Genomic DNA, 144,179 nt, shown 5'->3' with positions numbered 1-144,179 from the left:
TGAATGAATCAGAGGATGATGTTCTTGATGACATGTTCTATAAAAATCCACCCCCATATTGGCCAGAACCAGAAATATTAACACCTAGTGCCCCAATGAAAGAAACTTTACGAATCATAAAATTGGAACCAGAGTTCCAGGATTTGGGAAAAAATAATTCCATTAGAGAGGTAGAAAGACAGTCCGGAAGTAAAATAAATGATGAAAATTCAGCAGAACTACCTTAGAATTGACAGAGAAAATAAGAGAATTAACTAAAAATCTGGAAGCTGTAACAGTTCCAGTAACGATAGGTCCCGTAATGCCTATTTTTGATGAACAAAAGGATGGCGAACATTGTTTAACGGTCCCTTATAAAAGCAATAAACAGGTTGAACAGCCGACACTGAGTGAAAATGAAAATCCATGGAGACAGACAATAAGTATGATTGAACCGAATGTTTCAAATAATCCGTTTGTAGGCCAGAATTGTGCAGAAAGACGTATAACAACAGTGGAGTCAATATTAGAAACACAAAAGGATTCTGGACTAGGTAATGTAGAGAAGTCAGTAGGTCCATCTACAGAGGAATTAAGTGAATGGTTGAGAAACTTGCAGAGAAAAGACAAAGAATCCCAGTCCATAGATGTGGCCAAACTACGTATGGTACTGGAAGAGTTAATTGTAGGAACTATCCCTACGGAGAAGTTAAAAACCTACCAGGATGAGGAGTTGTTATTTCTGTGTAAAAGCATAACTTGGAGAGCAAAAAGTCTCCATGAAAGATTAGAAGAAGTAGCAAATGAAATGGGTATAGATATTGAAAAGGTAAAAGCCCTACAGAAACCATATTGAGTAGATTTCAATGAAAAGGACATTGAAAATATGAATACCACAGGACGAATGAGTCAGATTCAGGAAATAATTATTTTGTTGAGAAAATGGGGAGATGTGGACAAATGGAAGAGTAGATGGTATCGAAAACGAGATGATGCTTCAGATAAAACCTGTTCAGCTTTCCCTGTTAGAGAAAAAGAGAAGGTAGTAACAGAATGCCCTATGAGAGAAATTCCAGGAGGAGGATATGTACATGTCCCATGGACTAGGCAAGATATTTTGTCATTCACAAATGACTTCCCTCGACTACGTGAAAAACCCGTCGAGTGGTATAGACAGGTAGACAGATTTGTAAAATTGTCTAAAGTATTGTGGATTGATCTAAACAGCCTGTTTGACATAATAGTACCCGCACATCTATGGACAGATTGCAAAATAATGATAGATTGGCCAACACAAGAATACCCAAGAGATCCAAAAACAGGGGCTCCAGACCCGAGGTAATGAAGAAGCAGGAACAGGCTATTGCCTTTCTGAAGAATAAGGTTCCACCTAAAGAGACAGATTGGGTAAAAATTGACAGAACGCATCAGGAAAGCAAAGAGTCAGTACATGCATATTATGAAAGATTGATTTTGGCCTTTAAACAGTTTAGTGGAGATGAAAATCTGAGTGAAAGGGATCTAAGTCATTTCGTATACAGGTTTGTATATGGTCTTCGTCCAGAAATTAGTGAGATGATCAAACAGCATACTGTAGACTGGCAGAATAAGAAAATAGACGAAGTATTAATACATGCTAAATATTTCAGTGATGAAATTGAAGCTAAACAGCGAAAATTGAAAGAAAAGGCTATGTGGGCACAAGTGAAGATAGCAGAGAGACAGGAAGCACAATTAGCAGAACAAGCGAATAATACAGGATCAAGACAAAAATTTAGTCCTGGGAAAGGTAAAGGAAATATAGAGGAAGCTAAGAAGAAATTTCTGTGTCATAATTGCGGTAGGATAGGGCATTGGAAATCCGAGTGTAAATTTCCCCCAAGTACTAACGGTGTAAATGCATCATTGAATCCACAGGTGCAGAATGAGGTGAGTGGTCAACCGCAGCAACATCAGCAGGTTGTTACCCAACAGAATCAGGTGCCAAAACCGCCTTTTCCACAGAGCAAAAATTCCCAGAGGTATAGTAATGAAACGGGATTCTACAACGGAGAACAGGTAAATAAATCGCCGCACGCTGGCGCTGCTTCGCAGTATTGGCTGCAACGCGATGAGAGTGACTCAGAAGAAAGTTATTGACGGTGCTGAAGGGAGGAAGAAGAGTGCGTACTTGGCGCAACTCTAGAAGTAGACCAGTCAGGCCCATTTGTAGATGGAAAGATTAATGATGAAAGCATTACTTTCCAGTTGATACTGGTGCTACTCGATCAACTGTCAGATCAGCTGATGTTAAGAATCTTCCTCTCTCGGATGAAACGATCCAAGTAGTTAGTGTATCCAACAGGCAGATTAAAACTTACCTTACAGACCCAGTGAAAGTTAGCATAGGGAAATTTTCTGAAATGCACCGCTTTGTCGTGTGCGATACCAGTCCTGTGAACTTGTTAGGTAGAGATCTGTTGTGCAAAATGAACTGCACTATATTTTGTACCCCGGATGGGATAGAATTTGAAACTCCGGATGAAGATATGATGTATAAAATGACAATGACAAACAGGGAAACTAAGGTTATTGAAACCTTTGCTGTATTTAACCCTGATGAATTACCTAAAGAATTAAAACAATCTGTTAAGGCAGAAGTTTGGGATTTCACAGGAGAAGACGTGGGATTAATGAGATATGTAGATCCAGTAAAAATAACAGTAAAAGAAGGAGTAAATTATCCAAATGTTCCCCAAGATAAATTGACACCTGAAATAATTGAAGGAGTGACTCCTGTGATTGAAAAAATTATAAAACAAGGTATTTTGAAAGAAATAATGAGTAGTCCATGTAATTCACCAATAATGGGACTGAAAAAGCCTAGTGGGAAGTTCAGGATAGTACAAGATCTGAGAAAGATAAACAAGATTGTTGTGTCATGTTGCCCCATTGTACCAAATCCATCAGTGATTCTATATCAGATTCCTCATGACGCAGAATGGTATACAGTAATTGATCTATGCCATGCTTTCTTTTCCATCCCATTGCACCATGACAGTCAGCAAATTTTGCATTACGTTTCAGCGAGCGTATTTTGGCTTGGTGCCGAATTCCACAGGGGTATACAGAAAGCCCCTCGATATTTAATCAGCTTTGAAGAAGTCTTTGGAAAGTCTAGAAATGCCCAAAAATTCAGTATTAGTCCAGTACATCGATGACCTTCTTGTGGCGTCGAAAACCTGTGAGGCTTGTGAACTTGACACAATAGCATTGTTGAATCATTTAGCAGGTGGAGGACTTAAAGTGTCACCATCAAAATTACAATTTAGCAAGAAAGAAGTACAATATTTAGGACATCACATTGAAAAATGACAGAGAAAAATAATGATAGATAGAATCAAGATCATAAAAAGAATGAGTGCACCCATGACCCAAAGAGAAGTGAGAATGTTTCTAGGAATGGTTGGATATTGTCGTCAATGGATTGGCAATTTTTCCTTGAATGCAAAGCCTTTGATACGACTGACAAGAAGTGATGTGAAAGATCCCATTGATTTGAACAAAGAAGAATTGGCAGCATTCAAAAGATTGAGAGATGGGTTGTGCGAAGCACCTGCATTAGGTAGGCCTGACTATGAAAAGGAGTTTGAGTTGTATTGCAGTGAGAGAAATGGATGTGAGCTCTCTGTGCTAATACAGAAGCATGGAAAACTGAGGAGACCAATTGCATATTTTTCATCAATGTTGGACCCAGTAGCTGTAGCCTTACCTGGGTGTTTGAAAGCAATAGCTGCTACATGCCGAAGTTTGGAACAGAGTGAGGGAATTGTGATGGGATATCCTGTGAAAGTGTTCGCACCTCATGATGTGGCGATCCTTTTAACAAGAAGTCGCACTCAGTATATGACACATAGTCGGCTGACTAAGTATGAGAAAGTTATACTAGGTGCCACAAATGTAAGTCTTGTGAGATGTCTGAATGTGAATCCTTCAACATTATTGCCTGATGCTGAGAATGTGGAAGTCAGAGATGATGCAGATCATGACTGTCTGGATGTACTTGATTTCTTTACAAAACCTCGACCTGACATAACAGATGTACCCTTACCAGAAAGTGATTTTGTTCTGTTTGTGGATGGGTCTTGTTTGAGGACAGATGATGGAGTGTTAAGTGCAGCCTATGCGGTATGTACCGTTGCAGCAGTGATGGAAACATCATATCTGAAAGGAGAAGAATCGGCACAAGTAGCTGAACTTGTCGCTTTGACTAGAGCATGTAAGATTGGAAAGAGTGAGAGAGTGATTGTGATGACTGACAGCCAGTATGGATTCGAAGTCGTACATGACTTCGGTCAAATATGGCTGCAGAGAGGCTTTTTGATATCAAGTGGAACTCCTATTAAGAATACTGAAGTGGTTGGAAAATTGCTTGAGGCGATATAGTTGCCTAAGCAATTGGCTGTTGTGAAGTGTGCTGCCCATAGTCAAAGTGGTGATTATATCGCCAGTAGCAACAAATATCTGAATGACATGGCACAATACTGTGCACGAAATCAGAATTCCATTAATCGGGCTAAGGAAAGAGAGGTCATTTCTTGCTCTTTGATGTTTACTAACACTGTGGGAACATGGGAAGAAGTAAGACAATTGCAGGAAGAAGCGGGAGAAGAGGAAATGAAGCAGTGGGTAAAAGCAGGATGTGCACCCAGAAGAGAAAGATCAGGTGTGGGTCTATCGAGATGGAAGACCAGTCATGCCTAATAGCATGATGTCTGCCATGGCACGGATGTATCATGGACAGGGACACATAGGGAGAGATGCTATGGTCAGGTCATTTAAACAAACCTGGTATAATGCAAAATTCAGACTGTAGCAGAAAATCTTTGTCGGAGATGCCTAATATGCCAGCAATACAATCTAGGGAGAAAGACAGTAGTGAGTCTAGGAACAATAGGTCGAGAAGGAGGGCCTTTTGCCAGAATGCAAGTGGATTTCATTGAGATGCCTCCCTGTAACAGACTGAGGTATGTTTTGCTTATGGTCTGTCTGTTTTCTAGATGGGTAGAAGCATTCCCAACAAGAAGAAATGATGGCATGACAGTGGCAAAATTACTTTTGAGGGAATTCATCCCTAGATTTGGGTTCCCAGTGACAATTGAATCAGACCGAGGAGGACATTTTCATAATGAGATCATAAAACTGATTTGTGAAGCATTGAATGTACAACAGAAACTACATTGTGCCTACCGACCAGAGGCTTCTGGTATGGTGGAACAGATGAATGGTACTATCAAAAATAGAATAGGGAAAAAGTGTTTAGCCACAGGTATGAAATAACCTGATGTCTTGCCTCTAGTACTCATGACTATTAGATCAATTCCAGATAGAACTACAGGGTTCAGCCCCCATGAAATCATCATGGGACGAGCCATGCGGCACATGTTTATACCAGTCAACAAGCTGATGACTATAACTGATGACATGGTGTTGGAATACTGTAAAAGCCTGGCTTAGCAGTTCATTCTGTGTTTCATCAGGTTGGAGCGGATGCCACCACCCTTGAAAAGAAGCCAGCCCATGATCTAAGCCCAAGGGACTGGGGGAGAATAAAAGTACACAGAAGAAGAAACTGTTTGGTCCCAAGGTGGGGAAAACCAAGACAAGTCATCTTGACCACAACAACAGCTGTAAAGTGTGCTGGATTGAAAAACTGGATCCATGGAAGCCATAGATTGAGAATTCCAAATCCAGTAGACGGCAAGGAGAAGGAGTATTTTGATGAATCAGAATCCAGTACTGAGTCAGATGACGAAGTATCAAAAACAAAAGAAAACCGTGAAAGGGGGGAAGCAGAACAAAGTCTAACACATGTTCCAATAAGTATTTCCCTGAGAAGAAGGTTACAGATTTCTGATACCAGTTCAGACTCAGAGACTGAGCAAGGAGAGAAGTGTTCAAAGGAAAAACGAGAGAAAACCAAAGGAAAAGACAATGAAGAGACTATAAAAGAGATTCATGAAAAAGAAGTGCCAGATGAAATTTTGAGAGAAATTCCACCTGAAACAACACATATAGATGGACAGGTGACAGATACAGAGAGAGAGAGAAAGATTATTGCGGAAGACCCCCGAGGAGGTGTAGGGAACTCCAACATCCAGTTAGAAACAGGGACAAGTAGTCAGCAGGAAGATTGCGTGACGGAGATTCGAGGAAGGACAGAAGTAGGGAAAACTAAAGAAGTGGTGAAAAAAGAAACTGTTGAGAGTAAAAGGCAAGTTGAAACAGAGTCAGAAGAAAGCGAAGATGAAATACCTGAAGATCGAGTTTTAAGAAAGAGAGCTTGGAGAACTGAAAAGAATGATAAAGGAAGTAGATTGAAAAGAGCAGCAAAAGATGATGTTTGGCCGAATAAAATAAAAAGGTTGAGATACCGACTGACATAAGTAAGTTCACCAAGAGCTGAACAGGTGAATGAAGTGACAAGTCAGGTGAAATCAAAAGACGAAGTAACTACTGAAATTAAAGAGAGCAAAAGAACCAGAAAACCTAACCAGAAGTATAAATCACCAGAATGGACGTATGTGGCCCTGCCTGAAGTAAAAGAAGAGGCAGATAGCCAAGGAAATCCAGAGGTGGTTGTATCAGAAGTGGTTGAGGAAGACGAAGAATCGGAAATCCTGAGAGTTATCTTGTCAGATGTTGGAGAAGAAGCGGATGTTCAGGACATTCTGTATACTGATCACGAAGAAAAAGTGAAGAATGATGAAATGCCAAACTGAATGAGACAAGAAAACAACTGAGAGAAAGACAATAAAATACCGAAAAAGACAAAAACTGGTAGAACCAGGTAGGTGCTTAGAGCCTTGGGTTAGAAAACTAGTTGTGAAGTAGAAGAGGCTAAGTCAAAAGACACAGTCCATTTTAGCAAAGATGGCAAACATAGATAGTAAAAAAGATAGATGTAAATTTTTGAAGAGATGGTGTAAAATGTGTTGTTGTTGTACAGGATTATCAATGCTTCTATGGAGTATACTTGCTCTACTGATCTCATTTAAAGTTACGATAGATACATTAGAAGGACATAGTGAAAACATAACTAATATAGGGAAGATTGAAAAAGTAGTTCCGACTAGAATAGATAAAACTATTTACATAAAGACAGGTCTATAACTAATTTTTCTAATAATTTGTTTTCGAAATTGTTGTATGAATATGTAAAAACAATGGATGTAAGGGACTGCTACATCTGTATGCAGTTACCTGCTTCTGTATCGGAGGGAGTGACTTATCATCACCTTCCAGTGACTTATGGAATAACATGTAGTGTAATAGCTAGTTTATTTTATCAGACATGTAAATTAGAATATAATTTTTCAGATGTAGATACTGTATTTTCACAAGTACCATCAATTAACAAGTTAAATAACGTAAAACCTGCAAAGGTGTTAGGTGAATTTTTCCTAGAAACTAAAAAACTAACATTAGAATACATATTTAAAAATAATTTGACTTGCAGTTTAAAGAAAGAGGAAAATACATTTTTAGATATGGTTCAAGAAAGGAGACTGAAAATGCAAAGAAAGGCTTCAGAAGGAAAAGTGGAGAAAACAGTATGGGATGTGGAGATGGAAAAACACTTGAAAGGGGAAACGAGTCCAACTATGGCTTTAGATTGGCCTCAGAAAGGAAAATTGTGTATCAGAAGGAATCGAACTGCATATGATAATTATTTTGTAGGGAATAGCGAGTGCCATGATACATACCGAATCATGGGTGGATGGGGATTTAAAGGTGGAAAAGATCCAGTTTTTCCTGGACTATATTTCATTTGTGGGAACAGGGCATAATATCGTTTGCCAGACCATTGGTATGGCACATGTTATGTAGGCCTGGTTTTCCCAAAGATTTTTCACATGGATAGAGGAGAAGATGGTGTCCATAACTTAGGTAGTAATTTAGTACGTAGTAAGAGAGAATCTTGGGCAGAAATTGTAGGTGATATTTTTGGAGCATTGATACCGGCAGTGGGAATATCTCTGAATGCTAACAAAATTAGAAGATTTTCAACAGTAGTGGATCGCTTGTCAACAAGCACCACTGGAAGATTTTTATTGGTAAACACTGAAATGGTTGCCATGCGTGCTATGGTAATGCAAAATCGACTTCCCCCTGATATCTTATTGGCAAAAGAGGGTGGAGTCTGTGGAATGTTGAAAGTTCAACATTGTTGTACTTACATTCCTGACGAAAGTAAAGATTTGAAAATTTATATTAAAAATATTACAGAATTGCATGACGAAATTGTACCACTGGAGGTTAAAGGTGTGTGGGAAAAGATTGGAAGAAAGATATCAGCTATTAAAAATTTCTTAGTAAATTTAGGTAGTACCTTTTTAGGTAAGATATTGTTTCCATTAACATGTGTGATCTTTATAGTATTAATGATAAGATTAGGATGTATTTGTTGTAAAAAGAATAAAAACCAGAAAAAGTCAAAAAGAGAAATTTTAAGGAGAAAAGACGTAAAACAAGAGAGAGAATTTGATGATAGAATTGGAGGAAATTAAGGAGAGTATGTATAAATCAGCAAAAAGAGAAGAGACAGGGGAAACTGAATTATGAATAAAAACAAGAAATCACTTTGAAATTCCGTAAAAGGGATACAAAATTTGATGGTGTGGTGATATAATCACCAAAGGGGGGATTGCTGGAGCGGGTAGTACAACATTTTGTATACCCCCCCATTTCTGCATGTTTATATTAATCCGAATAATCTATTAATTGTAATACTATTAATCTGTTTGAAGTGATAACTCACCAATTATATTAACGAAAGAATTACACGTGGGATTTGCATTTGAATGACTAAACTAACTGTATACTAATATATGTGCGCATACTAATGGTAGAAAAGTAGAATATTGCATGATATATGTTGCTTTTGTGACGTAAGTTGCACCAGATGACATCACTGGGTGAATATAAACGCTTTAAATGTTGGTATCATGCTAGATAATTACTCACACAAAGGGGAATTAGTGATGGTTTAACATTTTATTAGCCATTTCTATGTTTTAATTACGTTTTGTGTTTGTTTTGCTTAAGTTGACCATTTGGGCCTACAAAAAGATGGCTGACTGAGACACGCGATGTGACTACTACAGTTTCACAAGGTTTCGGGTGAAGTGCGCCTGCGCCACCGCCAGCAACAGTGGCCTCGTCCTGACCCCAGGCAAGATGTACCAATCAAGGACACCCTGGGAGCTTCGCCAAAATCACAAAACAAAGGACTGTCTTTAAAACCGGAACCAGCAAGTGTGATGACTTAACCTAACGGACTATGTGAGAACTTTACCGAATGACCCCAAACCAGCCAATCAGGGCTGTCTAAAACTGATTTTTGTTACATTTTGACGTTAGTTTCATTATAAAAGAAGGTAGACTAGGGAGTTAAAAAGATCCTTGATTCTTTTCCTTTTTCCTGACGTTATGCTGACGGAGAGGACGGTGACACTGCTGGACAGCTGTTATCCTGAATCTTTGAAAGACTGAATTGCTGCCTGACTTTGATGAATTAAAGACTTTTCCACGACTTGATTGACTTAGAGGACGACTAATAGCCAGATTAGGTAAATATGATGTTCGGTGATTTGGTTTATGACTTATTGAAATTGAAATTGATTAGATAAACAAAATTATTATTCTAACAAACAAATGTGTCGGGTGATTTAGTTAGAGAAATCAGAATAAGATGAAATGTAGATTAAAGTATTGTATCACCAAATAGCCAAAATCAACTAACTGATCTGTCGACTAAATGAGGGGAATATCTCGAGGTTCTGAGTTTAATAAAGGTACTTAATGTGTGTTCAGGTAAATTAGGTACTTTAGTTAAAAAGATATTCCTTTCATGTCAGCGTTTGGACAATTTATCTCTCCCATGAGAACGGATCAATGAAGTGTGAGTGTTGGTGTTATGGGCCCCACCAATTAATGTATTGAGTGAATGTGCTAGTGTGATATTTGATCTGTGACGAAGGCATGATTTAAAATTCCACGCTGCATCAGCGCAGCGGGACGGCTTTGATCCCAGAGCCAAGACTAGCAGATCGCCGAGAAGGCCAGGAGGTGGGGAAACATGGCTGCATCGCATCCACCAATTCCACCAAAAAGACACAGCTGAGAAGCGATGGAGGAGCAAGATGGAAATCACTGCAGTCCTTTACTGGGAGCAGACCAAGTCGCTAATGCCCAAATTCAAACAGATGAGACAAGCTGCAAACGGTGTTCTCGTTGAAGATCTCCCCCCACATAGGAAGGAGGACTCAACCATGTTGAGCAGTCTCAAAGACCTCAATCGTTCCAATGCAGAATCGAGACCCTCCAGGCACTCAACTGACTCACCAGTGGAGGAAGGCCGCTCCGGCTCTCGGAACCCAAGAGAGGCCGCCTAGGGGAAACGAGAGGGCCACAGACAGGAGCCCCATACACTCGCCCCGCTCTGACCGGGGAAACCAAATCGGGTACCAGGGCAGCCGCCGCGGGAAACGCACAGGGCCGCCGCCTTGAAGGCAACCCAAAAACAACCACCTGCCATTGCCAGAGAGAAGTAGTTACAGCAGGATGCAGAGCAACGACGGCAGTTTCCGGAAGGTCAGTGATGGCCATGGATCAACACCCAAAGGGTGATCCGAACCCGTCTCCTCTCAGCTGCTTTAAGCAGCTCAACCGTGCACTTGGCCATTTCCCTAGAATTCCACTGGTGGTATTTTTTCTTATAGCTGTGGGTGACTTCCTCTCCTTCAGTGAACACATCAGGAAAGCCCAGGGGGATCGCCAAATTGAGGCCTTCAAATCACTGGGGAGGAGATGGATTCAGTGAGAGGCTAATTTCCTGGAGGCGATCCCTAGCCCGGGAGCTCCCTGCCGGAGCTCCTTACCTGTCGGCCATATTGGATCACTTTAAGTATTAAGATTTGTTGCTAGTGGAAGGGTAGGCATCAGTAATCTAGAGTAGGGATTAGGTACTTTGTGCAGCCTGGCAGCCCTGTCTTGGAATATAGGGGGTTATAGGAAGCTGTTAGCCCAAAATTCTTTCAAAGAAATGTCAGGAAAGAAAAGATTATGTGCCTGCAGGAGGCTTGGCTGTGTGAAGTACCCGAACCATTAGATGGATTTTTAATGTTTTTTAAAGGCGGTAGGTGAATGGGCCTAGGATGGCCTTGGGGCGGGCTACTTACCATAGTTTCAACAAACGTAGCCAACAAAGTGGCTGTGCTAAAGGTTAAAAGTCAATGGATATTGTCAGGCCAGATAGAGATTTATAGTGGTCCCCAGGCAAAGATATATATAATTGTGGTCAGTAAATACATCTAGTCATGAAATGCAGAAGATTTTGCATTGCAGCTACGGCTATTTGAAGAGGACCTAAAGGCAATTTGTACAGAAAATTAAACTCAGCTTTTAATGATTCTAGGGGATTTTGATTATAAGTTAGACCCATCCTCCAGTGATCAGATGTACAAGGACTTGTTATCTGTTATTATGTCATCTTCCAAAAGGCTTTGGCATTGGGGCATTTCCCGGAAAGCTGAAAAGGTGCGATAATTAAGCCAATCTTTTAGAAAGATGATGCCACATTGCCTTTAGAATTACCACTTAATTAGCCTACTGGATGTGGATGAGAAAGTCTTCTCTAAAGGCCTAACGAAGACCTGGGTGGAAGAAATTAACATAATTCCTATCGAGCAAGGTGGGTTCAAGGAAGGCCATTCAACCATCAATCAGTGCTTTAGTCTATGGATGATGGCAAGGAAGTCAATGGAGCTAAGGGGTCAATTGATCTGTTGTTTTGTTGACTTCTGTGCCGCCTTTGACTTAGTGGACCAAAAGTTATTGTGGGAAATGCTGAGGAGGATTGGAATTCCCAAGGAGCTCCTCTTACTACTTCAGGAGCTGCATAGTCAGAATTCGGCCCAGTTAATATTAGACACTGTAGGGACCCTATCAAAGAAAATACAGATCAAGAACAGTCTACAACAAGGTTGTATCCTGGTACCCCTACGATTCTCCTTGTTTTCAGCCAATTTAACAAATACATTGAAGGAAGTAAGTGGCTTTTGCCCCAAGATGAATGACACCCACATATCATGCCTTCTATACACTGATGATAAGGTGATAGGGGACATGATGGAATCAGGATTACAAAGAAATTGGAGGTCTTCCAGCACTATTGTTCAGGTAAAAGGCTTACTGTTCTTTTATTCAAGACTAAGATAATGGTGTTAGGGAAAGCAAAGGGAGGGTTTAATTGGCATCTGGGCAAGAACAAAGTGGACATAGCTGAAAAATATGAATACTTGGGCATGTGGCTTGATACAAAGTTAAACGTGAGAGGTCATGTTGAATCATTAAAAACAACCACATTAACCTCAGTATGGGGCTTAAAACAATTTAGTAGGAAATCCGCCCTCTATTGTCTGCTTATAATGCAATGGTCCATGCCCAATTCCAGTATGGGGTGGAAGTATGAACATTAGGTGGCAAATTGGATTAGATCCTTGAAGAGGGAAAATGCTTTAAAAGACTCCTCGCAATTCCTTCTTCAGCTATGGCTCAAGTCATAAGGGTAGAGAGTAAGACATATGGTAAATCAGCCGTGGCCCATGCAGGTAAGAGCGGTGGGGCCCGGTTGGGGGGGGGGGGTTCGACAGACAATGAAGGGGAAAAATTAAATGAATCATTAATTTTCCCTCATCATCATCCGTCGAAATCCCCTCCACGGGCCCCACCGCCCCACCACTCTTACCTGCACGGACCACGGCTGTGTTTAATGACATCTGTAACGATACAGCCGGGCAAATGGAAGCAGGGGCTGTGGATCGCCAAACCTGAGCTATGCACTCTCACATTTAATTGCTCTAGAGATGAGGATCTGCGATATTTGAGGGCAACGCCCTCCAGCCAATTTCTGTGAAGAGGTTGAATCAATGATGACAGCTTCCTAGATATTGAAGCCTTCCCAAACCCCAAACTCAGTGATGCAGTTTTAAAATTTAGGGTCAGGATAAAACCATGTTATGGAGCTAAGAAGATAAAAACAGCAATTAGAAATGACACATGTGGGATGAAGACAAAGTGTAGTGGCGCACATATTTTATTGGATTGTCTTTGGTTTTTACATGGGCGGAAATCATTTTTAAATCCAATTTTTCTCAAATATGGAATTACAAACCATGATCAAGTCCTTAGCATGCTGGTGAAGGTGAGGGTTTTGGATGTCACATGTGCAATTGGGAGATTTTTTCATCGCAAACTGGGGGATTTTAAAAGGTTTGGTCCATAACATGTGAGACAATTTGCTGTTTTTTTATGAGATACCCTAACCTCTACTTATTTGCCTTACTCCATTGTATGTATTATTTATTGGATGTGTTCTTTCAGCCTTTTTATTGTATGAATCATTTGAGGATATATTTATGGTGGTGTTTATAGACTATGGTCTAAATGAACAAGGCTTTCTGACTGACTGACAAACAGAGGTAACTTCCTTGTTATGCATGTGTTGGGAATTTGTCTGTGTGGTTTATTTAATGGGCAGCGATTGGTTTAAATATTTTCCTTTCATTCATGCTTACTTGGAGATATTAGCCAGGCACCCCATGTATGTATTTATCGGTATTTATATAGCTCAAACCTACCTAGGAAGCTGTGGAAGACTGTACATTAGATGGGGGTGTTAGGAGACAATTTTACATCATGTGGGGATTACACAAATACCTTTCACACAATATGTTTATTTAAACAAAGATGGATTAAGGGCCTGATTTAGTGTATTTTACTCCATCCAGGCAAGAGAGTCAAGTACTCTATCGCCCTGACGGAGTACCAGTCCTTTGAATGTATAGTTGTCCGCTGACCCAGCGGACAACTCTAGTCATTGACAGGAACCACTGTCACAGCAGTTCATGTCAACGAGTTAAAAATGTGGCGGGTGGCTCTGTCAAACATGGCGGCAAGCCATCAAATGTGTAACTTCCTTTTCCTTCTTTAAAAACAAAATCCCCAAATCAGGATTTGGTTTTTGAAAGAAAAAAAAAATATGCTATTTATCGTTCTTTTGTCTGCTTATGAACCCCATTGCATGTCACATGTTCATTGATTTATATAAATGCATGCTGCCTTTGGTATTGTTCACACATATGTAACATATACCATTTACATTATTATATTTTGATAGTGTGTCAATTATTCAAATATGCATTCACGTTGTTTATAATGCCTTATAGAATTAAATGAGGGTGCAACAAGTGTAATATGTGAATTCTTGCATGTAATACCATTCTTTGTGGCTTCTTGAGAGACGTGGTTCTAGTAAGCACAGCTAGCTACACCATTGGTGAATGCCACAAGCAGACTTTTTGACCCCAGCTTGGCTTTATCGACTTCCTGGGGATGCAATAACTTATTGAGGTCAGAGGCAGAGAACATCCTTTTCAATACAGAACGTCTAATTTTTTTGCTCTGACGTATGAAGATGAGAGGCCGCTTAGGAACTCATGCAGGCCATTTTGGTGCTAAAACAGCTTAGCTAGGGGCAGGAAGTGATGGCATAGAGAACAGATTGGCTCCATCACTTCATGCAAGGAAATGCTGAAACACTATCATGGTTACATGTTGTAATTCTTTTTAAGATTTTATTTATTAATTGTTCTTGTTGGCACTTTATTTTGTATCTATAGAGTTGCATCTAGTTATGACTATATATATATTATCTACTAGAGTTGGATGTTGACTTAAATAAAATTGTAATAAATTGGAGTATTAGTTGAGGGGGTTGAGAACCCACCTCAATTAAAAATTAAGATCCTTGTCAGGGTGAACCACTAAAGTCACTAAATAAACCTGTGCTTAACCCTCCAGGAGCTTGGAACAAAGCCGTCAGGCTTAATGTAGAGGAAATGTATAAAGTATTTATGCATTAATCAAATAGTAATAAAGTGAAAGGACAACAAAAGAAAAATGGGCAAACCAATTTAGAAAAATAGAGGACATTTTTGTCAAAATTCATTTTTATTGAAAGCATCAAAAATCAAATGTAACAACACTGGGGATGCGAGCATGCAAGCCCCTTGAGCAAATAAGATAGCCATTTGCAGTCCAGTTGCTTCATAGTGCATCCCTTATTGCCTCTGGAAAGATGCTTATTTTTGGTCCATAATTCGCAGATGAACTTTTTATATAAGAACAAAGAAACCATAAACTTGAACCCCCCCCCACCCAAAACCCCCCAACGACCTCCCTCCCTCCCAATCCCGGTGGTGGTGGTTCACGCCTAGTGAGGTGGTGTGTGATATGAATGTTGTGAGGATGGGTATCTAGGTAAGGATGGACCTGACCAGCCCAGAGGGTACGCTTAAGACTGCCTGGAGACCCTCACGGAGCTTAGAATTGGAAGAGGTGTATTGCCCGAAGGGAGGGTGGACAAACCGCTGATGGGAGGCCTTGGGACAGGTAGGTGACTAGAGGGCCCCATTTATGTTCAAATTTCTTATAGTCATCCCGGAAAATGTCAGCTAGGCGTTCCATGGAGAGTATATTCCATAGGCATGAATGCCATAGTGATAGGGCTGGAGCGTCTTTCTTTTTCCACGCTGCCGCAGGATCACTGACAAAATATCGAGGAGGAGAATATCGACCTGCCAAAATATCGAGGAAAATATATAGAATGCCAAAATATCGAATCTCTATCTACAAACAGGTAAGTACAAAAATATAGAATCCAAAATATTGTTGTAAAAAATATAGGGGCCGATTCCAATCCTGGAAAAAGGCCGTACGAATCGTCGTACGGAGCATTTTCTCCGTACGACTCGTACCCGGTAAACTGTCCCTACAACATAGGAAGTACGATTCGTACAGAAAGCCTATTTCCGTATGAATCGTACAAAAGACCGTACGGGTAAAAAAAAACTACGATTCTGATCCGAAATAACCTGTACGTGACGTCCGGACGTATTCAGGCAGCGGTTTCCGGCCCAGCAAGTACAATTCGTCCCTACATCACTCCGTACGGCTCTTTTTTCACGGGAGTCAAACATAGCCGGAAAAGCACAGTCCGACGCGAACCGCTACGCAACGGAGCCCTGGTACGCGACGTACACGCCATGAACCCCGTCGTACGTGTCATCCCGGTCCTCTTGGCCTACGACCTGGTGCACCGCACCCGACGCACACGCTGCAGAAGGTGAGAATAACACACAGGGGCCAGGGTGGGGGTGAGGGGCAGGAAACAAACCCTATACTCAAAGCCAAACCTATAATATGGAGGCCATACATTACCACCAGGGTCTGGTCACTTGGGGGGGTGTGTCCAGCAACCCCTGCGTACCGCAACAACGGAAGTGGATGTGTACGGTGCATTGCACACGTACCCCTACAGCACCATTAGAACAGTGATACGGACCGTACACACGCAATGAATGCGTGGGTACTGTGCGTGTCACACGTACCCCTACGGCACAGTAGAACTGTGATACAGACCGTACACTCGCAATGAATGCGTGGGTACGGTGCGTACCACACGTACCCCTACGGCACAGTAGTACTGTGATACGGACCGTACACACGCAATGAATGCGTGGGTAGGGTGCGTACCACACGTACCCCTACGGCACAGTAGGACTGTGATACGGACCGTACGCACGCAATGAATGCGTGGGTACGGTGCGTACCACACGTACCCCTACGGCACAGTAGAACTGTGATACGGACCGTACACACACAATGAATGCGTGGGTACGGTGCATACCACACGTACCCCTACGGCACAATAGAACAGTGATACGGACCGTACACACGCAATGAATGCGGGGGTATGGTGCGTACCACGCGTACCCCTACGGCACAGTGGAACAGTGATATGGACCGTACACATGCAATGAATGCGTGGGTACGGTGCATACCACACGTACCCCTACGGCACAGTAGAACTGTGATACGGACCGTACACACGCAATGAATGCGTGGGTACGGTGCGTGTCACACGTACCCCGTTACGGCACCAGTACATTTGGGATACGAGGCGTACACACGCCAGGAATATGGGCTTAGAGAACTGGCCCAGCATGTTACCTTCATATTGGTGTGTGTGTAGGTCCAGGCCAGCAGTGTACTGCTCCAAGGGGGTGCGTGGGTGGGTGCAGAGGACTCCCAGCAGTGTCCAGACATATGAGGGGTGGGTGCATATGACTACCAGCAGTGGACAGAGATATGGGGGTGGGTGCATATGACTCCCAGCAGTGTCCAGACATATGAGAGGTGGGTGCAGAGGACTCCCAGCAGAGTCCAGACATATTAGGGGTGGGTGCATATGACTCCCAGCAGTGGCCTGCAATATGAGGGGTGGGTGCAGAGGACTCCCAGCAGTGTCCAGACATATGAGGGGTGGGTGCATATGACTACCAGCAGTGTCCAGACATATGAGGGGTGGGTGCATATGACTACCAGCAGTGTCCAGACATATGAGTGGTGGGTGCATATGACTACCAGCAGTGGACAGAGATATGGGGGTGGGTGCATATGACTCCCAGCAGTGTCCATACATATGAGGGGTGGGTGCATATGACTCCCAGCAGTGGACTGAGATATGGTGGTGGGTGCAGAGGACTCCCAGCAGTGGACAGAGATATGAGGGGTGGGTGCATATGACTCCCAGCAGTGTCCAGACATATAAGGGGTGGGTGCATATGACTCCCAGCAGTGGCCTGCAATATGAGGGGTGGGTGCAGAGGACTCCCAGCAGTGTCCAGACATATGAGGGGTGGGTGAATATGACTACCAGCAGTGTCCAGACATATGAGGGGTGGGTGCATATGACTACCAGCAGTGGACAGAGATATGGGGGTGGGTGCATATGGCTCCCAGCAGTGTCCAGACATATGAGGGGTGGGTGCATATGACTACCAGCAGTGGACAGAGATATGGGGGTGGGTGCATATGGCTCCCAGCAGTGTCCAGACATATGAGGGGTGGGTGCATATGACTCCCAGCAGTGGACTGAGATATGGGGGTGGGTGCATAGGACTCCCAGCAGTGGACAGAGATATGAGGGGTGGGTGCAGAGGACTCCCAGCAGTGTCCAGACATATGAGGGGTGGCTGCATATGACTACCAGCAGTGGACCGACATATGAGGGGTGGCTGCATATGACTACCAGCAGTGGACAGAGATATGGGGGTGGTTGCAGAGGACTCCCAGCAGTGTGCAGACATATGAGGGGTGGGTGCATATGACTCCCAGCAGTGTCCAGACATATGAGGGGTGGCTGCATATGAGTACCTGCAGTGGCCTGCAATATGAGGGGTGGGTGCATATGACTACCAGCAGTGGACAGAGCTATGGGGGTGGGTGCATATGGCTCCCAGCAGTGGCCTTCAATATGAGGGGGGGTGCAGAGGACTACCAGCAGTGTCCAGACATATGAGGGGTGGGTGCATATGTAAATGTAAATGTAAATGTGCTAGTACTTATATAGCGCACAGCTACCCCGGTCCGGGGTCTCCCGGCGCTGTATTCATACCGCTAGGGAACCCTTCCTGGCTTGTTCCCTGTGAAATGTCCACTCCTGGGCATCCCCAGGGTGAAGCCAGGCATCCCAGCGCTGTGGGGCCATTGTGGAGATTAAGCAAGCTATTGCCCAGAGTTGCAGCGTGGGACCCATGATTAGAATAGGCACTGAGGCAAGAATATCCGGTCCGCGGAATTTATAGCCCGAGACCCTGCCGCGACGGGAATCGAACCCTGGTCCCGGACCAGTGCTCTGCATCGAGGTCTGCCGCTCTAACCATTGAGCCACACTTTTCCATATGACTACCAGCAGTGGACCGAGACATGGGGGTGGGTACATATGAATACCAGCAGTGGCATGCAATATGAGGGGTGGGTGCAGAGGACTCCCAGCAGTGGACAGAGATAAGAGGGGTGGGTGCAGAGGACTCCCAGCAGTGGACAGAGATATGGGGGTGTACATCATTATCAGATGACCACACCTACATGGTGGTATGGACGCATCCCTAACTTTGGACTATGATTTTAGTGCTATTACAACACATCACTGACAGCAGTGTCCCACTCCCAGGAGGATGAATGTCTTTCACACACTGCATGACACACCACATGTGGGTGTGAGGACATATAACACATGCATACCCACCCATGGCAGATGCAGCACAATACACACCCTGATTTCATGCCAACAGACTGTATAGTCATGTAACTGCATACAAAACTAAGATAGCCAAAGGGAACAAACACTGTCACGCACATTCCAGGAGTGATAGGAATGTTCAGGTGCTGGTCCAGCCACCACGGTGTTGTCTCTCATGGAAGGAATAGGGTTGTATTCCACTAGATACAATGCCCACAATTGTGAGTCAGGTGCCCAAATACCCTGCATAACAAGTACCATTTGTGTGGTAGGCCGTGATTGCACACATGCATAGAGCTGAAAAGGGCCAATTTGTCCCTGAAGACATTCCTACATACCCAAAACACAAGTTCAGTGACTAGCAAGGATGGCACAGACGGTTCAGCAGGTGACATCGGTGAACAGGCATGGCCATTGTTGAAGGTATCCCTCACCAACAAAGGAAATGTTGACACAGGTCAGCACAACAATTGTGCAACTGTTTGCAGGGAAGATGTCTCCAAACAAAATGAACACACACTATCAATGATTCTTTGCAGAGACATTGTGATGGCACACAGATACCATGGTCCTCCTCATGACCATCATACAAAAACATTTCTCAGAACCCTAACACATTACCAGAACACCAACTCCAGGAGCCTCATCACCAACATCAAGTACCTGAAATGCAATAGTGTTGAAAGTAAAAGAAAAGGCTTTTTTCAGCACCAAAAATAAATAAATTAAAAAGAGACGATGTACAAAGGCCAATGGCCAGTCCATTTCTCAAGTCCAAGGGTGGACGTAGGGGACCGCGTCCACCCCTACCTTGCCTGCAAAAAGGAACCTCAAGGTTTGTCGACCGGGGGCGGCATCATCTGTGGCAGTACCAGGCACCGCAAGGACATGAGGGGGATGGGTAGGTGTGGTGGGTGCAGGGGTGGACGTCTCTACCACAGGGGGTGGGGCAGCGCCAAAGTTGGAGGTGAGCTCGGCGCTGCACACTGCTGCTAGGACGTCCATCCTAACCCCTGCACCTGAAGATACCCCAGGGCCAACGGAGGGTGTGGTGGGTGAGGGATGGGGTGCAGCGATCTTGGGGGGGGTGGACATGGTGGGGGACTCAACTCCCGTGCCCGGGGACTTCCTCGCCTGCTTGTGGGGTGGTGGCTCAGCGGGGGCGAGGTCCAGCCCACCCATATAGATCTCCTTGGGTGAGAGTTTGGCAGGGGAGCGGTCTTGGAGGAACAGGGTTGTGAGGACTGCAGACTGCGACTGTGGCTTCGTGTATGTCGTCTGCCCCCAGACCCTGTGGGTGTGCCTACATCCCCCTGAGTGTACGTGCCAGGAGGTGTGCACTGTGCCTTACTTAGGAGTGTGCTGGATGTGTCTGGTGGGGTGCGTGCCCGTGACTGTCTGGGTGTGCGTTGGGCAGGCATGGGAGAGGGCAGTGTGGATGGGTCCGGGGTAGAGGGGGGACGGAGCTCTGCAGGAGAGAAACTGCTGCCGTCAGGGAAGAGTCCATGGACCGCAGAAACCTGCGTTGGTCAGACATCGTTGCTGACATGCCCTCCATGAACGACACCATCTGTGTGAGCAGTTGAGTGTGTCCATGGAGGACATTCAGCACCGATGCCTGCCCAACCTGCAACTGCCGCAGTATGTCCACAGACTCTTCACTGAGGGCAGCAGGGGTGACAGGGGCAGGGGGTGCGGTGCCTGGGCCGAAGGAGACATGGTGGGCCTCTGCACGGACAGAAGGGATGGGAGCATCTGGGAGGGCGAAGATGGTAATGGAGGAGGCGGGGACAGATGTGGGGATGCTGCCAGTTGGTGTTGCAGCCTCCGCCTCCTCAAGGAGGTCAGCCTCGGACCCGTCGGCATCGTAGCTGCTCTCGGCTCCAGACAGGTCCTCCGACTGACTCCCCTTGCCCTCCGTGCCACTGGGTCCTTCTGACTCCACGGCACTGGTGGCACTGTCGCTGGGTCCCTCCTCCAGGTCCATGCAGGTGTCTCACTCGGTTGCGGATGATGATGCTGTGGGCAAGGAGAAGAAACCGAAATGCATCAGTCCCCTGTACACATCTGACACATGAGCACAAGAACAATTGGTCACAGTGCATATCAGGCAATGCATCATGAGTAACAGCTAGATAACTCCGCACATATGTAAGTCCTGTACTGCCCAGTTGGTAGACCCACTATGCCACTTGGACACCAGGAAAAAGAAACACAAAAGGCCACAACTTGAATGAGAAATACACTGAGAAGCTAGTGTCTGTGAACCGATGAGCACAGCAATACAATGAAGTCATGCCACCTCTTGTTTACCCTGAAAGAAACAGTAGTGGTGCACCCAACGTAAACTAACACACCTCAATACTCAAGGTGTCACCACACTCAGAGACCTGTAAGTACGAAAAAATGTTGCTACCTTGGGACTCACAATACTTTACACAATCTACATGTTTTGAATGTGCCAATTCGCCATTTCGTAAAAAGAACACTCATGTGCCTGCATGAAATATGTCGCACAAGGCAGTGCACACAAAAGTACATTTACACTGTCATTGAAGAAGCTGGCACCTTTTCTAAGAAGCCACTGTTAGAAATAAATGGTGTTGCAGAAAGTTCATATACATGGGCCCACAGAGGTCTTGATATCTTGAGACTCGTTAGTTTGTATCACCAACAACAAAGGAGTCTCACAAAATCAAGACCACTGTGGGAACATGTCTATGGAGAATCTGCAACACCATTTAATTCTAACAGTGGCTTCTTTGAAAATGTGCCAGTGTGTTCCATGAAAGTGGAAATGTCGTTTGGTGTGCACTTCCGTGGGAGACTTTTTTCATGCAGGCACATCAGTGTTCTTAACACAAATCATAAAATTCCACATTTAAAACATGAAGAACTGTTGACAAGTGCTGTGAGTGCCAAGGTACAATTCTTTTAGAGTAACAACTTGAATTATGTCAGTTGTCACATGGCCATCCGTCACCTGATTACACAGTTGGCTACACATATGACCTACTGCCTGTCATCTTGAGTGGCACACCTGTCCACACCCAGGACAATGCATGAGCTAATGGGCCTGAAATTGGGTTGAAAAAAAGCCTAGCTGTACTTTGGGGACACCCTCATGGCAAGCCAGAATGTACACACAGATGTCAGCACACAAAGTCCAAACTGAGTTGCATCTGAACCACATACAGGTGCAAAAAATGTATGAGCAGGAATGATGTTTTTAAAAAACTGACACAGGCTGCAAAGCACGAACATTAAGCAACTGGCCAGCATCACAGGGGCACTGCTCAGTGATTCCTTGTACAGCCAAGTCTCACACACAAGTCAGACCTGGCAGTGAAAAATCAGGGTTGCACATGTATGCCTCTCCTGCACACCCCACCCCATACCTGAGTCAATGTGATTGATACAGATCAAGAAGTGACACCTCTTATTCAGGATTACAATAACTGTGCTGGAAAAATAGCTTCATTTACACAACATCACCTCGTTGGGCTGGCAACACATATTTGTGACAAACAACCATCAACAGATTGTTGTGAATAGCCACACAGGCTCTGCCCAGTGTGAGTATGCACAAGCAAAATGGTGTATCCCTGTCCAGTGGACACATGTAGCACACATTTGCAAAATACTAACTAGGCCAGGGAACAATGCCACAGAGGCAGACCTATGCTGAAACCACAGAGAATGTGCACAGTGTTGGATGACACACATGATTAGGAGGCCAGGGTATCTCAGGGGACTGTAGTGGGCACACTGCTCCGTGGTCCTGGAATGAGCTGACTGTACCATGTTCAACCGTCATGGCAATATGCATATCTCCCACTCATGCACATCATGTCTGAGGCCACAACATTGGTCATGCATGCTGCAAGGGTGTTCAGTTGAAAGCTCACACTCCTATGTTGAGAATCATCATCAGTGACAACAAATATGGACCCCCAACATAGTGAACAGGTCATGGCACAGGCAAGGTACCAACACAAGTCACAGACCACCCTCCCACATGATGCAGAAAGCAATGTGCACTTAGATTTACTGGCACCCTAGAAGACCATGTGCAAATGTGATTACACACAGACCAGGGGACACATGTCAAGGAGGGGAAGGGATGAAAAAGAGCACCAGGTGACATTGGGGAACTGAAAATGCACTGCACATATAAACTCTGGGAGTGTATCCAGGCTACAGAGCACTTCCAAAAGCTGGCGACACATAACACGAGAAACAGTCATGTACCTATCCCCTCCTTGCTGCAGTCTCTCCTGTAACTGCCTATCGAGCTCAGGGAAGACCACTGCCAGGACATGTCTCATGTGGGGGTTCAGGCGTCGGCGGCTGCTGTGGTGGCGAGGACTGTCGAGCCCCAGCTGGACCCGGGCGTGCCGCCGGGTCCAGCACCGGATGTCCTGCCACCTCTTGCGGACCTGTGGCAGCTGCCGACTACGCTCCCCCTCAGATCTCACGGCCCTGACAATGTTTTTCCAGATCACCCCCTTCTCGTAGGCAGTTACCTGTCAGGATGACAAAGTGACACAACATCAATACACCTGCTCCATGTCCCAGAGACACACATTTGAACATCATTGAAATGTTGAACAGGGCATAGGATGCAGACAGGAATTACATCATACACAATAAGAAATTGGCCTGCGTGCAAGCCCCAATGCACTACATGGCATTGAAAGTCAACAGGTTGGCATGAGGGGTGCGACACACTCACTGATCATGCCACACACTGTGCAGCACATGCAACAGCAGGCTGATGGCCAGCACGTGCCAAGCAGTCACATGTCCCACTCCACTGACGCACCATCAGCATACTAGACAGACACACCCAAGCACAGATCACTCGCCTGTCATTGACAACAGCGGATACAACCCTCACTCTGCACATGTGCCACTTGCCAGTGGGGTGTCACAGGTGTCATGCTAGCTCTGCAAGTTAGACACACAGCACGGCTTACTTGTCACATCAGATGGGTTGATCTGTTGCCTCCTCCATGCAGCTATGGTGCAACACTTCACATGGACACTCACCCACATGACAAGGAACATTCACACACATCAATGTCCATGAGGTCGTACACATCAGTTTGACACTCTCACCACAGGTCCACTCAACTCATACACATCTGTGGGTACAGTCACCTGTCACACCGGGGGGACCACTGAATCACCTCAGGACAATAGGAAAAAAAGCCACCAAGGATTTGCCAGGCTGAAAGTGTCATGCACTATGCAGTGAAAGTCACAGTAAGCACAATGCAAGTGAGGAGTGCACACAGGAACTACATCATGCTCTGCATGAGAGACATCAGCATGTCCCCCCCTGGGACCCACTCTAAACAACATTGCATGTCTGTCCCACCTGGACACAATATTGACAGTCACACAACAGGTGCATAGGCAAAGGTAGTGGAGTCAGCACTCACCTGCTCCCCTGGTCTCCCATAAAGCTTGGTGTACTGTGGGAGGAGGCAGTCCAGCAAGGCCTCATTCTCCTCCTGGGTGAATGGATGGGCCCTCTCCACAGTACGTGGCATGGTCCAGAGGAAGCAGAGACAGCAACAGTGTGGTCGACTGGAAAGTTGTGCAGGCAAGTGCCCTCTCATGGGTTCTGGCTGCCTTATATCTGTCTTGCTCAGGGGCATTCCTTTTGAGGAGTACATAGTGATTGGTCAGATTCATTAGCATCGTACGTTTACTCCAATCCCTTTAAATATACACCAGTGACAGCATTCGCATCGTTCAAATTTTGAGCATCATGTCAAGTCAACAACCACTTTGCAACATTGTATTTTGTGGCCAACTGACTGTTCCAGGACACATGATCGACACTTTTCAACTGAAAACTCTGTCTCCATGCCAACCAGCATGCATTTAGGGCCTAATACTTGTCCCTTATGTGTCCCCTATGTAATTTTGAAATTCACACACAGGTACGGTGCGTTTCACACGTACCCCTACGGCACCAGTTGTACAGTGCGTTTGACACGTACGGGTACGCACTAGTTCACACGTACGGGTACGCACTAGTAGTAAAGTGCATTTGACACATACGGGTACGCACTAGTTCACACGTACGGGTACGCACTAGTAGTAAAGTGCGTTTGACAGGTACGGGTACGCACTAGTAGTAAAGTGCATTAGACACGTACGGGTAGGCACTAGTTCACACGTACGGGTACGCACTAGTAGTACAGTGCGTTTGACACATACGGGTACGCACTAGTTCCCACGTATGGGTACGCACTAGTAGTAAAGTGCGTTTGACACGTACGGGTACGCACTAGTTCACACGTATAGGTATGCACTAGTAGTACAGTGCGTTTGACACGTACGGGTACGCACTAGTAGTAAAGTGCGTTAGACACGTACGGGTACGCACTAGTTCACATGTACGGGTACGCACTAGTAGTACAGTGCGTTTGACACGTACGGTTACGCACTAGTTCACACGTACGGGTACGCACTAGTAGTAAAGTGCGTTTGACATGTACGGGTACGCACTAGTAGTAAAGTGCATTAGACACGTACAGGTATGCACTAGTTCAAACGTATGGGTACACACTAGTAGTACAGTGCGTTTGACACGTACGGGTATGCACTAGTTCACACGTACGGGATCGCACTAGTAGTAAAGTGCGTTTGACACGTACGGGTACGCACTAGTTCACACGTACGGGTACGCACTGGTAGTACAGTGCGTTTGACACGTAGGGGTACGCACTAGTAGTAAAGTGTGTTAGACACGTACGGGTACGCACTAGCTCACACGTATGGGTATGCACTAGTAATATAGTGCATTTGACACGTACGGGTACGCACTAGTTCACACGTATGGGTACGCACTAGTAGTAAAGTGCGTTTGACACGTACCGGTACGCACTAGTTCACACGTACGGGTACGCACTAGTAGTAAAGTGCGTTTGACACGTACGGGTACGCACTAGTGATAAAGTGAGTTAGACAAGTATGGGTACGCACTAGTTCACACGTACTGTACGCACTAGTAGTACAGTGCGTTTGACATGTACGGGTACGCATTAGTTCACACGAACGGGTACGCACTAGAAGTAAAGTGCGTTTGACACATACGGGTATGCACTAGTTCACACGAATGGGTACGCACTAGTAGTAAAGTGCATTAGACACGTACGGGTACGCACTATTTCACACGTACAGATACGCACTAGTTTACAGTGCATTTGACACGTACGGGTATGCACTACTTTACACGTATGGGTACGCAATAGTAGTAAAGTGCGTTTGACACGTACAGGTATGCACTAGTTCACACGTACGGGTATGCACTAGTAGTACAGTGCGTTTGACACGTACCGCTACGCACTAGTAGTAAAGTGCGTTAGACAGGTACGGGTACGCACTAGTTCACACTTATGGGTACGCACTAGTAGTACAGTGCGTTTGACACGTACGGTTATGCACTAGTTCACATGTACGGGTACGCACTAGTAGTAAAGTGCGTTTGACACATATGGGTATATACTCGTAGTAAAGTGCGTTAGACACGTACGGGTACCCACTAGTTCATACGTATGGTACGCACTAGTAGTACAGTGCATTTGACACGTACGGGTATGCACTAGTTCACATGTACGGGTACGCACTGGTAGTACAGTGCGTTTGACACGTACGGGTACGCACTAGTAGTAAAGTGCATTAGACACGTATGGGTACGCACTAGTTCACACGTACGGGTACGCACTAGTTTACACGTATGGGTACGCACTAGTAGTACAGTGCATTTGACACGTACGGTTACGTACTCGTTCACACATACGGGTACGCACTAGTAGTAAAGTGCGTTTGACACGTACGGGTACACACTAGTTCACACGTATGGGTACGCACTAGTAGTATAGTGCATTTGACACGTACGGGTACGCACTCGTCCACACGTATGGGTACGCACTAGTAGTAAAGTGGGTTTGACACATACCGGTATGCACTATTTCACACGTACGGGTACGCACTAGTAGTACAGTGCATTTGACACATACGGGTACGCACTAGTTCACACGTACGGGTACGCACTAGTAGTACAGTGCGTTTGACACGTACGGGTATGCACTAGTTCACACGTACGAGTACGCACTAGTAGTAAAGTGCGTTTGACACGTACGGGTATGCACTAGTAGTAAAGTGCGTTAGACAAGTACGGGTACGCACTAGTTCACACGTACGGTACGCACTAGTAGTACAGTGCGTTTGACATATACGGGTACGCATTAGTTCACACGAACGGGTACGCACTAGTAGTAAACTGAGTTTGACACGTATGGGTACGCACTAGTTCACACGTACGGGTATGCACTAGTAGTAAAGTGCATTAGACACGTACGGGTACGCACTAGTTCACACATACGGGTACGCACTAGTTTACAGTGCGTTTGACACATACGGGTACGCACTACTTCACACGTATGGGTACGCACTAGTAGTAAAGTGCGTTTGACACGTACAGGTACGCACTAGTTCACACGTACGGGTACGCACTAGTAGTATAGTGCGTTTGACACGTACGAGTACGCACTAGTAATAAAGTGCGTTAGACACGTACGGTTATGCACGAGTTCACACGTACGGGTACGCACTAGTAGTAAAGTGCGTTTGACACGTATGGGTACGAACTAGTAGTAAAGTGCGTTAGACACGTACGGGTACGCACTAGTTCACACATATGGGTGCGCACTAGTAGTACAGTACGTTTGACACGTATGTGTACGCACTAGTTCACACGTACGGGTATGCACTAGTAGTAAAGTGCATTTGACACGTACGGGTACGCACTAGTTCACACGTATGGGTACGCACTGGTAGTACAGTGCGTTTGACACGTACGGGTACGCACTAGTAGTAAAGATCATTAGACACGTACGGGTACGCACTAGTTCACACGTACGGGTACGCACTAGTTCACACATATGGGTACGCACTAGTAGTACAGTGCGTTTGACACGTACGGTTACGCACTAGTTCACACGTATGGGTACGCACTGGTAGTACAGTGCGTTTGACACGTACGGGTACGCACTAGTAGTAAAGATCATTAGACACGTACGGATACGCACTAGTTCACACTTACGGGTACGCACTAGTTCACACATACGGGTACGCACTACTAGTAAAGTGCGTTTGACACGTACCGGTACGCACCAGTTCACACGTACGGGTACTCACTAGTAGTACAGTGCGTTTGACACATACGGGTACGCACTAGTTCACACGTACGGGTACGCACTAGTAGTACAGTATGTTTGACACGTACGGGTACGCACTAGTAGTAAAGTGCGTTAGACACGTATGGGTACGCACTAGTTCACACGTACGGGTACGCACTAGTAGTACAGTGCATTTGACACATACGGGTATGCACTAGTTCACACGTACGGGTACGCACTAGTAGTACAGTGCGTTTGACACGTACGGGTATGCACGAGTTCACATGTGCGGGTACGCACTAGTAGTAAAGTGCGTTTGACACGTACGGGTACGCACTAGTAGTAAAGTGTGTTAGACAAGTACGGGTACGCACTAGTTCACACGTACGATACGCATAGTAGTACAGTGCATTAGACAAGTACGGGTACGCACTAGTTCACACGTACGGTACGCACTAGTAGTACAGTGCGTTTGACATGTACGGGTACGCATTAGTTCACACGAACGGGTACGCACTAGTAGTAAACTGCGTTTGACATGTACGGGTACGCACTAGTTCACACGTACGGGTATGCACTAGTAGTAAAGTGCATTAGACATGTACGGGTATGCAATAGTTCACAAGTACGGGTATGCACTAGTTTACAGTGCGTTTGACACGCACGGGTACGCACTACTTCACACGTAGGGGTACACACTAGTAGTACAGTGCGTTTGACACGTACGGGTATGCACTAGTTCACACGTACGGGTACGCACTAGTAGTACAGTGCGTTTGACACGTACGGTTACGCACTAGTTCACACGTACGGGTACGCACTAGTAGTAAAGTGCGTTTGACACGTACGGGTACGCACTAGTAGTAAAGTGTGTTAGACAAGTACGGGTACGCACTAGTTCACACGTATGGTACGCACTAGTAGTACAGTGCGTTTGACATGTACGGGTATGCATTAGTTCACACAAACGGGTACGCACTAGTAGTAAAGTGCGTTTGACACGTACGGGTACGCACTAGTTCACACGTACGGGTATGCACTAGGAGTAAAGTGCCTTAGACCATACGGGTACGCACTAGTTCACACGTACGGGTACGCACTAGTTTACAGTGCGTTTGACACATACGGGTACGCACTACTTCACACGTATGGGTACGCACTAGTAGTAAAGTGCGTTTGACACGTACAGGTACGCACTAGTTCACACGTATGGGTACGCACTAGTAGTACAGTGCGTTTGACACGTACGGGTACGCACTAGTAGTAAAGTGCGTTAGAGACGTACAGGTACGCACTAGTTCACACGTATGGGTACGCACTAGTAGTACAGTGCGTTTGACACATACGGTTATGCACTAGTTCACACGTACGGGCATGCACTAGTAGTAAAGTGCGTTTGACACGTATGGGTATGTACTAGTAGTAAAGTGCCGTAGACACGTACGGGTACGCACTAGTTCACACGTATGGGTACGCACTAGTAGTACAGTGCGTTTGACACATATGGGTACACACTAGTTCACACGTACGGGTATGCACTAGTAGTAAAGTGCATTTGACCCGTACGGGTACGCACTAGTTCACACGTACGGGTACGCACTGGTAGTACAGTGCGTTTGACACATACGGGTACGCACTAGTAGTAAAGTGCATTAGACACGTACGGGTACGCACTAGTTCACACGTACGGGTACGCACTAGTTCACACATATGGGTATGCACTAGTAGTACAGTGCGTTTGACACGTACGGTTACGTACTAGTTCACACACACGGGTACGCACTAGTAGTAAAGTGCATTTGACATGTACGGGTACGCACTAGTTCACACGTATGGGTACGCACTAGTAGTAAAGTGCGTTTGACACATACCGTTACGCACTAGTTCACACGTACGGGTACGCACTAGTAGTACAGTGCATTTGACACATACGGGTACGCACTAGTTCACACGTACGGGTACGCACTAGTAGTACAGTGCGTTTGACACGCACGGGTATGCACTAGTTCACACGTACGGGTACGCACTAGTTCACACGTATGGGTACGCACTAGTAGTACAGTGCGTTTGACACGTACGGGTACGCACTAGTAGTAAAGTGCGTTAGACAAGTACGGGTACGCACTAGTTCACACGTACGGTACGCACTAGTAGTACAGTGTGTTTGATATGTACGGGTACGCATTAGTTCACACGAACGGGTACGCACTAGTAGTAAAGTGGGTTTGACACGTACGGGTACGCACTAGTTCACACGTACGGGTACGTACTAGTTTACATTGTGTTGACACGTACGGGTACGCACTACTTCACACGTATGGGTACGCACTAGTAGTAAAGTGCGTTTGACACGTACAGGTACGCACTAGTTCACACGTACGGATACGCACTAGTAGTATAGTGCGTTTGACACAACAGGTACGCACTAGTAGTAAAGTGCGTTAGACACGTACGGGTATGCACTAGTGCACACGTACGGGTACGCACTAGTAGTACAGTGCGTTTGACACGTACGGTGATGCACTAGTTCACACGTACGGGTACGCACTAGTAGTAAAGTGCGTTTGACACGTATGGGTATGTACTAGTAGTAAAGTGCGTTAGACACGTACGGATACGCACTAGTTCACACGTATGGGTACGCACTAGTAGTACAGTGCGTTTGACACGTATGGGTACGCACTAGTTCACACGTACGGGTATGCACTAGTAGTAAAGTGCGTTTGACACGTACGGGTACGCACTAGTTCACACGTACGGGTACGCACTGGTAGTACAGTGCATTTGACACGTACGGGTACGCACTAGTAGTAAATTGCATTAGACACGTACGGGTACGCACTAGTTCACACGTACGGGTACGCACTAGTTCACACGTATGGGTACGCACTAGTAGTACAGTGCGTTTGACACGTACGGTTACGTACTAGTTCACACATACGGGTACGCACTAGTAGTAAAGTGCGTTTGACACGTACGGGTACGCACTAGAAGTAAAGTGTGTTTGACACGTACCGGTACGCACCAGTTCACACGTACGGGTACACACTAGTAGTACAGTGCGTTTGACACGTACGGGTACGCACTAGTTCACACGTACGGGTACGCACTAGTAGTAAAGTGCGTTTGACACGTACGGGTACGCACTAGTAGTAAAGTGCATTAGACACGTACGGGTACGCACTAGTTCACACGTACGGGTACGCACTGGGAGTACAGTGCGTTTGACATGTACGGGTACGCACTAGTTCACACGTACGGGTACGCACTAGTAGTACAGTACGTTTGACATATACGGGTACGCATTAGTTCACACGAACGGGTACGCACTAGTAGTAAACTGAGTTTGACACGTATGGGTACGCACTAGTTCACACGTACGGGTATGCACTAGTAGTAAAGTGCATTAGACACGTACGGGTACGCACTAGTTCACACATACGGGTACGCACTAGTTTACAGTGCGTTTGACACATACGGGTACGCACTACTTCACACGTATGGGTACGCACTAGTAGTAAAGTGCGTTTGACACGTACAGGTACGCACTAGTTCACACGTACGGGTACGCACTAGTAGTATAGTGCGTTTGACACGTACGAGTACGCACTAGTAATAAAGTGCGTTAGACACGTACGGTTATGCACGAGTTCACACGTACGGGTACGCACTAGTAGTAAAGTGCGTTTGACACGTATGGGTACGTACTAGTAGTAAAGTGCGTTAGACACGTACGGGTACGCACTAGTTCACACATATGGGTGCGCACTAGTAGTACAGTACGTTTGACACGTATGTGTACGCACTAGTTCACACGTACGGGTATGCACTAGTAGTAAAGTGCATTTGACACGTACGGGTACGCACTAGTTCACACGTACGGGTACGCACTGGTAGTACAGTGCGTTTGACACGTACGGGTACGCACTAGTAGTAAAGATCATTAGACACGTACGGGTACGCACTAGTTCACACGTACGGGTACGCACTAGTTCACACATATGGGTACGCACTAGTAGTACAGTGCGTTTGACACGTACGGTTACGCACTAGTTCACACGTATGGGTACGCACTGGTAGTACAGTGCGTTTGACACGTACGGGTACGCACTAGTAGTAAAGATCATTAGACACGTACGGATACGCACTAGTTCACACTTACGGGTACGCACTAGTTCACACATACGGGTACGCACTACTAGTAAAGTGCGTTTGACACGTACCGGTACGCACCAGTTCACACGTACGGGTACTCACTAGTAGTACAGTGCGTTTGACACATACGGGTACGCACTAGTTCACACGTACGGGTACGCACTAGTAGTACAGTATGTTTGACACGTACGGGTACGCACTAGTAGTAAAGTGCGTTAGACACGTATGGGTACGCACTAGTTCACACGTACGGGTACGCACTAGTAGTACAGTGCATTTGACACATACGGGTATGCACTAGTTCACACGTACGGGTACGCACTAGTAGTACAGTGCGTTTGACACGTACGGGTATGCACGAGTTCACATGTGCAGGTACGCACTAGTAGTAAAGTGCGTTTGACACGTACGGGTACGCACTAGTAGTAAAGTGCGTTAGACAAGTACGGGTACGCACTAGTTCACACGTACGATACGCATAGTAGTACAGTGCATTAGACAAGTACGGGTACGCACTAGTTCACACGTACGGTACGCACTAGTAGTACAGTGCGTTTGACATGTACGGGTACGCATTAGTTCACACGAACGGGTACGCACTAGTAGTAAACTGCGTTTGACATGTACGGGTACGCACTAGTTCACACGTACGGGTATGCACTAGTAGTAAAGTGCATTAGACATGTACGGGTATGCAATAGTTCACAAGTACGGGTATGCACTAGTTTACAGTGCGTTTGACACGCACGGGTACGCACTACTTCACACGTAGGGGTACACACTAGTAGTACAGTGCGTTTGACACGTACGGGTATGCACTAGTTCACACGTACGGGTACGCACTAGTAGTACAGTGCGTTTGACACGTACGGTTACGCACTAGTTCACACGTACGGGTACGCACTAGTAGTAAAGTGCGTTTGACACGTACGGGTACGCACTAGTAGTAAAGTGTGTTAGACAAGTACGGGTACGCACTAGTTCACACGTATGGTACGCACTAGTAGTACAGTGCGTTTGACATGTACGGGTATGCATTAGTTCACACAAACGGGTACGCACTAGTAGTAAAGTGCGTTTGACACGTACGGGTACGCACTAGTTCACACGTACGGGTATGCACTAGGAGTAAAGTGCCTTAGACCATACGGGTACGCACTAGTTCACACGTACGGGTACGCACTAGTTTACAGTGCGTTTGACACATACGGGTACGCACTACTTCACACGTATGGGTACGCACTAGTAGTAAAGTGCGTTTGACACGTACAGGTACGCACTAGTTCACACGTATGGGTACGCACTAGTAGTACAGTGCGTTTGACACGTACGGGTACGCACTAGTAGTAAAGTGCGTTAGAGACGTACAGGTACGCACTAGTTCACACGTATGGGTACGCACTAGTAGTACAGTGCGTTTGACACATACGGTTATGCACTAGTTCACACGTACGGGCATGCACTAGTAGTAAAGTGCGTTTGACACGTATGGGTATGTACTAGTAGTAAAGTGCGTTAGACACGTACGGGTACGCACTAGTTCACACGTATGGGTACGCACTAGTAGTACAGTGCGTTTGACACATATGGGTACACACTAGTTCACACGTACGGGTATGCACTAGTAGTAAAGTGCATTTGACCCGTACGGGTACGCACTAGTTCACACGTACGGGTACGCACTGGTAGTACAGTGCGTTTGACACATACGGGTACGCACTAGTAGTAAAGTGCATTAGACACGTACGGGTACGCACTAGTTCACACGTACGGGTACGCACTAGTTCACACATATGGGTATGCACTAGTAGTACAGTGCGTTTGACACGTACGGTTACGTACTAGTTCACACACACGGGTACGCACTAGTAGTAAAGTGCATTTGACATGTACGGGTACGCACTAGTTCACACGTATGGGTACGCACTAGTAGTAAAGTGCGTTTGACACATACCGTTACGCACTAGTTCACACGTACGGGTACGCACTAGTAGTACAGTGCATTTGACACATACGGGTACGCACTAGTTCACACGTACGGGTACGCACTAGTAGTACAGTGCGTTTGACACGCACGGGTATGCACTAGTTCACACGTACGGGTACGCACTAGTTCACACGTATGGGTACGCACTAGTAGTACAGTGCGTTTGACACGTACGGGTACGCACTAGTAGTAAAGTGCGTTAGACAAGTACGGGTACGCACTAGTTCACACGTACGGTACGCACTAGTAGTACAGTGTGTTTGATATGTACGGGTACGCATTAGTTCACACGAACGGGTACGCACTAGTAGTAAAGTGGGTTTGACACGTACGGGTACGCACTAGTTCACACGTACGGGTACGTACTAGTTTACATTGTGTTGACACGTACGGGTACGCACTACTTCACACGTATGGGTACGCACTAGTAGTAAAGTGCGTTTGACACGTACAGGTACGCACTAGTTCACACGTACGGATACGCACTAGTAGTATAGTGCGTTTGACACGACGGGTACACACTAGTAGTAAAGTGCGTTAGACACGTACGGGTATGCACTAGTGCACATGTACGGGTACGCACTAGTAGTACAGTGCGTTTGACACGTACGGTGATGCACTAGTTCACACGTACAGGTACGCACTAGTAGTAAAGTGCATTTGACACGTATGGGTATGTACTAATAGTAAAGTGCGTTAGACACGTACGGATACGCACTAGTTCACACGTATGGGTACGCACTAGTAGTACAGTGCGTTTGACACGTATGGGTACGCACTAGTTCACACGTACGGGTATGCACTAGTAGTAAAGTGCGTTTGACACGTACGGGTACGCACTAGTTCACACGTACGGGTACGCACTGGTAGTACAGTGCATTTGACACGTACGGGTACGCACTAGTAGTAAATTGCATTAGACACGTACGGGTACGCACTAGTTCACACGTACGGGTACGCACTAGTTCACACGTATGGGTACGCACTAGTAGTACAGTGCGTTTGACACGTACGGTTATGTACTAGTTCACACATACGGGTACGCACTAGTAGTAAAGTGCGTTTGACACGTACGGGTACGCACTAGAAGTAAAGTGTGTTTGACACGTACCGGTACGCACCAGTTCACACGTACGGGTACACACTAGTAGTACAGTGCGTTTGACACGTACGGGTACGCACTAGTTCACACGTACGGGTACGCACTAGTAGTAAAGTGCGTTTGACACGTACGGGTACGCACTAGTAGTAAAGTGCGTTAGACACGTACGGGTACGCACTAGTTCACACGTACGGGTACGCACTGGTAGTACAGTGCGTTTGATATGTACGGGTACGCACTAGTTCACACGTACGGGTATGCACTAGTAGTAAAGTGCGATTGACACGTACGGGTACGCACTAGTTCACACGTACGGATACGCACTAGTTCACACATAGAGGTACGCATTTCACACACTTACAATGGTAATACAGGCGCACACATGCCAGGAATGGAGGGCTACGAGTCGCACAAGGATGTCCATCAAGTACTTGCCATTGCATACTGTCATGTGCAGTCCCTTGGTGTGTCAGCCAGTGATATTGCACAGGTCATCTCACCTAGTTGCACAATTGATGTGTGATGACCTGTGGACACATGTCATGTGTGATGGGGCACTATGTGGCACACATCACCTTGCCACTTGCCACATGTGTGTCTTTAGTCCAACTCTGTCATGCACAGCAGCAGTGGGATGGCACAGTCATCAACACCCGCACCTACCTCCTGATGCCAGGGACAGGGACACTCTATCAACTGACATGTCACGATCAGCGTGCCCCTTTGTGAGTATGTCAGGTGTGTGTCATGTGTTCCCATGAGCTTGATGTCAGTGTTCCGTCAACTGCATCTGCTGTTGGTGCATCCAACATGGGTCTGTGTGGAGATGGGCATGGAACACATCTACGCACACCATGCCACATGTGGATTCCCACCGCTGTAGGGTCTGTGTGCATCAGACATCATATTTTCCCAGTCATACATGTCTGCATTGTCTCTATGGCTGTGTCTTTCTCTTGTCACGTGTACCCCTCCATCGCAATGTGTTTGATATGTACATTTGATATTCCATGTGACCTGTGCGTGTGCCTTGCAGTCAGCTGTGTGGATGAGATGACATCCTTCCAATGCAGCTATGTGGTTGTGTGTCACTCCAGTGATATCTGTGGCTCTTCACTCAGACTGGCCACCAGCTCATTTCAGGGCATGTCATGTAGACTTGACAATCAAAAGGTGTATCTGGCTTTTTGTAGGAGTGCCAGCAAACTGGCATATGTGTCCTGTATGTATTGCACACACCCGACTCCATAATTACCTGATGTGTATTAGCAGTGTAGCATGTGCTATGTTCATTGACATTGATATTGCCAGACTCTCAATCTTCATTCTTACAAACAATGTCTTGCAGAGCACAGCCTGTCCCAAGAACAAGGCCAGACTTGGGTGCCATGAGGGAACGTGCCTGCATCCGCCATTACAGATTCACTCGCAAGTTGATTAAGGACTTGACAGACAAGCTGGCACCCCACCTGCAACCGCGACACGGGTATCCTACTGCACTGACCCCCAAGATGAAGGTGATAGCAGCCCTACATTTTTTTGCCACAGGTACGTTTCAATTCACCATAGCTGATGTTGGTGGCATGTCACAGACAATGTTCAGCCGTGTCCTGCGTGATGTTTTAGCAGCCATGTTGGAGCACCTTGATGAATTCATCCAATTTCCTACTCCTGAGGAGTTGACAGATGTCAAGGGTGATTTCTATGCCCTGGGAGGGATGCCCCATGTAATTGGGTCCATTGATGGTACACATGTGGCTTTGGTACCACCACAGGCACAGGCACAGGAACAAGCCTATCGCAATAGAAAACATTACCACTCGATAAATGCCCTTGTGGTGTGTCTTGCTAACATGCTGATTTGCCATGTCTGTGCACGTTTTCCAGGATCAGCACACGATGCCTACATCATGAGGCGTAGCAGGGTGCCAAAAATGATGCTGCGACTGCACAACGAACGAGCATGTATTGTTGGTGGGTATACTCTGTTTGTCCTGTATGTTGCGGTATCTTTGGCTCTTACGGCATCTCCTGACCCACTTTTTTACATGATGTTTCCATGTAGGGGACTCTGGCTAGCCCAACATGCCATGGCTGCTGACACCTCTCTGCAACCCAAGAACAGTTGCAGATCACCGGTACAACAATGCACACGGGCAGACCAGGCGAGTGATTGAGAGGACGTTTGGACTCCTGAAGAGCCGATTCCGGTGCCTGGACAAGATAGGCGGGTCCCTCCCTTATGCCCCGGAGAAGGTCTGCCGAATCTTCCTCATGTGCTGCATGCTGCACAACATGGCAGTTGAGAAGGCAGTGCCACTCATCCTGGATCCGGATGAGCAGGAACATCCACCCGTGGAGGATCAAGGGCTTGCTCACGAGGCTAGTGATGAGGAGGAGGAGGAGGATGATATCCGGAGTCAGCTCATACGCAACTTCTTCTCATAATGGTGAGTCAATGGGTATGAGTGTGCAAGATTGTAGCATTGAGGGGCATGTGTTGCAATGTGTGTGTCCAGCTGACTGAATGCAAAGTGACTTTGATGTGTGTTCTGATGTGTCACTCTAGTGATGATGTCATGCCACACAGTTTTGCGGAGAGACTTTCTTTGAAATTTACATGTGTCCAACATTGTTCATGTTTTTTAAATTGCCATGTGTGCGGTGAGAATTGTTTTAGGGGACTTCTTGTGTGTCTGTCATTCCCAGGTTTTTGCGCCTGTTGTCTGCTCGTGTCATCGTTGTCCTCCTGCTATTCCTCATGAGGATTGCAACGTGTGCTGAATCAGCGTTACATGCATGGACATGTGGAAATGTCAGTTTGGGTAAGGATTGCAGCAAGACTTTTTGCTGGTGGTACGGGTTGGGAATGTGTGTGCCTGCTTCTGTGCATGTTGTGGTAACATGCATACATGTCTTCTCACCATGGAGCATATAACATGTAGCATCACTCCCATGACATGATAGTCAGCCTTCTTGACAGTCATCTGTAGTGGAGTGTGGCGTCTGATGAAGGCATCAATGTGTGTAAACCTTGCCTCTGAAACATTGCGGATGCTACGGGTGGACATAGTGTGGGACATCACAACAACAGGCTCTATGGGGAATTGCAATCTCTCCATGTGCAGCAGGATGTGTTTGGCTCATCCCCTTAACTTGTGTGCCAGTTCATTGGGATTGACATCATCCGTGTCGTGAAGGGGGGTCCTGCGTATGTCCCACATGTTCTGTCAACTGACCTGTGAGTCTGTTCACTTGGATGCATTTCCCTTTGTGTGTGTATGTGGAATAAAGGTGTTCAGCACAATCCAAAGTGCCTCATCTCTGTCACTGCAGCTCTATTGCCAGTTTGCATGCGTCATCTTTGGCATACTTGTCAAATATTGATCATATGTGTATGTGTACTTCGGCAACATGCATGCAGTTCTTCATGGCTAATAATATCTATTGTGCATGAAGTCCCTGGATGTGTATGTATTTGTGCAGGTTGCTCCCCACAACGGGACGTGAACACATGCTGATGGTGTGTCTCCTGTGCGCAGCTCCGCATTTTGTTGCCTTACCCTGTGGCCGTCATTTTTGGTGATTGTTCATACATTTTCTCGTAGCGACCCATGAGTAACCTGACACTCCTTCCTTTACATACACCTGTTGCACTGTGCCTTTCTGACCTCCTTGTCTTTGTGTGCTACTTTTTGCCTAGTTTCTCACCCCTTCCGCCTGCTGCTGCCTCACCTGCGGCACCGCCCCACCGAGTGCCCTGATTCTGCCACCCACATGCCTCCAAAATGCTCCTCCCTTCCCCCTCCACCCATTCTTAATGCAGCCAGCAGCTTATCTGTGCCACTGTTGTGCCAACGCGGTGCCAAAGGCAGGACCATCTGCACCTGAAACGTGCACAGTGCACGAGCCTCTGGTCTTTGCATGACCCACGTCACACAACAGGCTCATGCTGCAGCCAACCTCCAAGCAATGTCCTCCAGACAATCATCCGCCTGCTATCAGGCAACCCCTAAGCGCACACACGACACCTTCGCATGCTGAGTGTGCAACTCCAACTGCGTACACAGTGCTGCCCAGCCTAACAGAGCCTGTCAGAACAACCAGGTCATGTGCCTCCTACTCCACACCCGCTCCGTCCACCATCACGCCATTGGACTCTGTTACCTCCTCAACACAACAGCCCCACACATCACCTTCATGACAGTAACCTGGACATAAGCATCCTCAGCCCACCACTTCTTCATTGCCATCTCAGACGGATACAAGATCACCTGCAGGGACGGCACCAACAATCCCGGAGGATGAATTGCAATTTATTCACAAGTACACCCTCAGAGTCACAAATCCGGGTTTGCAGCAACTCCCTGGCAACCCTCAGAGTAACACTCATCTACAGATCTCCAGACCTACATCCACAATTGTGCTAATCCATCAACACGTACATCTGCATGCACGCCCTCACCTCCACAGGCTACATGTGGCTGGGGGCCAGTAACTTCTGGCTGGAGGAGAACCACACCACCATCCATCATTGGTCCATCAACATTTTAATCCACGTCTCCGACAAGCAACACACTGCCCCACACCCCGCTAACGATCCCCCAAAGATGCTTGATGTAAGTCACCACAGACAAGCTGTGTGGGACACTCAAAACAACACCACCGCAACACCCTGAAACCTCACGCACTGGATCAGCAACTGATCCAACAATCTTGCCACATTGACGGACTTTCCTGTGAAGCACAACAACAGTTAAGGCACCTGGGACAAGGCAGACCTACTGGACTCCTACAGACCTAGCCGGACTCTTGTGCAAACCTTGCAACACAAAGAGCCATCATTTACCTTACAGGCCTGGAAAAGACCACACACAGACATCACCATATCATCAGTAAGGACAAATGGAGATCCTTCAGATAGTGCCGAGACACCAAAACACACGACATAAAGGAGCTCATCAGCATTGTGAGTGAACTGACAGCAGATCTGCATCAAAGACACCCCACCCTTGCAAGGCAGACCACATCCCTTGCAACTTTGTACCACTGCTAGCTCATGGCCATACACAACAGCCTTGGTACACAGAGGCAGACAGCAGGACAAACCCCCCTCAGGTTCTGGACTCCCGTCAGCAGTAAGTAAACCACCTGGCTCATGTGCACCATCCACTCTGGCTCTCCATCAGGCCCCTTCCCACACAACATCTCAACCACATCATTCCCCATCCTTGAACGGCAGTACCGCAGGATCTCCTGGTACATCACCCTGCTTCCCTACCCAGCAACTGTCATCAGGAAGACATTCAACAAGCAACTGACACATTTCCTCCAGGCAACCGGCACCAGACCATATTCCACAGTAATCACACCACTGCAACCGTCATCATTGCCACCACCAACGACAACTGCCCTGCTCAACAATGGTGAGCCCACCCCCCTTGACCTCTCAACGGAATTGTACACCATGTGCTAACACACTGTTAGCTCACACATCTCCAACACTGGTATCCAGAGGAGGGCCCAGGATTAAATCAGAAAGTAGCTCACCAGCAAGGCCCAGGGAGTCTGCCTCCACCCTGCAGCATGTAGTACACTGGGGTCATGTGGCACATGCCCCAGGGCTCTTCTCTCAGAGTGATGATCTTCAATATCTCCATGACCCCCCTATCCACCATCACATGCGCACACGACCTCATCATCATCTCGTATGCCATTGACACCCAGCTGCTCCTCAAACTCACCAAAGAGCCAGCCATTGCCAGATCCAAACTTCAAGAAGGCATGAGATCCGTTGATGAATGGCTGAACATCAGCCACCTGAGGCTGGACTTGGACAGGACTGAGGTCATCATTTGAGGATTGTCCCCTTACGGTTGGGTCAACTCCTTGTGTCCCACTGGTCTGGGCACCGCACCAGCACCCAGTGGCCACGCACGCAAGCTGGTGTTCGTCATGGACCCATCGCTCACACTTACCATGCAACTCACCACCATCTGTACCTCATGCTGCAACACCCTCGCATGCTGCAAATGATCCACAGATAGATCCACTACAAGGCAAGACAGACCGTCCCCCAGGTCCACGACACCACCCGGCTCAACTACAGCACCGGCCTCTACGTAGAACAACAGCAAAACTGCGGGAGAACTTGTCCACATCCAGGGTGCATCCGCACACCTCATCTTCAACATCCCCAGCCTCAGCCACATCACCGTCCACCTGAGATAGCTACAATGGCATACTGTCTGCTGCAGGATCACCTTCAGACTCCTCAACCACACTCAGGAGGCAGTCCACAACCCCAGACCCAAAACAAACCTTGGACGTCTGTCATTCAACACCCCGTTGGCCCAACTCCATGCAGCCCACCCTGCCCTGGCCACCATTCATCACATCCACATAAAAACTGCATGCAGGAGATAGTTCTCCCACCTCGCCAAACAGACCTGGGACTCCCTCCCCGGGCACATCAACATGACCCATGACCTGTACACCTTCATGATACTCTTCCAAATTGGTCTGTCTGAGCAGTATTGCAAGGCCCCCCTCAGCAGCTTGAGGCCATTACACGGGTGAGTATTGGGCTACATGTCTGTATTTGGTGATACATTGAGACACATGTGTCCTCAACCGGACTCAGATCCAAGTGTATAGATGGCTGGAGTTAGTTCCACACTCAGGCATACTTTGACATATCCCCACACATATGTTGTGGACTCATGCTAAATGACTGCAACATAATATTTCACGTATTAATTATTTAATTATAGCTCTGTGGCGTGATTTGTGCACTGAAAAAGGTGCAATGCAGGGACCATAGAATCCAAAGTTCACAAGCGGAGATGGGATCCTTGCCATTTGAAGTCATCAGAGTCCAGACCACAGTGTTTGGCATCATTAGTCAGACTGTGACCAGCAGGTCCATGTGGCAGATGATGTCAGTCAATGAAGTGATGCTGTCGCACATGAAGGCCATCTGCCAGGCCAGGTGACCTGGGAGATGTGGATGTGCCGCTGCCTCTCACGGTCTTTTCCGTGGACGACCCACCTTCCTCGGGGGACACTCAGATGCAGGCCTCGACGATGCTTGGGACGCTCCGTCGGACGAATCCTCCTCCTCCTCCCTGCTTGTGGCTGGTGGTGGTCTTCGCCTGGTGGCACAGGGAGGGTTGCCCATGTTGTCGGCGATCCGACGGAGTGAATGGCTTATGTCCCTTTGCACCGCCAGGAGCTCAACCAGTCTTGCCTCCATCCGTCCTTGATGTTCTTGTTGACTGGCGTGTTACTCGACCTGCTGGTTCTTGATCTCTGTGAGGGTCACCACTACCTGGCTGAACTCCCTGGTGTCACGCCGGTATGCATCCATGATGTTGTGTATGTGTGACATACCGGTCCCTTCAGCTGGCTGGTCAGGTTCTCGCCTCTGCCTGCCTCCACTCCCACCACCCCTACCCACATGAGCCTGGCCTGCCATTGTGGGCACATCGGGTCTACAGGACCCCTGAGGGATGGTAGTGGCGGTGTTGTCTGCCTCATCCTGGGTGCCCGGCGCTCCTTGTCCCTCCTGGTCAGACTGGCTCAGTTGTTCACTGCGGGCAGGGCTCCTCTGTGTCTCTTGGGATGTGTCAGGAATGGGGGTGGTGGTGGGCACAGATGGTCCTGAACCAGGTTCTGCAGGGGCTTGGACACCAGAGGGTCCAGGTCGATCGGGGTCATCCGCGGAGTGTTGAGAGGCGTCGCTGCCGGTGGGATCAGGTTCCTCCCGGGCCAGGGACTGCAAATCTTCACCCCCATTGTAGATTCATCACGTTGCCCTGTGTGTGAGAGACAGACAATGTTAATGCTGTTTCATGCAACATGCATGTTTCATACACATTCATGTTGGCACTGTTCCTCCAGGTAGTTGTATGTGCCTAGCATTCTCCTCAATGTTCACTTGTGGATGGGTATGTTGCAGGGGACAGATTGATACGCTCTCCTGAGTCTTTGACATGTAGATTTTTGGCTTGGATGCTTCTTCGGCTATGTATTGGTCTTGTTGTGTTACATGTCCATTGTGACAGTGGGCAAATCCATTGCCTGTCCCGGGGGTGTCTGCTTGTGTAAGGGGTGTGTGTGACAGGGCCTGCTGGTGGCTGTAGTGTGATTTGGCACTGGGGCTCCCAGGTGATGTAGCTGTCCCCCCATGGAGCATGCTGCCATGACAGTGAGTGTGAGTTCCTGTCCTAGATATCTGAACTTGTTGTCTTGGTGTTTGTGTTTGCACTGGTCACAGGAGGGCCATGTGCTGCCTACACCCGGGCCGAGTGTGAGCTATCTTGTCAGTACTTTCCCAATCCCTGTGCATTGTGCATGGTGCATGGGTGTGTACCTGGGCCATATGGGATGAGGGCAATTGTGTCTGATTTGGAGTTCAAGAATGTGTATTGTGCCACCCACCCTCCCAGCATACCGGACATCCATTCTTGGGTTGCTGCTTCGTGTAGCATGAGACATAGCATGGCCTTGCTTTCTCAATGGGGCATACACATGTTAGTGGCATTAGCGTTATTTTTTACTGTGGTTCTGGCCGGTGAGGGCTTGGGGGTAGTTGCGTGCATTTGGTGTAGTTGGGATGTGGATGCCATTACCCCCATGTTACCTAAGTTGTTTGTGTACTCACCAGGCTCTGGAACTCCTTGCAGTCATTGTACTCCCACCGGCGGAAGCAGGGCCATCACCTTCTCCTCCCAGGGATGGAAATGTACTGGTCTGCAGGCCCACCACCTCCAGTGATGTTGCTCTGGGCGTAGTCATCATTCATTTTGCGCTTTACCGCCCTCTGCAGATCGGACCACCTGGCTTGGCATTCATTCCTGGTCCTTCTGATGAGTGCAACAGCATTCACCCTATCGACGATCCTCTGCCACAGGCGTGATTTTTCAGCTATGCTGGTCTGTCTGACCAATGTTCCAAACAGCTGTGGCTCGACTCTGATGACTTCATTGACAAGGATCTCCAGCTCCTCCCTTGTGAACTTTGGATTCTTGTCTGTGGGCATGGTGTGGGGTGAGGGTGTGGATTGTTGTGGGTATGTGGGTCTGAATGTGACGGTGTGGGTCTGAATGTGAAGAGGGGGTATGTGTGAAGGAGGTTGTGTGAAGGTGTATATGTTAAGGTGGATGGGTGCAGTTGTTGGTGTGTGCTCTCTAGCTGCAGTGAGTCTGTTGCAAAGGCTCATGGTTTGTGTGTGTGGGCCCTTTTTATTGGTCCATTTGTGGGTGGGCCTCAGTTTGAATTTTTGGTGGGTGTGTTATAAGAGGTGGTTGTGAGTTTGCCCCTCTGTTTGCCTGTTTGGATGTGTCCAGGTCAGTCATTTCCATTTTTTGTGCACTGTAGACGTGTTTTGTGGTGTTGTGCGAGTCGAATAGACCCTCCTTGAGCTGTTTTACAGTGTCCGTGGTTCAGTACGGTACAGGGGCACGAGTCGTACAGGCACACACCCCCAAGCGTTGTGATATACGGTGCGTACACGGACATTGCTATGTATGGTGCGTACACCGCCATTGTGTATGTACGGTGCGTACACCGCCATTGCGTATGTACGGTGCGTACACCGCCATTGCTATGTACGGTGCGTACACTGCCATTGCGTATGTACGGTGCGTACACAGACATTGCGTATGTACGGTGTGTACACCGCCATTGCTATGTACGGTGCGTACACCACCAGTGCGTATGTACGGTGCGTACACCGCCATTGCATATGTACGGTGCATACACCGCCATTGCGTATGTACGGTGCGTACACCGCCATTGCTATGTACGGTGCGTACACCGCCATTGCGTATGTACGGTGCGTACACCGCCATTGCGTATGTACGGTGCGTACTCCGACATTGCTATGTACGGTGCGTACTACAACATTGGTGCACACAACAACATTGCGTATGTATGGTGTGCACACCGCCATTGCGTATGTACGGTACGTAATACAACATTGGTGCGTACAACAACATTGCGTATGTACGGTGCGTACACCGACATTGCATATGTACAAGTTTACGGGACGTTTTCCGTACGAATCATAAATCGGAAAGCCGGTACGGATCGTACTTGTACGCTCTGACTGTATTTTTACGATTCGTACGGAAAGGTGTCCGGGTCCGTCTCGTACAACTTTTCCCGCTACGATTTGTACGGATCGGGCCGATCCGTATGTACTTTTTCCCGTGCAAATCGTACTTCACGGGTCGGACGTGACTTGTACGATTCGTACGGAAAAAAATACGGATACGAGTCGTATGGAAAAAAAAAATACAGGATCGGAATCGGCCGCATAGTTGGTCAAAATATCGAATTTTTTAAATGTCTTATAAGTAATGTCAAATTAATGAAATAATACATATAATTAACTAAAGCATAGTTAAAAATACTTAAATAACTTTAAAATTAATAAATAATTAATGTAAGTAAAAAAAATGTAATACATATATATTAACGTAATATTTATTAAAAATATTCAATACTTTTTGCGTAGGATAGCGGGCGGGTAAAATTTACTATTACCAATCCAGTAAGTGCAACAGTAGGGAAAGCGTTGGATAGCGGGAGGGTAAAAATTACTATTCCCACTCAAGAGAGTGCAACAGTAGGGAAAGCGTTGGATAGCGGGAGGGTAAAAATTACTATTCCCACTCCAGAGAGTGCAATAATAGGGAAAGCATTGGATAGAGTAGGGGTAAAAATTACTATTCCCACTCCAGAGAGTGCAACAATAGGGAAAGCGTTGGATAGCGTAGGGGTAAAAATTATTATTCCCACTCCAGAGAGTGCAACAGTAGGGAAAGCGTTGGATAGCGTAGGGGTAAAAATTACTATTCCCACTCTAGAGAGTGCAACAGAAGGGAAAGCGTTGGATAGCGGGAGGGCAAAATTTACTATTCCCACTCCAGTGAGTGCAACAGTAGGGAAAACGTCAGATGGCATAGGGGTAAACATTACTATTCCCACTCCAAAGAGTGCAACAGTAGGGAAAGCGTTGGATAGCGTAGGGGTAAAAATTACTATTCCCACTCCAGAGAGTGCAACAGTAGGGAAAGCGTTGGATAGCGGGAGGGTAAAATTTACTATTTCCACTCCAGTGAGTGCAACAGTAGGGAAAGCGTTGGATAGCATAGGGGTAAAAATTACTATTCCCACTCCAAAGAGTGCAACAGTAGGGAAAGCGTTGGATAGCGTAGGGGTAAAAATTACTATTCCCACTCCAGTGAGTGCAATAGTAGGGAAAATAATAATTTAATATTTTATTAAAAATTAATTAATTATTAATTCCAATAAAAAAAGGATTAAAATTAATTACCAATCAAACAATATTATAATTACCTATTAATAATTCATTAACAACCAATTAATTTTCAATACCAAAAATTAATAAATACAAATAATAGCAATTAATAATTAATTAATAATAAATTAATTATCAATATACAAAAATTATTTCAATAATTAATTATTTACAATTAAATTACTTCCCACCATATTCCCCTATAAACCCACAACCCGCTACAAATAATAAATTAATACAATTAACATAATTATCAATTAAACAATCAATACAAATTAATTACCAATTAATACAAATTAATTACCAATTAATAATTAATCAACAACCAATTAATTTTCAATACCAATTAATAATTACTTAAGAACAATTAAATTACTTCCCAACCTATTCCCCTATAAACCCACAACCCGCTACAGAAGTAAAACGCAAAGTTAAATTAAAAATAATTAATAATTCCTAAAAATTATTATTTAATGTACTAAATTAAATTACTTCCCACCCTAATCCCCTATAAACCCACAACCCGCTACGGAGTTAAATTACATAAAAATTAAATAACATAAAATTCATTACTTTAAAAATATTCAAACATACATTCCAAAATTAATACATACTTTTAACACATATACTAACACTTAAAACACACAAACAAAATCGATATTTTTAACAACTATATTACGACTGTCGATATTACTTACTTCTATATTATGTAAATCGATATTTCTTACCTGATTTTCGATATTCTTCACCACTATATTTTGGCAATTCGATATTCTGTCCATTCTATATTAAAAACTCGATATTCTGTCCAGTCGATACTTTTTTTTCGATATTATGACTGTTTACCGCTGCTGCAATTGTAAGTTTAGCCACACCTAGCCCAGCCCACATGATTGCCTTATCGGCTCTAGTTTGATGTTCCAACTCGGGATCCCTAATACCCAATAGGGCCCCCTCTATTGTCATCGATATGGGATATCCTAGGATGTCTTTAAGATGGGAGAGAATTTCCTCTCAGAATGGTCGGATGCTTGGGCAATCCCACCAAATGTGGCGGAAGTCTTTCTGCATTCCACAGCCCCGCCAGCAGAGATCTGAAGTATCAGGGAAAATTTGTTTGAGCTTAGTGCAGTGCAATAGAGTGATTTTGACTGGTAATGTTTCCCCAAATCTGTTTCCACTCTTATCCTGTAATGTCTAGATCTATGACCTGCTCCCAGAAGTGCATGTAGCGTGCTCGGGGGGCCTGTAAGGTACTCAACAACAGAGCGTGAAGGGAAGAAATGGCCCCTTTCATGGTACCTGCCTTCCCAACTAATCTCTCTAAAGCCGTCAGTTCTCTAGTGGCCGCCTTCTGTATAGGTGGTTGCGTGGCCCAGTGTTTAAGCTGGAGGTAGTGGTAGTGTTCGCTGTGAGGTAGCTAGAATTCTCTTTTACAGCTTTCAAACGTTAATATATCAAAGTTGTGGAAGAGATCTGAGAGTTTAATGTAGCTGCCCTCCTTCCAACAGTCAAATGGCCCTTTGTGTAAGGCCGAGGAAAAGGCCGGGTTATAATGTATTGGTGTGTAGGGGGAGGGAAAAGTAGTCCATCCCTGTCTTCTTGTAATGTGGTCCCAAACGACGAGAGTGGTACGTGTAGGGGTACTGAGATACGCATTTGCTGGTCTGTCTTTCTTGGGCTTCCATAGGACGTCCCAGATAGAGCGGCCCACTATGGCACGGTCCATATGGAGCCAGTGTTTCTCTGATTCCCTTGCGGACCATTCCAATACTACTCGTAATTGTGCTGCTTGATAGTATAGTGTGAAATCTGGTAGAGCCACGACCCCCTCCTTCCTCGACCGCCGCAGCAAATGGAATGGTAGACGAGCCCTCCCTCCTTGCCAAATAAAGTTGGTGGTTATTGAATGTAAACAAGACAATAAATCCCGGGGAGGCTCGATGGAGACAGCTTGAAAGAGATATAAGAACGTTGGCAGGATTGACTTCTTAACAACGTTTATTCGCCCAAGAGATGAAGAGTGGTTTCCATCTCTTAAAGTCTTGTTCCGTCTGGGTCACTAGAGCTGTGTGATTGGCTTTGTAAAGGTCCCCAATTTTTGGCATGAGATGAACGCCGAGGTAGAGGAGGGAATGTGTCACCCATTGAAAGGTTGTTTGGCCCCTTAGTCTCGCTGCTTCTGGCTCAGAGAGCGTAAGGTTGAGAATGGAGGACTTGGTAAGATTAACTTTAAAGCCCGCCGCTAGTTCAAAATGGGCCAACTCGCCTTGCACAGCCAGAAGGAAGGAGGTAGGGTCCCGGAGTGTTAGCAAGATATCATCCACAAATAGGGATGCCTTATGGTCCGTGCCACCGAAGCGGATTCCCCGGATCTCCCCATTGGCTTGGAGGCTCTCGGCCAGAGGTTCGATACTGAGGGCAAATAATAAGGTGAAGTGGACAGCCCTGTCTAGTGCCCCTGCTAAGGGCAAATGGGAGAGACAAATGACCATTGACCAGTATGTGTGATTTCGGGAGATGATAATTTGCACGCACCATGTGGAGGAATTTATCACCGAAGCCAAATTTCCGCATTGTCAAGAAGAGAAACGACCAATCCACCCTGTCAAAGGCCTTCTCAGCGTCTAGGCCCATTAGTATTGGCGGGATATTGAATTTAGAGACTTTTTCGATTAGGTGTATCGTGCGGCGGATATTATCATGGGTTTGTCGCCCCATTATAAAGCCGGATTGATCAGGGTGGATTAGGATGGGCGTCAGGTTATTCAGTCTGGCCGCTAGAATTGCCGAGTATAATTTTGCATCTAAGTTGAGTTGGGCTATTGGCCTGTACGAGGCGCATTGCTGCGGATCCTTCCCTGGCTTGGGTATGACCGAGATTACTGCTTCGGCAATGGAGTCCGAGACCCAGGCTTCGGACGCAATTGCGTTGAAGAGGATAACAATGTGTGGGACCAGTTCCGACACAAAGCATTTATAAAAGTTGGCTGTGAGCCCATCGGGCCCTGGGGCTTTGTGGGGTTTAAGTTGGGCAATGGCATCTCTGACCTCCTCATTGGTGATGGGGACATCAAGCTCGACTGTGTCGAAGTATTGTCGTTGCAGGGCAATATTGGGTGGGGTGCCCATGTACAGTTCCCCGTAGAACTTACCAAAAGCGTTTGCCTTACGGTCGTCTGCGTGAGTGATATGACCCTTCCTGTCCACCATACCCCTATGAACTCTCGTTCCCTCTTTTCACGCAGTTGGCGCGCTAAGTGTCTCCCCACTTTGTCCCCCTGAGGGTATGCTGTGTGCTTCAGTTTCAGCAGAGTTAATTCCGCCCTGTTGTTGTATATAGCGCGCAACTTGCCTCTAAGTGCCATGAGTTGCCGCTGAAGTGTATGCGTGGGAGTCGCCTTGTGAGCTTTTTCCACCGATTCCTACTCCACCTCCAGTGCTACTCGTTCCTTTGCTCTCTGTTGGTTCAAAGCTGCATTAAGCTGCACACATTTACCTCTCAACACAGCTTTGAAGGCATCCCAGTTGTTTTGTGGGGAGGTGGCTTGTGGTGTGTTGAGTGTAAAGTCAATTCAATGATGGAGGCTCGCAGTGCTGAGCAAAGGGTTTTATCTCGGAGGAGCAAGCTTGGGAAATACCAGCGTTTCATGTCCGGTTTATTCCCACTCCAAGCAAAGCTGACAGAAATTAGACTGTGGTCTGAGATCGAAAGGGGTAGTATCTGGGTGGCCCACAATGAGCCAATCAGGACCTGACTGAAAAAAATATAATCTCTCCTGGAGTAGGACTTGTGGATGTGTGAGAAATAGGTGAAGTCCTTGGTGGTAGGATTGAGTGTTCGCCAAGAGTCATGAAGACCTAACGTGGACAATTTCTGTTTGACCCCTTTAGAAAAACCAGTGTCTGGGGTCTGATGTGTGTGGGAGCTGTCTAGTGCAGGCTGCCATATTGAGTTAAAATCCCCCAGGAGAAAAACAGGGCCATCTGCGAAGTTTCCTATCATGTCGAGAGTGGAAGACAAGAACGCTGACTGACCTGAGTTGGGGACATAGAGGGAAACAAACGTGCATAGCTTACCCCTGAGTCTCCCCTTTACCATCACAAGTCTGCCCTCCCGATCAGTTTTGAGAGCCTCAGGTTGGAATTTGGCTGTGCTGCGGAAAAGCAGTGCTACCCCATTGTGCTTGGTGCCCGCCGAGGATCTATAGATCAGTGAGTATGTTTTGTGGCGTAGCGGTGCGTCGTTGGATTTCTTGAGGTGTGTTTCTTGGAGTGCTACAACATCAAATTGGTGATCATTGAGATATTTCCATATTTTTGATGTTTTTGGGGCGAATTTAAACCTTTGACGTTAAATGATGCAATAGAAACCATTTACCCTCCCCCCTGGCTCACAAAACCTCCACGCGGACCCGTACACATCAGTCTTGGTGACCGTCCTGGTGGGAGCCCAGACCCCCATCCCCACCCTATTGTCGCCGAAGCCCACCACCCCTAAATATTTGTGTAAACCTACCTCACACCTGAATAATGAGTAACTTTCCTAGGCAGCTCAGGACCCATTGAGAATTAGGTCTAATACATAACCAACTGATAATTACATAAGATCAGTGTAACACACAAAATCAATAAAATTCTGTCATTTTATTCATGAAAAAGTTAAAATTGTAACATAGATACACATAATGGGAAGAATACATAACATAACACATAAAAATAATATTGATTGACTGACTAGAAGAACTCATTCAAGAATTTACAAATGTTATTACATTTTTGCCACTGTAGTCATTTCCACTTGATTTGATTGCTTGTCCTTGTTTTGTGAATCATCATTGTCAAATGTATTTGTCAGTCAATCAATATTATTTGTATATGTTATGTTATGTGTTCTGTACTGTACTGTATTATGTAATGATCATGGACGAATCTGCGACGGAGCAAGTTGCCAGCTGGAGCCAAAGCTGAGCTTGCCCATGGTGGGTTCCTGAAGAGCGGGGTCCCGGTGCAGTTGTCAACAAAGGTGAGAAAGCTCTGTGTCGGCAAAGTCCATGCCTGGAAAGGCCTCTTCATGGATCAGAGGCTGCTTTGCATCAGTCACAATAAAGCCTTAGAAACCTTTCTGGGGGTCAGATTTATTTCAGCGGAGCAACCCTTGACTCTTCCAGGTAGGTCGCACCCCCTCCGCACAGCACCGCCTGTGCATCCCTGCCCCAGCTGCTGCTACTGACGAAGCTCAAGGTGTCCTGTGGTCGGTCGTAGGTTCGTTCAGCTCCGCTCCTTGCCTCATTGCATTGCCTGTATCCTTCCCCACTTCAGCGTATTGCCTGTATTTCACTGTATTGACTGTATTTTCTTTGCTGCGTCTGTGACTGCTGTTGTCTGACTCCCACTGCTGCCCCTGTGTCTCTCTGCCCGTTTTGCCTTCTGTGTCCAAACCATCCCTGTATTTCTGTGCCCTCTTTGCCTTCTGTGCCACTCGTTTCCCCCTTGATTTGGTCCCCTTTTGCGCCCTTTTGCCTTCTGGGCCACTCGTTTCCCCCTTGATTTTGTACCCTTTTGCGCCCTTTTGCCTTCTGTGCCACTCGTTTCCCCCTTGATTTTGTACCCTTTTTGCGCCCTTTTGCCTTCTGTGCCACTCGTTTCCCCCCTTGATTTCGTGCCCTTTTGTGCCCTTTTGCCTTCTGTGCCACTCGTTTCCCCCTTGACTTTGTGCCCTCTTGCCCACCTTTGCCTTCTGTGCCACTTGTTTCCCCCTTGATTTTGTACCCTTTTGCGCCCTTTTGCCTTCTGTGCCACTCGTTTCCCCCTTGATTTTGTACCCTTTTTGCGCCCTTTTGCCTTCTGTGCCACTCATTTCCCCCTTGATTTCGTGCCCTTTTGCGACCTTTTGCCTTCTGTGCCACTCGTTTCCCCCTTGATTTTGTACCCTTTTGCGCCCTTTTGCCTTCTGTGCCACTCGTTTCCCTCTTGATTTTGTACCCTTTTGCACACTTTTGCCTTCTGTGCCACTCGTTTCCCCCTTGATTTTGTACCCTTTTGCGCCCTTTTGCCTTCTGTGCCACTCGTTTCCCCCTTGATTTTGTACCCTTTTTGCGCCCTTTTGCCTTCTGTGCCACTCGTTTCCCCCTTGATATCATGCCCTTTTGCCTTCTGTGCCACTCGTTTTCCCCTTGATTTTGTAACCTTTTGCACCCTTTTGCCTTCTGTTCCACTCGTTTCCCCCTTGATTTTGTACCCTTTTGCGCCCTTTTGCCTTCTGTGCCACCCGTTTCCCCCCTGTTCTGGTGCCCTTTTGCCTTCTGTCCCCGTCTCCGTCCCTTCCGGCCCCGCCCGCAACTGCCCATTCGCTGCCCCTACCTCCCGCCTCCCAGATGCTCCTCCCTCCCTCCTCCCCTTATATGCCGCCCGCTGCGTGGTGAGGAGAGCGACCCTTGACACTTCCTGGTAGGTCGCTCACCCCTCCACACAGCACCACCTGTGCATCCCTGCCCCAGCTGCCGCTACTGACGAAGCTCAAGGTGGCCTGTGGTCGGCCGTAGGTTCGTTCAGCTCCGCTCATTGCCTCATTGCATTGCCTGATTCCTTCTCTACTTCAGCGTATTGCCTGTATTTCACTGTATTGACTGTATTTTCTTTGCTGCATCTGTGACTGCTGTTGTCTGACTCCCCCCGCTGCCCCCGTGTCTCTCTGCCTGTTTTGCCTTCTGTGTCCCAACCACCCCTGTATTTCTGTGCCCTTTTTGCCTTCTGTGCCACTCGTTTCCCCCTTGATTTTGTGCCCTTTTGCACCCTTTTGCCTTCTGTGCCACTCGTTTGCCCCTTGATTTTGTACCCTTTTGTGCCCTTGTGCCTTCTGTGCCACTCGTTTCCCCCTTAATTTTGTACCCATTTTGTGCCCTTTTGCCTTCTGTTCCACTCTTTTCCCCCTTGATTTCGTGCCCTTTTGCCTTCTGTGCCACCCGTTTCCCCTTGTTCTGGTGCCCTTTTGGCTTCTGTTCCCGTCCCTGTCCCTTCTGCCCCCGCTGCTGCGTCCCCTGCGGTCCCGCCCCCCGACTGGCCATTCGCTGCCCCCGCCTCCTGCCTCACAGCTGCTCCTCCCTCCTCCCCTTATATGCTGGCCGCTGTGGGGCCGCGCCGATGGCACGCCAAAGGCGTGCCTAAGGCAAGTCCGTCTGCGCCCGTCCGCGCCTGGACCGTGCCCAGCGCCGGAACCCCTGGCCCCCGCTCCTGCCACGACAACCGCCACCACTACGATGCCAGCACACTCCACGCCCTTGACCCCGGACAGACCCACACCTGCTTCAAGGCCGCCCCAAAACGCACACACGGTCCTTTCACCTGCCAGAACTGCAGCTACACCAGCCTCAGAACCGACGAACCACCCACCAAGAAAGACCGCACCCACCTGCGATGCATACTACTGAACACCCGCTCCACGCGCAAACACACTGTCGAGCTCTGGGACCTGCTCGACACTACATCCCCGGACATCGCCTTCCTGACAGAGACCTGGTTGAACGACTCCTCCGCACCCGACATCGCCATAGCCATCCCAGACGGCTACAAGATCACCTGCAGAGATCGCACCAACGGAGTCGAAGGAGGAATCGCCATCGTCCACAAGAACACCATCAGGGTCTCGACTAACACCGACGACGCACTCCGCACCGCCGAACACATGCACTTTCAGATCCACACAGACCCCAACTCCACCCTCAGAGGAACCCTCGTCTACCGACCCCCCGGACCCTGCCCCCAGTTCAGCGACTCCATCACCGACTTCATCAGCACACACGCCCTGACCTCCACTGACTACATCCACCTGAACTTTCACCTTGAGAACAACAACGACAACAACTCCACAACACTGATCGATAACCTCACCAACCTTGGACTAAAGCAACTCATCACAACACCCACCCACTCCACAGGCGACACGCTCGACCCCGTCTTCTAGCCTGCACATCTCCGTCAGCCACACCACCAAACTCCTCTGGACCGACCACCGCTGCATCCACTTCACCTTCCAGAAACCCACCACACACCACCGCACCCAACAGATTCCCTGCCGCTGCTGGAGCAAAATCACCGAAGACCAACTACATGCGAACCTCGCCCTCAGCCCACCCACCGAACTCTCCAACACCGACGACGCTGCCCACAACCTCAGACACTGGATAGAAGACTGCGCCAACATCCTCGCCCCGCTGAAACCCCCCCACAGAGACACCAGCAAGAGGGCCAGCTGGTTCACCCCAGAACTCCTAGCCTCCAAACAAGCCTGCCGGAAACCAGAGAAGGAATGGCACAGCGAACAAACTCCGGACAACCGCGCAGCTAACAAGGACGCCATCTGTAACCACCACCACCTCATCAAGGCCGCCAAGAGAACCTCATTCAAAGATCGCCTCGACAATAACGCACACAACAGCAAGGAGCTCTTCAACATCGTGAAGGAACTCTTCAACCCCAGCTCCAACACCAACGACATCCCACCGTCACAAGCCCTGTGCGACTTCCTCGCCACCTTCTTCCACCGCAAGATAGCAGACATCCATGACAGCTTCAACACCCAGACTAACCCGACGGACAGCAACACAACAGACCCTCCGCACACCATCGACCACGACCCCATGCTAGCCTGGGCCAGCGTGAACATCGATGACACCATCAAGACCATGAGCACAATCCACTCCGGCTCTCCGTCAGATCCCTTCCCGCACCACGTCTTCAACAAAGCAAGCCATTCCATCGAGACCGAGACCTTCCCAGAGAGCTGGAAACATGCCGAGATCAACGCCCTACTGAAAAAATCCAAGGCTGACCCAAGAGACCTCAAGAACTTCTGGCCCATCTCTCTGCTCCCCTTCCCGGCCAAGGTCATCAAGAAAATCGTCAACAGACAGCTAACCCGATACCTCGATGAAAACAGAATCCTGGACCCTTCCCAGTCAGGGTTCCGCAGCAACCACAGCACCGAGACCGCTCTCATCGCCGCCACCGACGACATCAGGACTCTACTGGACAACGGAGAGACCGCAGCACTCATCCTCCTAGACCTCTCCGCCGTCTTCGACACCATCTGCCACCGCACACTACGCGCACGCCTCCACGCCGCAGGGATCCGAGACAAGCTTCTGGAATGGACCACCACCTTCCTCTCCGGCAGGACCCAGAGCGTCCACCTCCCCCCATTCCGGTCCGAAGCCTCCGAGATCATCTGCGGCATACCCCAGGGTTCCTCCCTCAGGCCGACACTGTTCCACATTTACATGGCCCCGCTCGCACACATCGCCCGACAGCACGACCTCAACATAATCTCCTACGCCGACGACACTCAACTGATCCTCTCCCTCACCAAGGACCCCATCACTGCCAAAGCCAACCTTCACAAAGGAATGAAGGCCGTCGCCGACTGGATGAAGTCCAGCCGTCTGAAGCTGAACTCGGACAAGACGGAGGTCCTTATCCTCGGCTCCAACCCTTCAGCCTGGGACGACTCCTGGTGGCCGACGGCACTGAGAGCAGCCCGACACCCACCGACCAAGCATGCAACCTGGGAATCATCCTTGACTCAACGCTCTCAATGACCAAACAGGTCAACGCCGTCTCCTCCTCCTGCTTCAACACCCTCCGCATGCTCCGCAAGATCTACAGATGGATCCCTACAGATACAAGAAAGACAGTCACCCAGGCCCTCATCAGCAGCAGACTTGACTACGGAAACGCCGTCTACGCGGGAGCCCCGACCAAGCTCATCAAATGACTACAACGCATCCAAAACACCTTGGCACGACTGATCCTCGACATACCACGCCACGGCCACATCACCCCCCACCTGAGGGACCTGCACTGGCTCCCCATCAGCAAGAGAATATCCTTCAAGCTCCTCATCCACGCACACAAGGAACTCCACAATACCGGCCCAGCCTACCTCAACAGATGGCTCTCCTTCTACATCCCCAACCGCCAGCTACGCTACGCCGACCTCTCACTCGCCACCGTCCCGCGCATCCGAAGAACAAACACCAGCGGGAGATCCTTCTCACACCTCGTCGCCAAGACATGGAACACCCTCCCACTGAGTCTACGACACACCCAAGACCTGCTGACCTTCAGGAGGAAGCTCAAGACCTGGCTGTTCGATCAGTAGCGTCCCCCCCTCCCCCCCAGCGCCTTGAGATCCTTGCGGGTATGTAGTGCGCTTTACAAATGTCTGATTGATTGATTGATTGATTGATTGATTGATTGATTGATTGAACCATCAAGCTCAATCCAACCAGTGATTTGATGTCAGTGGCTGTGGTTTTGACAGCGGTCCCAGTCTCCAATCGTTCTCCAGGCAGAAAGCTGGAAAAATGTTACTAACTCCCTATTTTTGCAGTTTGGGGACGGGGAGAGTACACTCCAACACCAGCAAAGAGTTCAGGATCTGGGCAATGGGGTGGGGGCACCACTTGGGGGTTAGGACTAAAATTCATTTTATAATCCATGTAATGATATAACAAAACCAATTATTTATACTGTAGGTTCTTCAACAGGAATGGCACAGTGGAAGTGAATAGTGACATAGGTGAAAAAGGTGTGCAAGTGCTATATTTAAGGCAAAGGTGTATTCAGAACAAGGGCTCATCTATGGATTACTCCTAAAATTCAAGAGTAAGCTATGAGTAAGTCACAGCACAATTTTTGTGAATCAGGACCATAGACAGGTTTAGAAATAAAACATGGAACATTAACGCGAACCAGCTTGAAAAGGGTTTCCATGACCATTTGGACATTTGAGTACTGATTTTTTGTGCGTAAAACAAGTTATTGTTCAATCGCAAGTCCCCATAAACTGGTGAATTTACAACCTAGGGAGATTCAGTGATAGAAAGCTGCACCAGTTTACTCTGAAGGTCGCAGATTACGGCAAAGTCCCACGATGTGTAACCCTCCCATCACAGTTTCTATACCATGAGAAGAAAAATATTAAATTACATAGTGGAAATGTCTTCTATGACTTTGTAGTCACAATGAAAATAGTAACATGGCAATAAAATATTCATCAATAAATGTTTGAGTTCACTGTCCAGGAAAGTCATACAAAGTTTACGCTGCAAAGGATTGGTTAATGGATTGGTCAAGAACTACCGGCCCATCTCGCTCCTCCCCTTTGCGGCCAAAGTTGCAGAGAAAACAGTCAACAGGGAACTGACACGATTCATCGAGGAGAACCCCATCCTCGACACATCCCAATCTGGATTCATAAGCAACCACAGCACCGAGACGGCCCTACTCGCCTCCACAGACGACATCCGCACCCTCCTTGACCAAGGCCACTCCGCAGCCCTCATCCTACTCGACCTCTCAGTGGCCTTCGACACCGTCTCCCACAGCACACTAGTCGCCAGACTACACGACGCCGGCATACAAGGAGGAACCCCGTACTGGATCCTATCATTACTCACCAGAAGAAGCCAAAGGATCAGAACCCCACCCTTCCTCTCCGATCCCATGAAAATCACCTGCGGAGTCCCACAGGGTTCATCACTGAGCCAGACCCTCTTCAACATCTCCATAGCCCCCCTCGCAGCCATCGTCCGACAACACAGCCTCAACAGTATCCTACGCAGATGACACCCAGCTCATCCTCTCCCTCACCAAAGACCCCACCACTGCCAAACTCAACTTCCAGAAAGGAATGCAAAGCATAGCAGTCTGGATGACCGACAGCTGCCTGAAGCTCAACTCTGAGGAGACAGAAGTACTCGTCCTTGGAATAACCCCTTCAGCATGGGACAACACCTGGTGGCCGACCGCCCTCGGAAACCAACCAACTCCCTCAGACCATGCCAAAAACCTCGGCATCGTACTCGAATCAACACTCACCATGAACCGACAGGTCAATGCTGTCACCTCCAGCTGCTTCAACACCCTCCGCTCCCTCTGCAAGACCTTCAAATGGATCCCTTCTGAGTCAAGGAAGACAGTCACCTACGCACTCATCACCAACAGACTAGACTATGGAAACGCACTCTACGCCAGCATAAACAAGTCCCTACTCCGCAACCTCCAGACAATACAGAACACAGCCGCCAGACTCGTGCTGGGCATCCCCCGGCACGCACACATCAGCTAACACCTACGAAGCCTCCACTGGCTTCCCGTGGAGAACAGAGTCACCTTCAAAATCCTCACCCACACCTACAAATGCCTACACAACAACGGACCCAAATACCTCAACAACAGAATCAACTTTCATGTACCCAAAGGAAACCTCCGATCATCCAACCTCGCACTGGCCAAAACCCCGCGCATCCACAGAGCCAGAGCAAGAGGAATGCCCTTCTCTCACATTGCAGCTAAGACCTGGACCGAGCTACCGGCAAACATCAGACGCGTTCCCTCCATGAACACCTTCAGGAAGACCCTCAAGACCTGGCTCTTTGGCTGAACAGACCTTTGGACCCCCCCCCCCCCCCTCCCCTTCAGCGCCATGAGACCCCTGCGGGTGAGTAGCGCGCTTACAATTTCCTGATGGATTGAATGCACAGCTACATACAGATGATGTCAGTCAGGAAGGAGAGGCACAGAAGGGATTGTACGAAAGACGAAACTAATTATTGCTTCTAATGTCAATCCATAGATAACCTGTGTGGTTCCCTTAGACATAGTCTGGGACTTTCCGTCTTTTCTTTTGAGTAGAATTTACGATCTGTTAGTAGCTTTCCAATCCGAGCAAGCAATGCTCAAGGAATGTTTCACAGATGCCAAATATCAAGAAAAGCTGACTTTGCGGTGCCGCACTGCGTTGCCCTGTATCGCCACCATCACGCAGCTTTTGGACCTCGGAGTCGTAAATTGGTGATGGGCAGCGAAGGGAGGAGGCTCGCGGCTGGCTTGAGGAAGTGTCACAGTTCTTTGTAATTAGCTGCCCTTGCAGGGTCACATTGACCTTCATGGGACAGCCGAAGACAAATGATGGAAAGGTCAGGCCTCCAGCCCTGCTGGGAATTACAATATCCAACCTCGGCTTGGTTCTTGAACTTGGCTTTGAATCATCCTCTTTTAGAGAGAAACTGAAGAACCTGCAGCAAATATCGCGTGCGCCATGGGTCACTCACAGCGGCGCTGTCCCTCACACAGACGAGTTTGCACCTGCGCGCGCGACAGCGCAGTGTTTGCGTGAGCGGGTGCAGGTTCCTGGTCAGCGCTGGGCGCATACAACAAAGGTGCGCCACGTTTTTTTTTAATTATCATTTATTTATTTATTTTGCTGTGTTACATTGCGCCAACTCGTCGGAGGTATTAAAGCGCTTTACACGAGCACCAGTTACGTTAGGGAAGGACAGTCACGTCACGTTGATTTTAGGTAGGCACAGGAAGATAAAGTGATTTTTGCCCAGAATCACAGAATGCTCCTTCCGAGCTCCAAATGTGGCCGCTGTAGCAGTAATGGCCTCCTAAAGTCCAAAACTCTTGGAAATATTTAGGTTCTCACATAAACATTCCGAACTTTACACTGTATAAATCACATGTGTGATGTATGGTACCTAGTGCTTCTATGCGTTGCAGGTTTAGCTTGCGCCAGCGCATGATCAGCGCTGCTTTCAGGACCCTTAAAAAAACTGTCAATAATTTCGCACGCCTGATTTATTTTCCGTGATTCGAGACAACGCGATGTTAGTGTTGTGCATTTCGGAAGCCTGGAAAATAAGTTCCTCACACGCATTCATTTTCGCCAGTTAACTTTGGCCTCATTTAGTCGACGGCGGTCATGGAACGTCAAGCAAAAAAGGCAGCTGTCCCGTCTGTCCTTCGCTGTGTTCCCCGTCTCATTTAGGGTTTTGGGCAAGGCGGGAGATTTATTTCAATGGTAGAGCCGGAGCCTGCTTTGCCCCAGATGCCTCCTTACTTCAGACCCAGCAGCAGCAGAAAAGCCACTCGTCTCAAGGCGGCCCCTGTGATGCCATTTCCAATACTACTAACAGGCGCGTAGCTTCCATTGGTGCAGCAGGTGCAGTGGCACCGAGCTCAGAAGCCTGAGTGGCTCACTTAGCCATGAATATTGCTGTATTTTATAACTCAAATAGCAGTCAAGAGGGGCATTTACTTCCACTAGGGCTCATGACACGCTGGCTAGCTGCGGCCCACCGGGACACTTTTCATAGAGATTGCTATGGAAACCATGGCACTTAGGGCATTAGTGATTAAGGAAGTAAACACCCGTTTTGGGGTCAAGCTTCAAGCATCCTATAAGTGATGAAAGTGTTACCATGCCGCCATGGAATGCCGAACTTATATCATCATGGGCCATTTTCCCCCAAAGCGGCTCCCCCTATATACAGCAAAACACACAAGATGATGGGCGGAATGTTGCACATTGGCAAAACATTCACCCCCAGTCACAGATCTGGGTTTAATCCATCGCTATTTTGCTCACCACGCCACCCCAGTTCAGACATGGCCATATGCAAATCGGTCTTGACCCTGTGCCTCATGGGAACAGTCCAGCCCGAACTGCCAAGCCATGTCTTCCCTGGACCGGAATCAAGCATCCTAGGACCGGTTTCAGGGTTTCACCCCACTTCAGCCAGGATAGCTTGACTCCAATGGCGTTGTGAGCACGGGACCCACGTCTGGGCATACCCTTCCCACATAGGGCAAACAGCAAAACACACAAGATGATGGACGGAATGTTGCACATTAGCAAAACATTCACCCCCAGTCACAGATCTGGGTTAAATGCATCGTTATTTTGCTCACCACGCCACCCCAGTTCAGACATGGCCATATGCAAATCAGTCTTGACCCTGTGCCCCATGGGAACAGTCCAGCCCGAAGTGCCAAGCCATGTCTTCCCTGGACCGGAATCAAGCATCCTAGGACCGGATTCGTGGTTTCACCCCTCTTCAGCCAGGATAGCTTGACTCCAGTGGCGTAGTGAGCACGGGACCCACGTCTGGGCATACCCTTCCCACATAGGGCGAACAGCAAAACACACAAGATGATAGACGGAATGTTGCACATTGGCAAAACATTCACCCCCAGTCACAGATCTGGGTTAAATCGATCGTTATTTTGCTCACCACGCCACCCCAGTTCAGACATGGCCATATGCAAATCAGTCTTGACCCTGTGCCCCATGGGAACACTCCAGCCCGAACTGCCAAGCCATGTCTTCCCTGGACCGGAATCAAGCATCCTAGGACTGGTTAAGGGGTTTCACCCCTCTTCAGCCAGCATAGCTTGACTCCAGTGGCGTAGTGAGCACGGGACCCACGTCTGGGCATACCCTTCCCACATAGGGCGAACAGCAAAACACACAAGATGATGGACGGAATGTTGCACATTGGCAAAATATTCACCCCCAGTCACAGATCTGGATTTAATACATCGTTATTTTGGTCACCACGCCACCCCAGTTCAGACATGGCCATTTGCAAATCAGTCTTGACCCTGTGCCTCATGGGAACAGTCCAGCCCGAACTGCCAAGACGTCTTCCCTGGACCGGAATCAAGCATCCTAGGACCGGTTTCAGGGTTTCACCCCTCTTCAGCCAGGATAGCTTGACTCCAGTTGCGTAGTGAGCACGGGACCCACGTCTGGGCATACCCTGGCTGATGAGGGTTATGAACCCGAAACCGGTCCCAGGATGCTTGTATCCGGTCCAGGGAAGACATAGCTTGGCAGTTCAGGCTGGACTGTTCCCATGAGGCACAGGGTCAGACTGATTTGCACATGGCCATGTCTGAACTGGGGTGGTGGAGTGAACTAAAGAATGATGATGGATTAAACCCAGATCAGTTGACTGGGGGTGAGTGTTTGATTTGCTCAAACGCTCCATCCATCATCCCATTTGGTACCCCCCCATACCCTCCCCCCACCATATACACATGCGAGCCTTTTAGGGGAGAAATGTCCACAAAGGAAAATTACATATATTTGGCGGCTCAGGACAAGGATAACTGAACAACACAATGAACAGCTTTAAAGCTGACCCCCTGTTCCTCACAGGTGGTCGCTCCCCTTCCACTGCTGCTACCCTACGCCTGCTACCTGACGCCTGCCTACCTGACGCCTGCCTGCCTGCCCGCTGTCACCACTGACCCCCCTGACGCCACTTACCTCTTCCGCCGCCGCTGACCTCTGCCCCACCACTACCTGACGCCTGCCTGCTCGCCTGCTGTCACCGCTGACCCCCCTGACGCCACTTACCTCATCCGCCGCCGCCGACCTCTGCCCCGCTACTTCCAGGTACTGCCCTCCGCTCGCTGCCTGCTCTGCTGCCCTTCTTCTTCGTGCTGCTCACCGCCGCCGCTGCCCCGGTCACTCGCCTTCCTTTCCCGCCTCCCAGTTCCGGTTTCCCGCCACTGACCCCGCAGTCCCGCCTCCCCTTTCTTCCCATTGGCCACCCAGCCTCCCGCCTCCCAGCTGACCCTCCCTCCCGGCTCACTACTTAAGGGGTCCACTCCGCGCTGGTCACTGTGACCCCCTGTTCCTCACAGGTGGTCGCTCCCCTTCCACTGCTGCTACCCTACGCCTGCTACCTGACGCCTGCCTACCTGACACCTGCCTGCCTGCCCGCTGTCACCACTGACCCCCCTGACGCCACTTACCTCTTCCGCCGCCGCTGACCTCTGCCCCGCCACTACCTGACGCCTGCCTGCTCGCCTGCTGTCACCGCTGACCCCCCTGACGCCACTTACCTCATCCGCCGCCGCCGACCTCTGCCCCGCTACTTCCAGGTACTGCCCTCCGCTCGCTGCCTGCTCTGCTGCCCTTCTTCTTCATGCTGCTCACCGCCGCCGCTGCCCCGGTCACTCGCCTTCCTTTCCCGCCTCCCAGTTCCGGTTTCCCGCCACTGACCCCGCAGTCCTGCCTCCCCTTCCTTCCCATTGGCCACCCAGCCTCCCGCCTCCCAGCTGACCCTCCCTCCCGGCTCACTACTTAAGGGGTCCACTCCGCGCTGGTCACTGTGACCCCCTGTTCCTCACAGGTGGTCGCTCCCCTTCCACTGCTGCTACCCTACGCCTGCTACCTGACGCCTGCCTACCTGACGCCTGCCTACCTGCCCGCTGTCACCACTGACCCCCCTGACGCCACTTACCTCTTCCGCCGCCGCTGACCTCTGCCCCGCCACTACCTGACGCCTGCCTGCTCGCCTGCTGTCACCGCTGACCCCCCTGACGCCACTTACCTCATCCGCCGCCGCCGACCTCTGCCCCGCTACTTCCAGGTACTGCCCTCCGCTCGCTGCCTGCTCTGCTGCCCTTCTTCTTCGTGCTGCTCACCGCCGCCGCTGCCCCGGTCACTCGCCTCCCTTTCCCGCCTCCCAGTTCCGGTTTCCCGCCACTGACCCCGCAGCCCCGCCTCCCCTTCCTTCCCATTGGCCACCCAGCCTCCCGCCTCCCAGCTGACCCTCCCTCCCGGCTCACTACTTATGACGCCCCCTCAGCGACCGCGCAGCGGACGCACGCAGCGGGAGCACCGATTGAGCGCCGAAGGTGCGCCAAAGGTAAGCCCGTCTGCGCCCGTCCGCGCCTGGACCGCGCCCAGCGCCAGACCCCCTGGTCCCCGCGCCCGCCAGCCCCCCCGCAGGACCTACGATGCCGCCACACTCTTCGCACTCAACACCGCCCGAACCCCCGGGTGCCACCTAGCATCCCCGCGACACACCCACGGACCCTTCGCCTGCAGATCCTGCAAATTCTCCTGCCTCCGCACCGGCACCGCACCCACCAAGACGGACAACAGCAACCACCTGAAGTGCATCCTGCTCAACACCCGCTCCGTCCACAGACACGCCGTGGAACTCTGGGACCTCCTCGACACCGCATCTCCTGACGTTGCCTTCCTCACGGAAACCTGGATGAACGCCTCCTCAGCCCCCGACATCGCCATCCCGGACGGCTACAAGATCATCAGGAAAGATCGCGTCAACCAGACCGGAGGAGGCATCGCCATCGTCCACAAAAGCACCATTCGCATCTCGACTGACTCCACCGACACTCTCAACGCTGCCGAACACCTGCATTTCCAGATCCACCTCAACCCCAAGACCACCCTCAGAGGCACCCTCATCTACAGACCCCCGGGACCACGCACACAATTCAGCGAAGACATCGCCGACTTCATCAGCCCGCACGCCCTCCCCTCCGCCGACTACATCCTCCTCGGGGACCTCAACTTCCACCTGGAGAACAACAACGACCGCAACACCACCACCCTGATGGACAACCTGGCCAACCTCGGGCTAAAGCAACTGGTCAACACCCCCACCCACTACGCCGGCCACACGCTCGACCCCGTCTTCTCATCCAGCAAGCACGTCACCTTCAGCCACTCCACCGGACTTCACTGGACTGACCACAGCTGCGTCCACTTCAGCTTCAAAAAGAACACGGTCCACCACCACCCAAAGCGGGTTCCCCACAGGAACTGGAGCAAGATCACCGTCGACCAGCTCGCCACCTCCCTCAGTCAGAACCCACCTGTCAGGACATCGGACCCTAACACAGCAGCCCTCAACCTCACTCAGTGGCTGACCTCCTGCGCCGACGACCTCGCCCCACTGAAGAACCCACTCACCAGGCACAGAAGCAAGAAGGCCCCCTGGTTCACCGACGAACTCAAGAACTCCAAGAAGGCCTGCCGCACCCTCGAGAAGGCCTGGCTCCTCGACAAGACAGCCGACAACATGACCGCCCTCAAACTCGCTACCCGCAGACACCACCAGCTCATCCGCACCACCAAGAAGAAATCTCTGAAGGAACGACTGGACAAGAACGCCCATGACAGCAAGGAGCTCTTCAACATCGTCAAGGAGTTCTCTAACCCCAGCACCGGCAACAACGACATCACTCCCTCACAGGAGCTCTGCGACTCCCTCGCCTCGTACTTCCACTGCAAGATCGCCAACATCCACAACAGCTTCGGCGTTTCACCTCCGCACCCATCGGTCGAACCTACGCACCCCGCCGCCATCCTCCAGACATGGACCAAGGTGACCCCCGAAGACACAACACGCATGATGAACACCATCCACTCTGGATCGCCGACAGACCCGTGCCCCCACCATGTCTTCAACAAGGCCGCCTCTACCATCGCACCCCACCTCCGAGACATCATCAACACCTCCTTCGACACAGCCACCTTCCCGGAAAGCTGGAAGCACGCCGAGCTCAGCGCTCTGCTGAAGAAACCAACAGCGGACCCGACCGACCTCAAGAACTTCCGCCCCATCTCGCTCCTTCCCTTCCCCGCCAAAGTCATCGAGAAGGTCGTCAACAAGCAACTGGCCGCCTTCCTCGAGTCGAACGGATCCCTCGACCCATCACAGTCCGGATTCAGAGCCAACCACAGCACCGAGACCGCCCTCATCGCAGCCACCGACGACATCCGAGCCCTGCTTGACAACGGTGAAACAGCGGCACTCATCCTCCTAGACCTCTCCGCAGCATTTGACACTGTCTGCCACCGCACCCTAGTCCAACGCCTCAACGACACCGGCATCCAAGGGACGGCCCTGGAATGGATCACCTCATACCTCTCCGGCAGAACACAGAGAGTACGCCTCCCTCCTTTCCTCTCTGAGGCCACTGGAGTCATCTGCGGCGTCCCGCAAGGATCATCGCTCAGCCCCACTCTCTTCAACATCTACATGAAACCCCTCGCTGCCATCGCATGCCAACACAACCTCAACATCATCTCCTACGCCGATGACACCCAGCTGATTCTCTCCCTCACCAGAGACCCCGACACCGCCAAAACCAGCCTACACGAAGGGATGAAAGACGTCGCCAAATGGATGGACATCAGCCTCCTGAAATTGAACACGGACAAGACAGAAGTCCTCATCCTGGGACCATCGCCCTCCACTTGGGACGACTCCTGGTGGCCCCCGGCCCTAGGCACCGCACCCAAGCCTACGGACCACGCACGCAACTTGGGCGTCATCCTGGACTCCTCCCTATCTATGACCAGACAAGTCAACGCCGTATCCTCAGCCTGCTTCCACAACCTTCGCATGCTCCGTAAGATCTTCCGCTGGATCCCGACCGAGACCAGGAAGACGGTCACCCAGGCCCTCGTCACCAGCAGACTAGACTACGGAAACACCCTCTACGCCGGTACAACAGCCAAGCTTCAGAAAAGACTTCAACGTATCCAGAACGCCTCCGCCCGACTCATCCTGGACGTCCCCCGACGCAGCCACATCTCGAGCCATCTGAGGGACCTGCACTGGCTCCCCGTCAACAAGAGGATCACGTTCAGACTCCTCACCCACGCACACAAATCCCTCCACGACCTCGGCCCAAGATACCTCAACGACCGCCTGACCTTCTACACGCCCACCCGCCAGCTACGATCCGCAAACCTCGCCCTCGCCGTCGTCCCTCGCATCCAGAGAACCACCGCCGGAGGAAGATCCTTCTCCTACCTGGCGGCTAAGACATGGAACTCCCTGCCCGTCCACCTGCGACTGACCCCGGATCACCTCGCCTTCAGGAGACAGCTCAAGACCTGGCTGTTCGAGCAGTAGCAGACCCCCGCCCTCATGCGCCTTGAGACCCTTCCGGGTGAGTAGTGCGCAATACAAATTTCTTGATTGATTGATTGAAAGCACTCTTGCAGACAAAATATGCTTTTAAAGCACCATCTTCTACAAAACCTCATTCACTAGTATAATTTGACATTATATTTCTATATGTTTGAAGTTAGCATATTTATTTTTGAATATTCTGGAATTCTGAATATATACTGAGAATGAATGTGAATGGGCTGACCTCTTGCCATCCCAATAAACAACATTTGATTAGGTCAACCCGCATCCATTATCATTTGAACTTGTGATGGATAAAAGAAAAAAACACCAAAGGTGTTCAAAGAGATTGTTAAATTCTTACTGAGGTACTGCTGATGACAAGTGTAGATGGGTCATAGCATCATGTCACGGGTGCACCAAAAAGAAACACTGTGGTCACTTGTTTGTACTGCCGCTCTTGCGTGGCAAACTATCTACTCCCTGCCTGACAGTGTGGGTGGGTGCATGCGTCATGCTGCCTCTATGCCACTTATGTCACAGCTACGCGCTGGCCATGTGAATCAGACCGGCCTGCTCACATGGTGTCACCACATGTCATATGATTTTGGCTCCCTTCATATGGTCAGCTGGTGAGAAGCTGAAATCACTCAGTGGCAGGGAAGCCAAGTTGCAAACCATTGCACAAGTTGGCCTTCCAGTTCGTCTCTAGAGGCCATAATCAGCTGATATCTATTAAGGAGTGTGAAAACATCCCAGGACATCAGTGACAGTCTTTAGCTACCCTTAGTTTTTTGTTTTTTTTAGGGGAGGGCAGACTGCCTCTTAGGTAGCTCTTTGCTCTTACACACTTCAAGGCTCCGCCCCATCATCACACAGTGACACTTATTTATGGCAGCAGGTCTGTGTGAAGGTAAGATTCATTTCAACTGCTGGCTTCCTTGCCTCCGGGCCCTGTCTTCCTGGGGGGTGACTTCAACACGGTTCCCTCTCCTGTGCTCGACACGACTGGGCCCCCTTCCCACGGCAGACTGGTGCAGGCGAAATACCTAACGGACTGGGCCGAATCCCTGGGTCTTTGCAATGAATGGCATGTGTGGCACCCACGGTCTAGACAATTCACCCACACTTGGGCTGCGCACCACACACACGCGCATATAGACACCTTTTACATTCCCTCGACTGACTGCCTTTTGCTCCAGGACGTCGCTATCCTGCCTAGCGGTATATCCGACCACTCCCCGGTGCTGCTCACTGTGGGAGCCCCTCCCGCCTCCATGCGTCAGACATGGAGAATGAATGCGTGGTTTCTTCAAGACAAAGACTTCCCTGAGGTGGTAGGGTGGGAGCTCAAACAGTACTTCCAGACTAACGAGGGGTCGATGTCATCTCCGGGCATCTTGTGGGAAGCTGGCAAGGCCACGATATGCGGAGTTGCCAAGTGGCAACTCAAAACCGAGAGACGCACGCAGCTGGAACAGCTCACCTCAACTGAAGCGCAGACCTTGCGCCTCGAACGGTCCACCGCCCTGAACCCGGACGCCTTCGAAATGAGGCTCCTTGCTCACATTCGTGAAGAGATTCGCCAATTGTCGCTTGATGCGGCCAAACTCCTCTGGGGCTCTTCCATCACCAGGGTGTACAGTTGGGGAGACAAGAATGTCTCTCTCCTCCACAGACTAGCCACCTACCCCAGAGCGAATCGCATAATTCCTGAAATTATAGATCGGGATGGCTCGGTGTGTAATTCCTCAGCCGACATGGCCCGGGCTTTCGCGATGTACTATTGCCAATTATACACGGCAGGGGCTCCTTCCCTGTCCCTTACAGATCTGCTGCTGGCCGGAACATGTCATCTCCCTCAATTGGACTCAGAAGTCCAGGGTGATCTGGATCGTCCTATCTCCCCTGCAGAGATTGGAGAGGCGATTACCCTCGTCTCATCTGGTAAGACGCCAGGACCGGACGGCCTTCCCTAAGAATTTTATGCTCTGTATTGTGAGACGTTGATTCCATATCTCGCCCAGTTATTTAGGGAGGTGATAGAGAAAGGTTTCTTCCCAAATCTCAGCCACCCTCGCCGCGGTGCGCGGACTATCGTCCCATCTCCCTTATTAATACGGAGCTGAAGCTGTACGCCACAATACTCGCCCAGTGTCTTAAATCCCACCTACGTACGGTGGTGCATCCGGACCAATGTGGGTTCATGCCAGCATGTGGTACCCGTCATTGTTTGCGGAGGCTCCACACAGCTTTGGCTCACGGTAACCTGCTCACCCCCTATCTATCACTCCTCCTGGTAGATTTTGAGAAACCTTTGACTCGGTAGACTGGGGGTTCTTGGACGACGTCCTGGCGGAGATGGGTCTCGGACCCCGCTTCCGTAGTTTCATCCGACTACTGTACGCCCGACCAAGGGCACGGGTCCTAGAGAATGGAGTTCTGTCCGAACCCTTTCTGATACGCAGGGGAATGAGGCAGGGTTGCCCCCTCTCTCCCCTGCTCTTCACTCTGGTGATGGAACCTCTGGCGGCCCTGATACTTTCGAGCGGGCAGGTGAAGGGATGGGAATGGCCCAATACAGAAGTAGATAAAAACGCCCTTTATGCGGACGATGTCCTGATTTATTTGCCGGACCCGCTCATTCGGGCCCATACTGCCTCCAGATCCTTCGGTCCTTTGAGCAGGCTTCGGGCCTCTGGCTTAATCCTGAGAAGTCGGTCTGGGTTCCCCTCCACATGTCCAGGGAGTGTTTTGATTGGCAGTCCACCATACCACTCCATCGTCAATCCTTTAAATACCTAGGGATATGGGTGACTTTACTCCCTGAACTCAGCTGGGCCCTTAACGTCACTCCCCTGGTGAAGCGGGCTAAGGCCGACTTGTCGAATTGGCAGTCACTACCTCTGAATCCCATGGGAAGAGTCGCTCTGTTTAAAAGGATGATGCTCCAAAATACCCCCATTAATTTTCCGAGAACGTGGTTCCAAGAACTTGACAGCCTGGCTTCCGAATTCCTATGGGAAAGGGGCAGGTCCCTAGATGGGTCATCCCTAAGCCCTCCTTTGATGGGGGCTTAGGGATGACCCATCTATATTTGTATTATCTAGCCACACGCCTGCTCTCCCTGCACAACTGGCTTAATGGAGGATGGTCAGTTTCCGGCTTATAGACTGGAACTCAGTGAATTGGGCTTGTCCAACCTCCAGTCGATGATGTATGGGGTGCCTGTCCCATCTTGCCTGCCGGAAGTGACGCGTTCGGTGTTCCTGGCCTGGCGAGCCGCGCTGCGCCACACCGGGTGGACCCGCAAGCTGACCCAGTGCACACCCCTGTGGCAGGGTACCTGGCTTAGAGAAGTCAACAGGCTACAAGGCTTTCGGTCTTGGGACCTCATAGGTATTTCCCAGCTAGGTGACATTTGGGTGGGTGACCACATGCGCTCCTTCCAGGACCTCCAGGCTAGACATTCCATGCATCACTCACAGTTTTACAGATATTTGCAGCTTTGCCACACCCTTCAAGTACACTTAGCGACTGGTACACAACTCCTGGACCATAGCCCTCCCGAGGCACAAATCATGCTGGGGGACCTGGGGAGAGGGAGCATCTCCCCTATTTACCGGTCACTTATTAACAACACTCCAACATCACTTGACCGATTGGAGGAGGAGGACTGGCCCAATGCCCTTATGGCCCCCAGGACAGTCACTGCTTCTGCTAGATTGCGTTTGACACACCTTTATTTCCTGCACGCTGCCTATTTGACGCCGGCGCGCTTGCATCGCGCGGGGCTCCGACCGACCCCTTCCTGATTTTTTTCACATGGCATGGACATGCCCACGCTTGGCGCGCTTCTGGGAAGAAATTGAGGAGGAGCTCACTAAGGTGTTGGGGTGGGAGATCCCACATGACCTAAGACATGCGCTGCTGGGCATCACAGACGGGTTGGATGGGTACTGGAACGAAAAACTGTTTTACACTACGGCAATGATAGTGGCCAAAAGAGACATAGCTTCCGCCTGGAAGTGTCCTGACCCTCCCTCGGTAAGGAAGTGGCGGGCCGGGGTGGACTGGTGTGCCACGCAGGAGAAGACAATGTACATAGCACGTGGCTGCCTCAAGAAATATCGTAGGGTCTGGGAGAAGTGGTTGGGGGGATTGGTCTGATCTCGATGGGGTTGATCCAATATCTGTCCTTTTGAATTTGTACGTCTTTGGCCTTTGGGTTGTCCAGATTAATGCAAATAATCCTTTGTTATCATGGCATCTTGGTGATTGGCTGGTACTCTCTGTGAAATCAATTAAAATTTGTTTATCAAAAAAAGATTCATTTCAAAATAACAAGAAGCAAAATGACCAAATTTAGCTCACATTTGTGACATAGTGGAGTCTAATCTAGTGTTTAGGGAGTCATGTGGAGGTGGTCAGTAAATAAAATAAACTAATAGATGTTCCAAGCTCACTCCTCCGTGTTCGCCCACCTCATTTACAATGTACCAGAATGCAGTTTTAGTGATGGTGGAACTTCTACTGTTCACTATTGTGAAAAGAAATGTGGTGGGTCAAACACCAGTGGAATTGAGTTTGAAGGGCGATGCCCAGTTTAGGGCAGCACCTCTGATGTCATTCCTCCTGGTTTACTTTATGTCAATTCATATACCACAAAACAAGATAATTAATGATCATAAACTTAATCACGGTTTGTTACTTCACCATGATTATCACACTTTGTTGAGCAACAATTGCATCCATGTTTGTAACATTGATATATATTTGCTAAAATAAAATCTTAAATTGTAAACGGTGACATGGACACATGCTTCACACTCTGTTTTGGAGTCTTTCTTTGCTTTTTGTCAAAAGTATCAAAAATAAAAAGTTGACTTCTTTTTTATCCCATGACACCCTGAACAAGGCCCCCTCATGGGCGAACCCATATATACCGTCTCTAGGATAGCTAGATAGATAGCCAGACAGACGGAGTGATGGACGGATAGATTTATAGATAGATTTATAGATTGACAGACAGACAGACAGACAGACAGACAGACAGACAGACAGACAGACAGACAGACAGACAGACAGACAGACAGACAGACAGACAGACAGACAGACAGACAGACAGATAGATAGATAGATAGATAGATAGATAGATAGATAGATAGATAGATAGATAGATAGATAGATAGATAGATAGATAGATAGATAGACAGACTTTTCTCAGTGGTAGCCAGCATTCAGCTCTTGCTATGAAAATTATGTTGATCTGTTTAGGTCATCTAATATGTCATCAGTTGTGGGCCTTTCCTTCTATAGTTTTCATATCATCGCAGAATCTCTTGGCACCTGGTTGCTAGGACTTGCAAGTAACTAGCATTGCAATTCACAAGAATGGGCCATTTCTTGGTTCAATTACCAGAGCTTCCTTCCAGTTCATACCATGTATCTTTCACCTCTGGAATTCACTCCTCTGTACAACAGCATCACCATAGGGTCGATGCATCGATGGGCCAATTGCATTTGGAGACCTCCCATACCTGCATGTCTACCTTTTCACAGCAGTATCAGTCATGGAGAATTTTGCATTCTCTTCAAGAAGTAGTTTGTGCCTGAACATTTATGTAGATGTGTTCAGTCTGTGCCAGATTATGCCATGGTTGTAGATGTTATAATTACTATTTGCCCATAACATTTACTAATGCCCCATTGTCAAAGAGAGTAGCAATGTCTAGCCTTTATATTTTTACTCATAACTAGGATTAAGACTTCCTCACCTTGCAGTAATTATGCATGTATTGCATGTATTGGTAATACAAATTTGTCCTTCTGGGCCCATATTAGAGAAGTGGCCCGGGGGCACAACAGATGTTTGAGCCTACTTTGTGGGCCCCTGGGGTATTTTGGTATTACAGAAGGGGCCACAGATGATTGTATGACCCCTTCTGTAATACATATAGTGCTGGCACATATGTTGCCCCAGTGATATCTCAAGAGGGCATTTCCTCCTTTGCATGGAGGCGTGGCCCAATGCAAATGAGGGATTCTTTTTTACCTCTGAACCCGTGCTGTATTATGGATACAGGCACAGAGGTACTGTCAGGAGGCGCACTGACAGTGTGCCACAGAAAGATTGTGCACTGTAAGTGCACCCCCTGATGGCATCCCTCTGAAAGAGGTAAAGGGGGTCCTATGGACACCACAGACATCCTGTTACAGGTGAGTGTAGTCACTCACTGCATCCGCTGCAAGGACATCTCTCTCCCCTATTTCAAGTGGAGGCGGGTGCAGCCTGCAGTATAAAATAGGGAGTGGCTTTAAAGCAGCCACTCCATATTTCACTTGAATGCGCTGCCCCCATGGCAGCGCAAGTTCGCAACTTCCCTGAGTGCAGCATTTTCAACCTAATAGGGCGCACCTTCCCTGTTTTCACATGGCGCACCTGTTTGAAGGCACAAGCAGAGAAAGTGTGCCCTATACGTAATAGTGTCCCTGGTGCTCCTCATTCTGGTACTGGGTTGCAATACGCTTATCCAGTCAGCATCCTGAGTCAATATTGTACCAATTTGTCTGCTAAGCCAAGAGAGGCTTTCACTGGATTGCAATGGGCAACATGGTGCACTGTCATGAAACTATTCAGCTTCCCACATGCTGAACTTTTCTGCCCATCGGACAATACACCCAGCAAGATGAGGGGCATCTCCTGTACAGTAGCCGCAGTCTTTCTGCAAAACGGATGATGGGTCACATCCTAGCACATTGCAGCATTTTGTACCCTTTGCTTGGTGCCATTCAATACTCTCTGCATGGTTGATGGGCGGGTTCCATTGGCACATTTTTGGTGACCATGTTGGCCAAGGTTGCCTACATATAAGTAGCTTGAGCTATGCTTAATTTGTAAAACATTAAGTGCCAAGGCCCTTCTCGGAAGGCCACTGCATCCTGCACCACTCATACACTGCCAGTGCTGTCAATGGCAGTACCAACATAACATCTAACCATCACACTCCTACAAGTGTGACAATTCAGACTATTTCAGGCCACACAAAATTATAATAATGGCACGAGAGGCTGGTATTGTTCATTTTCAACGTATATTGACTCAATCAATCAATCAATCAGGTGCTGGTTTGTTTGTTTTTTTTAACTTTATTTTCAAGTTTTCCATTATAAGAAAATACAGTCTTGACAGCATCCTTTTGCAGTACCTTTTGTTAAGTAACATGAACATAAACAGCATTCCTGTTATATCAATACAATAGCTTGCACGTAACAGCTAGTCATTTTAGTCCTTGGAATTGGGGTGATGGTCACAAACAAATGCAACACAAAAAACACAGTTTACCTCTATTTAGGTATATTATTAATCAACAATCCTTAATACTTTATCCCACTCCAGTGTGTGGTTCAGCAGTATTCTCTTCTGTCACAGCAGTTTTCAACAGGTAAGTCCTATACGGTCCCCATATGTCTTTCGGTGCACAACGTAACGGTATCAGTTCGTTATAGGCTTCAGACTGGGTAGAACAATAGGCTAAATCAGTTATCCAGTCAGCAAAGTTGGTAATGGACCCTTCATCCATCTCATAGCTACTCTCCTTTTGGCAAGTATTAATCCAATAGCCGCTAGCTTACGCACCCCTTTGGGAATTAGTTTGTCATAATCTAGTATTGCAGTTAAAGGTGTTTCTGGAATGACACATCCCAGCATTGTGGCAATCAGGTGCTTGTTAAGCGCGACTACTCACCCGTGAGGGTCTCAAGGCGCTGGAGCGAAGCGGGGGTGCAGGTTCCAGTCCATCAATAAGGGGGTCTGTCGAAGAGCCAGGTTTTGAGGTTTCTCGCAAAGATGGGGAGCGATGACGTCTGTCTGAGGTGGAGCGGAAGGGTGTTCCAGGCTCTGGCCGCGAGGAAGGAGAAGGAGCAGCCTCCTGATCTGGTCTTTCTGGTGCGGGGGACCACGGGGTAGGAGAGCTGGGCTGATCATAGGGTCATTTGAGGAGCGTAGAATTTGAGTCTGCTGTTCAGGTATGCTGGTCCGGTGTCGTGGAGTGCCTTGTGTGCATGGGTGAGAATCTTGAAGGTGATTCTAGTCTGGATGGGGAGCCAGTGGAGTTTGCGCAGTGCTGGGAGATGTGGCAGTGTCTTGGCAGGTTGAGGACCAGTCTTGCGGCGGCGTTCTGGATGTTTTGGAGTATTTCTTCACTTGAAGGTCTTGCCTAGGAGGCGGAGGGTGTGGCAGCAGGAGGATGCGACGGAGTTGATCTGGCGGTCCATTTTGAGCTCGGAGTCCAGGATGATTTCAAGGTTGCGTGCATGGTCTGTGGGGATGGGTGGGCTTCCGAGGGCAGGAGGCCCCCAGGTGTCGGTCCAGGCATTGGGGTTTGGGCCCAAGATGAGTACTTCTGTTTTGTCGGTGTTGAGTTGTAGGCAGCTGCTTTTCATCCATTTGACGACAGATTCCAGGCTTTTTTTAAAGTTGTGTCTGGCGGTTTTGGGTTCTTTGGATAAGGAGAGAATGAGTTGGGTGTCGTCTGAGTACGACACGATGTTGAGTCTGTTGGTTCTGACGATGGGGGCGAGCGGAGCCATGTAGACGTTGAAGAGCGTGGGGCTGAGGGAGGACCCCTGGGGACACCGCAGGTGGTAGGTGTAGTGTCCAAAAGGAAAGGGGGGGGGTCTGACCCGCTGCGTTCTGCCGGAGAGGAAGGAGTGGATCCAGTCGAGGGCCTTGTCCCAGATCCCTGCGTCGTGGAGTCTGCGTATTAGGGTGTGTGAGAGACTGTGTCGAATGCTGCTGAGAGGTCGAGGAGGATGAGGGCTACTGTTGCTCCTCTGTCCAGGAGGGAGTGGAGGTCGTCTATTGTGGCAAGGAGGGCGGTTTCTGTGCTGTGGTTTTTTATGAAGCTGGATTGGGAGGAGTTGAGGATATTGTGCTCTTCGATGAAGGTGGCGAGTTGGCTATTGATGGCTTTCTCAATGACTTTCGCTGGGAACGGGAGCAGGGAGATGGGTCTATAGTTCTTGAGGTCGGTGGGTTCCGCCGAGGGCTTCTTTAGGAGGGGGCTGATCTCGGCGTGTTTCCAGTCATCTGGGAACGAGGTGTTCGTCAGGGAGCGGTTGATGTTGTGGCGGAGCATGGGTGCTATGGTGTTGGTGGCTCTGTTAAAGATGTGGTGGGGGCAGGGGTCCGTGGGTTCCCCGGAGTGTATGGACTTAATTGTCTTCAGTGTGTCTTCGGTAGTGAGGGCTGTGCAGTTGTCAATTGTTGGCTTCGGGGTGTCGGGATGGCTGGTGTGGGTTCAGTGTGTTGGTTGTCTTTATCGAAGTTGTCGTAAATGTTCTTGATTTTGAGGTGGAAGAAGGTGCTGAGTTTGTCGCAGAGATGTTGTGAGGGAGGGATGTCAGTAGACTCATTGGTGGGTTGGGCGAACTCCTTGATGATGCTGAAGAGTTCTTTGCTGTTGTGCGCGTGTGTGGAGATTTGGTCTGCAATTGCTTTTTTTCTCGTTTTTCTGATGAGTTGATGGTGGGCGTTAGTGGCGGCTCTGAAGTCGTTGTGGGCCTCTGTGGATTTGGAGTCCCTCCAGGCCTTTTCGAGGTGGTGGCACATGCGTCTGGACTCTCGAAGTTCGGTGGTAAACCATATGGCTTTCTTGGTGTGAGGAGTGTTGTTTTTTTTGAGGGGGGTTCAGGTGTTGGCGGTGTCGGAGATCCATCTGTGAAGAGTTCGGGCTGCGGTGTTGGGGTCGTCCTCTTTCGTGATGGTTGAGGTGGAGTTGCTGAGTAAGGAGGTGAGCTGGTCGTCGGTGATTTTGGTCCAGTTTCTTCGTGGGGGCAGGTGTTGGTGTCTGTGGATGGTGGGTGTTCTGACGGTGAAATGGATGCATCGGTGGTCTGTCCATGGGAGTTCCGTGGTGTGGCTGAAAGTGATGGAGTTTCCTGTTGTGAAGAGGGGGTCAAGGGTATGGCCTGCAGAGTGTGTTGGTTCGGTCACGATCAGGCTTAGTTCAATGTTGTGGAGGTTGTCCAGGAGGGATGTGGTGTTGGGGTCCGGTTGGTTGTCGAGGTGGAAGTTGAGGTCTCCCAGCAGGGTGTAGTTGTTGGATGTGATGGCATGCGGGGAGATGATGTCCGTGATTGAGTTGGCGAATTGTCTCCTTTCGATTTTTGTTAAATCTGGGCGACGTCGCAGTGTATAACCACTACAGGACCTTGTTTGGGGTGGAGAATATCCACCAACACGTGCATCAAAAGATTGCTTTGTTACACGTTATATTTCTTTGTTGCTGCTGGCTATCGTACGGGATCACCTTGGGACCGGAAAGAGGCCACCCTTGATATTTATTATGTGGATTACTCCAAATATGTTAGCACATGAAATAGCTGAGAAATATCAGCTATTTGGAGATTATTGGCTATTTTACATCGGACGGTCGTTGTTAGTTTGAATTTTCCCTATTAAAACAATACAATTGCCCTGAAGAAGTCCTAGCAGAGTAGGACGAAAAGCGTTGGCTGAAGGTTTTTTGATTGAAAATAAAAGAAATTATAAATCATCTGTTGGAACAAGTGGCTTCTCTCGCATTAGTTGGTTCTATTGGAATAATATGGACACTAAAGATTTCTTGCATATGTGTCAAGAGAGGTGGTGCTGTTCTGATTCAGTATTGTGGTGAAAGTTGGCGAATTGTCCACGAGGTCCAGGGGGTCGGTAGATGAGGGTTCCTCACAGGGTGGTGGTAGGGCTGGCCAGTATCTGAAGGTGTTCCATCAGGTCTGTGGGCTCGTCGGGGAGTATGCTCAGGTGGAGGGTGGATTTGTGGACAATGGCGATTCCTCTTCCCGGGCGGTAGGACAGTTTTTCCTGGAGATCTTGTATCCTTGGGGAATGGCGATGGAGATGTCCGGTCCCTAGGTGGTGTTGGTCCAGGTTTCGGTGAGGAATGCTACGTCCGGGGCGGTGCTGTCGAGGAGGTCCCAGATTTCTGTGGCGTGTTTGTGGAGTGATCTGACGTTGAGGAGGATGCATTGCAGGGTCTTTGGTTAGGGAGTGTTCTTGCGGTCGGGTTGTGCTGGGTCTGTGTTCCTGGCGGCGCTGTAGGTGTGCCGGCAGCGGTGACAGCTGAAGGGTCCGTGGGTGTCGGCTGGTGATGCTAGCTTGCAGTTATTGTTGCGGCCTGGGTTGAATGCGTGGAGTGTCGCTGGGTTGTAGCGTTGGCGGCACGGAGGTCCAGGGTTCCTGGCGCTTGTCACGGTCGGGTCGTGGACGGGCGCAGACGGGCTTGCCTTTGGCATGCGTTTGGTGCGCCAGCGGCGTGCCCGCTGCATGCGACCGCTATTAAGTAGAGGTCAGGGAGGGCTGGACAGCTGGAAGGCGGGAGCGGGGAGGGGAGGGGAGCTGGATTGGGCCGGTTGCGCTGGTCATGCTTGGGGGGGAGGGGCCGCGGGGGCAGCAGCGGCAGGGAAAACGGGCAGGAAAGGGAGAGAAGGAATAAGGAGGAATAAAAGGAAATAAAAGTGGAATAAAGCAAAAAAGCAGAAAAGTGCAGCAAAGCAGAAAAGTGCAGTAAAGAGATTTAAAAAAGAGGGTAAAAACGAGTGGAAACGGAGCGGAAAGCGGAGAGAGAGAAAGGAGACAGAAGTCCACTGGACCACCAGGGATGAGGCGCAGGTAAACCTGCGGGTGGAGGAGGGCCTCGAACACCAACACTCGAGAGTGCAGGGGCTCGGGGAGGCCTCACGTAATGGTGGAGCTGCGAGGGTGGGAGAGCAATTTCACTGAAAATGAGTCAGTGGTCTTGTTCAATAAACATGGTTGTTGTACTCTTCTCAAAAATGAAAAGAAAGAGCCACCATGGGTTGGACTGTCATTATAGCTGGTGCTGACAATTGAGTGCCGGTGCCGAGGACCAGAAATGACTGGCACAAATGAAGCACTGGTGAGGGATCGCCAACAGTGAGGTTAGCATTTAGAGTCATTCATAGCCCTCTTTATATTGCCACCCAAACGACACAGATGATTGATTTCTCTGTTATTTGACCCCCATAGTGCTTTGTCAGGTTGACCATCGTCTGTGGAAGTGCTGATGAGTTCTCTCAGCCTGATGTAGAAATTGTCAAGTGTCTTGCCTTTTATTTTCTGCACTTGTTACATCATGGAATGCTCATAGTCCGAGTTTATTTGGGGACTGACGCAGCATATCAAGTCAAGCACTGATGTATATTGATCTAAAATTTCAAAGCTATTCTATGGGGAAAGGCAGAAGTTGGCAGATGAAGAGTAACCTGTTGATAATAGAGCTTTTTCTATAAATAATTGGAAGGAAGTACAAGAATTACTAGAATGAAACTAGTCAGGCAGTCAGTTTTGATGTTACCTAACGAGGTACTTTTGTAATGTTAGAATGGTTAGTTGGACTTCAGCCAAAAGATAAAGAAATGGAAAATGGTGAATCGGGTTAAGAAATTAAATGCAAGTCTAGATTTGCATATGCAGAGTTTCAATGATATGCTTTGACAATGAAGCGAGGAGAAGTCGATTCTGGTTTTAGCTAAGAGGCTAAATTTGCAATATCCAATTCATATCACAGCTGTCTCCGAACTCTACCACCTTTATGGAAGCTATGCTGGTTTGCTCAAAAGACTGTAATATATCTATTGATAGTTATTGTAAACTTAAGAGATGAAAGACTGATGATGTGTGTACTAATGGCAATCAACATAATTAATCCTTCTTCTCAAAAATCATACTAAAGGTTGTAGTCTAAACCCCTGCTGCGCATAGCATAAAGGGGGGTTGGGTGTCAAGCCACAGTTACAAACTGAGTTACAAGCATGGAAAATCACAGAAATGTACTAGAAATGGCTACCAAAGTACACAACATACTCCATAACTTGTCCAACCTACCATGCTCAAAACATCAATTTGACAATGGTACAGAAAGAACGAAAAGAGCTATCAATAGAACATGGTGGACGGAGCGAGTTAAGGTGTGTGTGTTGTGTACGTTTGTACTCATAACTGGGGAATTTCGGTCGTTTTCCAAATTCCAGCCAGAACCATAGCCTATGGGAAACAACCTTTACAACGCAGTCATTACAACGCACTACCTTTACAACGTAGTCATTACAATGCAACATCCTTTACATCGCATGCCATTAAAACGCAGTCATTACAACGCATGTCACTACAACGCATGCCATTACAGCACATTATAAGGTAAGTAATGGGGAATAGTAATTTTTAACCCTACACTATCCAACACTTACCCTACTGTTGCACTCACTGGAGTGGGAATAGTAATTTGTACCCCTACACTAACCAACACTTACCCTAAAAGTAATATGCGTTGCAATGGTATGCGTTGTAAATGTGGTGTCTGAAAATGCATTGTGATGGCATGCGTTGTAAAATCATGCGTTGTAATGAATGTTGCGAAGTAAAAACTGCATTGTAAAGGCATGCGTTGTAAATGTTTGCGTTGTAACGTCTTACATTCATAGCCTATATGACAAATTATTGCCTTTTAGCACTCTCTCTGGAATGCTAGTATTAACTGAGCTAATAATAAATCTTAGAATGAGGAAAGTCACTACATTTGTTTGCCATCAAAAGAGTAGAGCTGGTACAGGAAACATAGAGGGTGCAGCAGGCACCTCTGTCCGCGCTTGTAAGTATTTGGACGGTATGGGTGGTATAAGCCCTACTACCCACATTCTGTCATGTGGTTAGACATATAAATATGTTAAGCATGGGCTACATTAATAATTTCTGTCGCTACAGACAGATGTAAAACTTTTGTAATCTCCTAGACTTCATTAATATGATCAAGGTCTACAGAGCCGAATAAAATTCAAATCAGAATTTATACAGAATTTCAAGTATTCCCTGAACCTTCATGGAGAAATGATATTGGTGCTCATTTTATCCCCATCAAGAAGAAACATAAAATTGTTCCTGGTCTGCTATTATACATGGCTCTAAGTGCTGTATTCTATAAATGCTTGCCCACAGATCTTTTCTACTCTTCCACTCACCAGTCAGACACCCTGATGCTCCAGTATAATATAATTCCTTCTTAACGTCCATATAATTTAACATGCCTGTTTCAAACCTTTTATAACCACATTCCAAATTGTTCTACTATTCAGATATACCGACCTATGACTCACAGACTTTGACAGGGGCAAGGTCCTAAAAAACGGCTCATACCCCTGTCTGAGAGCGGCTACAAATTGAGGCAGTGTCATAATCCAGCATTATGTTGATTTCAACTAGCTTTACCTGAGATGTCTAATCCAATCAACAATGAATGGTAGAAGGAATACCTTGAGAAACTTATGAATTAGACCAGATCCTTTCCCTTCAAACTAAAAACTGAATCCAGACATGAACAAATTTCTTCGTCTTGAGTTCAGATGCTCAATTCCACTACTTCAAGCATTGCATGAACACTTCTGCTGTTCTGGCATCTCCCAACTCTAGTCCCATATGAAAAATTGTTGGGATTCACCCTTCAACAGTGCCTACCATTGAATCTGCAATCCTTAAGACTGTGACCCCTTGAAATTAAGTGGTGGAAGTGTTGTGAAGACTAGTTTGGCCTGTGTCATGTTTTGGAGATTCCTCCAAGTTTTCATAACTTGATTGCTTTCAGCAAATTTAATAACAAAGTACCAGGTTTATCTCATATAAAACTGCCTTTATCTGCTTTATTCGACTATTTTTAGCTAATTAATGGACGACGAATTGGATGATTTTGTGGTCCTGAACCTTTTGTTGATCACCTCTCAAGAACATTTTCTAAAGGCTACCGGTTTCCTTTTTTCAGGCAGTTTTGTATAGACCATCACAATACCTGCTGGAAAGCAGACCAGACGTCCTCCAACATCAACAAAAGAAAACATTGTGCATCAGCGGAGGAAACCAATATGACCTCGGACCAACATACGTGAGTGTGTGCTGCTGCTCTTGAGGGATCATTACTGGTGCACTGCTGCCGACTAGTTGCAACTATCAAGATTAGATTTTGTCATTGAATGCTTCCGTTTCTTCCTTTCGTCTACTATATAAATGGTACAGGAATCAGAAGGCCCTTCCATATTGTTTTTATACTTTCTATGGAACTTTTTTGTTCAGAATATAATTGAAAACGTTAGCCTTTTGAGGCAAAATAGTTGAGCTATTTATTCCCTTAATAATTATTGCAAATAAATCCTTTTGTAAACAGTGTTGTCAATGAGGATGAAATAGAGCGTATTGTTTAGTAGGACACGCAGATTAATTCTACACTCTCTGCATGGGTGGTGGGGTCTTCATAGGTAAGGGAGTCAATAAAAAGGCAGAGAATTGGGAACTGCTCTAACCAGCACCAGGGCCCATTTCTGGTTCCAGGTAAGAATAGAAAACCTTTTGTCATCCAAAGGAATACGTGGGCCAGTCCGTTAGATGGGCTGAGATGTTCTGCCAGCCTACATTTCAACGGAAATTGATTTGGATGTTGGCCTCATACATATTCAGGTTCACTTATAATGGTGAATGTGATGTTTTAAAGTGAATATAATAATGTTGAAGAGCAGGTAGGACACTAGATGACCCATACGACGTTGCGTAACACCTTGCATGGTAGCAATTCAACTGACTCATCCAAACTTGTTGGCTGTAGTTACAAAGCAAATAATTGAAACCTCTGCTGCTGAACCAGTCCTTCCAGCTCATTAATCAACTATTTTCAACGGGTTGTTTTGATCTACAGCATTATACGTTACTGGTAGATTCAAAAGGATGAGTGGTAACTTATGGTTTCATCCAGAGAAAGTACAAATTCTCTGATGTTAAGTGCTTTATTGCGGCTGTCCACATAACACAACACTTCTGTTACAGAACAGCCATTGGGAACATGATGGCACCCAATCAAGAAAAGAAAATACTTCTGGTGAAAATACCAGAAACATTTACTTTCCAAAAATTAAAGTTGGGCCATGTGGGAGAAGACTCTCTTACATCCTGAGTTAGATTTATTTTAGTTTTGCTGTAATACCAGCACACACAGCAAAACAAAGTGAAAGTAGACTCACTAATGGCGTGGTCTACTTTCACCATTGTTCGGTGTCGCAGGATATAATTCTGGCCCTGAAGTGCCCATCTCTTTGGAAGAGACAGCGCTGGAAATTGGATCATTTCTCCTTTCCAGCGCTATCCCTCCCTTTCCCCTGGTTGGAGACTGCCCCAATAGGGTGATTTCCAAGCAAGGATCCATTCTACTAAACACCAGGGATTTGTTTTTGGGGGGCCTTATACCAAGGCCAGTGCTCCCCCTTCCAACCAGGCCAATGCTATCTTTCTGCCCTCTGGGGGGCAGATTGGGGGTTTGTCTCCCCAATCTGCTCCCCCAGTGGGGTAGAAAGCCCCATGGTGGAAAACAAAAGGGGTGGGTGACCTACCTTGGCATCAGGTCATGACCCACCCGAGAAGGGGCAGAGTCTTTATGCCCCTAAAGAGGGAGATAGAGAGTTTGCCCACAATCTGCCGGGGTGGTGGGCCCGGGGGTGGTGGGGAGAGGAGGGTTGAAAGCCAGCTAGTCACCAGAGATTTTTTTTTGACGAGATATCAAATTTTTCCCATCAATATGGACCCATCTTAGCTATGTGGGTTGCCGCGGTATTCTGCCCGGGCTCGGCCACCACTCAGTAAACCTTCCAAACCCAGACATTTCTGAAAGCTAGACACCCAGGACATTGCAATGTGGTGTAACCTGGGTGGATCCCAGTATCTTTTCTTAAACACAGAATTTTCTGCAAACCTCAAACTTTGGCTAAAGTCACAAACTTCCCCTACATTTCTGTGAGGAAAAACTTCCTGAAACTGTAATGATTCACAAAATTAATATCACCCAGCATTCCAACACTTCTGATAAAAACAGAACCTCACATGTTTGGCTGGGCCTACAGCTTGCAACAGCAACGGATCAAACCAGGGTACATGCAAAGTATCCATTTCACATTGTGGGGGCTTTCGTGTTATGGGTAGGAGAAATTGTAGGAAAAATTGTAGATCAACCAGTACTTGAACAAGGCCATTGGGTCAGCCAAACGCATTTTCCAGGCTCCAGGAGTGAGTCACATGAGAAAGGACACATAAATCCCAGAATTGAGATCAGCTCTGAGTGAAGAGAAGAATTGTTTCACACATGCAGTTGGGAAGGGCTCTGCATTATTGTTGAATGCTTTGCCTGTGTCATACATCAACTTATTTAGACCCATTCAATGCATGTTTCCAGGATGTCTAAAGCTAGTTTTGAACGAAGTTGATCGACTCACAAATTGGCACACGTGCTTACTGTGAATTTTTTAAGGGGCATAGATTACAGCAGAGTGTCCAGACTGTTACCTTCTGGGATAATTAAGCATCTATTCATAGAGTTTTCCGAAAAATGTCAGTTGCAATGCCTTCATGTTTATTAAGAAAAAAGAGGTCAGTCTTCGCTATGTCCATTTTCTGAATTATATGTAAATCTATGAAGAGGGATTCTCAGGTTTCCGAGTATTGCGGGAGATGGAGAGGTGGTGGAAAAGCTCTCTTGACCTTCTCTCTGAAGTTAGCGAAAAGGGCTCCAACTAATTGTGTTAGTGGTACAGAAACCAGGTCGTGGGTAGGGCTGAGTGTGTGTGGGGGGAATTACAGTGATCCATGAAATAGAGTTCAAGGTTCAGGAAGAAGCACTTATGTGCAGCAAATCCTGAACTGAGGTTCATGGACTTCATACTCCGTTTCACCCGCTTTATACTGTGGACCGTATCCTTTTTGGCCATGAAAATGTGAGTTCTTGGGCGATGTCCTGAGTTTGTAGTCTGATTAGTAGGACCCATATTGGTTTAGAGCAGATTTGTGGTGCATTCACCAAGAACTTGATATTGGGTTCATGTTTCTGCGTTCAAGGTTTGCAAACATGGATCCTGGGTCCGATAACCTTGCCATTTTAAAATATTATTTGAGAATACGTCTCAGAGCTGTTTGATTTTTGTTTGTATTTGTATGTATTTACCTTGTCTTTCGTTTCTTGGTCAAACACTGGGAAATAATGCTTTTGGTTGTGGTGTGCCTTTAATAGTCAGGAATAGTAAACATAGTCCATTGCCAATTCCTGCCTTGGCATGTCTTTGACAGATTGATGTGAACATGATGGCCCATACACTTACATCTATGAACCCTAATCTTTGCAGATTGTTCATGAAAACAGTGGGTGCAGCTTTTTGTGACAATATCTTGTTTGCCAGAGCAATCTCATACATCTGTGTTTAATGACATACATGCGCTATAAATTGCTCCTGCTCAACCTTTAATTATATGTGCTGACATATTGGACTGACAGAGACTTTCCCCTTCAAGTGTGCACATACACAAAAGGCCCTTTAAAAGATCCAGAGAGTGCATTACTGTTTCACTACAAAGATCATACTACCAATCCACTAAACAGAATGCATGTCCCCTTGTGCCGCAGACCATCACTGATGTCGATAGTTGAGGTAAGACACACTACATTACAACCTCCTGTCGAGTATTCTCTAACAAACATAAACAGTCATCACAGATGTGTGTGACCATAGCATCACTTCCGGGAAGATGCTGAGCAGTGAATGCTGAATCTGAAGAGACATGAGTTAATCTGTCATAGTGACAGGCTGGGATTCCAGGAACGAGAGGTGCCACTGCACGCCTTACTCCTGTTCGAGCAGATCTATTGATTAAAATAATGTCTCATTAGTTGTCATTGAAAGTTAGCATAACCCAGGCCATGAGTTTGCTTAGCTGGGCCTCAGCCTGCCTGGACTGAATTATGAAAATAACTGCTGTTCTATTCTTCACATTGTAAATACCTGCTGGTGTTATTTTCCATTCACAGAAAGTAGCAGAAATAGGATCTATTTTGTGTTGTTGTGCTAAGTCTAAATGTAATTTATTTTGCAGCCTCGGAGGAAACTGTGTTCTAACTGTACTCACTCTTGCAACAAGTCAAGCACTTTACCTGTTTCTGCAGATGATTTTGAAGGTTCATTGTATTGAATATGTGCAAAGATGTAGGGTCATTCTCTTGTTTTTAAGTTAGGGGTTAGCAACGATTATGCATACTGAAAGCATTTCTAGCAGTATTGCAGTTAATGTATCACGTGTTTATACAAATCTAGTGCTTGTTGTTATTATTACTTCACATCATGTCATGAGTGCGCCTTCCACTGTTTGAAAAACCTATAAAAAGTGCCCTTTTTGGGATGTGTGCCAGACCTTTCTCTGCTTTCAGACAAGCACTCTCTATGTCGGATTGTTATTTGATTCTGTAATAAAATATTTTAGATTCTAGTTATTATTTTTATTTCTGGAGTTGATCTTTTGTTGAACATTCTTTCTTATTAAAAATTATAGATTTTAACTGATTTTCTGTCTTTTTTTCTGTAATGGTTCTTAATTTTGAATAAACCTTCATTGTTTGGACTCTGACTATTGTCCTGTGTAGGTTTTTTTTTATTGATCTTTTAGTCATCATAATTTGGGGCTCACATGGCCCCAAACCTGTGTACCAGTCTTTTCATAATTTATTGGTGCAAAGCGCTGATAGAAATTTGGTGGCGAATGTAGGCATTGGGGAACCTTGAGGCAAATCAATGCAAATGTAGGCGCAAAAGTTAATTAAAAACTTGCAATCCAAAATTGTTGAGTTAGGAAATAATGAAATTGTGTGGATTACACAGGTGCAGCAGACCTATTGAAGTTGTTGTGGTTATGAAGGAAGGTGGGTAATAATAGTTCTGGAGTTAGACTGACAAGTATTGGTTCGTCTGCAGTATTGATTGTTTACCTTATGAGGGCAATATCCCATGCCCACAACTATGAAATATATTGAAGTAAGGTAGAGTAAGCAATTCTCAATAATAATACCAAACATGTGGTTTGATATTCCTTGAGTAAAATAGTGGTTAGAGATTACGTACTTATTGTTACATATGTTTATTTTATTGCATTTGAAAACAAATGAAAGCATCTATTTAATTGCGAGGCAGCAGAGAACTTAGACCAGCTAACATGTTTCACCCATCAATGGCGTGCAGGCCTGGGACTTTTTTCAAGGCTATGACGGTTTGTACATTAAAAATAGAGTTGTTGATCTCACATGGATTGTGAATTAGCCGTATTAGTCTGTACGGCACACAATGTCACCAAAAGGTGATGTATGTGGTCTAAGAGCCAGATCTGCTAATTTTGGAGCTGAGGAATCAGGTTTGAGTCCTGACATCTCTCCAATATCTTGCAATTCTGGGCAAACAGGCTTACATAAGTATTTTCTCTAAATCCCTTAATCTCCCAGTGTCTAAAAAACATAAAAAATGAACCTGACATTACTGTTTAATGTAATCTGACGATTTTGTAAAGTGCTACAATGAACCTTGGGCCGAGTTCACGCTATTTATAACTGAAAAAAACTAAAAAGCTCAAGGGTTTATAATTTGTTCATTTATGCAGTATTTGTAGGGGATTCCATTTTCTGTTAAAGCTTGCTACCAGCAAATATATAATGGCATATCCCTGATACGACACTACACATTTCCCACACAATTATTTCAGAAAATTACAAATGAACGACTGGTTTGAGGCAGCGCCCACCTGATGGTCCTAAAGTGCAGCCTTTTTTATCTGTACCTTATCTAATTCAAGTCTGAGAATATAGGGGATCAATACCTCTAAATTTCATCCACATTTGTATCAATCTCTTTTGACAGATGTGCGGTATGTCAGTCAATATATTTACTGTTACATTTACCTTTTAAGGATTAACCTTATTTTCTAGTATACCTACACCTAAACTGACAAGCAATTCACAAGCGCGCCCTATGCCGCCTTCTCAACTCCGGTAGTGACCCTGCATTCTAATAAAGCCGAGAATGTGACCGTTTATTGCATTGTAATTGCATTTATAGCGCTTACTAGCCCTGACGAGGCGTCGAAGCGCTTTATGGTTCACTCAAGCTCCGTCGCATGTAGCCGAATTATTTCATTCGGTGATAGCAAACGCCGGGCTGGTAACACGCGCGCGCGTTACGCTGCAGTGTGCATTTGCGCCTTGGAAAGAAAAAACCTCTCCCAAAACGCAGCGGTGTTTTACACACTCTCCGCCCGCGCCCCTCCCCCTCGCTCCGTCTCATTTACAACGGGGAGGCACATGGTGACGGCTGAGCCATAAATCACGCAGGGCTGCCGGGGTATCCCGGGGATGGCTCCGCGCGCTCGCCTCAAACGGGAAGCTTTGCTGCTGCAGCAGGAATCGTCCAAACGCGCCAGGCTGGTCGATGCCGAGGGGGGGAGAGGGGCCGGGCCGCCTTTAAATCAGAAGCCCCCACGGATCGATATCTGGCTGTCTTGCTGCAACTTGCTGCAGTGTGTCACCGCCGGAGTAGCGGAGTGCAACCGCGTTTGACAGCAAGGGGCATCGAGGCACGCGTGTCACATGTGCTTCCTAAGACGGCGCGGACTGTCTGCAATCTGGACTCGGAGGAGGATGCTGCGGCAGGTGATCCACAGAGGGCTGAAGTCGTTTTTCTTCAGTCTGGGCTTGTTCGTGAGCAGACATCCGGTGTTTTTCCTCACTGTGCCCGCCGTCCTGAGCCTGAGCTTCGGTTTCAGCATCGTGCACCGCTACCGGGCGGAGACCGACCTGGAGACCCTGCTGGCGCCCAGCCACAGCCTGGCCAAGATCGAGCGCAGCCTGGCCAGCAGCCTCTTCCCTCTGGATGACTCCAAGAGCCAGCTCTACTCGGACCTGCACACCCCGGGGCGCTACGGCAGGGTCATCCTTCTGGCCAAGCCGGGCGGGAACATCTTGCTGCAGGCGGAGCAGGTGCTGCGCGTGCACCGCTCCGTGCTGGACATGAAGGTGAACTACATGGGATACAATTACACTTTCTCTCACCTGTGCATGTTGGGGAACGAGGACCGGAAGTGCGTGGTGGATGATATCGTGTCAGTGATGGAGGACCTGAGGCAGGCTGCCCTCTCCAATCGGACCACGACCAGGCTGCATGTCAGCTACCCCAGCACCAAACTCAAGGTATGCCCTCGCCGCCTGCTGTGGCCAATTAAAGCGGCAGCGCTCCGTTTCTCGGGCCAAGCCTCGTGGGTTGAGGCAAGTTCCTTCAAGCAGAGGCAGTGGGAGCGTTTACACACCCGTGCCCGTCACGGCCCCGAACGAATACATGAAAACCCAAGTACAGTAAAAACAAATGCAGATTTGTTTCCTTGTAATCAATATTTAGTTAGCAAACTTCAACGTACATTGCTTGCATTTCGTGAGATAGCCTTTAAGGAATGAACGTTTAGAAATGATTCACAGTTTGTAGAACATTTTGTTACAAATGCAACGGCACGCACGCGGGGCGTCTGCCGGAGTTCCCTTTAATGAGTGGTGATGCAGCGCGAGCCTTTGGAAGGTTTCCACAATAGTAGTATCCTAGGTGCATCAGGTGACTGGCGCGAGGTTCACTGGTGTATGGGAATGAATGCCCATGGCCCTGCAGCCATGGGATTCTCTGATGGTCTTTGCTAGTATTGCTGGAGATGGGGTTCTTGCCCTGCAGTGTGTGAGCAGTGTTGTCTGATTTCACAGCTATATGACAAATTAGAAGTAATGATATTGGAAGACAGTAGCTACCTCTCTATGCAAAGCACTCAGCGGCATCTAACATCATTAACTGCTGTATGCATACAACACCTATACAGCCAGAGCTGCTTCTAGGCACTGTTGTAGGCAGGTGTCTGGTGGTGGTGTGAATGTCGGGATACTTTTCAGTTGGCAGTATTTTTATGGTGCTGGGTCTAACGTCATGGAGACCCCCTACGACCACTCTTTTCCTGCTTTGAGATTGTGAAGTCCGCTCCACGCCCGGAGCTGGGCCAGGTAATGGGGGCTCACTCTTAATTCCACAGGGACACCTCAAAGTCCAAAGGGTTCACTCAAGCTGGCTCTCCTCAATTTAACTATCCCTAGAAAAAAATCATACCCAACATTTCCCTGCAGGTTGGTCGCACCACACAGATATTGCTCAGCAGGAGGGTGGCCAGGATAACCTGGGGGTGTGGGGGTTCAAGTGCAGTGACCGGTACTGCTGTGTCCTCCAGTACAACTTTGCCACCCTAAGTGAGTGCAGAGTTTGATCTATTTCCAGTCCAGTGGTGGTGGTTGGTGGTTTATTCATACACTTGGATGTGTTGATCTACAGGGACTAGTTGTGCACCACGGGGATGCTGTTAAAAAGTCAAGGCATGGCAGCCCCTGCACGGGCAATGTGATTCCAAGCACATGATGGGATTAACGTGATTTAATTGACTATATCCAGACCCTGGCAGGAGACTGCATGCAGCCAGACAGCTAGAAGGAAACACACATTCCAGCAGCTGTGTTTGCTGTACTAGAACAGACCAAGCAGTAAATGATGCACTGACAAATATGTGACCCTTACCAGTGAAAAAACCCACAGATGTAACGTGGCTTGTGCTCACTCTATGCACACCTGGACGCAAAACAAGGAGGGATGTGCAGAACGGTAACTCTGCGGAGTTCCACATAACTGTTCATCTCACACACATGGATGTTAGCATACCCAGCACACATGGATGTTAGCATACCCAGCACACACAACAGTTCTCCTTGAGATACCAACATATGTGGGGCTGCTTATAAAAGTCACAAACGGCATGGGTCAGCCTGGATCACAGAGGGTGAAACAAGGACATGCATTTGCAGTCACCCTGTGTGTATTGCCGTAGAATAATCCACACCATAACAAACGCAAGGGTGCCGGTTTTAATGTCCTCAGGCGAATGTACACCTGATTTACTGGTGAATTAGTTGATCTGATCAGATTATTAATTGTATCCAGTCCTTAATGTGTAAAAAAGTAAGTGCCAGTGCTCTCGTTAGGAGGCCACTGCAGCTTGCACCACCCATTGTCCTTGCTATGCTGCTAATGATAGTAACAACACAGTTATTAACCCTTACACTCCTACAAGGGTGATAGTTCGGACTATTTCAGGCCCCGATAACTATAAGAATGGATTTGGTGGCAGGAAATTGTCATTTTTAATGTATATTGAACTAATAATTACCTGTTGTTGGGTGCATCTCGAAATTAACCAGACAGCGCACCTTGTGGTAGATTGTTTCAAGTGCTGGTGTTGACAATTAAGTGCTGATGCCGAGCACCAGAAACCACCGGCTCAAATTAAGCACTGATCTTATCAAATCTGTGTACCAGACGTTCAACTCTATCAACTAAGAAGTCATGTTGCCCAATGGGTGGGGCCTGGTGCGATTTAGTCAAAATGAAAGCCTCTAGAGCAGGGTTTCCCAAACTGTGGGTCACGATCCACTGGTCATGAGCCGATTTTTGGTGGGTCAGGAAAGTCACAGCAATAAATAAAGATGCATTTAAATCTTTATTTATCTTTTCACATTTGCTGCACACCAAAGACAGAGGTATGACCATGTCTTCTGACAAATTGCTACTTATTTTTTTTATCATGGGGATTGGTGTTTACAAACTACTTGCACTTTGCAGTCAGAGAAAGAAAAGTAAAGTTAATTAATTGACAATTTTGGTGGGGTACATGAAGTGTGAAAGGAAAGCTGGAGGATGTAATTTTTTTGGTACACACAACAGGTAAAACCTGGATATTTCACTGTACAAAGTTAGGAAAGAAAAAATGAAGCTTTTTTTTGTAATGATGGAAACAAATATTTTAATGGGCTCAAAACAAATCAAGACAGTTTAGTTGGTGGTTCTCAAGTGATACATATTCACCAAAATCAGATTTCCACACATTATCATTTGTGTGCAATATAATTTATCAGTAAAACTGCATGTCTGTGCAAAGTTTGTGGCCATTTCGATGGAAAATGTGCTTTCTGTGACTGACTAGGCACTACTGCATGATGCTTTAGTTACACTAAAAAATCGCCGGCCTCGTGCCCCTTACAACTAGGTAGGTTGCGAAAGTTTACCATTCTAAAAATTGCGTTGTCGTTCTAAAAAGTTAGGGAAGCATTAGGGAAGCACTCTTTTAGAGAATAAATCAAAGACATTTGCCAAAAGAAGTCTAGCAGTCAAACCTGGTTGGGAAGGCGTGACAAAAGGCTTTATAAAAACTACAACTCCCATGATTCCATGAACTATTGTCATTTGAGCTCTTATTAACATAGGCATACAAAAACGTCTATATTCTGGGCTACCGTGACCAGATGTCACAAATAGGCAGGATGGGAAAAGTAAACATCAGTTAAACACAAGAGACAGGATTTAAAAAAATGGTTGCTTTGTTTAAGTTAGATCCGCATGCGAAAAGGTGCAAAACTCTGCACTAAAAGCCTGAATTTGACAGAGGGATATATTGAATTGTAATGTTTTGTTTTGCTGTATGTCGTGTAAAAAGGGTTGTATTTTATGAGGTAATGTAAGAAGTTCCTATCTGGCAAAGGGGCCTGTTTAATGACACAATGCATGATGTTCATGTCTGGTGTATGTTTCGTTTGAAAAGTTTCAACACTGTCCATCATTTTATTTTGTGATGTTGATATATGTTTAGTGAGGCAAGGTAAGATGTCGATGTCAAGCAAAGGTCTGTATTTCTCGAGTCAATGTGAGGGATTCCTGCCTGCCAAAGTAAGAGGTCGTGTTTTATGGGGCCCCGCATGATGTATATATCCGAAGTAAATGTAGTGAGGCAATGTAAGAAATTCATGCGTGATAAATGGCTGTTATTTCATGAGTTAGTTTAAGAAGTTAATATCTGCAAAGGGCTGTAATTCATATGGTAATGTAAGAAGTTAATATCTGCAAAGGGCTGTAATTCATGCGGTAATGTAAGAAGTTCATGTCTGGCAAAGTAAGAAGCTCATTTCTGGCATTGAGTGGTGTTTTATGAGGCTCTGTATGATGTTCATATCTGAAGTATATTTAGTGAGGTAATGTAAGAAGTTCATGCGTGGCAAATGGCGCGATTTCGTGGTGTAATGTAAAACGTTCACGTTCTAAAGGGCTGTAATTCATGATGCAATGTAAGAAATTCATGTCTGGCAAAGTAAGAAGTTCATTTCTGGCCAGGGGCCGTGTTTTATGAGGTACTGTACAATGTTCATAGCTGACACGTGTTTAGTGAGGCAATGTAAGAAGTGCATGCGTGGCAACTGGCTCTATTTTATGAGGTACTGTAAGAGGTTGATGTGCCCCATAGGGATGGGCTTGCTGACACACTCCTAAACTGAGCGCCTGTTTTATGGACCTGCAGTTAGTCCATGGACCTGCAGTTAGTCCATGAGCAAGGTTTGCCCCTTTCTGATGTTGAGCTGTGCTCTGTGAAAACAGAGCACGAACAAAAATATCAGGTTATATGAATTCATTTTAGGATCTGCAGGCGGATAAAATTGGTCTGTTCATGCGCTGCGCCAGAAAAGCGCGCCTGGTGATTGGTCCGCCGGTCTGTAAAGGGCGGGAATTCACGAGGCGAAGCACACTGTTCATGCGTGGCAAAGAGCTGGGTATCGCGAGGTTATACAAAGAGGTTCATATCAGGCAAATGTTGCTCGTCAACAATGTCTTTTCTTTTTCTATAGATATTTCTGTTACATTTATGACCAGAGGAACCGTTTATGAGGGATGCATTGTTAAATGTTGCAACAAAATCGCGCTGGGTGTTAATATTTATACCGAGTCACTTATTCCAATTCAAATTGTGTTCCATATATTCAGAATAATTACTATTTTCAAAGGGTGACACTTTTTGTGCAAGAAGGGCTTCCTACATCCGAGCTTGTGTATTGGTACCTCAATCGAGGAATATAATGATTGTGTAAGTACCCCGGAATGGAAGGAATATTCTCCCCAGCAGAATGTTAAAAAAAACATGAAAAGAGCCAGATTTCAAGCATGTCTGAGCAAAAATTTGACTGCAATGTATAACTGAAATGTGAATAAACTGGACTGCCTTTACCATAGTGCATTTCGGGAGGAGTGTTGATACATGTGAGAGTGAAACTTCCTTCCATAGACTATTTAAAGTTTGAATTAACTCAATAGCTGATATATTAGCTTGATGAACTGCGGGACACCAGTTACGCAATTCAAGTTGGTGTGGTACTCCGGAGTTTTGAAGCAGGAGTTGGCATACTGGGACTAGTTCACATTTTTGGTTTCAAAATAAGTCTGAACATCCGAAGTACTTGGCAGTGCAAATTAAAGCATATTATGTTTAGCAGAGGTCTTAGTTCAGTGTTGGCTGGTGAACTGACAAAGTGGTGAGCCATAAATACCTTCCTTGATTCTGAGGAAGTGAGTGAAGTGATCTAACCTGATTGTTTTTTAGCAGAACATAAGGAGGAGGGGCTATTCTCCCTTTCCCAAGATAACTGGGGCCAAATGGTGCGATTTACAGATCAATTTTCACTTAAATTGTATACAAATGTAGAGTTCTTAAAGTGCACAGGGAGGCTAAGGATAACTAACGAAATTCAAATAAAGTGGGCAGGATAATAAGCAGAGCTAGGTAGGGTCTGGTGAGAAAATCTAAGCGAACAAGTGGCGGACATATCATTAAATAGAGATGGGGTTGTTATTTGTTCAGAAAAGAGAGTTGGAATGTCAGAAAAGTGCATAATTTGAACTTGATGGAGGCATCAGAGGGTAAGCACACATTTTCTTTCATATGTCTTAGAATAATTATTTTTTAATAAGCAACTATGTCCCTGCATGAATTGTGCATCTATTTCAAATTCTAAGAGGTCATAGTATCTGACTGGCATGCTTACTTTATGTAGTGTTTCTATCAGCCAGCATGGATCCTTGTTCAAGTTGCCTTAATAGAGCAGGAGGAGACCTTTTTGATCCTGGTTTCCTCACAGCCAGTAGGGAAGATTTCCTCACTCAATGTGAATTCTGGGTCTGCAAAGCAGTAATATTCTAGGGGAATACCCCCAGGAGCTTAGGTTTGCCTCTTCTCTTGAGTTCTATTTTGGGGTACAGAAACAAGACATCATATATGCATTGAAGTCAGATATGGCGTAGTTATAATTTGGCCTAGGTTTCCATTGGAATAGATTTTTTTTGTTTGCTAATAACTTTGGTGCTGTTTGAAAAATTTACAAGACCTTTCCACAAAAAAAGGTTAGGCCAACTTAGCTCCTTGGAAAGTTTCAGGGTGATCCGTCAATCATAGGCTGAGAAAAAGGAGAAGTCCCAAAACTAGGGTTGGGGGGAAATTCCCCACTGTCAGTGGAGTTCACAAAGTTTTCCCCACTCGATTGTTCGGCTTGGAATCTGGAGTTCTGGCAAAACTCAGCCAGCCGCCACGTGGCGCACCGATCAAGGATTAATAACATAGTAGTAACAGCACCTATGGATGAACCACTTTAGAGATTCTAATCATCATGACCTTGATTTCAAATGGACCCTCCTATCAATCTTCAAATCGTCACCAAGAGGTGGCGCCACTGAAACACTGCTGTTAAAGAAGGAAGCTTGCATGATAGCCCAATTCAACAGTATTACTAAAGGACTGAACGAAATGTTGGAATTGGGTAGATGATGAAACATCAATAGCAGTTCAAGTTTAAAACTTCATTTTCCACCATGCACTTTGGCAGTAGAAGTCGAGCCATGAAAGACGTGCAAGCCGGCACACAGATTTGCTGATTTAACTAGTCCATGCCCACATATGCTCGAAAAAACTCTATCATCCATAATGCCCCTGGATAGGGTCAGCTTTAAAAATACCCAGAGAGCCGGAAGTATACGCCAGAGAGAAACTGGGAATGAGATACTGACAGAAGCCCTGCACTCTTCCGAGCAAAAGTAAGATTGTGCGATTCCCTCATTCGTAGATTCTTGGTTCTTCTTTTTCAACATAACGTGGAAAACGTTGACGCTCAGTTTTTGTTTACACAGCAGGCCGACGATAAGCTGTCTAACTTAGGGCAAACTTGAGCCACAAAACGAAGTAAGCTTACATTTCCGTTTTCTGAAATATATTTAATTGCGGCCCCCCCATAGCTATATGACCACATTCTGATTTATTACTAACAGGGCACTGCTTCCAATAAATCGGCAGCAAGCAACTCAATTGCAATAATAAAAGCGTCTCCGGCTCGGCGAAAGTAAGTGTTCATTCTTGTGTCTCTGGCTACAATGTAACTCATACACCATTCCGAGTACCAAATTGATGGTGGATTCATTTTCATTCTAGATTGTGCCGTCTACATCCCAATTTGGCCCATCACGCCTGCAATGTTAGAAACCATTTCTCTGTTTGATCATATACTTTTAGGAGATTTTATCCCAAATCCTCAACATATGGGAGGTTTAGAGTTCTTTCTAATTTATAATTTATACCCCCTCTATCCTCAGATAAACCAGTCCACGCCCTGAAGAGAATCCTGCAAACCACCCCGGGAATCGAAACGCGTCACCACTACACAACGCGGGGACTCTTGCATCTAATTAAGTTCCCCCTAGTAGAAATGTTGTTTTAATTCTTAAACTACTGGGCCTAATGGCTTTTCCCCGTGGGTAGCAGCGCTCTAAATGTGATGGACAATTTGGATGTTAAAGATTGTCCAGTGTCTCCTACTGTTGTGAATTAAGACTGGTGTTGTATTGTACACGAACTGTTTTTGTTCATTATTCTTTATATGTTTTGTCACATTACCGTATCACAAAGCTCTTATATTTTTGTCACATTTGTTGCTATAACATCTACTAATTGAAACGTATCCGTACCTATCTGACCCATGAAATAATGTGGATTAAGGATAAAAGAATGATTTAGCAATTAAATGCTTGAAGTCCATACCAATTGATTTTATGGTCTTTACTCTGTTAAATTGCTTTAACAGCATCTGAATGTGACAGCTAGGACAACTCCTTTTGTTGTTAGCCGCCATGTGATGGCGCTTTTTCTCGTGCGCGGCTTGCGAACATATGTTGGTGAGCATGAGCGAGAATTTGCGTCCCCTAGTGCAATTTTCAGGTGCTAGAATGCCTCCCGGGCAAGATTTCTCAATGCAGTCGATCGCGGCAGGTCCCAACCATTGGCTTTGAGAAAGCCGCCGCTCAAGTAAAAGTCTATTCGAGCAGTAGATAGAAGCAGCGCCCTCTGGCATGCCGCCTGGTGCCGTTCACACTTATTTTATAGCAAGGAACAAGCTCTTGGCGCTAAAAATCAGAGCAAGCTGCATGACGTGCCGAATTCTGCCCGCTCACGGAACTCCATGGAATCTCAGAGTTTTTCGGTAACTCTGCAGAATCACACAGAGGGAAACTCCACGAGTCCCGCTCACTCCTACACAAAACACAATTTTCCTATGCAATTTTCCAAAGAAATATTAAACAGCTGTACATTAAAAAGAGATCAATGGAATTATGCCAAATATGGCTGAAGGCTCTGCGCGTTGGGAATTTGGTCTCCCACGGGGGTTGGGTTCACAGCCTGGCCACAGGCCAGGCTCTGTGGCCAACCTCATGCTGTGCATAGCTGAAGGCTGTGCGTAGCAGTGGGTTGGCTGCCGCAGGAGTTGGGAAAAGGGTCTGGCTGCAGGCCAGGCACTGCAGTCATCCCCACACCGCATGGCCGAAGGGCATGCTGGGTGAGGGCTTGGCCACCCACGGAAGATGGGTGCTGGCCTTGGGGCACGGGGTAGGCCTAGGAAGGTATGTTAACAAAATATTTATTTAAAAAAAATATTTTATGTTTAAACAAAAAATCTAGAAATTTGCTGAAAAAACAATGGTTAACGTGAAGTTATAGTTGGGTATGGTTATAATATTTTACTGTACATTAGAAAACCACCTGAGAAATTCACTGACAAAAACAAAGGTTAAAGTGATGTTATAGTTAGGCGAAAATGTCAGTTAAAATGTTACATTAACTTTAACTCTGCCGTCGTCATGCACGGCTTATTACCTCATGTAGTGTACGTCACTCATGACATGTACTATGACATCATTGATGATAATATTGTGACATCCGAAATGACATAATTGAGGACAACACTGTGCATAGTGAGGACATGCGTTATAGTTACTTCAATTAACTATAACTAGTGAATTTCAGAGGCTTTTTAATTTAAAATGCAACATTTTAACTGACATTGTCACCTAACTATAACTTGTTTTAACCTTTTTTTTAAGTTAAAATGGTGCATTACATGACTGCATATCACAGCAACACAACATAACACAGCACAAAAGTAATAAATAATACACACACACACATATCTCGATGGTACATAGTATAGAGTGAGTAAAGAGCAAAGTACATTTCCTGCGGCACATGACAGTGAATTTATGTAGAGGATGGAGGCCTTTTCCGGTAGAAGATGGGGTTGGAAAATGTAATTGTCATATAGCATATTATAATAATGTCTGGTGTATGCCAAACCTAGGTCCAAATGGCTAAAACCGATCTGCTGGCAACAGTGCACTCGGAACCATCGGGATGCTTTGCGTATTTTAAAATCGGATCCCTGACCACTTTTTGCCTGTGGAGTTGGCAAAGTTTTAAGCCATATGTGGAATATCAGGAGGAAGGCCTTGACAGGAGACCCACAGCAACCAGTAGGTTGACTTTCATACCTAGCTGTCCAAGTGTTAATAGGCTGCCAACCCACGTTTCCTTTAGTTGTCATGCACATGCACTTTATTGTATATAATTTCCTTCTAATTCTGTCTTGAGAGGGTCGAAAAGGCAACCAATATGACTGCTGGGCATGAAGATCCTTTGAGGAGTCCCTAGGTGCGACACCAGTGTGATGTTCTTCCCTCTCCTTCCATATCGTTTTAAGAACTTCTTAAGATCGTCATGATGCATTAACCGTTTTTAACATCGACTTTTTGAATCTTATACTTCTCTCTTGTAGTAGCTGTGAATTTGTTACGCATAGGCACTTTCCTGTACACAATCTTCTTGTAACTCTGTTTTGAGAGGGTTGAAAAGGCAACCAATATGACTGCTAGGCATGAAGATCAATTTAGAAGACTATACGTGTGACTACACTGCAATGTTCTCTCTTCCCCTTCCACACTGTTTAAAGTACTTTTTAACACTGTAATGATATGCTAACTGTTTTTAACATTGACTTATGTTTATACTTGTATTTGTATTATAACTGGTGCTTTTTTAATAGCTTTTATGACTCGAGTTGTCGAAATAAAGCTTATACAACAACAACATTATAATAAAGCCAAGTATAACCCAACATAATGCAATGCAGAATATTACGAATGCACAACAGCAGTGTAACAAACATACCATAACACAAACCTCATTTTAAATTCACTCGCACACCTTCAGCTCTTCAACTACTTAAGACCCCAGCCAGACCAAAACAGCCGCTTGCAGTGCTCAATATATGTGATATGGCTCCTGGTGTCCTGAGCTCTGAACTCGCACAACCTTAAGACGCAACATGCTCCCCTCAGATGTCCAATTGAACATATGTGAACCTACCACCTATTTAATTTTCAATAAGTGACTAGCAGCAAGAGGAGCTCCCAGGTCCAGTGACAAACTGCTGAACCCATTATGTGTTTAACAAGCATATCTGAACAGCAGAAAACAAGATGTATGTGCATTCATAATTCTGAGAGCTGAATCATTTATAGTGTTGATAACAGCAGTTTATGAGTATATGAATACATTTTATACTGACATAAAGAATTTTAAGTGTAGAATGTGGGGGGCGGATGCAGAGTTTGACGACTCCCGCAAAGGCAAGCATAGACAGGAAACTCTGCTTTGGCAATAGCAGTTCCCAATTTTACCTAAGGCATAGTCACACTGTTGAACGTGCAGAAGGACTGCTTTTCCTAGCACAGGATGTTCCATGTACGACTCAAACTGCACAAAGAAATACCAAAGGCTCTCAGTGCAACCCATATTCAGATAGGCAAGTAGTGCACAGAGGAGGGAGCAGTCAGTGTGAGGGTATAGGGCATGAGGTGCAGTTCCAGTGGTCATGGCACAGAGAAGGGGGAGCTCTGGTAGTGACAGCTGTGTAACCATAGCATAGACAAAGCAATAAACCAACACAATTACACATCATAACAAAAGCAGATAGCAACACAACTCCAGACCAACACAACAAAATCACATTGCATTAATACAGCACCACAGCAACAGAATATCTCACAGACAGAAACGAAATGGCACACAACAAATATATACAAAATTTCTTGTTAGACATGACCACCTCTGTACTTTTTTTTGTTTGTTTGTAGGTCGCGGCTGTAGACGCGCATGCGCTGTCTCGAAGAGACATGCTGTATCTTCTTTTGTGGGCTTCAGCTGGCGCACAGACTTTCCATTTGTTGGCACCATCGTCGCTCTTCCATTCCTCCTCCCATTTTGTCCATGGCATGCATTTGTCATGCCTCCTCCTGTGTTAACTCCTCCCCAAGAGCAGGAACCAAGTACACTATCCCTTCACTAGCCCTCATTTTATTACCATTTTTGGAACTTCTGTTTTCTTGGTTAACACACTCTCCTCAGGATAGGTTCTGTTTTCATTCGCTCCAGCGCTGAGCGTCTTTAAAAAATTATTTTTTTATTAACCCGTCCCACGTTTTATTTACTCCGTCCATTATTGGCTGCACATGGGAAGGGTGGGTCAACGGGTCACGGCGATGCCGTGGTTTTATTCAATGCTCTATAAAGTTTACAAAGCTACTGCTGCAGTTTGTTTCCTTTGGGGGTAGAGCAGTTACTATGCCCCGCCCACTCTATGTTCAGCTGCCTGACCTCCGCTTGCTCTCACCTTGTTTACAACTGCCGTGACTAGAAACACCCACCTATACTGAAACTCACCTGGGATGGGGATCCTATGTATGTCATCACCAGTTTCCCATAATGCCCTGGACAGTACCGCAGGCACACTTAGACACAACTCAAAAGGCTTCTATTGTATCTTGCGCTCCCTCTACAGCGCCGGTAACTGATGTTTGCTTGTAGATAGAGCGGTTTCACCAGTGCTCTGACATCATTCAGGTGCGCCTAGTTCCCAGGACTTTGGAAGATGCCAAATGTGGTGTCCATTCAGGAGTGTGCTAGGACACCCTGGACCGGGAGGAGTACGACGATGGGGAAAAGCCGCTGCACATCTATTATTGTATGTGCGGGCAGATGGTGCTGGTGCTGGGTGAGTGTAAACGGAAGTCTGCTGCCTCTGGGTCACTCCTGGAGATGCTAGGGTACCTTGGTAGGGGAGACACATTGAAATCTGAGAGGTCAGTGTATACACGCAAGTTCAGCATCCCAGAGGTCACTCACTGTCCATCCGAGCACAAAGATGCATAGTGAATCGCGGCTAGTTTTGTTTTCCATATAACACAGATTCAGTCATGCAGTCCTAAGGTAAAGGGGCTAGCTTTTTAAAATGTATATAAGCAGTGATACAACACATGTTATTGAGACCAATGGCTGTAATGAGTTAAATATTTCAAAAAATGTAGATTTAAACTTTGCAGCATACTCCATTTCAGTTGCAAATGGCTAAAGCAGGCAGGGGAAGAGATAGCTTCCAGCTCTCAGTTCTTCCTCCAGCACTACCCCCAGTCCCCCGCTCCACCATGAAAAGCTGCACTGGGAATCTGACGGCATTTCCACATGCAATTCCCCTCCTCCTTCATCTTCCCCAGTTCTGCATGTATTGATGTACTTTAGGAACCGTCGATCCGGGCCGGGCTTTAATTATAAGCCCTATGCAAAATATGAATCAGTCTGCATTTATTAACTCTTTCTGTCCTGCCGGTCCCTAGCTCAGTTTTAAACATCACAATTTTCCCTCATTGATTGGGTTAAAGAGGACAGATGATCAATTTTATCTAAGATATATGCACGCACAAGACAACTGTTAATGCTTTCTATCTATCGGGCTGGGGCAAATAGGGCCTAATCTATTCTAAAAACACTAAATATACCTCTTTCCCTTCTAAGGGGCCCAATTACGAGAGCGGAGAGCTGCCAATCTAGGGGAGGAACCGACAAATACCTGCGGAAAATACTGCTATGGATATTTTTACATCATTGCACTGCTTTTCTAGGTGTATTTTTCAACTTTGTCTGCTGGGGTCATGACATCACATTACTGCTATATCAATGCGAGGAGAGTTGCTGACCACGTTTCCATGATTAATGTGAATGTGTATGTGCTTATATAGCGCCGAATCACCCCTAGGGGTATCTCTGCGCTGTACTCATACCGCTGTAGGAACCCTTCCTGGCTATCCGTGTGAAGTGTCCACTCCTGGGCACCCCCATGGTGAAGCCAGGCATCCCAGCGCTGTTGGGGCCGTTGTGGAGACTAAGCAAGCTATTGCCCAGAGTTGCAGCGTGGGACCCATGATTAGAATAGGCACTGATGCGAGAATATCAGGTCCGAGGAATTTATGGCCCGAGACCCTGCCGCGTCGGGATTCGAACCCAGGTCCCGGACCAGTGCTCTGCATCGAGGTCTGCCACTCTAACCATTGAGCCACACTTCTCCACCTTACTCTTACAAAGTATATTTTTTTCTTACAAAGTATATTTTTGTAAGGCACATAACAACCCTCAAAGGTTAAAGTGATAATAGAGTAAAACTTCTCCAGCACAGACATTGGTAGAACGGGGCACTTTCTTGTTATTCTGTATAAGAAATGGGGGTCTCTAGTTGGCAGTGGTATGCACCTTGTCCAAGAAGGGACTGTTCCTTCTCGTGAGGGTAAGGTAGTTACACACCCAAGATAACCCCTGCTCACCCTCTTGGTAGCTTGGCATGAACAGTCTGGCCTCTCTCAGAGGCAATGTGTAAAGCATTTGTACATAACACGCAGAATTAGACCGTGAAAACACTACAAATGCACACCAGTTTAGAAAAATATCCAATCTTTATCTAAACCAAACAAGAACAAAATGACAAACATCCAACATACATAACCCAAAATATCACTATTAGAAGAATTAAGCAATTCTGTCCATAGGACTCTATGGCTTTGTTGATTTTAGCACAAAGCACCTTTGATGCATCAAAATCCAAGATGAAAAACAGCCACAAAGGAAATAAGCATCAGAAAACACAGCAATGCGTCAGTTCTTGAGTCCTAGGTAAACGGAGGCGTCAGTTCAGCTGCATGCAAGAGGAGTGTTGCATTGATTCCGTACTGCGATGAGAAGCGATGCATCGAAATCCGAAAGCGGGTCCTTTCTGCGGGGCTCTGTGGACGAACATTTGGAGCACAGTGCAATTCGTGATAAAATCCAGCACTGCGGGTCGATGTGGCGGCGAAACAGCGGCTGCATCAATTTACACAGCCGCAGACAGGTGATGCATCGATTCCTTCAGCAGCACAGCAAGGCTTGTGTTGAAGTCAGAGCGGGGGTATCGGACGTCGGGGGCTCGGTGCTGTGGCGGTTCTTCAGGTCACAGACAGGCGCTGCATTGATTTTTTTCAGCTGCACTGTGGCGCTGCATTAGTTTTTCACCTGCACTGCAACATTGCGGTGGGAAAAACGGCACTGGAATGGTGATGCGTGGAATTTCAAGCCTTGAAGCAGCAGAACCACCTCCAAGGACCTAGAACTGGAATTGACACCGCTTGAATTGTCAGAACTCCAAGCAGTGGAGTTCAAGGATGCTGCAGATGAAGTCTTTGATGGCCCTGAGACTTCCATCAGGAGACAAGTACACACAAGACCTTGGAGAACCTTGGCAAAGCAAGATACAAGAAAGCAAAGTCCAGTTCCTTCACTTCCCATAGACAGAAGCAGCAACTGCAGGCCAACCAAACAAAGCAACACACAGCAAAGGGGCAGCACTCCTCCTGACAGCTCTTCAGCTCTTCTTCTTGGCAGAGTCCTCAATCCAGAAGTAGGCATACTTCAAAGGGAAGTCTTTGTAGTGCACAGATCCTGCTTTGTCCTGGCTTGACTCCATACAGACTACAGGAGGTGGAGATAGCATTGTGAGAGGACAGGTACAGCACTCTTCAAGTGTCAGTAATAACTCCTCCCACCACTCTAGCTCAGGAAGGCACATCAGCCTGGTGATGGGCCATCAGGATATACAGGGCACACTTCAGCTTCCTTTGTGTGACTGTCTTGAGTGAATGCGCAAACAGCCCAACTGTCAGTCTAAACCAGACGTTGATTCCACAGGCAGGCAGAATGGTAAAGCAAGAAAATGTCTACTTTCTAAAAGTCGAATCATTAGCAGGATCTAGTATCCATTAACACAGTGCGTCTGGGAGTGGAGCGTCAAAAATGCACTGCCCACAGTCTAGTACTTTCTAAAACTGGCATTTTCAAACACACAATTTTAAAAACAACTTCACCAAAAGATGTATTTTTAAATTCTGAGTTCAGGGAACCCAAACTCCAAATCTCTGTTTTCTCAATTGAAAGTTACACATGTAAGATGTTACAAAGCAGCTCCAATGATAACATATGAGATAGCCCTAGCAATAGTGAAAAATAAATTGGCAGTATTTCACTATCAAGAGATGCAAAACATACCAGTACATGTCCTACTATTCACATACACTGCACCCTGCCCATGGGGCTCCCTTGGGCCTACCTTAGTGGTGTATTTAATGTATAAAAAGGAAAGGTGGGTACACTTGCCAGGTCAACATGGCAGTTTAAAACTGCACTCACAGATACTGCGGTTGCAGGTCTAAGACATGTTTACAGGGCCACTCATGTGGGTGGCACAATCAGTTCTGTAGACCCACTAATAGCATTTGATTTACAGACCCAGGGGAACCACAGTGCAATTTACTAGGGATTTACCAGTAAATCAAATATGCCAATCATAGAAAACCAATCACAATCATAATTTGCCCAAGGAGCACTTGCACTTTAGCACTGATCAGCAGTGCTAAAGTGCCCAGAGCACACAAATCAGCAAAAGCGGAGTCTAGCATACAGTCGATAATACAGGAGGTAGAGGCAAAAATACAGGAGAACCACGTCAAAGATGCCGGGTCTAACACTCTGCTTGACTGGCTACTTCCAGCGAAGAGATTATATCATCTCCTATGTACATTAGCACTTTGTTGCGCTTTCCATTTTTAACATCATTCATGAGTTTCATCGCTCCCTCTTTTGTCTGTATTTTTTCTTAATTTCTCCCTAAATAATTTCTCTTACTTCTTTTTAACCTGTTTCCCAATCAGTGCCATTGTATTCAATTATTTTCCTTCTTTAATTTATCATTTACTTTTTTGTTTTCGTCTGTCTCAGACACATGCTTTCTTCATTTTTCCAATCCCTGCCCTATCCCTTCCTTCTCAGTCTTTCACTCTCTCCGCCTTCCTTCCATGCTCCCGTCCTCCTTCCTCTCCTCTGCCCTTTCCATCTTGTTCCTATCTGATCTCCTTCCTTACTATCTGCTGCCTCGTCCCTTCTTCTCCCCACTTACCCCTTCATTACTTTCACTGAGCTCTCTTCTATCCCACCGTCCACATGACCTACTTTCTTCTTTAGTTTTACCCTCCATCGGCCTGTCCCTCTGCCCGACTATCTATCTTCTTATTAAAGACTTTAAACCCAGGCCTTTTTCGTCTAATTGAAATTCGAAACTGCAATACACAGATATATATGCACATGTATAAACATTTGAGTGATATCTAAAACATATAATATATATATATCTATATAGGTTTATTCTATGTAAATGGCATATTTATGTAATCAAATATATGTGTATATATATATTCACTGAAAAAGCAAAGGTTACAGGGACGCTATAGTTAGGCTCCCATTTCACTCGTAGAACGCCAGTGAAATTCAGCAGTTATACTTAGCTGAGCTAACTTCAACTCACGCCCCGCAATGCACTGCTTATGACCTCACATATTTCATTACTCATGACATCCTCCAGTGAGTGTTTTCGAAAAGTTTGAGTGTTAAACATATATAACAAGGTACTACAAAAGTTAAAATAGTATACTTTCTGTACAACTAATGAGTGATAGTATTTCTAACATATATTATTTAAGTGGCTATGTGACTGTATGTATCTGTGTATCTGAGTGCCTGTATGGGTGTGTGAATGGCTATAAGGGTGTATAAGTAGGTGTGTGAGTAGCTGTGTGGGTGAGTGCGTGCCTGTGTGAGTGACTGTATTGGTGAGTAAATGGGTGTGTCTGTTGGGCTGAGTGAGTGGTTGTATGGGTGGGTGACTGGCTGTGTAAGTGGCTGTATGAGTGAGTGAGTGGTTCTTTGAGTGGGGGTTTGGTGAAGTGAGTTGGTGTGTGAGTGACTGTATTGTTGTGTAACTGTCTGTGTGAATGCATGTATGGGTGAGTGAGTGGATGTCAGAGTGTTTGTGTGAATGGGTATGCAAGTGGTTGTGTGGGTGTATGATTGTGTGAGTGCTTGAGTGAGTGGGTGTGTGAGTCTCTGAGAGGGTCTGCAAGTGGGTGCATGAGTGTCTGAGTGGATCAGTGAGTGGGTGCATGAGTGTTGAAAGGTGGGTTATTAGTAGTGGCAAATGTAGTATCTGCCATTGGCAATAAGGCTACTAACATAATTTAGGGCTCAGTACAGGTCTTAGAAAATTATTCCCATGCTCAACCCTTGGTAGCTTGGCTGCAAGCAGGCAGGCTTTACTTCAAGGACAGCTATGAAAAGCATTTAAAAACACAAATTGCGATCTTTGCTGCTAAGAGTGGGGGGTTACTGGTGTGAGCCTGAAATTAATTGTACTTTGTTTTTAGAATCAAGCTATTGTCTGTTTTTAAATAAAATCGAAACAAGCTATTTTTTTGATCAGAGACGCTAACGTGGTGTCCGAGCGACCCGTAGTTGGGGTTAGCGCTCTAGTTGATGCTTTTTTGGACTTCTCCTGCCCTTAAAAACCGGATGCAGCATTCACGCCGGTAATTGCGATCTTTGCTGCTGATAAGAGTGGGGGGTTACTGGTGTGAGCCTGAAATTAATTGTACTTTGTTTTTAGAATCAAGCTATTGTCTGTTTTAAATAAAATCGAAACCAGCTATTTTTTTTTAGCAGAGACGCTAACGTGGTGTCCAAGCGACCCGTCGTTTGGGTTAGCGCTGTAGTTGCTGCTTTTTGGGACTCCTCCTGCCCATAAAAAAACCGGATGCAGCGTTGCGCCTAAGGCAAGCCCGTCTGGGCCTGTCCGCGTTGCGGGAGCGCCAGGCGCCAGACATGCTGGCGGTCTTGTGTTGGAGGAGAAGGGAGGTAAGAGGTTCAGCAGAAGCCAATTGATGGCTCTGAATAATGTTAGCTGTAACGGTGGGGAGAAATGGGCAGTGCTCCAGAACCTCTCCAGGACCTGCCCTGCTTGTAAGTTCTGAAACACGCTCTTGACATTCATGAACTTCTGTCTGCCGAATTTTTGGACCTGCTATTTATCACCGAGACATGGCTTAATGAATCCTGTGCCCCCTCGATTGAACAGTCCATTCCGCTGGGTTTTAAAATTGCAAGATTGGATCGGACAATAGGGAGAGGGGGTGGAATTGCCGTAGTTTTCAGAGATACCTGGACCTTTTCTGGGGAATCCTCAGTGGGGCTAGCGGAAGGGGAGGCATTAGACTTCCCTATTGTAATGTCTCCCCCATTTCACTCTAGGTGGCACGCTGGTTTATCGTCCGCCTGGCCCCCTGGGTCCTTTTCTCAAGGCCCTCGATGATGTGATCATTCCCCGCGCTTTGCGTTTTCCCAGTTTCCTCCTTCTCGGTGATTTTAATATTCATCTTGACTGTTTGGATGCCCCTGGTGTCAGGGAACTTAATGACCTGTTCGATCTGGCTCACCTAACTCAGTGGATCAAATCTCCCACGCACCAAGGGGGCCACTTAATCGATTTGGTCTGCTCCAACTTTGACTTACTAGCTTTGGACCCTTTGCCGGTCACCTGGTCCGACCATTACTTGCTGCATTTCTCTTGGTCTATAGGGAAATTCTCGCCTTGTTCTCGTTCAGCCTATAATCTACAGCCTCGCAGGATCGATATTCCTGCCCTCTCGGAGGCCCTTTCGTTGACCGGGCCACCGGCCACCAACGATCTAGAAGATTCAATTGCCGGTTTTTCCTCATGGATTAGCCTTGGCGTCAGGGCGGTGTCTAAAGCCCCCTCTGCTAGTCGGACAAGGACTACTCCGCCTAAACCGTGGTACTCTGCCTCTCTTAGAGATCTCAAATTGGCCTGCAAGGCATTGGAGCGGTTCTGGCGTCGAGACTATTGCCCTTTGGCAAAAACTACCCTGCGTAAAGCCCAGAGGAACTATTGTGCAGCCATTGGTGCAGCTAAAAGCAGCTTTTATGCCGCGCGAATAGCTAAAGCCAGGAACAATAGCAAAGAGATTTTTTCTATTGTCAGAAGTTTTTTATCCCCCGTCTCTGAACAAACTTCCCTCCCAGCCACATTTGAATGGTGTGAGGAACTGTCCTCTTATTTTATTGAAAAAATCCAAGTGATCCAAGACTGTCTTGGATTGGACTCCCCTTCATCGACTGACTCCCCCTACTTGATACTTTCTTCTCCCATAGCCCCTTCCCTTCTTTTCACTAAGTTCATGCATGTAGCTGAGTCAGACACCTTGGCTATTTTAAAATCTCTTAAATCGGGGTCTCCTTCTGACCCCGTTCCTGCCAGGGTGTTAGCCGGTATCGCTGAGGTGGTCTCTTTGGAGGCAAATGGAATTATACATTTATCTCTGCAGACTGCCATCGTTCCGAGTAGTTGGAAGCAGGCCAAACTCTTACCACTTCTGAAAAAACCCTCTCTTGACCCTGCTAAGCTAGCTAGCTACCGTCCCATTTCTCTTCTCCCAGATATGGCAAAAGTTTGTGAGAAGGTGGTTTTTCGGCATTTGGAGGCTTTCGTGGAAACATCTGGCCTTCTCCACCCAGCGCAGTCGGGGTTCAGGTCATCCTACAGTACCGAGACCGCTCTGGTGGAAATGGCCAAAGCAATTCGGGAGTGCCTTGACGCGGGCGGCAGCGCAGCTTTGGTTTTACTCGATCTCTCTGCCGCCTTCGATACGGTTCCCCATCAGTTGCTTCTATGTCGCCTATCTAATATCGGTATTGTTGTTCCTGCCTGGGATTGGATGAAATCTTTTCTTGAGGATCGGTCCCAGCAGGTATGGATGCCTCCTTTCTCCTCCATTGCCAGGAAGGTGTCTACGGGTGTCCCGCAGGGCTATACTTTGATAATATCTACCTAACCCCCCTGATCTTTTTGGCAGAGGAGCTGGGTGCTAAAATAATCGCATATGTGAATGACACGCAACTTATCTTTACATGGAAAGATTTAGATTTGTCAACTGGGATTGCGCAGAACTGCCTATCTGCGGTTTTTCAGTGGCTGGCTTCCGCCCAGCTGAAATGTAACGAGGACAAGTCCGAGGTCTTCTTGTATGGTCAATTTCCATCTAACTTCAGAGAATCTCTGTGGCTGCCTGACTTTCCTCGTCTGATCTCTGAGGGTGTCCCAGTAAAAAATCTGGGGGCTTGGTTTGCAGAAGACTTAAGGTTTACCCACCAAATTAAGAAACTGGTTGGAATGTGCTTCGGCATTCTTAAGTCCCTGAGAAGGTTCCTTCCGCTGCTGCCTCAGTCAGCTAAGGAAACCGTTGTTCGCACCCTTATCCTTTCCCGTCTCGATTATGCAAATGCTTTGTATATGGGGATTCCGGGATACTTTCTTAAAAAATTGCAGACTATACAGAATGCCGCTGCCAGACTCCTGTTTAACATCTCAGGTAGACTTAGCGTAAAAAAACATCTGCGCGATCTGCACTGGCTGCCTGTTTTCCAAAGGGTGCAATTTAAAGCTCTGACTCTGGCGCACAGAGCATTGCATGACGTTGGCCCTTTGTATATTCAAAAGCGGTTTGCCTTTTATGTTCCGAATAGAGCGCTGCGGTCTGCCTCCTTGCGTCGGCTGTCGATCCCACGCTTTCGTAGGGCTCGACTAGGTGGCCAGTCCCTTTCAGTTAAAACAGCCATTGCCTGGAACACTCTGCCCCTGAAGCTACGGAACATCCAAGATTTTAGGCTTTTCAAAAAACAATTGAAAACTTTTCTATTCTCAGAGTCGTGCTAATGGCCTTTCCACAGTGATACTTCTTCAGCTCTCGCGTCAGGACACTCTTGAGTATTAGTGCGCGGTATAAGTTTATTATAACATAACAAATTCAGTGAATAATGAAGACACAGCACGCAATAAAAATCCAACACCAATTTATAAAAATAGGAAATATTTGTATCTTTAAAATTACATCACAACAAAAAAAATCCAATGTAGGGAACTGAAGATATGCATTTTGAAAGATTTAGCATTATAGAGTGCATAGACACCAATCAATCAATCATGGAATTTATATCGCGCACTACTCACCCGGAAGGGTCTCACGGCGCTTGGGGGAGGGGGTCTGCTACTGCTCGAACAGCCAGGTCTTGAGCTGTTTCCTGAAGGCGAGGTGGTCCTGGGTCAGCCGTAGGTGGACGGTCAGGGAGTTCCATGTCTTAGCCGCCAGGTAGGAGAAGGATCTTCCTCCGGCGGTGGCTCTCTTGATGCGAGGGACGACGGCGAGGGCGAGGTTCGCGGATCGTACCTACTGTTCCTATTGGGACATCTGGTCGCGGTAGACTGTGGCAAAGTCAAAGTTTCAGGCCGACCGCAATGGAGCCCTGCGTGGCTACCCCTCGCTGTAGGTCTCGGTCAAAGTTTTTACCTTCTGACTTTTCTTCCTGGGGTCCCTCGAAGCTCTCCGCCAGTCCAGATTCTATGAGGGCTCAGTGGCTTGCCTTGAGATGACTTCCTGGTCAAACTTGTGGAAGTCCAACCTTCGAAGCATTCCAGCGGGACGAACCAAGGATCCAGGCCAGCTTCTGGCTGAAGGTGTGCTGCTTGGATTTCTCCAGGTTGGTTCCAGTCACCTATCTTATGTTCGTATATTAAAACTTTTATGGAGCTTTTTCTTTCGGGTCCTTCAATGCTTTTCATCAGGCCGGATTCGGTGAGGGTTCGCTGGCTTGGGTTTCAGCCTACTACCAGTCAAACTCTGGAAGTCGGACCTCCAGAACATTTCGTGTGATGAACCTGGGCGGCAGGCCAGCTTGTGGTTGAGGGTTGCCAGATTGGCTGGCCAGGCCGACTCAGTCCACCTAAGGGGCTTTTTTCCAAAGTTACTCCAAATGTCTGGAACTACTTCCTGAAGTTCCCAAAGGGTCCAAAACTTACTCCAAATGTCTGGAAGCTCCAAGATGATCCTTGAAAGTTTAGGATTTCTGTTCCCACAATCCACTTGGACAAAACCCTTATAAATGCACTGGTAGTACTCCAGGCTGAGGATTCTTGGTGGTGATGTTCCAGGTGAGCTCTATTAACCTGCAGCTTGCAGGAAGTCTACTGTTTAGTTCTTTTGAAGCAAGGCAGCCGATAGGGATGTAGGTCTGGATTGTGCAGCAGGCGCAGTCTTCAGAGTGCAGGGCCTGATTGGTGCAAATACGACTTGACAGCATGGACCCGTCTTCATTCTTAAGTTTCAAGCAGCAGATCTGAGAAGCTCTGCACCTCTCAGTTACGTATTCCAAGTTCTCTGGGTTAAGCAGGAGGGCACTCCTTTCAAATGAGGAGCAGGGCAACACCCTAAGCTATGACCACATCATCCAAAGTGTGGCACTATTTTCTCCGCGAGGGTACCATTCCTCCAAAATTCATCATGGCTGATTTTCCAGCAGGGAGAGAAGAGCTGGCTAAATACACCCCCAGGATGGTTAATCTCCATAGTCTCACCCCCTTCTATCTGCTCATTTCTTCCTTAATCCTACCATTTGGCTAGGTTCAAAGATGAGAGGTGTAAATAAAACTGGTTGCTTCACCCTGTCTCCTCCTTCCATTGAAGAATATTGTTTACGACACCTTACCCTGCTCTGGCATTCCTATGTAGCAGAACCCTGCCCTCCCAGAGAAGCTGGCTAACCCCAGGGCCTATTTATCACCTCATCAAAGGAGCCTGGTTAATCCACTTAACTCTGACCAATCAGGACAGACCATTGGAAGGCTGAATTTTGGCTGTACACTTTAGGAAAGATTCAACAATACCATATTGTTGGATTTATCAATACCATTCTAGAAAGTCTTTGAATGGATTTTTTATGATTCTCCTAGCGGTATTTATTAATTAACAACGTCTTGCCATGTTAATTTAAGTGGCAGGGGCTTTGCAATGGGAAAAAGGACTTGGGCCATTTTTCCACCATCTCCAGGGCTTATTAAACATATTTACATATTGTATAAGGATCCTGCCTATATTTACAGGACTCCCCGCCCCTGGAACACCTAGAGTAGACTTTAGGGGTTTGAATATGTAAAAATATTGCAGATCCTCACTCCACAGTGCTCCTAGCACAAAAGTCGATTTTGTGAAGTACTTTATCACAATATGCAATTTCACTTACTTAACCCAGGGCAAATTAAACTCATTTAATAAGGGTCCTCCTTATAAATAGTGGACCTCCCACCCCTGGGACACCCAAGGGATACCCTGGGGGTACCTGATATTCACAAATTGAAGTTGATCAATTTTTAAGGAGCCCCAAACACCAAAGACTAGTTTGGGCACAATTTGCATTTTAAAAGCAGTCCTGCAACACAGAGCTGCTTTTAAACTGACCCCAGGCTTCAGCAGTGCCCACATATAAGTGCAGAAAGGGCTGCTGGCCTCTAAACTGCCATACCTTATTATATACTTGGGACTTAAAGGTAGTTTCAATCCCTGTACTAGGGCCTTATAGGGAAGGTCATGCCAATCATAGAGGTACCCTAACCCATAGTGTACCGTAGTGTATGTAGGTGTTTTCACTGTATTCTAAGTGTCTCTTTCAGCATTACATTGGCGCTGGGCCTGGTTAGGTAGAGCCCAGGGTCAGTCAGAGTCAGTTACCACCAGTACCAGTCAGCAAAAAAGTTGGGGGGTGCCCAGGGCACAGGTTGACTTTGCAACAATGAGTCTCTGAGTGGGTTTGTAAGTGTGTGTATGAGTGTCTCATTGGGCCTCTGATTGGATGTGTGAGTCTCTGAGTGGGTCTATGAGTGGGTGGGTGAGTGTCTGAGTCTGCTCTGTTTTCCCCTCTTCTGCTCTGTTTTGCCCTTTCTGTTTGTTTTTCTGACCTTTGTTCTGCATTTCCTGCTCTCTTTTCTGACCTCTGTTTTGCCCTCTACTGCTCTGTTTTGCCTTTTCTGTTCATTTTTCTGACCTCTGTTTTGCCTTTTGTGATCGTTTTTCTGCACTCAGTTTAGCCTTTTCTGCTAGTTTTTCTGCCCTCTGTTTTGCTTTTCTGCTAGATTTTCTGCCCTCTGTTTTGCTTTTCTGCTAGTTTTTCTGTCCTTTTTTTCTTTTTGTGTGTGTTTATTCCCTCCTTCTATAATGGGGGAGGGAGGCAGCCATAATTCCATTGGGGTAGGATGTCTAAGTGGCCCCCCTCCCTGGGCCAATTTCAGCCCCGGGGATCCCATCCTCGGGGCCCACTATAATACAATGTGGGGGATGGGTCATGGGGCAACCCTCTCGAGGCTGGCTGATTTCGGCCCCGGGCACCCCATCCCCTGGAGCCCGGCCACATTTAAATGGGGGAGGGGCTGTGCAGTCCCGTTCCCCAGGCCGAGTTCGGCCTCAGGTTCCCCATCACCCAGGGGTTGGCCTTCAGCCCTGCAAGTACCAAGCATCAGGGGTTAGACTAATGCATTTTAGTGCTGGTGTCCGCATCACCGCACTAAAATGCATTAGTCACGCATATTATAGCTCCTCAAGGACCGACGAGGCGCTGTATACAATAACAAATGCATCATCTCTCTGCTAGTATGCTGTGCTGCTGGCTGCCCACTGTCTGATTGGGAGGGGTGAGCTATGGGCTGTGTCAAAGCTCTAATCTTACTCACATAATCTTTTCAGGATCGACTTGGGTGGGCCACGTAATCATGCCGCATCAGAAAACATTACACCTAGACAGGAAGGTTCCGAAACCAGGGTCACGTGAATACGGCGCCTTTTGTTGTTTTCTGCGCTGGGGCCATAGTGAGCAGCACTTTGTTTATTTCTCCTTTGGCACGCACCCAGACAAGGTGGTATTGCATGACAGAGTGCTTTGGGTGATGTTGGTGCTGACGGGCTGGGGGAGCAGCGGAGGATGTTTTTGCTGCCTCCAGGAGCTCTACACTGGTGCGCTTCTCTCCTGCCGCCCCCCAGCCCCTGGGCAGAATTCGTTGGGGACAGAATTGATGGCAAGATTTTGCAATCCTCAATCAATCAATCAATCAATCAATCAATCAGGGTACTTGTAAAGCGCGCTACTTACCCGTGAGGGTCTCAAGGCGCTGAGGAGTGGGGGGGGGGGCCGCTACTGCTCAAAGAGCCAGGTTTTGAGGAGTCTTCTGAAGGTGAGTAGGTCTTGGGTCTGTCGTAGGTGGGTTGGGAGGGTGTTCCAGGTTTTGGCAGCGACGTAAGAGAAGGATCTGCTGCCGGCGGTCGTACGTTGGATGCGGGGGACATCTGCGAGGGCGAGGTTGGCGGAGCGGAGCTGGTGGGTGGGGGTGTAGAAGCTGAGTCTGCTGTTCAGGTAGGCTGGTCCGGCGTTGTGGAGTGCTTTGTGTGCGTGGGTGAGGAGCTTGAAGGTGATCCTCTTGTCGATGGGGAGCCAGTACAGGTCTCTCAGGACGGGGGTGATGTGGCTGCGGCGGGGGCATTGACGATCAGTCGGGCGGAGGCGTTTTGGATGCGTTGTAGTCGCTGTTGGTGTTTGGCTGGGATTCCTGCATAGAGTGCGTTGCCGTAGTCCAGTCTGCTGCTGACGAGGGCCTGTGTCACTGTACTTCTTGTTTCGGTTCGGGATCCATTTGTAGATCCGGCGGAGCATGCGTAGGTTGTTGTAGCAGGAGGAGGAGGAGACGGCGATGACTTGCTTGGACATGGAGAGGGAGGAGTCGAGGATGAATCCTAGGTTGCGTGCGTGGTGGGTTGGTGTCGGTGCTGTCCCCAGAGCGGTTGGCCACCAGGAGTCGTCCCAGGCTGAGGGGGTGGGTCCGAGGATGAGAACCTCCTCTTGTCCGAGTTCAGTTTCAGACGGTTGCTCCTCATCCAGTCGGCAATATCCTTCATGCCCTCGTGAATGTTGGTTTTGGCGGTGTGAGGGTCCTTGGTGAGGGAGAGGATGAGCTGGGTGTCGTCGGCGTAGGACATGATGTTGAGGTTGTGGTGGCGTGCCACTTGTGCGAGGGGGGCCATGTAGATGTTAAACCGCATCGGGCTGAGCCCTGGGGGACACCGCAGAGGATGTCGGTGGCTTCTGACTGGAAAGGTGGGAGGCGGACGCTCTGGGTTCTGCCGGAGAGGAAGGACGAGGTCCAGTCAAGGGCCTTCTCTTGGATTCCGGCTTCTTGGAGGCGTGTCTTTAGGGTGCGGTGGCAGACCGTGTCGAATGCGGCTGACAGGTCCAGGAGGATGAGGGCTGATGTTTCGCCGTTGTCCAGTTGGCGTCTGATGTCGTCTGTGGCAGCGATGAGGGCTGTCTCTGTGCTGTGGTTACGTCTGAATCCGGATTGCGACGGGTCCAGGATGTTGTTGTCTTCGAGGTGGCGGGTCAGTTGAATGTTGACGATTTTCTCGATGACCTTTGCCGGGAACGGGAGCAGGGAGATGGGTCGGAAGTTCCTGAGGTCCTTGGGGTCCGCCTTGGGCTTTTTGAGGAGGGCGTTGATTTCGGCGTGCTTCCAGCTTTCCGGAAATGTCGCTTTTTCGAAGGAGATGTTGATGACATTCCGTAGCTGGGGTGCGATGGCCGCGTCTGCTTTGTTGAATACGTGGTGTGGGCATGGGTCTGATGGAGATCCTGAGTGGATGGAGTTCATGATCTTGCGTGTCTCGTCGTCGTTGGTGTTGGCCAAGGAGGTCAGGCGGTTGGCGCTGTTGGTGATCGCGGGGCGGGTGGAGTCGTGCGTCGTTGTTGCGGTCGTGGAGTTGAAGCTGTCGTGGATGTCAGCGATCTTGCAGTGGAAGAAGATGGCCAGTGAGTCGCACAATTCTTGTGAGGGCGGGATGTTGCTGGCGTCGGGATTGGAGAGTTCTTTCACGATGCGGAAGAGCTCTTTGCTGTCGTGTGCGTTGTTATCCAGGCGGTCTTTGAAGGAGGATCTCTTGGCAAGTCTGATGAGGTGGTGATGTCTGCGGGTGGCGTCCTTGTGGGCTGCGTGGTTTTCTGGCGTTCGTTTGTTGAGCCATTTCTTCTCCAGCTTACGGCAGGCGCGTTTGGAGGTCAGGAGCTTGTCGGTGAACCAGGTGGCTCTCCTGCTGGCGTGGCTGTTGGATGGTCTCTTGAGTGGGGCGAGGGTGTTGGCGCAGTCGTCGATCCACTGTCTGAGGTTGCGGGCTGTGGCATCTGGGCAGGTGGGGTTGATAGGTGAGTTCTGGGCGAGGGTGGTGGTCAGCTGGTCTTCGGTGACTTTGTTCCAGCAGCGGCGTGGCAGCTGTTGGGTGCGGTGGTGTGTGGTTGGTTTATTGAAGGTGAAGTGGATGCAGCGGTGGTCGGTCCAGTGGGGTTCGGAGGTGTGGTCGAAGGCGACGTGGGTTCTTGTGGAGAAGACGGCGTCCAGCGTGTGGCCTGCGGCGTGGGTGGGTGCGGTGATGAGTTGTCTGAGGCCGAGGTTGGCTTTCGTTCAGAGTGGCGGAGTTGGCGTCATTGTTGTTCTCAAGGTGGAAATTCAGATCCCCGAGGAGGATGTAGTCCGTGGAGGCGAGTGCGTGGGTGCTGGCGAGGTCGGCGATGGAGTCGCTGAACTGAGCCCGGGGTCCGGGGGGGTCTGTAGATGAGTGTTCCTCTGAGGGTGGTGTTGGGGTCGGTGTGGATCCGGAAGTGCAGGTGTTCGGCGGTGTTGAGGGTGTCGTCTGCGTGGGTGGTGACCTTGAGGGTGGACTTGTAGATGATGGCTATTCCTCCTCCGATTCCATTGGCGCGGTCCCTGCGGTTGATCTTGTAGCTGTCCGGGATGGCTATGGCGATGTCTGGTGCCGAGGAGTCATTCCACCAGGGCTCAGTGAGGAAGGCCACGTCTGGGTCGGAGGTGTCGAGCAGGTCCCAGAGCTCGACGGCATGTTTGCGTGCGGAGCGGGTGTTGAGTAGAATGCAGAGGAGGTGGTTGGGTCCAGTTCTTGGAGGTTTGGTGGGTCTGTCGCAGGTGAAGCTGCAGGTGGGGCAGGAGAAGGGTCCGTGGGTCCGTTTCGGGGCGGCCTGGAAGCAGGTGTTGTGTCGGCCGGCGTTGAGTGCGTGGAGGGAGTCGGCGTCGTATCTGAGTCTGGCGTCGTGGCGAACGTGGGGTCCAGGGGTTCTGGCGCTGGGCGTGGTCCAGGCGCGGACGGGCTTGCCTTTGGCGCGCCAGCGGTGCGGCCGCTGCGCGTGGCCTCCATAAGAGGGGCTGAGGGAGGGAGGTTCAGCTGGGAGGCGGGAGCGGGGTGGCAAATGTGATGCTCGGGGGGCGGGGCCGCAGGGGAGCAGCGGCGGGAAACCAGGCAACGAGGGGAGGGGGGCAGGAACCAAGGCAGCGAGGGGAAGGGGAGCGGGTATACCAGCGGTAATAAATGCACGCTTTTACATTATGAAACGTGTGTGTTTGTGTGTTTTAGAACAGAGAGAAAATATACATAATCCTAGATGACACAGAAGGGATTTCATGTCTTGTGTAATTTAAAATTGTATTGCACACAGTATGTAATATTGCCTTCCATTCTAAGGAGCAGTTTTAAGCACCTTTCACAGAGACCTTCTTATTGCTCATTAGGTACCTATTTCGAATATTTCTCTCTCTTTGGCCATCATTGATTGCAAATAAACATCAACCAAAATGTTACACATTGGCATTGTATTGTCACTTTATGTACACTGAAAACATGGAAATGTCACATGTAAACATTCAGAAAAATTGGCAGCTATGGGCCTTAACTGAATGGGGGAGGGTGTATCACGTGGCCCCCCTCCCCGGACTAATTGAGGCCCCGGGGACCCCATCCCCTGTGGCCTAGCCATGTTTCCTAGGCGCCCTTGAGCCTAACCTGGGTACCCAGAGTGCTATGAGATTGCGGGGGGGGGAGCCTCAACGCCCCCACATTCCCACGTGGCACCCTGCCTTCTGCAGGAGCTGGCATTGCTGTTGCACACTGGGAACTGCTGGAGATGAGGTCATTAAATGGCAGAAACTTGTTGTAGACCATGCCGTTGTCAATAATAAATCACTGAATGCAATACTGTACGGTAACAATAATTCAACCACATGAGGCATGTGTGAGGATGGATAAAGATCCCCAAGTTAGGGTCTCTACAATATGGGTAGGAGAGCATATCACCCTCAAAAGGTGCTAAGGTGCCTGTCTTGTTAATCCATTTAATTTGTAAGTGTATTTTAGGAGTAGAAATTACATTTGTAGACCACCTGGAATGCTTGTGAGCGGCCCTTTAAGGAAAAGAATATATGAGCATCTTCTAACTCATAATGCAGAGTTGGGCCATGCCTCTGTGGTTAAGATTTCCCGCACCTTGCCCGTCACACCGCTGGCCTGCACCTACGTGCACCCTCTGTACATTGAGGAGTTGTGTGTGCACACATTATTTGACACAGTTTGCACAGACACAAATATGAGTTCTGTCATCCGTAAAATGCACGTTTTTCCAATATGTCTATTCACAGTTTGGGAAAAATATGAAAGGGACCAGTTTTATTGCCTTATGAGTACATTTCAATATTCACACAAAACTATAGAATGTACAGATATAGTTCCGTGGAATCTAACAATAAATACTGAACCAAATCCAAAAGGACAGAATATTATGTGTGCTCTTGAAAGTCAATATTTTCATCTGCAACCAAAGCCCCAAAGGGAATTTCTGTTATTGTAAACATTACTTTGCCTTTGCTAGGGATTAGGTTATGAATCGGCAAACAGATTCAGGAACTCAATTGATTTCTATTCTGTCTGATGGACACTTAATTCAAAACCATTCTAAAACAAGGGTCATGCCAAGCAGCCAAGAGATCGCAAGAGAGTAGTAAAATATGTGTCCGTGAAGATGCCAAGTCATTTTTCTTTTGAAAATCAAAACAAAGTATAGGTAAAACGCGTATAGTATTTAAAAGAAAAATTTTTTTTTAGTCTCAATAAAAATGTAAAACAAACAACAATTTCCACCTCAATGTCATCACATCACGTATGCCTATATGTATACACTGGAATGCATGGTGAGTATCTAGTTAGGACTTGCCTAGGCCCTCATTCCTATCAAGTGGTAAGAACAATTCAGGCGCAAACCGGAGTTTGCACCTAAAATAGGGTTACTTATCAAAACCTAAGACAGCGTTCTTATCAACAATTAGGAGATCACTGGTAGAGGTAAGACAGTTACACATAACACAGCATCCCATCACCAAACCATACAGAGAATCTCTTACTGGCATCATAAAGTTTGATACATTCACAAAGGAGCTTTAGAGGGAAGAAAAAACACAGGTCGCCCTCCACTCAACAATCAATCAAAAACAACAATACCTGGTTTTTAAGGCACCAACTGTTAGGCTACACAATTTCAAAACAGAGGCGGGGATTAACCAACTGTGAATTCCATTTATTCCTCTCTTTCTTTTTATGAGGTAATCTATGAGGTAATCTCCAAACGTTTTCCGCCTTTATTTAAGAATAAAACAGTTTTTACAACTGCCAGTCACCACTTCTTATAATATTTCCATCAACGTGAAAAGAACCCAAAAGTTTCAAAAAGGAAGAAGGAAAAAGTGTGGAAAAACAAAATGACCCCTCACGTGCGCACCACCAACGGGTTCACTGGTTGGTACTCCCCAGCTGTGCCCACTTTTCTGATCATTGGTGGTCATTTTGTCCGAAAAAATGAAAATTGGTGTCCAAAAGAAAATAACCTAGGTGCAGTGAAGTGAACAGGTCACACCTCACGATGTAACCGTGTGTAATTAAAATTGAAAAAAACCCACACTGTATCAGCAACCCCTTTATTATTCAAATGTGTATTTTTTCAAATTAAAAACCGGTTGCTTATCAGGCATACCGTTTCCAGCGCCAAACTGTTTATTTGCCACCTCAATTTTAGGCAATTTCTTCAAGGCAAGCCACTTCGTCAAGGCACCAGTATAGGACACACCATACACCGTTCTTGGAGACTGCCAAATGTAAAAACAAAACAAAAACAACACACTGCATCACTCTCACAACTCCCATTTCGTCAGAAGACCTTCTCATTCGTTACGCGTATAGTATGTGTTTATATATGTATTTACCCTCAAAAAGCCACTGTTCCACGTACCAGCTTGTTCTATTGAGGTCACACAGAGAACTCCATATGGGAGTCCTCAAAGTGGATTGATCATTCAGCTATGATGTCAATCTGTAAGATAATGTACGTGTAATTCTGAACAACACAGTAATCATATTTAGGGCAAGTTTTGTACCAATTCAAAATCTCTTTTTATACTTCAGTCCATTTAGTTATACACGATGGAAAACTTGTGTCCCTCATTAAACAATGTGCTATTCGTCTGTGTCTCTTAAACTCTATAAGGATCTCACCATTATATCAAACCTTTATATTTAGCTGCCCTCATCAAATTCCAATTCACGCACGGTTTAGCAGTGAACAACATGCACCGCCGTCGTGCCGGTCGTTTTTAACGTCGCTCTCATGGCTTTTGCGGATGTGCGGTTTCACTGGTCAAAGGGCCCTTTAACCTCAGTCTTTCTGCCGCCACCCGCTTGTCTACTGTTTAAAGGGTCTTACTGCCTCCCCCATTTCTCCTTACCGACCAGGGCCTCACGGAGCGCATTACATCCTCCGGTCATCTCCCGAGACTCGCACGCCACCTATATCCACTTCCGTATACTGGATCACGTAGAGGGGCCGTGCGGGCATGTGGGGAGGCGACCCGGAGGTAGCGCCATCTTGGAAAAGGATCACATTCTATCACCAACAGTGAATAAGAATGGTTAATAAACGGGGGGTTTTAATATGAAAGCCGTTGACATTTGTTTCACGTAAAAAAACATCGGCAGCAGAGCCTTATTACTAAAAGCATCAAATACAATGGTGAGAAAATGCATTATAGAGTCTTGTGCATAAAGAATCTTACACACAGACTCGTAACGTTTTTTGTAAGCCAGTCACTATGAAGAACTCTTCTCAAGAACACCCACGACTCATATCTATATACATCTATACAGATAAAACGTTCTTTTTCTCAAAACGTCTTTAGAGAATGCGGGACAACACAGACTTTCAGTATTCTCTGTTTTTTATCACATACCATTGTTTTTATAATTACAATAATGGCATGGTCCAGGAAGGTTTTAATTCTGGATTCGTGTTGTCTTACCATACTGGGGAAGAGTTATCTAACCTTATTCCATTCTATAAATTCGTTAAGCCCGAGCTGGTCACATTTTTCTTGAAAAATCCAACTGGCTTCCTTTGAAGCCAAAATTCCATCAATGTTCTGTGGATTTCCCACTACCTTCTCTAGCACTACCCAGGTGAAAGTGTGTTTTTGCTCATGACAATGTTGCACTAATTTGGTAGTAAGTTTTCCTGTCTTTATTGTGCTTAGTTGTTCCTGCATTCTGATTTAAATTTTTCTGGTGGTGAGCCCTATATATTGCAGACTATATTTGTCCCCCTTCCACCTCTGTAGGACCAGATGTTGTAGTCTTTGAAAATAAAGTGTTACAAGATATTGCCACACTTGAATGTAACAAAAACGGGCAAAAATTCAGTAACATGACTAGGGAGGATTAGTACGCAGTCAGAAGCTTACAGAACAACCATTCGCTTACAATAAAATCCGCCGATAAGGGTGGGGCGGTGGTTGTGATGAATTCTAAAGATTATGATACTGAGGTGACCAGACTGTTGGAGGTGCGTAACAACTATCAGCCCCTCAGTCGTGATCCAGTCAATGAACTGCAAAAGGTCATTCAAGAGATGGTGGGCAAAGCTAGAGAAAACAAATGGATCACAGCAAAGGAAGCGCAGTTCCTGATTAATGAGAAACCTAGGACCCCCGCTTTTTACATTCTTCCTAAGATTCATAAGGCCCAACGCCCGCCGCCGGGCCGACCGATTGTTTCTGGGATCCAATCAATGTTGGAACCCCTGTCACAATTTGCTGACTTTTCCTTCGTGAATCGGTTATAAAACAGCGGTCTTTCATTAAAGACACCACGGAGGTTTTGAACATTTTGTAAGATATGCAATTTGATTCTTATCAGGAACTGTTGGTTACTATAGACATAGAATCACTCTACACTTGCATACCCCAGGATGCCACGCTGGTGGCAGCAGCACGTGCTCTGGAGGAGCAAGAGTGGTTCTATGATGCACCACAGTCCTTTGTACTGAAATGTATCAAGTTGGCATTGACTCGCAATTATTTCAGCTGTAAAGAGAAGCTGTACTTACAGACCACAGGAACATCTATGGGTGCAAGTATGGCGCCCAGCCTGGCCTGCATATATGTAGGCCAGTTTGAAGAGCACATCATCTATCATCCATCCAACCCCTTCCAGAGGAATTTACGCCTCTGCAAGAGATATATAGACGATGTGCTCTGTATTTGGTCTGGTGGAGAAGATACTTTATTGGAGTTCCTTAACTGGCTAAACCATCAGGATCCCAGTTTAAGGTTCACATGGACATACAGTAATCGAACAGCTGTATATCTGGATTTGGACATTGAGGCCAATGAGAAGTCATTGGTTACTCGTGTCCATCAAAAAGCCATGGATAGGAATTTGCTTCTGTTATATGAATCGTGCCATCCGAGAGCATTGAGGGACAACCTGCCAGTGGGACAGTTCCTGCGTTACCGCAGGAATTGTTCCACAACTGCCACGTACCTAGAACAATCAGAGGAGTTAAGTGAGAAACTTAGACAGAGAAATTACCCCCAAAAAATAGTTAGACAGGCAAAGAAAAGGGCTTTGAATACTCCCCGCAGTGCATTGTTGGAGAAAAATGAAAAAACAAAAGATGAGCGCGTTCCGGTGCTGATGACTTTTGATCCTTTAGCAACTCGGATCAGACAATCAATACGGAAGCACTGGTCACTCTTATCTAACAAAGATTTTAAGATGCCACCTCCAAGGTTTGCTTTTAAAAGGTCGAGCAACTTGAAGGACCAACTAGTCCATACTCGGACATCTCCCTTACAGAAGTCGAATGAGACCACGATTCCACATGGTCATTACCATTGTGGGTCATGTTGAGTCTGTGGTCTGACTAAGAAGACTTTGAGTGTGACACTAAATTCTGGTAAAGAATGGTTCTTGACACGTTTTAGTAACTGTAATACCACGAATGTGGTGTACAGACTGACGTGTCAATGCGGTCTGCAATATATAGGGCTCACCACCAGAAAAATTAAAATCCGAATGCAGGAACATCTAAGCACAATAAAGACAGGAAAACTTACTACCAAATTAGTGCAACATTGTCATGAGCAAAAACACACTTTCACCTGGGTAGTACTAGAGAAGGTAGTGGGAAATCCACAGAACATTGATGGAATTTTGGCTTCAAAGCAAGCCTGTTGGATTTTTAAAAAAAAATGTGACCAACTCGGGCTTAACGAATTTATTGAATGGAATAAGGTTAGATAACTCTTCCCTAGCATGGTAAGGCAACACAAACCCGGAATTAAAACCTTCCTGGACCATGCCATTATTGTAATTATAAAAACAATGCAATGTGATAAAAAACAGAGAATACTGAAAGTCTGTGTTGTCCCGCATTCTCTGAAGACGTTTTGAGAAAAAGAAAGTTTTATCTGTATAGATGTATACAGATTCGGGTCTTTGGTGTTCTTGAGAAGAGTTCTTCATAGTGACTGGCTTACAAAAAGCGTTACGAGTCTGTGTGTTGTTATAAGATTCTTTATGCACAAGACTCTATAAGGCATTTTCTCACCATTGTATTTGATGCTTTTAGTGATAAGGTTCTGCTGCCGATGTTTTTTATGTGAAACAAATTTCAACGGCTTTCATATTACGATCCCCCGTTTGTTAACCATTCTTATTGACTGTTGGCGATAGAATGTGATCCTTTTCCAAGATGGCGCTACCGCCGGGTCACCTCCCCACATGACTGCACGGCCCCTCTACGTGATCCAGTATACGGAAGTGGATATAGATGGCGTGCGAGTCTCCGGAGACGACCGGAGGATGTAATGCGCTCCCTGAGGCCCTGGTCGGTAAGGAGGAATGGGGGAGGCAGTAAGACCCTGTAAACAGCAGACAAGCGGGTGGCGGCAGAAAGACTGAGGTTAAAAGGCCCTTTGGCCAGTGAAACCGCACATCCGCAAAAGCCATGAGAGCGACGTTAAAAACGTCCGGCACGACGGCGGTGCATGTTGTTCAATGTTAAACCGTGCGTGAATTAGAATTTGATGAGGGCAGCTAAATAAAGGGTTGATATAATGGTGAGATCCTTATAGAGATTAAGAGACACAGACGAATAGCACATTGTGTTTTTAATGTGGGCCATGAGTTTTCCATTGTGTATAACTAAATGGCCCGTAGTATAAAAAAAAAAATTGAATTGGTACAAAACTTGCCCTAAATATGATTACTATGTTCAGAATTAGATGTACTTTATTTTACAGATTGATATTATAGCTGAATGATCAATCCACTTTGAGGACTCACATATGGAGTTCTCTGTGTGACCTCAATAGAACAAGCTGGTACGTGGAACAGTGGCTTCTTGAGGGTAAATGTATATAAACACATACTATACGCGTAATGAATGAGAAGGTCTTCTGACGAAATGGGAGTTGTGAGAGTGATGCAGTGTGTTGTTTTTGTTTTGTTTTTACATTTGGCAGTCTCCAATAACGGTGTATGGTGTGCCCTATACTGGTGCCTTGATGAAGTGGCTTGCCCTGAAGAATTTGCTCTATTTTACTAATATTGAAATATTTTAGCATTTGTGAAGAATGCCTCCTACCCCGCCCTTGTGACCATGCTATGATGCTTCCTCCTCACACTTGTTTTTCCTCCTTTTACGGACTTCCTCACCCTGACGGGTGCGGCTACATACTGTTTTGTTCCTGAACACATGGTTGTATTCAACATCCTTTTATTTCCCGGAGTTTTATGTAGCGCAAACTTGACCCAAAGGTATCAATTATCAGTGCGCTTTACATTAGTACCAGTTGCGTTACACAAGGACACATTCATTTTTGTTGGGCACGGGGAGATTAAGTGATTTGCCCAAAATCACTGGATGTTGAGCATCATTGCCAAGACTAAAACCCGGTTCCTCAGATTTGAGGCCGACCGCCCTAAATCCAATGGCCAGAAACCTCATTAGAAGGATACCTGTCTTACATTTTCAATGATTACCAGTAGCTGAGATTTAATTCGACCATTCTGGCCATTAGTGTTTGTGGCATCTAACTCACTTACATTTCAACCAGTATCCAGTTCCATCACTGCACACAGCATGAAATATTGTATTACAAAACAAACGTGTTCCCACCCAGTCCTAAATGATAAGTGTCCTCACGTGTTCTCCAATCAAAGTCGGTGTTTCAAACAGTAAAACTTTGATAGTCCTCTTCACATAAATCGTCATGCCAGTAGAAAACATCCAGCCAGCACACCGCTTATCTGATGGGTAAATAATAACCCCAGCACTTCATCGGGACTAGGTTATAGTGAGAGGGAAATGTCCTGTGAATCGTATGACAATATATTTACAATGAGGCGCATGTGGTTGGGAGTTAAGGTAATGCTGCAAGTGAAGCGCACCTCATTCTGCAACATCACAAAGAAGTCAAACATTATGGAGCGTGACCATGATTCAGTATTTTTGGAACTGACCCATTAATACATAACATGATATATTGGTTCCCTTGGATTCACCTTTACACATAAGCTCCCCTGGAAACTCAGAACATATTTGAGGAAACAATACATATGTATGCATATATACATACAGTTAAATTTTTATTACTTAGATGCAAAAGTATATGACAAATTAGTGCTCCATAAATGGTGCAGTGTAGGTGTGACAAAGGGGATTACGGGTGTGCTTGTGAAGATAACACAAAATGTTAAGCTACTGACTGATTTGAAATGCAATTTTGATAACCCCGATCTCCAGTCTGGAGTGTACTGTTTTTAAGCCCACAGTAAATGACAGTCAACCGTGCAACACATCAATATTTTCGACCCCCTATATTCACTCCATCAGGGTCGTCATCAGGACCAACCAAGTGATAGCATAGAATATACAGCAGAGTGGTAGAATATAGGCTGTCGAAACGTGGATGAATTGCACTGCTGAAATTACTTTGAAGCATTTTTCAGAGCAGACATAGGAAATAAAGATTGCAATCCAATTTAGGGCTGTTCAGGGAAAAGGTAGCAAGACCCACACAGTCAAATGGCTTTGGGATTTATTTCATAACAAGGGCACTCTGACCTACATATGTAGTGTGCCAAACTTTCATATATGAGCTTGCTGCCTTGTGAGCTGCCAAAGCACACTTTAAGGGTTACTTATGAAAATATAAAATAATATACATAGTAAGGCACGTTTCCTGTCAGACTTAAATATTGTTGTCATATACTATACATATTGGGAAGCTAAAGAGACCAAAGAGGGAGTACAAATGTGCAGCCCACATTCTAGTGGTGTAGCACAGGTGCTTTAGCATACAGAGTTCCTAAAGCCAGCGAAATCAGCCAGGAAAAAAATGAAAGGACCATGATGAAAAACAATGTGGTTATTTCTCACAAGATCATGTTCCATCGTATCATATAAAGAACCAACAATATGTCATAGATACTTTATCAGTTATCAATGAAACCTCTCTGATAACAAGCTAAGCCTAAACTCAGTCATTCCATATGTTACACTGGAACAAATACTCTATTCAAAAACATGCATGCCATTATGTTCACACTTTGTGACATTCAAACTTCCAATGGTCTTTCAAGTGGTACAAATAATTGTTGGTCATCCTCAACTAGATGTAACTGTTTTATATTTTTAGGTATAATACAATAATGATAGGTATATTTAAATGTGTCCTGTAATGTCTGGTTTTGCTTTGTTCCATTCATTGAGTCTCACCATCTGGAGAGTGTTTAAAATGTGTCTGTGATGTGTAGAGTGGTACTGCACATTTGCTCCAAAATGAAAAGATCACTTATCAATCTTAAAAAACCATATTTAAGGAAAGATCATAGATTCTGAAAAAAAGAATCTCAGTTCGGATGTCCTATTTATAGTTTAGGAAGAATTAGAACTTTATCTAGAAGGTGATACACTCAATTAGATTTCAACAAAAAAGGCAGGCATACACAACTGATGACATGACTTAAACAGTGACACAGTTGCCATCTGATGTATGTGGTTGCAAGATTAGCTTGAGCAGTGGAATGTTAAATGAGGTTGAATATAAACCAAACTGATATATGAAATTAAGTTGTTGATAAGAGATGGCAAATTGATAGGATACATTTAATTGAGCATGAGAACACATTCAAAATATTTGACATGGAAAGTCAAATGATGAAAAAAGAAACCTCTTTTCATGGAAATATGCTCACTTTGTGGCTGTAGTACAAAGTGGCATCAACAGGACTCCATCACTGAAAATGACGCCATAATGCAAGGGTTAAAGAACACCAGTTTACCTCAGGTTGTACCCTAAGGGAATCAGGTATTGGAAGTTAATATTTCAATAGATGAGATGTGGATGACCGTCATGAACCCAATAAGCTGTATCGCTCTGGGAGCGAATGACCTGCCAAGATAAAGCTGCCAGGTAGGGACTGTGATGGCTTGCTCGTTACAGTTCTCACTTGCTAGCATTCCACAGGCATGCAGTGAAGTTACCATCTCTATATAGTCAGCAAAGAGGAAATAGGCAATGCTTTATTTGAGTTGGTGGTTGTAGTTGCGCCTCACCAATACTCATATGTGGGGGCCATGACTTATTTGTCCTCAACAGACTTTGATCAAGAGCAAGAGAGAAAAACACAAAAGGGGGAAAGAATGAGGAAGAGAAAGGTAAAATACAGAGACCAAGGGAGGAAGCAGGGATGAAAAAGAACCTACCCAGCCTTGGTGTATGGCACCTGTGAGAGGCTGGCCTGGTATACGATGTCCACTAATGTAAGTGGGCACCCTGCACCAGTCCAGGCAACCCTTCTGGTGAATTAAGAGTTCTTAGACAACCTTAGAAAGCTCTCTAACTGGTAGCTGTGGAGAGCAGCCTTCAGGCTTAGTCCAGAAGGAGTGTAAAGCAGCTTGCTTCTCTAGAATTCAATCATATAGTATAGATTAAGTGAAAAAGAACCACACAAAGTATTTATAAAAATATGTATTTATTATAAAATACTCTGTAACACATAGAAATATCTCCTACCCGGAGATATGCACAATGCACACAATACTTCAGCAAACAAGCACAGTTAACAGCACGAAATACACAGTGGCGCAAGGGGGGGACCAAACCATATACTAAGAAAGTGGTATAAGAACCACTACTCGGATCAAGACAAGGTCAAGAGGATGTAGAATTGCTGGGACCCCAAGGAACCACCAAAGGTGAGTAGATAGGGACCCCACAGAGAGTGTGTGCTCCGTACAACTCTATGTGTAAGTCGCGGTTGGATTTTTAAAGATTCAGGCCCTTCCCAGTGGACCCTGAAGGAACCCCAAGGAAGACAGAAGGTTGGAGAGCCAAGCCACCCATGGATACCCTAGTACCCATGTTACCTACACCTTGGATGCCGGGTGCATATGTGTGAAATGGTGTCGGAAACCACAGTCGAACCCAATGGACTTCAGGAAAGTGCTGCTGCTGGAAGAGGAGAAAGTGTCCGGTGGAATCTGAAGATTAGAGGTTCCTACAAGCAGAGGGTAGAGAGTCTTTGTCACTCAGGAGTGACCAGGAGACTTGGAAGATGAATGCCCTCCAATGTTGGGTGTTGCAGGATGGATGACAGTGACCTTTACTCTGCAACTGTGAGGACCAGGCGATGCTAGGGAGGACCATGAGCCGTGCACGAGCTGTCCCACGAAGGATGTCGAGTTTTGAGGGGTCCGTGTCCAGCGGGAGCACCAACAATCCATGGCAACGGCAAGCAATGTAGGAATCAAAGAAGGAGCAACGTCGAGCCCAGCAAGGTCCAGGGGACTCACCAATGGCAGGAGAGTCAGGGCTGGCCTTGAGCTCACAGGGGAGCTTAAGAGAAACAAAATTGACCCTCAAATGGACCCACAGGCCGGAGGCACTGGGTCACAAGAAGACCTCAAGCAGCTCACCAAAAGAATCAAGCCACGATGCACACGATGCGGTGTGGCAGAAGATTCTGTTTGCTGGAGAAGCTCGAGGTTGGGACTACTTGGAGCCTGAAGGTCTTCTTGGAAAGAATTCAACAAGCCTTTGCAACTGCAACTTTACGGTGCACAGGGGTTCGGTCATTGCAACCCCCACAAGGGATATTGGCCTCAAACTTGGTGAGAGGGCAGGCCTCGGGAGTTGTGGAAAGCCACCACCTGTGTTGCAGAGCCCACGGAGTCCAGAGGAGCTTAGGATCTGAAGACTGGTCGACTTAGTTGCGGTGCCTGCAAATGCAGGGGAGCGACTCCTTCACTCCAAGGGAGATTTCTTCAAGTGTCTTTGATGCTTCATAGGGCTTGTATGATGCACAGGCAGAGACAATGCAGCAGACTGGAAGGGAGACTAAGTCAGGCCCAAACGAAGTCCAGCGAAGTCCAGAGTGCGCAGATGCTAGAAGAGCAGTGGTGTCTGATCTGAATCTTATCCTACGACGAATCTAGGGACATACACCCAGGTAATCCCTAAGGAACACTAGGGAAACTGGTTGGGAAGATTCAGGGATCCTCCCAGGGGAGGGTCTGGAAAGGGAACGTTACTCCCATGTCCTTTGTCCAGTTTCGTGCCAGAGCGGAAGCCAACGGCTCCCAGGACTGGTTCTAACTGGACTACATACAGGGACACCAAATGTGCCCCTCATGCAGACTGAGTGGCGCTGGCAAGCACACCCACCCCATCCCAGTACACTAAATCCTGTCTGGGAGGTGGTCACACCTCCCTGTGACAGGATGCCTGTTCTGCCTTCCCCTTGGCTCAGCCGCAGGAGGGCAGAATCGTGTCTCTGGGCGGCAGCAACCATTTTGTGATGTCCGGGTCAAGAAGGCTGGTACCGGGAACACTGAGAGCCTAACAGAGGGTTCTTCCAGTGCTTGGAATCATACCTCCCACACTGTTTACAGTGTGGGGGTATGATTCCAACATGTTTGATACCAAACATGATAGGATTTGTTTCAGCCATTTTCGAGGTAGTCATCACGTAATTACGCGGTGCCTCTCTATATAGTATATGACTGCTTCACTGACAACCCGGGAGAATGGGCTCCGTAGGCTTCAGGTGTGTCCTGCTCATGCAGGGGCACCCTCTCACTTAGAACCAAGCACCCTGCCTTCAGGATTGCAAAGGCCTGCTATAGGGGTGACTTATAGGTTTTAAGTGCAGTGTATCTTTAGTGAGTGGTTTCTAGCATCAGCTTACACAGGCTGCAATGGCAGGCCTGCAGATCCATTTTGAATGGTCTCTCATGGGTGGCATAATACATGTTTCAGCCCATGGGAGACCTTTGGGGTTCCTATGCCTGGGCAACTTAGTACCATATACTAGGGACTTATAAGGGTACTCCAGTATCCAATCTGGGATGTACCTAAGTAATGAACACAACAGTTTAGGGAGAAAGCTGATAGACTGGGGTCCTGATTAGCAGGATCCCAGTCAGACTAGTCAAAAACAGCTTAGCATCAGGCAAAAAGTGGGGGTAACCATAGAAGAAGATCCTACTTTCCTACAGCACCCCAACCTTCAATAGTGCCAGCTGCAGACTTCTGGGAAACCCCTTTTTACTCTGGAACTTATTCTTTTACAAATTAAGCGCTGAAACTAGATCTTACTATTTGCAAATCATATCAACCAGTCTCCTTATTGAAATAGTATTTTAAAACCGATGTGAATACATTGATCGGCTGGCTGACAAAGGTTGCTTCACAGTTAATTGGCTCAGAAACAAAAGTTTTTTTTTTAGGATGAGACATTTTTATTCATGGAACCAATGTCAATCTGCTTGGTAAATCTGGCACATCAGATTACATTGCATTAGTGATTTCAAGTCTCAGTGCAGAAAAGATATTCACATTATTTTCTGTGAAATCTATTTCACAGACATTCACAAATTGAGGAATGGTATTATCCTCCAGTATTTAAGACATATTATTTAAACTATTGCCTTGGATTGACAAGTTCTACTTAACTGCCCAATACATTTGATCTCAGTTTTAATATAATGACCGTCCTGACAGATGCAAAAATGTAGTTAGGCTCAAGCATTGAAAATGTGAAAATAATCCCTAATAAATTCCAAAATTCAAATAATCAACTCTAATGTTAATTAAATTTGTAGAGCGCAGCTGATACCCGGAGGTGTTCTGGCGCTAGGGTGAAGATCTCGAGAAGGATCACAAGATTGGTGTGTTGCGTGAGCTAGTCTGTGAAAAGCCAAGTTTTTAAAGCCTTCCTGAAGGCCATCAGATTGGTCATGTGTCTCAGATGTATTGGGAGGGTATTCCATGATTTAGCAGCATTGGCAATAAAGCTTCTACCACCCCAGCTAGCTTTTTTCATCAGGGGTACCATCACCAATTTAGCATTTTTTTGGTGAGTACCAACGAAAGTGTTGTTTTAAAAAGTCTGGGCCTGTTCCCTGGAGGGCCTTGAAGACCAGGCATAGCGCCTTGAATTGGGTGCGCTTCCTAATTGGTAGCCAGTGACGTTTTTCGATCTGTTTTAACCAATGCATATTTAGGAGTGCCAGTGAGGAGTCTGGCCGCTGCATTTTGCAGCATTTGTAGTTTATTCATTGCTTCTTCTTGCAACTTGAGTTAAAGACTATTGCAATAGTCTAACCTCGACATTACTAATGCTGTAACTACCGTTTGTTGTGCGTCTTTAGGTAGTACAGGAATTATTTTCTAGCATGATCTAATGATGTATGAAGTAGTAGATGCTACGAAGTTCACCTGGTCTTTGAAACTAAGTGCATCATCAATCCATACTCCTAGGTTCTTAACCTTTCTAGTTGGGGAAGGCAGTGGCCCTAGGGATTTTGGCCAACAGTCTGGGGTCCTGAAAGTTGGATTATTGTTGAAAAGCACAAATTCCGTTTTGCTGGAGTTTAGCTTCAAACAATTTTGTGCCATCCAAGCTCCTACCGCGTTCATGCAGTCTTGTAGTCTGGATGTGGTGTCCTGTAGCAGCTCTGGTCGTATCTTTACCACAATTTGGGTGTCATCTGCATAGGATGTCAAACTAAAACCTAAGTATTCAATAAGGGGGGGCTAGGGAGGACACAGAAATGTTAAAAAGTGTCAGACTTAATGAAGAATCCTGTGGGACTCCACAGGGAAAGGAGAATGCTTCAGCCTCAAATTTGTCCAGATTGACCCTTTGGGTTCTTTCTGAGAAAGGATTTAAGGAGTTTTTGGGCCGTGCCCTTCACTCCTATTTCTTCTAATCGGCCTACCAGTACAGCGTGACGGACCGTGTCAATGCCGCCGAGAGGTCCAGCATGATCAGTGCGGCCTTGCCTCCCTGATCGAGAATGGTCCTTATTTCCTCCGTGGACTTAATGAGCGCCGTTTCCGTGCTGTGGCCCTCTCTAAATCCATATTGGGTCGGGTTCAGAGCCTGAGATGATTTTAGAAACTGGTTGAGTTGGGTGTTCATATTCCTTTCTATTATTTTTGCTGGAAGGGGTAGTCTGGAAATAGGTCTAAAATTATTCGGATCTTTAGCATCCAAATTGGGTTTCTTCAGTAGGGGTAATATTGAAGCCTGTTTCCAGTCTTTTGAGAAGTATCCTTCTGAGTACATTAAGTTGAAGATAGATGTCAGTTTAGCAACCACTATGCAGGGGTCATGCGGGGAGCCTGACTTCACTTTGGCAAGGAGATTATGGGAATCCCCTTCTGAGAGGGGACTGAAGCTGTTAAGTTCGATTTTATCATTTGTTTCTCTCCGGGGAGTAGGTGTATCAGGTGGCTTTGTGTTTGAGAAGGTAAGAAAAATAGCATTAACTTTGGCGAAGAAGAGTTTGGCTATCTTATTACATAAGTCTTGACTCACTGGGATGGGAGGGGAACTCGGGTGGGCTAGGGTGTTAACTATTTTAAACAGCTCTTTGGGTGAGTTTTTGGCCTCCTGTATTTTTTCTCTACAGACAAGCATCAATTGCATTTTTTATGTGATGGAATAAATATTTTGATTAAATATTAGTTAGAAACAGACAATATCATCAGGCTCGTAAAAAGCATTAGCAGGCCCTAAGTACAAAATTTGTAGGGCCCACTGTGGTTTATAATTCCACCTCAAAATTTTAGAAAATCATTCGCTGTGGATAGAAAACACAGTCTTTGGTGGCAACTAGTGATGAAAATGTGTTAGCTGCATTGTTAAAGAATAGGTCTGGCCAGTTTTTTTTAAATTACATTAATACATTTTTTAATTGGAGTGGGGCCTGGGGCCAAGAGCCTCTCCATTCCCTCCCCTTGTGACGCGTTGAATTTTTCAAGATGAAACAAAATTATACTGCTTAGAAGCAAATAGCTCTTAGAGGTTACTTGACGTTGACTGGACTGGAGTAAATCCAAAGCTCAGGCCAGCTACAGGACTCACACCGATCCAACTGAAAAAGTACATTGGATGGAGCAATCGTCGACGACGAAGACTTCATGCGTCAGTCCCGAACCGTTCAGGCAATGAAGGCTTTATCGACGAACCCCTTTATGATGTAGGCACTGCGTTGTCGACAAGGCACACTGTTCTTCGAGCCATGCAGTCCATTGAAGTGATGTTATCAATTAGCTCCTGTCTCCAAGGGCAATGCGTCAGATCTGATCCGAGCAAAGTCCTCACTAAGTCAGTTTTAATGGTTCTATACCGCAGAAGCCACCTTTCAAAAGCGCAGAATTGGGTTGGCACCACATGGCAGGGCAGGCCTCACAGATGGCAAAGTCGAGGTGTTGTTGCAAGGTGGAAAAAAGTCTTTGATGGCTCTAAGACTGCAAAACGGGGCACAAGCCAGCAAGCCCTTGGAGTCGCTCTGGGTTCAAGTGAGATGGCTCCGGTCCTTGTCCTCAGCAGGGCAGAGATCAGCAGGCAGCAGGGCAGGACAGTATAACAGAAAAGCAGTTCTTCCAGAGCAGCAGTCAAGCATAGTGACAATCTTTGTTGCACAGCAGTCCTTACTCCTGGCAGAGTTATTCACTGGTCCAGTAGTGTACTGTTTTGGTAGGGTCTGAGCTCCAGTACCTATACCCATTTGTGCCTGTGATGTGGGGGTGACTTCAAAGAACGGTCTTTGAAGTGCACAGAGGTCCTTTCTTCCCAGCTCTGACTCCAGACTATCAGTAGGGGGTAATAAACCCTTTGTGTGGGAATCAGCCTTTTGTGTGGGAAACAGGACAATGCCAGTGTTAGCTTCACCCTCTGTTCCTGCCCAGGAAGAGCTATCAGAATGCAAATGAGTTCTCTGCCACACCCACCCTTCCTGCGTTTGTGGCTGTCTCGAAAGACTGCACAAAGTGTAGCTGTTACCCACCTCAGACATGTATGGGAGACAGGCTGCAGGCCCACGGAGCAATGAGAGTAGAGGAATGCCCACTGCCTAAAAGTGGCATTTCTAAAATAGTAATGTTGAATCCAATGTTACCATTAAAGAAGATTTTTCATTACCATTCCAAAGATATAAAACATGATGCAGCTAATCCTTTCTGATCTGGGGAATTGCAGCTTCAAAGTTATTTAAAGAATTCCCAATGCTTACCTACGAGAGGAGTAGGTCTGTCAGTAGTGAAAATTGAATGTAGGTGTTTGTCACTACTAGGACATGCAAAACTTATCAGTACATGCCCTACCTTTTACTTACACAGCACCCTGCCCTATGGGCTACCAAGGGCCTAACTTAGCGGTGGCATATTTGTAATAAAAGAGGAATTTTAAGGCTTGGAAATTAGTTTCAAAGGCCAACTGCAGGACTGAGACAGGTTTAAAAGGCTACTTGTGTGGGTGGCACAATCATTGCTAGTGGAATTTGATGTACAGGGCCTGGGCATATGGTATACCACTGTACAAGGGTCTTGCAAGTAAACTAAATGTCAATTATGTATGCAACAATGTTAACGCACTTAGGGGAGAAGTGCATGATAAGGTACTGATAAAGTGCTTAGAGTCCTTAAGCCAACAAAAAGAAGTTCCGAAAAAGAGGAGAAGGAAGGCAAAATGTTTGGGGTGACCCTTCAGAGAGGGTAATTTTCCAATAGTTATGGAAGCAAATTTCCCCAATGAATCGAATATTTTCTTTAAAAATCCATCATAAGCATTATGATCTATATAACAATGTTAGAGAAAGACTAATGGTACTAATGCATTGGAAAAAAGAGGAGATGCATATAATTACTAATTGGACTATGAATGTGATAAAATACCCGCATCGGCAACTTATTTTGTCAAAATGTACATGTATTCAATGGGTTATCTGGCATATCAAATTAGTTTTATGTAATTACATATTCATATTGGAATTATAAGTACTGAAAATGTATTTTCCTAGATGAGCACTTTTCACATTTGAACAGTCTTGAGGTATTAATGTACTGTATTTTGTATGATATTCTGCAAGCATCTAGGGTCAAAGTATATATAATACAATTATTGTGAGTTTTAATCAAAAGGCATGCTCATGTTTTAGAAATCGCAATAACATTGAAAGCTAGATCAGTGGCAGTAGCATTTGTCAGCATATTAGTGCCTGATTCTTATAAGAAAATGCTCCTTCTCAATAGGAACATCTAGGCGATTCACCTACTCTTAATAACTTTTATTTTGCAGCAAAGCTCTGTAGAGCGGATAAAATATTATATGCGATAAAGTACCCCCCTGCAGTACATTATTATAATATTGCATGTCACCAATGAGTTCCATTACCATATAGAAGAACGAGACCTTTATATGGTGATGGAACTCTCAGGTACTTGCAAAATCCTTATCATGTACGGCAGGGGGTACTTTATTTCTTATAGCACATGGTCACACCATCACCTTTCCCACAAATCACTTAATTCCTTGGTGCATAGGTCATGGAGAGAGCATCTTTGCAAACACGAAGAATATACATAGAATCTCCAGTGCAAAATTAAACACATCAAAAAAGCTGTTTCATACTTGCTGCAAAAAGATATTAGAAGTAGTATAATACAAGTTTGAAAAAATGCAGTGGAAACATGCAGAAAGATACCAGTTCTTCTATATTTACCCAATAAACGTACCATAAATATCTCCTTTCTGTTTGTCAGTTCACAGTTAGAAAAATAGAGCAGAATAAAGAAAAGCAATGTTTCATTTTTGTTTTTGTAAACAGCTGCCTTGATTGTGCTCCATGACCTGACCTGTCTTTTTCCTGGCTGCTGGCAGCAGGAATTGTGATGTCAGGACTCCGCTGTAATAAGTTATTACACTTGAGTTCTGACATAATTTCTTTATATTCAGTGACTGTGTGCATCACAATTCACCGGTTATAAAAAAATTAGAGATAGGCTTTGATATGGGGACTGCAGAATCCCATGTATTATAAGAACAATAAATCACAATGCATACACATACATGGACAAAAATTTTCAATCTCTCCAATGCATGCATCCTGGGTTCAACTATTCCAGACGTACAGAGGTAATGACTTAAAAAAACATTGCCCCCATATACAGTTATTGGTATGTAAAAGTCCCAATAGGCTGATATGGGCTATTTCTACTCGACTAATATTTGAGTTCCCTTGGGGCTTCATTTTACCCTCATACTTTTTAGAACTGTCTAGATAGAGCATATAACTTGTGGTCATTGAATTATAGCCTCTTGTCTGTGTAAAAAGTAACTGTGGACGAGAGTGGGTTAGCTCTGTGTTAAAGAACAAAAACCAAAGCACCCTTACTAAACACAAATCTCACCAGTGTACTAGAAAAGACTGCCAAACCTTGGAAAACTGTTAATGAATTAGATTGTTGTATATGTATTTCTTTTTATTGGGCATTTAGGAACCAAAAAACAAAACCGTCAATCAAAACCCAGCAGTTGCATCTAAGCTTGTACCCCCTATCAACTCTTCTCCTCCTTCTCTGCCCACGGCATGCCATATTGAGTGATGTAACGGTTGAAGAGGGACTCTTTAATTTTCCTCTTGCAGCTGTCGAGTGATTTTTTTTTTTTTTTCTTTTTTCGGAGTTTCATATAGAGCGAACTTGACCCGAAGGTAGAGCGCTTTACATGAGCACCAGTTGCATAACAGACGGACATATTCATTTTAGTTGGGCACGGGGAGGCTTGCCCAGAATCACAGGGTGTTGAGCGTCCCTGCCGAGACTCGAACCCGGTTCCGCAGCATTGTGGTCGACCGCCCTAGCAATAAGGACCACATCCTCACCTATCGCGGCGGCGGCGGGGGGGTGGGTGCAGTCGGCGTGGGCGAAACTCGAAAATGGGGATGAAATAGCTTTCGGGTTGTTCATCCAGGGACTATCTCATCCACCTCAGTGTTGGCCACAAATACTGTGTTTTTTTTTTTTTTTAGCTCATGCTTGCATTGTAAAGAAAATAAACTGCAAGTTTCGAACGCCACGTGCTGTTGGCCAAAAACTCCAGGATTGGGTGGGACTAAGTGTTATACAAACTGGTCACCCTGGTCAACTTGCTAACTGCCGGCTCACCTGTCACCTATCTGGAACCTGCTTATTCCTCGGCGCACCCGCTTCGCGGGCGCCCCTTCGCCCGTCTCGTGGAGGAGACTTCATCTGACACCAGTGAGGAGCATCGTGGGAGAAAAGCGGCATCTGGCGTGTTGTAGCAGCAGGGCTGCGAGCGTGCGGGGACTTCAATTCCCAGAAGTCCCTGCAAGACCGACGGAGAGCTTCCGGTCCGCTCTCCCTGCTGGCCCGCCCCCAGCCCTCCTGAGGCTTTAAAACATCATCCCACTCCCGCAGCGCGGGACGCAGCCTGGACGAAGACCGGACAAAGAGCGGGCCGTTTGTGGCCGTTCGTGGGCGGCTGTGGTCGGGGCGGGCCCCCTCCCTAATTCGAGCTGACTGGAACAGGCTACATACTCAGCTGGTACTGTGAGTACATGCACCCTTGCCAACCGGTGTCCTGCTCACATAACATTGGCCGCCCATTTCTTGAGTACAAACATTGTAGTGTGTGTTGGACATTTTTATTGATATTATTCCTCCTGTTATAAACGGAGGTTCTTCTGCTTCCTATTCTGTGAGCTTGATCGCCTGTTTGTTTATTCCCCAAATCATGACCTCCTTAAGGTCTGGCAGGAAGGTGGCTAGAAACAGCGTAGGGGGTCAGGTTACAGGGACCCTTGACAATTTTATTACTAGAGCTGCTCGTGTTCTTGAACACGAAATTTTGTTAACGGAAAAAAGACTGTCCTTAGAACTTTCTGCCAAAAGTTCATCCCTTGGCAATATCATGTTGGCTGTCTCGCCTGAAAACAGCCAACCTCAAATTCCTTCTATTTTGTCTGGTGATACTTTAAATGTACTACCAGACACTCTTGACCATTGCCCGTTGGTGGATATTCAGGAGATAACTAGTATCCCTGATACTAGTAGCGACCAAACCACTGACAGTACTGATATCCCGCAACCTACCACTGTCCAGCAAATTACAGGAACAATGACCCAGGTCCCTAAGTCCAGGCATATTCCAAGTAAAAGGAAACGTATGGGAGCACCCCCTAAGGGGAAACGAGCTAAAATCCCCAAAGCGTCCAATCCACACAAATCTGCACCCACTAGCGAAGTCCTAAATCCTGCTATGTCTGCTAGTTTACATTTGGCGTCTGGTGCATTGAAGTCCCCGTTCCCTCCCCCTGTTCAATCTAATGCAGACTCTTCTACCTTCGATCTTCTCAAGCCTATAGAGAAGTTATTTAAATCATTACTCCTCCCATTATTAGAGCGTGTTACGCGTCTAGCCTCTGCACTTGAGAAGCTAGAGGGTATGGTATCTGCTAACACGTCCCTGCTAGAAAAGATTGCAGTGTCTTCTATTGATCATGCACCCTCCTCTAACAACGACATTGTAGATAATCCTAGGCTTGCCTCCACTGCCCATTCACCCTTGGATGGAGTAATACCCAGCATTCCGACACACAATGTCCAGGAGGTAGACGTTCCATGTCCTCAGGCCAACACTGAAGTCCCGAGAGAAACTGATTGTAATACCAACCCAGAGGCAGCTGTTTTATACCAACACTTTCCGTCTATCAATCTCCCACCTGAGTCGCAGCCATATACCATCATACTGTTGGATGTACCCCGGCTTTCACAGTCAAAGTCCGAGTGCCATAGTGACCTAAAGAATAAAGTCTCACATTGGCTAAATACCAACAGGCCATTACCTATTGGCCTGCGGACTGAAATATTGACCGTCCGCAGGGTAAGTTGGTTGGGCACTAGAGTCAAACAGGTGCAGGGTGATTGTGTGATTATAAATTTTCGCGACCCGAGAGCTGTCAGGCATATCTGTTCCTTTTCCAATACCTTGAAAGGGACTGGCATTTCTACAGTGGATTTGTCATATTTTTTTCCACACAAACCCGCTGCCACTATACGTGATATGTCCTATGTCTGGGAAAGGGTACAAAGGCCTTCATATCACCAGTTAAGGCCGGATTTCCATCTCCCCTTGTCAAACTTCTACACACCCTTGAGTTCATTAGATGGGGTTGACTGACAGTCACCCCACCTGGTAGATTCGAATAACTTGGGGGAAGTTTGTTTTAGTTTAGTTAATCCAGTGCAAGTAAGGAGTGGGTGTTCTCGGGGTGCCCGAGTTGGCTTGGTAAATATGTCTTCCAGTACTTTGTTTTCCCACCCTACTGGCCAGTCTCTCCCCCCCATTGACCCTTCCCTAACTGACAGCGAGACTAGGGGCCCCATTAATACCGATACTACCCTGACATCTGTAGTACCATGTACAATGCCATCTAGTTCTATGCCCCTGACCCTGGTTTCGTGGAATGTTGCGGGCCTTGGTACCAGGGTATCCTCTGAAGAATGGGTAGGCTGGGTCGACACCCATGATATCCTGGTTTTCCAGGAGACATGGGCTGTGGACCCGATCTATCTCTCAGGGTATGTGAATTTTTTCAAGGGGGCAATTCGTGGCACTAGGGGCCGCCCGTCTGGTGGCCTTTGTATCTGGGTTAAGCAATCCCTTGGGTATTCAATCAAGGAAATAGCTATTGATAGCCCTGACTTACTAATTATTTCCTTGCAACATGATAATGATCCTGTAGTCTTAATTGTAAACGTCTATAATAGAGGCCTCCCTGGGGGACGTGGCACCAATACCTTTTTACTATTAGACAGGTTTCTGGACACTATTGACATGCATACAAATGTTCTGATAGTGGGTGATCTAAACTGCTGTTTTGAACCTCTGCTCTCTACTCTAGACTCATTAACCTGGGAAGTAGACGCAATTTTAAATATTCCTTCCCTTGATCTCCCACCTATTAAGAGGTGGACAGAGTCAGCCACACAGTGGATGGGACTATGTTTGGAGCGGGGATTCAGGGCCGCCAACGGGAGGACTGCCTCTGACAGGGGTGGAAAGATGACGTTCTCAGACGGCCGTCGTTGTAGCAGCAGAATTGATTATGCTCTTGTTAAAATCGAGTTCTGGTTCACTCTAAGTGATATGGCGATATTAGACCGCCCGGAGAGTGACCACAACCCGCTGGTTTTAAGTCTCTTACTCTGCTCAGCCCAGAGAGCCAAACCAACAGAATTAGTCACTGCGGAAGCCGTCTTAACTAATGACCAACGGCGGGTACGTTGGGACAAAGTTGCAATGGATGCTGAACTATTGTTTAGGATTAGCTCCATGGTATCCGGTGCTCTGGCGGACATTCAGTCCCTTCAGTACACCGAGGATGTGACAGGTAAAGCAACATGCATACATGATCATCTTTTCTCTGGCCTTAAATCCCTTTTTTTAAAACCTTGTAAGGCCAAGAAATCCATAGCTCCAAAACCATTGTCCTGGTACAATAAAACTTGTCGAGAATCTTTTAGCAAATTAAAATCTGCCATTGCTAATAAAGAACCAGATAATGTCAGATTGGCCAGGATAAATTATAAAAAGGCAAAGGCCAAGGCCAAACAGGAGTGGGATAACGATCATTGGAACAACCTCTTGGCTGCTAGTAAGCACCGGAACCTATCCCTCTTCTGGCATACTGTTAAGTGGGGTAACAGCCAGAATAGCCAGGTCCCCTCTAATCATGTTCCCCCGGAAGCCTGGGTGACCCACTTTGAATCCCAATTTTCAGATCCCACAGTTGTCGAGGGGCCTGCCCCAGTTATAACGGGGGACCCGTTCCTCCCCATAACTTTAACTTTTGACTGCGCTGAGGTCAAACAGGCTTTGAGAAAGGTTTCAAGTGGCAAGGCGCCGGGCATGGACTGCGTTCCCGCAGATCTCTTTAAATCTGATACAGTGAACTGGGTGCCCTACATCGCACACTTTGCCAATGCCGTAGCCAGAGGGGCAGATATTCCCGATTCTTGGGGGGGGGCCGAGATTCTCCCCATTTTTAAAAAAGGTGACCGTTCATGCCCGGGGAACTACCGCCCAATTAGTCTTATTGACTCGGTCCAGAAAATTATCGCCAGAATGATCTTGGCACGAATCCAGGCTTGGATTGAGCAGGAGGATATCATCTCTCCTCTCCAAGCCGGTTTTAGACCGTGTACTAGTACCATCGATCAGGCATTCAAATTCCAACTGATTGTCTGGAAAACGGTCTATTTGTGTGGCGGTACTTTATATGCTGCCTTTGTAGATCTTCGGTCAGCATTTGACCTAGTCAATAGAACTAAACTTTGGAGCGTACTGGCGGAGCTAGGGCTTCCCCCAGCCCTTTTGAATATCATCATTAGGCTCCATGACAACAACTACGCACAAGTCTGCTGGGGAAAACAGGGCCAGGTTACTGGACGGTTCAGGGTCAATCGGGGTGTCAGGCAGGGGTGTGTACTTGCTCCCACATTGTTTTTATTGTTCATTAACAGTGTTGTTAAGTACTACTCCAATACATCGACGGACGCTCCCACGCTTGGAGGTATTAAAATCCCACTCCTTATGTTCGCTGATGACACCCTACTTCTCTCTCAGACTCTATCTGGACTACAGGCGGCACTTAATGTTTTTATACATTTCTGTTCCGATTTTGACCTGGCGGTCAACGTGTCCAAAACCAAGTATATGGTTTTTAATAAAGGGAGAGGCATAAAGGGACATGTTTTTATGGACAAAGCTCTGCTTGAGCGTACACACGTTATGACCTATCTAGGGGTAGTTTTCGAAAATAAGCTGGACTGGAGGCCGCAAATTGATGTTTTATCTCTAAAATTTGCCCAGCTTTCTGGTTGCCTAGTTAAAGAACATAAGCAATCAAAGTCGAGAATGATGGGCCCCCCCATTAAAATTTTCAATGCGAGGATAAACTCTGCAATCCTCTATGGTGCTGAGCTCTGGGGCTTTGCAGATCTTTCTCCTTTGGTAAAGGCACAATATAAATTTTTTAGATTACTCACGGGCCTTCCATGTTCTACTCCAGTTAAACCTCTTCTGCTGGATCTGGGCTGTCATTCGTTTGATGACATTGCGAGGTTTAAGCCACTGGCCTTCTGGAGGCGTTTATGGACTGTCCCTGAGCTGGCCCTCTATGCAAAGGCCTTCCTTGATGTACGCTCTATTCTAGGGGCTGGCAACATACCATGGTTCAAACAGACCAGGCAGCTCCTGGAATCTATGGGATTGGGCAACTTATGGACCGACCCGGTTAATAACCCCTTTCCCTCTAAGAAAGACTTCAAGAGTCTCTACTGGTCTATGGTGCAGCAGAAACATATTAATTCAGTTACCGCAGAGTCCTTGACGGGAAGGTTCCTGGCCCAAAAAAGAACTCCATTCCTCGAGGCATACTGGGATACCATCACTAGACCTTGTGACAGAAAACCTTATCATCAATTTAGGGTAGGCACACTTCAGACTAACCTTTTCACTAAAAAGTGGAAGGGTATGTCTAATGACTCATGTAAAAGTTGCCCTGACTGCATTGATTCTGTTGGTCATATTTTCTTTGCATGTCCTGCCTATGCTGCACCCCGAGCTAAATGGCTCAAGCCCTTATGTCGAACATTGGGCACTAGGCAAGGGTCAGAAGCCCTAGAAATGTTGAGATTTGAGCCCAGTGAATATGTTGCTATTGCTGTTGCTAAGTTCTTGGCTTGGGTTTGGTTTATTAGAAACAAGAGGCATTAAGATATTGACCCATTTTTAAACACTTTGATTATGTTTCTTTTTAAAATCGTGTTTTTTAAAAATTTGTATCTTTGAAAA

This window comes from Triturus cristatus, chromosome 6 (genome assembly GCF_964204655.1).
Source record: "Triturus cristatus chromosome 6, aTriCri1.1, whole genome shotgun sequence".
Lineage (NCBI taxonomy): Eukaryota > Metazoa > Chordata > Amphibia > Caudata > Salamandridae > Triturus > Triturus cristatus.
This window is presented reverse-complemented; position numbering follows the sequence as displayed.